The sequence below is a fragment of the Lampetra fluviatilis genome, chromosome 44, assembly GCF_964198595.1.
Source record: "Lampetra fluviatilis chromosome 44, kcLamFluv1.1, whole genome shotgun sequence".
In the NCBI taxonomy this organism is placed as follows: Eukaryota; Metazoa; Chordata; class Hyperoartia; order Petromyzontiformes; family Petromyzontidae; genus Lampetra; species Lampetra fluviatilis.
This window is the reverse complement of record NC_136318.1, coordinates 249,729-393,907: the sequence shown is the minus strand read 5'-3', so window position 1 is coordinate 393,907 and position 144,179 is coordinate 249,729. Positions and strand designations below refer to the sequence as shown.

The window sequence follows — 144,179 nt, the reverse complement described above, 5'->3', positions numbered from 1 at the left end:
CTGCAACGTGTTACAGTGGAATGAATACCCCATGTGTTCCAGCGGAATAGATCGACCCGATGTTGTGAAGAGAGGCCAAGGTTTCAACCGATGGACGCCCTGAAAAGTCAAAGTGTTTAAGAGGCCAGGGCAGGAAGCGTGAACCGCCTGCCCTAGCACGTGTTGCGGGGGCTTCTTTCTCATCGCCACAAATGAGCCAATCGTTGTTGATTTGCCATACAAACGGCGTCAGGCCGTTGTCTACGCTTCAGTAGCATTAGGAAAGAAGATATCGAATTTGCCTCCAGTGCCGCCCTGGTATTGCACACCACTAGGTCCTTGTGCTTTGTAAGCATGTACTGTACAACGAACTTCTTTTGCACCGTACGTAGCCAACCGTGCTGAATCGGAGGTGCGCGGTTTCAAACACAACTAAGCAGCCATGCGTCTATTCACTTCTGCTTGGACCTGTTGTGAGTGTTAGATCACAACGCGAGCGTGGGACTTGGAAGTGCAAAAATTACAGAATACGGGGACAGATGTGGAATTCAGCACCAAGTTGTACCTCAGGTGCACCAAGTTGTACCTCAGGGGCAAGGGGTGTCACACAGGATGCACATTAGCCATTTATAATATTCTCACGTAGAGAAACAAACCGCCAGAGTATTCTGGTGCCTCTTATGAAGGCCTCTAAACAAGGGTTTCCTGAGACGCGAAGTAGTGAAGTGAAGCCCCTGGCGAGGTCGATGCGATACGTTCCATGGTCTGATAATTTGGGACAGCGGCGGGGGGAGCCACTCGGTTGGAGTGGACTTGAGGATCCAATGGTGGCAGTCGAGCCACGTGGACAGACAGACAGAGCAGTGTCCTGCAGCAGCCTGGGCCCAGGCCTCGGTTGCCCTGCGGAGAGTTCCAGCTGCGCCGTTTCCCACGATGTCCCCAGGGTGAGTTTTTGGATCAGGTTCACCGTGGTCGTTACTTTGTGGCCGATGCTGGCAAGACGAGGGCGATAGGCGAGATTCCCCACCGGGGTGACGCCCACGTGTTTGGGTACAGGCGCCTTCCGCAAAAAGAAGCGTCGAGTTCCTTCCCTGGCGGCATTGCCGCTCGAAACGCCGACGCAACTTTCATTGGTGCGGTGTTGAATGATGTTGACCAGGCACTCAGTGGCCCACTCAGAACATCTGCACCGAGTCAAGTAAAACCAAACGCTACGATCCCATTTGTAGAGTCGCTCTGTGGCCAGCCTCACACCGTCAGCTAGCTGCGTGTTCCAGAGCTGTTCGGTCTCAAGTAGAACGGTGGAATTAAATCCAAAGACTTTACTCGGTGGTGCTGGCTCAGACGTGAGCCCCGTAAATCACACGTCCACTGCTGTCAGTGCAAATTAGCAGGTACATTCAAGTTTAAAAGAGGTTTGAGATTTTTCGTAACAAAGATGTGCACTCATTTGATGGGAGAATTGTTTTTGAAGGCACATGATGACATTCAATTATTTATACTGGAAGAATCCGATGAGCTGTAAAGCTCTTTTTCACAGCTGTCCAGAGCGTGTGGAACTTCACGCCATCGGCAGGATGGCTGAAGTGGATGGCAACTCAAGCAGACTGCTGTGATGACGATACTGCAGGGATGGAATTTCTACTGACATAAGGGTGCCGAGGCTGCCAAGGTGTGCAAAAGATGTATGGGTGAGCGAGCTTTTGTGGACAGCCACGCCTGCACGCGTGTCCACTGTAAACGTCGTTGAAAAGCGAGTCAAGCGACGCAAGGAAATCAAAGCAGACATCGTCGATCAAGCCAAGGAACAGCCCGACCAATAAAACGGCTGTGACCCCCAGCAATGCTGAGAGCGGAGGGACGCCGAGGGGTGGGAGGGACACCGCGAGTTCGTTGCAGGCCACCCCCGTGCTGAGCGGCACACGATGTGCGAACTGGAACGTTGGGTCCACTAGCCAGCTCGTCTGCAGATAGCAACCGAGAAGAATGGAGTTTTCCCCGTGCTGTATGTACGTATGTTGAACTTGTTTCGCACTGTGCGTAGCCAACCGTGCTAGTCGGAGGTGCGAGGGGAAGGACAACAAACTACTAAATACAAAAAGCACTTCTAAAGAAATTGGTTTTCAATCTAGATTATTTAAAAGTGCATAGCTCAAGTAGCTTCCTAACATCTGAAGGAAGAGCGTTCCAGACGGCCGCTGAAACGCATCTGAACGCGCTTGATGCGATGGCCTTCGTTGTTCAATGGTTCGCGAAAAGCCGCTTCTGCCAGGATGACCGAGCGGTGACGTTTTCTGCCGAAACTCGCAAGGTGGCGCTCCGACAGCGTGCGACGATGGTGCCAAGCGTGACGCGGAGAAGTGACCTCCAGGGCCTGACGACACAGGCATGCATCGACTGTCCATGTGACGACTTTGATGAATAGTTATGGTGCATCCGTCGTATGACAGAGGTAAAGCACTGATGCTTAGGTGTTGCTTGACTTCATAGATAATGTATTGTGTGCATTTCCGATTAGCACGTTTGGCTACGTACGCTGCAGCAGAAGTTCAACATAGGTACCACATCGCCTGGCGTCAACATTCTATGGCTGCCTTTGTCATTTTATTATTTTTTGTACGGCTGATGAGCGACAACTACAATTTCACATTCAGGTAGTCAAACCAGATCACATTATTGATTCAGATCAATGTGCCAAAAAACCATATAATATCGGTTTAAAATTGTTCGATCGTTTCTCACAACGGCAAATTGTACGCTCATAAAAATCAATTAAAACCAGAAAAAACGTCCCCATAACGTAAGGGATCTAAGAAACCTCTTCGTAGGGTCAACATTACAGGACGCACGTTCACAGCGCGGCTGATGCAAGAGAAGCTCAGCAGGGTCACAGCTCCCTCCTCCACTCTGCTTCCACGTTCACGTCGCCACCTGCAAGGAAATGGAACAGAATGGATTTGTGCTCTCACCAGAAGAACACGCCGTACACATTTCATGACTACCACCGCTCCTTCTCGTCAAAGAGCATAAACCGTGACGCAAAATCTGGTCATCCTCGTAGCGGCTTTTGGATAGCCATCGAACAAAGACGGTCACTGCATCGCGCGCTTTCAGATGTGCTTCTGCGGCCGTATGGAACGCTCTTCTTTCCTATATTAGGAAACCACTGGAGCTATGCACTTTTAAGTCTGAATAACAAACTAATTTCTTTAAAACTGCATTTTCTAATGAGTTTGTTGTCCTTCCTCTGCACCTCCGATTAGCATGGTTGGCTTGATAATGTGTGAAAGAAGTTCAACATACATACGAACTGCTTGGACAGGGTGGTCAGTTTTAGTGATTATTTCCAATATTTTAGTCTAACTGTCCTGTACGTGGTCACGTTGTAAGAAGAGTCCATTTCCAAGCGGAAGTCTCCCAAGTGAGCCATAGGTCACCCCGTGTCAACGAGCGGCACTGCAAGGCATCGCAGAACTTGTACTGCTCATTGTTACTTCTTTATTGCTTCTCAAGTTACTTCAAGGGACCTCTCATTCACATTCATGGCTCTTGATTTGCTCTGGAGAAGAACCGTGGCCTTGAACCGTTTGTAACTTATGGAAAGCAGCCCCAACCACACATTAAAACGAGAGATTGGTCGCAAAACTGCTAGGCATAATGCAGTGACGTAATGCATTTTTGTCATGGGCCCAAGTAATCAACATTAGGCATCCGCAGAACAACTGCAACATTTTAACCAAGTCACCGGGAGCCACAATGCCCAGAGGTGCTCATTCTGGGCCGACACACAAATTGTGTGGAGCCTCGGCATCTTCTAAACGTGCCCCATGCCCCCATCATCTCCGTGCTAAAATATGGCCCTAACCGTCTCCACACAGGGTATGGCCCTGTGCGTGCTCGCGGCCGGCTGCACACCGTCACGACGGTGGAGAGGACGACAAGACGGACCAGGGGAGGGCGAGGTGACGGTGGGTGACAGAGGGGGGGAGCCTTGCGCTGGGAGGGGGCGGGCCTGGCAGTGTCGGCATGCTGGAGAAGAGGAAGTTCCAGACAACGGGGGAAGAGAAGGAGCGGCCGCTGAGCTGAAGCTGACATGGGGGGGTAGGAGGGGGCACTGGTGTCTGGAGTGGGCACCAGAGGGAGCCACGTGGGGAGCGATGAGCTCAAAGAGGTGCAAAGGGGCAAGGTCCTGGGGGACATCCCCACGGCACGGAGAGCTCCGTCGCCCGGCTACAGGCGCAGTGGCAGCCACTGGACGCGTCGCAATTCACACCGCTCGTCGCCATGGATACGTCACGATTCACACCGCTTGTTGCTAGGATATGTCACGATTCACACCGCTCGTCGCCATGGATACGTCATGAGTAGTCTTAAGAATAAACTCCTGGGGTGAGTAGAGCCCCTCTGGCGGCTGCAGCAGTCACGTTAACCGATTGCACACAACTTATACAAAGTGAAAATAATCGATTCTTACACGCACGGCTCAACGGCTGTATTATGAGCACAAGAATCTATTTAACCGATGAATCCATGCATCATTACTCCCAATGATGGGAGTGATGCAGTCACATGACTGTCTGCAGGGTTCTACGAACGAGAATGAGTGCTGCAGTGAGCAGAGGAGGCCACGGAAGTTACCTTTGATGCCATTGGAAGCACCGGCGTGAACTCCACCATCCATCTCGTCCGGGTCTTCGTCCTCCTCGCGGATGTCAATGCCCATGAAGCCTCCCCGTGAGCGGCAGTAGTTGATGAAACTAGGACAAGGAAGACAAATCACGCTCATGCGTGCATTCTCAACATGCCTTGGTGCTCAGAATTACACGTCGTAAAAGTAACGGCGTATTAGCTGCTGTGTGACGTGGAGCCGAAACATGGACGTTACCCAAGCAAATACGAAGAGTGAAAAGATTGGAAAGGGTAATCAAGCAAGGGTGGAGAGGTGCATGCTGGGAATTACAATGATGGGCAGAGAGAGGAGCTCGTGGATTAGAGATCATACGTAAGTTATAGACATCACTTTGATATTCATGCAGCAGTGGATAGAGCATGATGAACACTATAAAAGCATGGAGAGATGAATGCTTGCTGTCTCCACCCTGTATCTGTCGCCTGTCACGTGTTTTTTTTACAAATGTATAGTTTACTTTAAATAAACTCTTTTAACTATTTTTATTTCACCAGGTAAGACCCATTGAGCTGGCCACAAATGATAGCTCAATGAAGTCGCTTTTCAGGCGTAAATTTATAGCATCCATATAATCTTAACGCCCGTTTCTAAATTTGGAGGTAAAAACTGAGCCGACGGAACGAAAGAGGACGGACGAAGCTTTCAGCGACGCGTGGGTTGAGGAGGCGACTCGCATCAGGAAGCGGCTTCAATAATAAAGTCACGACGTATTAGTGAAACGACGCTCAAGGGGGAGACGTAAATAGGGGTCTTACTGCATATGGGATATGATAGGGTTGTGTTTAAAGGTGTTATTGTGGGCTTTGCTTTTTGGGTGTCTCGTAGAGGGAGCTCTACATCCAGAGAGGTGATATCTGAGGCGAGTACGTTACATTCAGAAGAAGGCTGCGTCCACCAAAAATGTCGGATTTTTGTTAATTGGTCGTCAACAACTTGTAAAACTACTTCCATCTCTTGCCACCAGTGGTGTCCTGCGTCTCAAATGCAGCCCCCACCTCTCCCAGTTGGGGTCCTTGGAGAGCGTGACGGGGTTTCCGATCACCACCAGCAGGGCTTTGGCACGGGTCAGCGCGACGTTAAACCTCTGTTGGAGAAACCGGTGGCACCCACAAAGACAACACTTAGCTCTGGCACAATACCGCTTTTCAGGTTGAGCAGGGCCCTATCGTTTAGACAAGAGTGCCTTTACCAATGACGTTCGGTAACCCAGCAACATGCGTTGTACAAGCCTGACTGCTGATGAGGCCCAGAAGGTCGAAACCAGGCCAGAATTTGCTTGCTTAAAACAAATGCTGCTGGATAAAATTTGGTCTGGAAGCTTATTAGGCTGATGACAATAACATCGTATTTGTGTGGGCAGACACAGACCGGAGTGATGTTTAATCACATTATTACCCATAATACTCCACAATGATGCATAACAAGTCAGGAAAAGAACACTGCTGACACAAAATAATACAAGGAGAGTTTAACGTCACTTGACAAACATTCTATATTGAGATATTTGCATTTCTGTTGAAATATTAATTATAGCAATTGTAAAAGGCATATGTGGTGCCATCACCTGCCTATGCAAACTGCCTATAGAGGATTGAGTCCCTGGTTCAGGATGGTGTCCAGTTAGCATAGATTCCGAGTATGAATGTCAACGTTGCCAAAAAATAAACAATTATGACATGATATTGTAAAACTGAGGAGAATATATTTTATTCGGAGACACATCTTGCCCAACTCAGAGGGTTTCGGCTCAAACTTCACCGGCCGTGGGTTTCCCCACCACGGATTTGACCATTCACGCCAATGCTTTGAGGAACAGTTCGCCAATCGCGTCCCTGTAGCTCGCCCAATCAGCTGAGCGAGAGATTCCTGTAGAGTACGCATCGTGATGAAACACAGCACTGTACTCTAACGACACTGCTCACGATAATGCTGCCGTAGAATAATACACACGCCACCATTATCGTGCGTAGTAATTAAAAGTATTGTTAGTTTGTTCTTTATTTAACTGTATAATATTTACTGCACGTATGCCATTAACCTCATCTTTATTTTCAGGTCAACTTTTACATATAAGTGTACAGTGTAGTACCGTACACTATATTGACTATATACATTTACTGTACCGGTTATATATAACGCTATAAAAATACATTTGACATAAAATCAACTTCCCGTTTCATATTCACGTTGGTGTAGGATAATGTTAAACAAAAGAACGGGGTGTGGTAATGAAGCGAGAAGCAAACCCGAGTATTTCTATTTGAGTTTGCAGATAACAGATTTGCCGTTTGTGGATATTTCCTAGAACGTGGACCCGACAATGGCCAAGGTTCTGGAGTGCTTCATAAGCACTGGAACCTACATGGGCTGTCTGACGAGGGCGAGCTGGTCAAGATGGTCATAAGAGTAAAGTAGAAAACACAAGTAAACACGGTACTTCAAGGGATCGAATCAAGTTATTTCAAGTGATCAGCTCATAAATTACACCCACAGGATGGCCTCTTGGTCAACATCATGAACTACCACTGCATCTCCTGATGATTACAACGTTTCACTCCTAATTAAACGTCTTCCCTCAACAGTGGCATCTGGCTCAAGAGCGGGCGGCTGGGGTCACCTTTGGATTCCGAAGGAAGCCAAGTCCAAACTTTTCATCGAAGGACAGGAAGCTCATGTCGCTGCGGACCGTCGAGATGATGATGGCCGTGCGCTCCTGCCCCTGGAATTCCTCCACCGAGCCGACCTGGGATCAGCACACGGCACAGCCCACCGATCGATCACCGCCAACGAGCAGGTAGCGGCCCAGCACAAACCGTCCGCCACCGCCACGAAGCCCCACGGGGTCACCTGACAAGTTCCACGGACACAGACTCCGCTAGCTTGCCGACCGCCGCTACTGGAGATCTGTTAAAAAGAGCTTCATAGCTCATAGGATTCCTCCTGCAGTCTAAATAAAGATTCAGATTCTGATCAGAACTGTGTCTTCCCAATCCCAAAACCACATTTTCGAAAAATATTTTCTGTTTTTTGTGGATAACTTTGGCGGAAGTGTCTCTCCTTGCCCGACACAATTTCTAATTTGTGCGTCTTGGCCCTTTCTTCATGTAATGCAATTGTAGCCTTTCCCTTGAAATACTTGTTGTTGTTGTTAATTATTATTTCTAAATCTAGATTAAAGTCTTGGATTGTGGGGACTTGGATGGCCCCATCAATTTCCATCAAATTAAATACCTTTTGGTCTACAAAAGGCCAGGCATACAAGTATTTTTAAAATACCACTTGGCATAATCATCAGTGTGCATATATTCTTAGAGGCATCAATTCTCATAGGTACTATGTAATGCACGAATCGTGAGCTTAAAAACACATTTTCATTAATTAATTGACAAATCTTTACATAGATTATACTGCCCCATTATGATTGCACAGGCCCATATAAATATTAATATGACTGTAACTATTGTTGATGACCATTTGTATGTGAAGGCTGCATCGCTGGCTGCCTGTGCTCAACGCTAACAACCATGCTGGATGGGAAGACACGTCACAACTCCTGCACAGCAACTCAGATGAGTCAGCATTGCTTCCCACCTTCAGCTCATGGATATCCTTCCGCTTTCTCAGCTCTTTATCAACTTCTGTGATGGCCTTCTTTATTTTTTGGACCTGTTGGCACACAAGAACACATTTTACTCACACACGTGCTGAATTTAATGCGAGTGTATTCGTACTATTTGAGAGAGGGGTCGCCACTGGAGTAGAAGCAGTGATGACAGCAGCGTGGAGTCGTCATTGGCCGAGCCATCCCTAGGGTGGATGGCAAATCGGGGCGACCGCCCGGGCCCCGTGCTTTGGGGGGCCCCACGCTTCGACGATGTGAAACTTCTGGTTTAGTTTGAAGGTGTCGGGGCGCCCGCACGGTGGGGTTTTCCCCGGGCCCCGGAACCCTCCTACGGAGGGCCCTGCTCATTGGAGATCTACACCGGAGTGCAATCATCATGGACATGGGGCTCAATTTGAGTGTCGAGTCTGCCAAGTGGCAGAATATGGAAAAGAGCAAAGGACAAGCATCATTGCAGTGGGTGCAATAGCCATCATAATACGCGCCGTCTGCTTAGCATTGGATGGTAAATATACTCCGACGTTATTCGCAACAGTAGGCCATTGTGTGCAGGTGACAGGGTCCCGATTTTCCGATTTTTTTAAAATACCCACAAATTACTCAAATGGGTTTACACACAGCACTCATCATCCCCTCCGAGCAGAATAACACCCCGATCACTCGCGCTCATGAGACGGTCCTGGTCCCTTGAGTCCTCACCTGGGTTACCAAGCCAACGTGAAACTCACACGTGCAGCTAGCTGGGAGCCTTGTGGAATGGGACAGATGACAGATTTGAGCAAGGGAAGAGATAAAGTGAGGAGCGAGGGAAGAGATAAAGTGAGGAGCAAGGGAAGAGATAAGGTGAGGAGCGAGCGAAGAGATAAGGTGAGGAGCGAGGGAAGAGATAAGGTGAGGAGCGAGGGAAGAGATACGGTGAGGAGCGAGGGAAGAGATACGGTGAGGAGCGAGGGAAGAGATACGGTGAGGAGCGAGGGAAGAGATACGGTGAGGAGCGAGGGAAGAGATACGGTGAGGAGCGAGGGAAGAGATACGGTGAGGAGCGAGGGAAGAGATACGGTGAGGAGCGAGGGAAGAGATACGGTGAGGAGCGAGGGAAGAGATACGGTGAGGAGCGAGGGAAGAGATACGGTGAGGAGCGAGGGAAGAGATACGGTGAGGAGCGAGGGAAGAGATACGGTGAGGAGCGAGGGAAGAGATACGGTGAGGAGCGAGGGAAGAGATACGGTGAGGAGCGAGGGAAGAGATACGGTGAGGAGCGAGGGAGGGAGGAGGGGGGTGAAAGAGCACCACCAGACTCGTAGGTGCCACCTCAGGTGACAATTGCTTTATATGGCCAATGCCAGTGAATTATGTGATAACCATTTGAAACTAGTGGTGTTCATATCAAATAATTTGCTCTTATTACCTCCGATTAGCACACTTGGCTATGTATGGTGCGAAAGAAGTTCAACATACATGCATGCAATTGGTATGACTCAAGTTTGACTACCGGAGGTGGCACTGATTTCTGCTCTGGCTCGTGGACTACGAAGGCAGATGCAGTTGTGCCGACTGTCTCAGCTGCTACCGAGCAGCACCGCACGGAGACGCACCTGCTTACGGTACGGCGCAATGACTCCAATCTCCTTGGGCGAGACCTTGGCGAGGCCCTTCTTGCCGCTCGATTCCAGGATCTTCGTGAGGTACGACACCACCTCTTCCACTTCGGCCACGTTGAAGAACGACGGGCTGTTCTCCTCGCGCGTGTCCTGGCCGATGACCGAGTGGAAGATGACGGGGAAGCCCTGGTGACGCAGCAGCACGGTGTGGAACACGAAGGCAAACGGTCAATTCGGTGCCAGAGCAGAACGGTGCCCAGAGCGACACCTTGCGCCACGAGCGGCCACGACGATGGACAGGCAAGCACGGGACGTTGTTCAAATTTGACTCTCGTTTACAAATGTGCTGAGGATCGTGATTAAGTTTATTTTATCCACGACAACGTTCGGGCATGGAGTTGGAGATATACGAGCGCCAGGATGGCGGGATGTTACCCGTGCGACTTGCGGGGGTACAACGCGAGGTTCTACAAATCCACAAAACTTTCGGGGATCGTCAGGTTTGGTAAAACAATCCCCGCGACCGACGCAGCATGGGTAGGGCCTCCGCGCAGCAGTGCGCTCGCACAGGAAGGGCCGTGCGCTACTCTGATCGTGGTTATTTCCCCGGGGAGCCGAACTGTTGGGGGGCGACCGCTCGCGCACCTTGGTCGGCAGGTGCTCCCACTGGCAGAAGTTGTTCCTCTTGAGCTCGTCAGCGCACACCTGCAGCTCGCCCTCGTAGAACAGCGTGTTGGGAAGCTCCAGGATGGCGGGATGTGACCTACGCGGGTTGCGACAACGGGCTCCGTGAAGTCGCTCGCTCTCCACAACAACAGCGGTGACCACGACAAGCGGCTGCTTCAGCGGCCGCAGCGCTGGCGACGTGGGAGAGCAGAGTGCCGCCGCCCATTGCGGACCAACCTCGGGCAGTGCCTCGGGCATTAGTGACGGCAATAAATGTTGTCGTAATCCACCCACTCACTGCCAAGCATCGTGATGTACCCGTGTTAACTCGCAGCTTCTGCTACGCTGTTTTATAATTACGTGGGCATCTTTGTTTGTAGAGATCTCTATTCCAAAAGCTGTCCGAGTATCCAAATGACACAAGCGCATGTTCTCGTATACGTTGACGCGAAGAGACTCTGCGGTCTGGACATGAGCAGAGACGTTCGCCTGAACAAGTACCGCTGTCGCTGTTGGACCAAAAGCAAGCAGTCCGCCTCTCATCACCTGTAGTTCTTGAGCAGCTTGGTGACAAATGAACGGTTGAAAAAGCCATCAGACGACTTCTGGTACAAGGGGTTCTCCATCATGAGCCGCTCTATGAGGGACCTGTCTGTAGAATGAGAAGGGGTGGGGGGGGGGCGTGCGTATTTGCTTTGTGCTGCTAACGACGGTGCACAGATAGAAAGAAAAATCGTGTCGCCTATTCAACACTTTGACTAAACGAGACTTATTGCCATGTTGTTATTATTGTATGAGAATTACACGTTTTTCAAAGTCAGTTGATTTTATGATCAAATCACCTAGAATGTGTCCAACCTCATCAAAGGCTAAACAGGGATGAGCCTGGAGAGTTCTAGAATAGGCAACCGCTGTGCATGAAACACGGGTCGATAGCCCGCTGCAAAGGCCTTGATCCACTTGCCAATATCAGGGCTACCGTTGCCGGCAATCATGACCAGCAATGGTTGCCTCAGCATTCATCATTTTGTAAAAACCTCACCGGCTCAAACTCTGAACAATTCCGATTCAAGCTGCCCCCCGAGCGGGTAGCGGGGTGGCAACTACCAATCAGATTTGAGGGGTCACACCGACCGCCTGGCCACGTCAACGCTTTCAGGGGTGCAGGGCAGAGGGGCTCACTGAGGTGGTGCTTAATGGCGAGGGGAGAGCGGATGATCGGCCCCAGCTGCTTGGGGTCTCCGGCCAGAACGAGCTGCCCCCCGTCTTGGTTCACTTGCGACGGCGGCCTCAGCAGCCCTGGGCGTCAAATAGCGGCACACAGCGCTCCACCACCAGACCACGCTCCACCACCAGACCACGCTCCACCACCAGACCACGCTCCACCACCAGACCACGCTCCACCACCAGACCACGCTCCACCACCAGACCACGCTCCACCACCAGACCACGCTCCACCACCAGACCACGCTCCACCACCAGACCACGCTCCACCACCAGACCACGCTCCACCACCAGACCACGCTCCACCACCATACCACGCTCCACCACCATACCACGCTCCACCACCAGACCACGCTCCACCACCAGACCACGCTCCACCACCAGACCACGCTCCACCACCAGACCACGCTCCACCACCAGACCACGCTCCACCACCAGACCACGCTGCACCACAAGTGAACGTGGAGGGTGCGAGATTCTCCACTCACCCGCGACAGCCACCAGGCACTCGGGCTCCACGGCCTGGCCCGCCTCGTCCACGAAGATGTGCGAGAAGTGGCCTTTTCCATGGAAGCTGGCCGACACCAACCTGGGAGCAGGGCAGCCACAGTGAAGGTTTGCTCCGACCGCCTCCTTCAGCGATGTCCGAGTGCAGCTTAATCAACGACCTTTGCTCATTCCCGTAAATCTACTCCCACCTGGAAAAGCCATCTCCAGCTCCAGTGTCTACCCTCACGTCGATGCCGATGGCACTCGGCTTTACACACCCACGGACGTCTGTGTGAAGCGGGACTCTAAACCTTGCACGGGCCTCCACCAAGTCGACCCAACTTCAGAGGAGTTCTTGCTGTGGTGTGTAAACATTAGCTCTATAGGGAGATATTTGTCTTTGAAGTGTGTGTGTACATCACCATCGTCACCATCATCACCGATTCAACACCGATTGCACTGTGTGTGCCACCAGCGATGAGACGCGTCTGTCTAAATGTGTGTTGGTATATCAGATGAACCAGATCCTGATTGGCCGGCTCTGTCGATGAGTGGCGCTCGGACAATGCCTTCCGTAACAGTCCATAATCAAAAAGTTAATTAATTTGTTAATGATATTCACTTTGTACCAAGGGTGGCACAGTCGGGTTTTTTTTACAATCGGGTTTAATTGTCTTTTTATATTAAATCCGATCATCTGAGATTGGGAAAAATCCGGTTTAATTGGTTCTAATTGCAGAACCGCACTTCTCAACGATGGGCTTCATCCATTCCAAGCTAAGGAACTCACTGGCGCCCACGATTGTGCAGGAGAATCTCGTGTTCATCACGACCAACCTGCCCGCCGCATTCTACGACTACCCCGTGCCCGACGGCCCCCCGAGTACGATAGCAGCACCGACGAGGAAGCAGCCTAAGCCTTGGATCAGAGTTTCGTATTCATTGAACCAGGTTTTAATTCCACGAAATCGGGTTTAATTGTATTATAAAGAAAAAACCCGATGCCTGCCGCTGGAAAAAAAATCGGGTTTTTTCCACCCATGCTTTGTACAACAGCAAAAATAATTATATGTGTCCAATAGAAGCAAATGGCTTAAAACCACTGCAATATTTTCAACATGTAGAAATTAACACCTGGAATTTTTTTGATCAAGCGCTATGGGTGTCCCAACAGGTATAATTTATATTGGTGAACATCTTATGATGCATTGTAGTATTTATAACATACCAAAAAACACATCGTACCTTCCAGCAGTGATCAGTGTTGTCACCAAAACTTTGTACGTCATGAGGTCTTCCTTTTTAGGGTACCAGAAACGCTTTTGTTCCCCGTCCCAGTTGGAACACTCCTGCAAGCGCGTAGTAGACACGTTACGTGGGACACAGCACATATACACCAAGACACACGCAACTCGTATTACAACTCTCCTGTTGTGTGTAACTTGTATTCCACTTAGCAGTACCAACTGTGTGTATATCTCTTGTTGCATTTAAAAGTCCCCTCTCAATTCACTCCCTCCTGCACTAGGGTGCAGCATGCGTGAGTCTCTGTGAGTTACCGTGCACACTGCACTAGAGTGCAGCGTGCATGAGTCGCTGTGAGTTACCGTGCTCACTGTAGCCAGAGCACGGACTCCAATAAACATCCATTTTAAAAGCATGCTTCTGCCCTTACAATGGGAAACTCTAGAACAGCATATTGGATGGTACGGAGAACCACTGTGTGTGTGATACGCGGCTCAGTGAATGAATGTTACACGAACTGGGCGACCACCACAGCCTGGGGAGGCATTCATCCAGCAGTGGATTGACTCAGGGGACGTAACATTATTGTGCTTATTAATTTCATACGAACTGTGGAAAAAGACCGATACCTTCACAGCAGCAGGGATTGAATTCCAGTCGCGGCTGTAAGCGTTGAGGCGGTAGATGTTGTTTTTGCCAATTTCAGGAATCAACTGCTGGCAGATGAGATCAGCGGCACTGTTGGAGGGAGCACAGGCCAACACGTGCGCCCCAGGAATGCACTTTACCACCTGCGTCAGACACAAACAGCGCAGACATCACCTGTGTGATTAGTGCGTCAGACACAAACAGCGCAGACATCACCTGTGTGATTAGTGCATCAGATACACACACAGCGCAGGCCTCACCTGTGTGTTGACTAAACACAGCAGGGGGACCTACTCACATCAATGACATAAATTATTGAATGGAACCAACATACGAAAATCAGCGATTGCAATGCTGGGGATGCCCTTTACGGAAGATTATTTGGGCACCATTCCACCACTTTTTTTTTTATCCGTATTTTTTAATTCACGAGTCTGATCGCACCCAAAGCCTCACCCATTCCTCCATCTTTCAGGCAGCCATTGCTGAACAGCCTAAAGTGGGCGAGGCTTCATGCAGGGTTAGGGTGGAGCCAACACTGATGAAACGGTTCTGTGCACGATGCGAAAACGTTGCACCGTAGCCCGGAGCCGCATCGATCGAGTTCCATTGCCGACCAGGGCTAACGTGCGTGGCGAGTGACATCTGAACCAGTGCTGAACGTCAACTTCACTAACCCGTTCTGACCAGCGTGGTGAAGTATGGTCATACAACCCCCTTGACCGACACGGTGTCGGGAATCCTTAATCCAGCAGTGGGCTGACCAAGAGCCAAGAATATCATTATAATTTTAAAGCTTTAATCAAAACCTGCGAATATGAAATGCCCAAGTCAGTTGGTCAGTAGGTTACTTTGTGTAGATATGGAATGTTGAACTTCTCTCGCACCGTACATAGCTAACCGTGCAAAAATTAGAGGTACGGGGGAAGGACAACACCACTAAAAATAAAATGCAGCTCTAAATAAATGCGTTTTCAATCGAGAAATTGAACTGAAATTGTGAACTGCGTGTGGGCTGGGTGGGTCTCCCGCACTGACCTGACGGATGGATTCCACCAGAGTCACCGTCTTGCCGGTCCCTGGAGGCCCGAAGATGAGGTACGGCGCAGGGCGTGAGATTCCAGACACGATGTTTTGCACGGCACGATACTGCTCCGGGTTCTCGGACAGGATGCGGTTGTACAGCCTGGGTCACAACAAGGGGGGGACTCGGCAGTCAGCGCCTTCCCCAGCAAGACCGACGCATCTATATCAGCCATTATTTCATTTTACCAGGTAAGGCTCACTGAGCTACATAGCTCTTTTTCAGAAGCGGCCTGGCCACAAATGAAAGCTCAACTTAGTGGCTTGTCACGTGGAAATTTACAGCAGCCAAATACTCTGAACGCATGTCAATTATAAATGTGACGGGAAAAACCGGAGGACCCGGAGAAAAATCCACGCGACCACGGGGAGAACATGAAAACTACACCTATACAGGCGTCAGGGTTGGGATCGAATCCGCAACCTCCTGTGTACCAGGCGAGGTAGTTAACATCTTACCACCGTGGCGCTGCCACATCGGCTGTGTTATTGATGGACGTGTGGGGTCTTTATGGGTTGGCTCTGGCTCAAGTAAACCGGCTGAAAGTGGCGCTTAACTTGAGCCGGGTCCCAGCGACGCTCAACATTTCCATAGAGCCGAGACTGAGCCAAGCCACAGCAGAGCCACTCACTCGTGGGTCCCTGAAAGCAATGGAGTGGCTCCATCCTGAGCTGGGCCGCGTTACAGGTCAAGCCAGGACCTCAGCACGACTGGAAATTATGGGCGGTAGGCAAGTCTCGCAGTCAACGCCATCACCAACAAAGGTCACCGCACACCGCTTACACGAGTTGTGAGCTGGGATCCTGTATCGTCATGTCGTAGGAGCCTGTAGGGAACAGGACGTGCTCGAAGGCCGGGTTCGCCACCGCCTGGTCCACGGCACGGTGCTGCAGTTTCAGTGGCGTCCGGTTGAACGTGAACATCACATCGAACTTCATGTTCTTCAAAAATAGATTCAAGAACCTACGGTTGCCGCACGAAACAGACACACACGAAAAACATAACTGCGGTCACTGAAAAGTCAAAGGACAACCTTTGAGAAGAATGAGAAATACAAGACGGTCACTCGCGACGCACAGACTCTCGATCGCCCCCCGCTGCCCCGGCTCCCCCTCCCCCGCCCCTACTACCCAACTCGCCCCGGTGTGCGACGTGTGCACGTGCGGTGTGCGCGCACATGCTGTCGTCATCATCGTTTGTAGTTGTTCCTCCTGGTTTCTCTTGTTGAATGCAAACAACGGAACGATCCCCTGCCCTCCCGGTGCCACAGCAGAAGTGACTCCTTCAAGCATTCCATGCTCATCTCTCAGGGCACGTGATGTGCAACGCGTTGAGAGAGACCCTGGCTTGTTCATTATTCAATGCTCGCAGCTGTGTGCTGTAAACGCCTGTACGCTTATAAAATGGACTGGAACGAGAGCCATGTCAAGTCGGATTGGGGTGGAGTGGTTCACGCACTGAGCTGTATGAACCCGATTCCCCGAGTTCGATTCCCAACCCTAACTGACATCTCCAGTGAGTGATATCAGAACTGGTCCTGGACTGGAATGACCAGCATGGTGAACTATGGCCAAACAATAACCCAGAGCAGACATGGCGTGGGCAGGTTGACAAAGGGCTTCACAATACTCGTCACCATTGTCAGCCTTCATCAATCCACTGCTGAATGACGGCCTCCCCAAGCCGTCACCATCTCCCACGGTTCTACGGTGTAACAATCCACCCAGCACCTGCACCCACGGGCTGATTTCACCGCTCCATCTCCTCGGTGGACGTTCCTCTCGCACAGAGAGCTCCATTCCTCAGCTGCCACTCCATTAACATTCTTGACCATTGTCCACCATCCCTGCTATCGACACGACCTCCCCTAGCTCACTTACTTTCCTCCTTCATAGTTTACGTGACATCATTCACCTGCGTACGTTCTATTTTTACTATTTTTATTTTACCAGAAAAGGCCCACTTCGCTATAAAAAGCTCTTTTTTTAGAAGCGACCTTTATAAATGTGTAGTGACACAGCGTCGACTGCTGTCCAGCAGCGGCAACTGCGGTGGATAGTTAGCGCACTCACGCCGTCGAGCGCACACACGGCTGTGCGTGCCGGCAGGGCGTGCCGGCAGGGCGGAGGAACTGGGGCAAGGGTCACAGAAGACCTCATCGGGAAGCCCCTGGAACCCGTTAGTGGGTTCCAGATGGGAGGCGCGGCCGGGGCGGAGCCAGGCCGCGCCCGGTAGGATAAAAACAGCGGAGAGCTGCCGGTTCTGGGAGTGGACTGGTCTCATCGTCGCTGGCACCTTCACTCGATAATTGCGTGGCCGGATAGTTGTTGGCCGTCTCGGTCAACGCCGTCAGTGTAATGCGGTTAGAGTTGTGTCTAGGCTCGGCTGTACGACATCGAGAAGGAGCGAGGCGAACCTGTGAACCTAAGGAGTGTTAATAAAGAAGGTGCCTCCTGCAACTGCCTCGTCTCCGACTTGTGCTACACTACAAATGTATAGGATCCCATACTTTGAACGCGTGATTCTAAATGTGGAGGGAAAAATCGGAGGTCCCGGAGAAAGATCCACACGAACACAGGGACAGAGACACGCAAACTCCAAATATAGCAGCAGGCGTCAGGGTCGGGATCGAACCCCCGACCTCCTGTACACCAGGCGAGGTAGTTAACATCTCGCCACCATGGCGCCCACATGTTCCTCTCGCCGATTCTCAGCGTAATCCAAAGCGTGCGCCTCTCCACACTCCTTTGCTAACTTTTCAATGTTTGCACCATTCGTGTTGTTAATTCTGAGCCATGCGTCATACGAGAAGCAGAGCACGCGGAGCAAACACTTTGTTCTCTCTCCACATTGGAATGTTCCTTTATTATCAGGTTAAACTTTTCAAAATAACTCCAATTCGCTCTAATCCACTTCTTGATTTAAGTTGACCTTCCAACAAAAATCTCCATTCGTTTAGCAAACTCATGGTTCATGACGCTTGTTTAGCTCATATTTATCCTGAACCCAACTTTGCAGCCTTCCTTATTAACAAAGCAGGCTGTAATGTACCGTTCAAATCAAATTAAGCAAGGTCCCACTGAAGCATAACATACATCTCAAAAACAACTGAACTTTAGTTTAGTTCATCACACAAGGGGAAATGTTTAAACGAACCCAATACCGAGCACAACCACCGGTAAAGCAGGTGTGACGACGCAGCGACCCGCTGCACCCCGAGCGTGGTGAATGCAGCGCAGGTGTGACGACGGAGCGACCCGCTGCACCCTGAGCGTGGTGAATGCAGCGCAGGTGTGACGACGCAGCGACCCGCTGCACCCTGAGCGTGGTGAATGCAGCGCAGGTGTGACGACGGAGCGACCCGCTGCACCCTGAGCGTGGTGAATGCAGCGCAGGTGTGACGACGCAGCGACCCGCTGCACCCCGAGCGTGGTGAATGCAGCGCAGGTGTGACGACGGAGCGACCCGCTGCGCAGTGAAGCCGTGGATCTTACGAGGAGGAGAATCCGAGGGAGACGTCCTCCAGGTGCACCCCGTGCACGTAGCCCGTGAAGTCCATGCAGCCGTCGGCGCTGCGCCGCGCGCTCTCGCTCACCACCAGCCTGTCTCCCCGCAGCACCGAGGGGCGGCTCTCCGCCACGCCCGGCACCTGCGGCGGGGATCACGCCGAGCGTCAGCATCGTCGCCGCCCAGGACGCCGCCTCGCTCATGCGGTCCCCGGGGGCCCTCCGCCGTCAGGGCGAGGGCCTCCCCATGGCCATGCGAAGTTAAAAACTCAAATTATAAACTACTGAGCTATGATCGCCAAACAAAGTGGATCATCGCGTGGAAATTTACATCAGCCAAATACTCGAAACGCGTGATGTCAATTCTAAATGTAGAGAAAAAACCCGCAGGACCTGGAGAAAAATCCATGCGACCACGGGGAGAGAGACGCAAACTCCAAATATACAGCAGGCGTCAGGGATGGGATGGAACCCACGGCCTCGTGTTCACCAGGTGAGGGAGTTAACATCTCCCCACCAAGGCACGTGCCCGTATACCTCGCCACACCGGTGAAGACGTGAAGTGTGGACATGGGACCATTGAAGTACCATGCAACGATGGAATTGGCTGCACTAACCTCTGCTGCCCGCCATGTATCCCCGTAGCCATCAATAACCACATGTCGTGCATGGCGGTCACGTGTCCAAGCACTGAGCCAGATTCGAGCCTGCCGAGCTTCAGATATATCTGACGAGGTCGGGTAAACTCTGGGCGATTGGGTCAGAGGAAATTTCACCTTGACTGAGATATCTACAAAAATCGTAACTCAGCTTTGTGGAAATAAATGCTGCAGTTGTCATGCAAAGAGTGCATTTAAGTGTAGATGTTGCCTTGGTTACTACTTACTCTTAACTTGAGAAGTTTTCTGTTGTTGAGATCAGGCTCCATGATTTGGTCTTCCAAGTCATATACCCGGATATCGGACCTCATTTGCAATTCATCCAAGTGAAGCAGATGATGAAACTTCTTCTTGTAATTCAAAAATGTCAGTGGATCTTGAAGCCATGAACTAAAACCAAAACAAGATTCAATGCACTGCACAGTAAAACAATCAAACGCTCTAAAATGATCGGACTTCTAGTATCGTTATTTCCTAGCCATCTCTGCGTACTCAGAGACGACAATGACGAACATGTGATTGAAACGTTAATAAAAAAAATGGGAATATGAAAACAGCAAAAAAAGGCAATAGGTGGAACCATATATCGCATCATACAATATGAAGTATGAAACCAGTTGAAAACATGTTTTAAACAGATCTCATGGGTAAAACAGTGGACACACGTCAGGGAATGAGACGAGACTCCAGAGGAGGAGATGACAGATCTCATTTGGAGGCAGGAGGGGCTCAGTTAAGCTGGGGCCCCAATATTTGTATTATTTTGCATAATTAAAAATACCCAACAAATTAAGGAAATTACTGAAATTAGCCACTTGGATCAAGTAAAAATAATGCAAATCGTTACACCGCAGCTCTTAAAAATGTATTTAAAAATGTAAATGTTCAGTTCATCTTTTTTTAAATCTATTGTCTGTACGTGGGAAAGTGCAACTTCATAAAAAAAATCACTCGCGAGTGGTGGTGGTGGTGTCTTGCGAGCGGCGTATTGTGGGAGTCGGATACCAGGTGTCTGGTGAGTGAGTAGCAGTAGTGTCAGGTGCGTGGTGAGTATCTGGTGGCAGTGTGAGGTGGCGAGTCATATCCAGGTGCCTGGTGAGTATTGAATGGCCTACAGAGGAGCAGTGGTGCTCATGGGGAAGACACCAGTGAGGGGAGACCTGGTGAGACAAGGGGCCTGAGCTGATGGGGAAGCTAGCCCTGTCTGTAGGATGGACTGCCCTCCAGTTTACAATAAAAAGCATTTTTATTTTCAGTGAGACACCATCTGAACTTGTTCCGTGCCATTTCCATAATTTGCTTTTGTCTTTTGCCCCACACCTAGGTGGTGAATTTCGCTCAAAGTGAGTGAAAGAAAGTCATTAAAAACAAATAAATGCTTTCAAGTCGGGGTAAAGGGAAATTCGCTCAAAATGAAAGTCACCAGCAGCAAGTTCACCCAGCAAATGGAGGTCACGATCAGCAAGTTCACCCAGCCAATGGAGGTCACGATCAGCAAGTTCACCCAGCAAATGGAGGTCACGATCAGCAAGTTCACCCAGCAAATTGTATCACCAGCTGCAAGTTCACCCAGAAAATGGAGTCACCAGCAGCAAGTTCACCCAGAAAATGGAGTCACCAGCAGCAAGTTCACCCAGCAAATGGTGTCACCAGCAGCAAGTTCACCCAGAAAATTGTATCACCAGCAGCAAGTTCACCCAGCAAATGAAGTCACGATCAGCAAGTTCACCCAGCAAATTGTATCACCAGCAGCAAGTTCACCCAGCAAATGGAGTCACCAGCAGCAAGTTCACCCAGCAAATGGAGTCACCAGCAGCAAGTTCACCCAGCAAATGGAGTCACCAGCAGCAAGTTCACCCAGCAAATGGAGTCACGAGCAGCAAGTTCACCCAGCAAATGGAGTCACGAGCAGCAAGTTCACTCAGCAAATGGAGTCACCAGCAGCAAGTTCACTTGGCAAATGGAGTCACGAGCAGCAAGTTCACCCAGAAAATGGAGTCACCAGCAGCAAGTTCACTCAGCAAATGGAGTCACGAGCAGCAAGTTCACCCAGCAAATGGAGTCACCAGCAGCAAGTTCACCCAGCAAATGGAGTCACGAGCAGCAAGTTCACTCAGCAAATGGAGTCACCAGCAGCAAGTTCACCCAGCAAATGGAGTCACCAGCAGCAAGTTCACCCAGCAAATGGAGTCACGAGCAGCAAGTTCACCCAGCAAATGGAGTCACGAGCAGAAAGTTCACCCAGCAAATGGAGTCACGAGCAGCAAGTTCACTCAGCAAATGGAGTCACGAGCAGCAAGTTCACCCAGCAAATGGAGTCACGAGCAGCAAGTTCACCCAGCAAATGGAGTCACGAGCAGAAAGTTCACCCAGCAAATGGAGTCACGAGCAGCAAGTTCACTCAGCAAATGGAGTCACGAGCAGCAAGTTCACCCAGCAAATGGAGTCACCAGCAGCAAGTTCACCCAGCAAATGGAGTCACGAGCAGCAAGTTCACCCAGCAAATGGAGTCACGAGCAGCAAGTTCACCCAGCAAATGGAGTCACGAGCAGCAAGTTCACTCAGCAAATGGAGTCACCAGCAGCAAGTTCACCCAGCAAATGGAGTCATCAGCAGCAAGTTCACCCAGCAAATGGAGTCACGAGCAGCAAGTTCACCCAGCAAATGGAGTCACCAGCAGCAAGTTCACCCAGCAAATGGAGTCACGAGCAGCAAGTTCACCCAGCAAATGGAGTCACCAGCAGCAAGTTCACTCAGCAAATGGAGTCACGAGCAGCAAGTTCACCCAGCAAATGGAGTCACGAGCAGCAAGTTCACCCAGCAAATGGAGTCACGAGCAGCAAGTTCACTCAGCAAATGGAGTCACCAGCAGCAAGTTCACCCAGCAAATGGAGTCACCAGCAGCAAGTTCACCCAGCAAATGGAGTCACGAGCAGCAAGTTCACCCAGCAAATGGAGTCACCAGCAGCAAGTTCACCCAGCAAATGGAGTCACGAGCAGCAAGTTCACCCAGCAAATGGAGTCACCAGCAGCAAGTTCACCCAGCAAATGGAGTCACGAGCAGCAAGTTCACCCAGCAAATGGAGTCACGAGCAGCAAGTTCACTCAGCAAATGGAGTCACCAGCAGCAAGTTCACCCAGCAAATGGAGTCACGAGCAGCAAGTTCACCCAGCAAATGGAGTCACCAGCAGCAAGTTCACCCAACAAATGGAGTCACGAGCAGCAAGTTCACTCAGCAAATGGAGTCACCAGCAGCAAGTTCACTCAGCAAATGGAGTCACGAGCAGCAAGTTCACCCAGCAAATGGAGTCACGAGCAGCAAGTTCACTCAGCAAATGGAGTCACCAGCAGCAAGTTCACCCAGCAAATGGAGTCACGAGCAGCAAGTTCACTCAGCAAATGGAGTCACCAGCAGCAAGTTCACCCAGCAAATGGAGGTCACGATCAGCAAGTTCACCCAGCAAATGGAGGTCACGATCAGCAAGTTCACCCAGCAAATGGAGGTCACGATCAGCAAGTTCACCCAGCAAATGGAGGTCACGATCAGCAAGTTCACCCAGCAAATTGTATCACCAGCAGCAAGTTCATCCAGCAAATGGTGTCACCAGCAGCAAGTTCACCCAGAAAATGGAGTCACCAGCAGCAAGTTCACCCAGCAAATGGAGTCACCAGCAGCAAGTTCACCCAGCAAATGGTGTCACCAGCAGCAAGTTCACCCAGAAAATTGTATCACCAGCAGCAAGTTCACCCAACAAATGAAGTCACGAGCAGCAAGTTCACCCAGCAAATGGTGTCACCAGCAGCAAGTTCACCCAGCAAATGAAGTCACGATCAGCAAGTTCACCCAGCAAATTGTATCACCAGCAGCAAGTTCACCCAGCAAATGGAGTCACCAGCAGCAAGTTCACCCAGCAAATGGAGTCACCAGCAGCAAGTTCACCCAGCAAATGGAGTCACCAGCAGCAAGTTCACCCAGCAAATGGAGTCACGAGCAGCAAGTTCACCCAGCAAATGGAGTCACGAGCAGCAAGTTCACTCAGCAAATGGAGTCACAAGCAGCAAGTTCACCCAGCAAATGGAGTCACGAGCAGCAAGTTCACCCAGCAAATAGAGTCACCAGCAGCAAGTTCACTCAGCAAATGGAGTCACCAGCAGCAAGTTCACCCAGCAAATGGAGTCACGAGCAGCAAGTTCACCCAGCAAATGGAGTCACAAGCAGCAAGTTCACCCAGCAAATGGAGTCACCAGCAGCAAGTTCACTCAGCAAATGGAGTCACGAGCAGCAAGTTCACCCAGCAAATGGAGTCACCAGCAGCAAGTTCACTCAGCAAATGGAGTCACCAGCAGCAAGTTCACTCAGCAAATGGAGTCACCAGCAGCAAGTTCACCCAGCAAATGGAGTCACGAGCAGCAAGTTCACCCAGCAAATGGAGTCACCAGCAGCAAGTTCACCCAGCAAATGGAGTCACCAGCAGCAAGTTCACCCAGCAAATGGAGTCACCAGCAGCAAGTTCACCCAGAAAACGGAGTCACCAGCAGCAAGTTCACCCAGAAAATGGAGTCACCAGCAGCAAGTTCACCCAGCAAATGGAGTCACCAGCAGCAAGTTCACCCAGCAAATGGAGTCACGAGCAGCAAGTTCACCCAGCAAATGGAGTCACCAGCAGCAAGTTCACCCAGCAAATGGTGTCACCAGCAGCAAGTTCACCCAGCAAATGGTGTCACCAGCAGCAAGTTCACCCAACAAATGAAGTCACGAGCAGCAAGTTCACCCAGCAAATTGTATCACCAGCAGCAAGTTCACCCAGCAAATGGAGTCACCAGCAGCAAGTTCACCCAGCAAATGGAGTCACCAGCAGCAAGTTCACCCAGCAAATGGAGTCACGAGCAGCAAGTTCACCCAGCAAATGGAGTCACGAGCAGCAAGTTCACTCAGCAAATGGTGTCACCAGCAGCAAGTTCACTCAGCAAATGGAGTCACCAGCAGCAAGTTCACCCAGCAAATGGAGTCACGAGCAGCAAGTTCACCCAGCAAATGGAGTCACGAGCAGCAAGTTCACTCAGCAAATGGAGTCACCAGCAGCAAGTTCACTCAGCAAATGGAGTCACCAGCAGCAAGTTCACCCAGCAAATGGAGTCACCAGCAGCAAGTTCACTCAGCAAATGGAGTCACAAGCAGCAAGTTCACCCAGCAAATGGAGTCACCAGCAGCAAGTTCACCCAGCAAATGGAGTCACCAGCAGCAAGTTCACCCAGCAAATGGAGTCACGAGCAGCAAGTTCACCCAGCAAATGGAGTCACCAGCAGCAAGTTCACTCAGCAAATGGAGTCACGAGCAGCAAGTTCACCCAGAAAATGGAGTCACCAGCAGCAAGTTCACTCAGCAAATGGAGTCACAAGCAGCAAGTTCACCCAGCAAATGGAGTCACCAGCAGCAAGTTCACCCAGCAAATGGAGTCACCAGCAGCAAGTTCACCCAGAAAACGGAGTCACCAGCAGCAAGTTCACCCAGCAAATGGAGTCACCAGCAGCAAGTTCACCCAGCAAATGGAGTCACCAGCAGCAAGTTCACCCAGCAAATGGAGTCACGAGCAGCAAGTTCACCCAGCAAATGGTGTCACCAGCAGCAAGTTCACCCAGCAAATGGAGTCACCAGCAGCAAGTTCACAATTCGTTGCTAGAATGGCCGATGGCCACTGGCTGTGACTGGTGATGAAATGGCAGCTGAAGGAGAGAGAGCACGAAGGAGGTGGCGCAATGAGAGCGGCTCACGCACAGCGGTGAGAGGGGCGGTGGCGTAAGGGGACCCCCGTCAGGGATGGTGATGGCAAGCCTTCACCCAGCAGTGGATAGAACATGGCTGATGATGGTGATGAAGTGCTGCCCCTTCGCCCATGTGGGTTTGTACCCACGCTCTCCGGGTTCTCTCTCACACGTGTAAACACTCATTATTTGGCCAATAACACCTTCATATATAAAGGATCACAGAGCTTGGGGGGAATTTTGCACTGGCTCAACCCCCTGATTGCTCCCTTTCCCGCTTGTCTTTGGTTCCTCATGCCTCTGAGTCGTTCTCTCTACTCTAGAGTGAGCGACGACTGTGAGGCACGCTTCAAGTTGTGATTAAGAAGAAAATCAATCTACCAAAGTTTTTTATTGCAACTTACTTGACCTCTTGAGCCATTGATGAGACCTCATCTTTGTTGATAGGATAACTTTCCAGCTTCAGAACCAGCTTCAGGTCAGATTGGTCATCTCTAAAAACATTAAAAACATGAGCTTCGGCAGCAAGATTCTGCTTGGCAACTTTGGCTTGTATGGCTTATTGATTTAATTCACAGCCATAGTTTATATCTAACAAAAAAGTGTAATTCCCACATTTTTGTTACTTTTATGCAAAATGTTTTTGCATGCCCACATTTTTGCTATTTTTATGCAAAATGTTTTTGAAATTAAAACTAACAAAAATGTGGGAATGCCACGTTTTGTTCGTTTTATGCAATTCAGTTAAACAAAAAGTGGTGTTGCCACATTTTTGTTACGTCAAATGTAGAATTTGCAAATAACTGCTGCAATAAACATCTTATCCACACGAGGCCACGTCCTATAAATGGCCTACAGAGATAATTACTGGCATTTAAATCAAACCTTGGTTTCAACTTCTCCGAGTCTCATCATCAGTGTATAGCCCATTACTGGAAAAGTCCTAAAAGGCTGATTGATTGACAGCATTTTTATTTATTTTAAAATTGATCAATCAAGCAAACCCTTACCTGTCTTTTACATCAGGACGGTCGCTTCATCAGGACGATCGCTTTGTGTTATGATCGAAACGTTGTATTTTTTTATTTTATTTACTTTTATTTTTTCTATCTACGTGACCGAAAGATCCAAAGGAAATGAATTCCTGCAGTCACGAAAGTTTTAAGTCAAAATCTATTATTCCATTCTTTGTCTTGTTTGTTGTAACTTTGTGACCCGCCCGACTGGAGATCAGTGAAAAAGAGCTTTAAAGCTCATCGTATTCCTCCTGCAGTCTAAATAAAGATTCCGATTCTGAAATTGCCACTTACACTATGCAAGTGTGTTCTAATCTGTATTTCACAAATGTCATGGGTTTCTGTGGCGAGTGCCCTTTCAGCTATAACCACCGTAGTTTGGAATAGGAGCCCAGTGTCCGAGACCTGAGCTGTTGCTTTGCACACGCACTTCAAGGCATGTCAAGCACATGCAAGAACACGTGACTACTGTCAGCATCATGTTTAATTGCATTTTGTGCTTCCCCACTGCGGTGGCACCCGAAAACCCATCAATGAGCCCTCGGCGTGAATACTGAACCCGAATAACCACAAAGGTGCCTTGGTGTGGCTCTCCGAAGTCTTAAGCCGGGCGGTGGTAGCAATGCACGCCTCTAGTCCAGCACTGTGGAGGCAGCGAGGGTTGGTGGATCGCACAGATGTTGTGAAACTCCCTTCCCATGGGCATCGAGGTGCCACACCCTGGCTCTGCCAGGAGAAGGTGGTGCAGGGTGGTGTGGACTCCACCTGTTCCATCTCCATGGAATAGTTGTTGCCCCCTCACATGTGTGGATTGTCTCCGGGTGTTCCGGTTTCTGGCCACAAGTAAACACTCATTAATTGGCCAACAACCACGCCATGTATACATATACATAAAGTACTGCAGAGCTTTGGGTGAAATTTGGCACGGGCTCACCACCCGACCGCCTTTCCCACCCCTTTGTGGTCCCTCCTCGCCCATCCCAAGTCGTCGTTCTCTCTCTTTGAGAGCGAGCGAATACCGGCGCTGTGCATTACAGGCTGACATTATCGTGAATGTTATCAATGTCTGGTCTCGCGTGCATTGTGGCATCATAAAATCCTTTGCGCCATTCAGGTTGTCGGCGAGAAACAAAACTCTGTGACGCCGGTGTACAATGTCCACTGTGCAAGGAAGTCGTGTCGTGTGGGCTCACATGTCCGGCTTCACCCCATCCACGGTGCCGCGATTGCGGTAGATGGGAGGTCTCTGCTTGATTGGCTCGTACGGCTTCGTGGGCTGCAGCGCGTCGCTCAGCTCCGATCGTGTCTCCATGGTGATGGAGCGCGCCACGTGGAACGGCACCTCCTCGCCCTCAAACAGAAACTCGAAGACCAGCAGCAGCATGTGGTGGCCGCGAGTTTTTGTGCAAAAGGTCACGTGCATGCAGAACGGCTTCCCACCTGCATGTGGACCACACAACGCCAGCAAACAAAATCATTTGTGCGCCGGGTATCCGCTCCCGCGCTGTTCATGGCTGTCATCTCAATTGAGTATTTATGGTGAATTTCCTAATCTGGAAAATGTGGACCTTGTCGGCGGTACACAACGGCCCACTCTCTCGGAATTAAGTGACGGGATCTTTAACGTCCGCCGAGAGTCGGGCGGCGCGCAGTTGACAATTAACACATCTTTAATATTACCCATAATACAATTTTAATACCGTATTCAACAATGTGTGAACAAATAACTGAGTGGCGGTTAAGCTCTGTCTTGGTGATGGACTGTATTGCAAAAGCAGGGTCAGCTGTTGTTGATGAAGCCCCGACGTGACAACGAGGTTCAAGTGATGGTGCTGAAACACGAACAGCAACTGGCAAGAAAATAAAATAAACAAAAAACTACGACGTTTCGATCACAACACAAGCGATCGTCATCAGGATGTCAATCGCTTGTGTTGTGATCAAAACGTCGTAGTTTTTGGTTTATTTTATTTGTATTAATTTTAACCTATCTACGTGACTTTACCGAAAGACCCAAAGAATATGAATTACTGCAGTCATGAAAGCTTTAAGTCAACAATCATTCTGCAGAGCAGCAACGTGCAGTCGCAACTGAGGGCTCACTTCAGGTTTTAACCAAATCTCGAAATGTCTACAGGAGGTATGGATTGAATTAAGATGCCTCTATTCGTAAAATAATAAAATGCGAATAAATGTAAGGTGAGCTGGTTACGATAACTTTTAACAAATCGAACAACTGACTAAAGTTAAGAGCCTGGGTGGAAATGAATGTGAGCAAAGTGGCCACTGCAGCAGAGCAATCTGTGGGAAGGCAGTTGACTGTCAGTCAATAAAAGATGACCAGTGAAGACCCCCAATTGCTTTTTTGTGTTTAGTTTGTTGCCCTTCCCCCTGCACCTCTGATTAGCGCGATTGGCTACGTACAGCACAAAATCAGTTCAACAGACGTACATACACAACTGTACATTGCCATTGCCTCCATTGCTCCTACGTTAATCTTTACTCGCAGCGTAACGTAGTGCGCTTCCCGCACGACGACCGTGGATAGCCTTGTCCAGACAATATGCCAGGAAAGCAACGCCACTCTTGGGTAATCCCCGTGTCACGAGGGGTGCAAAGCCAAGGCCACCGTGAGAGATCTCTGGGCTGACCCGAAACCACTATTCTGAAGACAATATATATTTTATTTTACCAGGTCAGGCCCACTGAGCTGTATAGCTGTCAGAAGTGACCTGGCCACAAATGATAGCTCAATGAAGTGACTTGTCACGTGGAAATTTATAGTAGCAGCCAAATACTCTGAAAGCATATTGATTCTAATGTGGAGGGAAAAACTAGAGGGCCTGGAGAAGAATCCAAGCGAACACGGGGAGAACATGCAACCTCCAAATACACAGCAGGCGTCAGGGTCGGGATTGAATCCACGACCTCCTGTATACCAGGCAAGGTCGTGAACATCTTGCCACTGTGGCGGCCTTTTTGTGTGGCATGCGCATGGGTGCACGACAGTGCCAGAAAAACTCAGACAGACACAGATAGTATCAGTCTCAAATAGTCTCAGAGAGCCTCAGATAGTGTCAGGTCAATGAATGATTAAAAGGCTGGGTGATAGATTCGGTCCGAGGATCCTAACCTGTGGTCCATTGACCATCGGTCGTCCCGCAAGGCTGTGGGAAGTGGCCCGCAGAACTGTCCATTACGCAACTACTGCCCATTCTCCAACTATTTAAAGTTTATCCATGACTCGTCACACAGCTGGCTATTGGCTATTGAATGCATTTGCAAATTGCCGGCATAGGGCAGAGCCGTGTTAATTTAGAAAAAAGTTAATGGTGAAAATCTTTCTCAGGGTTGGCAGTGGCCGGCAGGTCCACTCAGGTTAGGTGCTACTGGATTAGGTGATACACAAAGACCATTAGAACTGACTGCGAGAACACAAACCGAGTTGAAAGTGTAAGTTTCAAAGGCAACAGGACAAAGGTGAGGTTTTGCCTTGCTAGGTTATCAGTGCCGAGGGGAGAAATGGGAACCAATATTTAGTCGAAAGGCATTCGCTGCAATAAGTGAGAACAATCACTGGAAGTGCAGTGCTATTATTCAACTGCAGATCACAGCTGTGACAAGAACTTATAATATTCCAGTTAGCTTGGCACACACTGTTTTCTACGACCCACAAGCACAAACCACGTGGAAAAGGACATCCAGGAACAATGTTTACAAAGAAACAGTTTAGGCAAATCGATAAATACCTGCAGGGAGGAAGAGGGGATTGTTGGGCTGGAAGTCGATGTCGCTCGTTAGTGAGAAGCCGACCATCTTGCGCAATCTATCACAGCGTCTCAGCTGCACACAAGTGGTACCCTGGTTCCTGATTGTGATCGTGACGCGCTTCTTCTCAGTCACGAGCAACTGCTGCTTCACATCACCACTCACAAATGGCGGCTCAGCAGTAATTGAGATCCCATGTTTATCCTCAAGCATCCATGCTCTGCAAAAAAAAACACAATTTCCACGAGAGGTTTGTACGCGGCAAAAACAATGCAGGCCAAAGCTTCGGTGTTTGCATGCTGAAGCATGCGAAGCAGCGCAACAGCCAATTCTCATTGGCAATCCTCATGCACTCATTAAACACTGATTAATTGGCTTGAAAAACATCTTAATATATAGATCTATAGAGGGCTGCGGAGGTTGGGCCAGCCCACCACTGACTCTTCAGAAGTGGTGCCATATCTACCGATCCCAGAGGGTTGAGGGGTTTTGGGGTGGCATCGTGTCGCAGTGGTAACGCTCAGAATCAGAATATTTATTTATACTAGAGGAATCTGATGAGCTATAAAGCTCTTTTGCACAGATGTCCAGTAGGAGCGGGGATGAACGTTACAACAACAAACGGTACAAAAATATGCTAGTAGTGCAAAGTATAAGAAAGATAAACAACAACCCAAACCCACGCACACAAATGAAAATAAACCATCCCCATCCTACCAGGCAAAGCCCACTGAGGTATTAACTTATTTTTCAGAAGTGACCTGGCCACAAATGACAGCTCAACGCAAGAAGGGCCTGGGGGGTTCTATTTACGACTTGAATGCCTTTCAACGTAGGTTTCCGAGTTATCTGGTTTTCTCACCAATGCTCTCAAATTTCCCACAAATCATCCAGTTGGGATTACAAACAGTAGCAACATTGCCCCTCCTGCTCATAAACTGGCAGAATCCTACTGAACATGAGTTTTGAGACTCAGTGAACAAGTGAAACGATCATGATAAATAAATCCCTACAAAGAGCCCGAGGCAGTTACATACAAGACTTTGCCTTTTAATTGAAGTAATTTCCCTTTAAAGCCTAATTCCCAAATGAACAATTAAGTCCAGAAATCTTGTCATCATCGAAGGTCCGATCTGTGCATGTGCCGGTCATGTTGTAAATAACACTGTGGAAGCTTGACCGTGAACCTCAAATACCATTAAAATAAAACTACTTCCTGTTTCATGTTTGGGTGAATGTAGGGTAACATAAAACATTTCCAGGACGTAACCCCAAACCCCACGATGGGCAAGGGTTTGGTGTACAGTACTCATCTCTACAGTTACCAAGAAACCTCATCTAATATAAAACCGAGTAAGCACTCGAATGAGACACACACATGCCCTCCTCAGAACGATGGACATAACTACAGTATTGAACACAATACACAATACCGTACTCTTTATTTTATGGTCTGTTCAAAGACCACCCCCGTATAGCCTTTAAACAGACTGTCAGAGCAAATCCTGTTAGCGAGCACCTATGAAGGCCGACACGGCACACGAGGCGGTGGGTGGCCAGTACCACGCCCCACACACATATACCACGTGTGTTGTCATTTTAGAACAGATTTTAACTGAAATCAGAGCGAGTAGGATTAGAGCTCCCCCCCCCCCTATTAGCCTGGATAGCTGAGGTTTTACTGCCCCTTGTGCTGCCTTCCACAGTGTAACCTCAAATAACGACTACGGGAAGCAGTTTTACAAATGTCGAATCTTGGCTCCGCTGACTGCCTGTACGCTTCCGAATTAAGGACCCATCTCCGAAAAACAAAGAGCTTTTAAAAGCGTACTCAGGATTTATTCGATATTTAACAGCATTTCGTCTGACTGGAGGCTCTTCTTGACCAGTAATTTAGTCACCCCCAGGGTGCTTACTTGTGTGTCCGGAGCAGCTTTATCAGAGTGGCTCTGCGAGCACTCCTGGTGGCATCCAGAGGGATGATTTCAGAGGGAGCCACCAGATTCTCCACACCTCCGCTGTGGCCTCCTCCACGCGCAGAAGAGGCAGTGGATGGCCGTCGATCCGGCCTTGCAGCACTTATCTATTTTCCCATGAGACAAACAATGGCACATAGAACGTATGTTTTTTCGTAGCCAATACAATCACCCACGTGGGTTCTTGGGTTAGGCCACGTGGTCGTTTTATATCGTAATTCTCGTCATGAACCTTCCACCTCCCGAGAGAATTGTCACACTCACAGTGATGTTAAGACAGCCCATGTACTCATCAAATTCTGAATTTAACATCAGCTTACGATGATCTTTCACTCAAACTGCTTCAAGCACATGGACTCACAAAAGCAACTTTTCCAGATTTCTCGTGTTAAAAAAGTTGAAATAGCACGCAAGTCACACAATTCGATGTAAAAAGCACCACTCTTCCTTAAGGTCGGTTTTCTATTAAAGTGTAAAGAAGCTCTTTAAAATGGGAAATCTCTTTAAATTCTAAAATGTCCTCGAATCCTTTGTTAGATTTCCAAGAAGTTGTACTGAATACAGGTCAAGCTCCCTGCGGTTTGAACTGGGCCAAGGTGTTGATTGGTTCATGCTTTGTGATGCAAACGGCTCCAATTCCTTCACTGTGCCTCTTCAACTGCTAATATTCTTATGTTTGTTACTTTGCCGGAAAATACATTTAAATGAGCAACTCACGGTAGCAATATACTTCCATTCTACAGTCTCCCAGATGCAAAACTAAAAATATTTAAGAACTGGCTCACACAATGCACGTAATTCAAATAGACACACAGTATACATTAGGCAATCACTAAAATATTCCACTAAATTTCAGTCAAGAGTGACTTTCTTGATCTACTTATGTTGGCTTCAAACATCTTGAAGTAAATATGAAACTAAATTGCAGGACCCTTCTGAAAAAGAGTAATTGGAGTGTTTTTATCTGGATAAATAAATCACTCTTATCACCAGCAACAACCACAGACCATATTATAAAAACAATGTGTTTTGTAAACGTTTAAACATCACCTTGAAAGCAATGTTTCCATTCTTAACTCTAACGTTTCCACATTGCTTGAGGTAATAAATCATTGAAGAAAAGTTCGGCCTCCTTTGTTCATCACTGAAATAGAAACAGATAATCAGACAAACGATTAATATCTTACATTCAGACAATCTTTTAATATCTTACATTATGAATGCGTCGTTCATAAATGGCGTGATTGACTCAGCCCATCATCCTTCTAGGGTGGATAAAAAACAACCCCCTGGGGTCCCCACGGGGGAGGAGCAGAGTCAGGGGGGTCCTGGCAGTACCCCCCCCCCCATGAAGATCAGAATCTGACTGAAACTGGAGGAAACCAGCGAGCTGTGGGGGGGGGGGGGCAGGGAGGATGTTGGGGGGCAGCACGAGTTGCTCCCCCGGCGGGATGCCGTAGCGGAGTCCATCGGCGGAGACCATCGGCGCCCAAGGGGTCTCTTGTGCACGCGCCGTGCCCCGGCAGCACCCTGGGCATGTGCTGCTTGGCCTGTGCGTGCCCTGGCAGCCCGTGTTCTCAAAAGCGAGGAACCACCAGGTCCTGAGACTGGAACTCTGTGGAGTGGCGTGGGGGTGCATATACCACCGGGGGGTGCATACCACCGTGGGGGTGTCTTGTGGGAATTTTTTTTTTATCCCATCGTTGTGCCAATGTGTGTAGGGATGTCGAAGGTGGCCTTCCTGCTTCACCAATGTGGAATCTCTGCCACTGCCTTACGCCTGTAAAATGGAGACTAGCACGACTTCAATGCTCAAATGAGCACGAAATTATGTTAACTTGAGTTCACATATACACGTGTGTAATATTAATCAATTATTTCATAAACCTCATGTTGTGCACGCGGAAGGCATGACAGTGCGAGACTGCTGCTGTACACAGCTAGGCAGGAACACGTCCAGCTCCTCCTCGGCCTATCACAGATGCTTCTTCCCACTTCAATCACCACAGCAGAGTTTATTCCCCTGCCAGTCATCTGCCCAGGTGGAGCGGTGGCCCAGTGGTGTGCACACTGCACTACACAGCTCGCGGATTCTGTTCGATTCCCACCGACGGTTAGCATCAGTGGCGATAAGATATCCGAGTCAGTGCTGGAATTACCCCCCCCCCCCCGCCGCCTCCGGATCAACCTGGGTAGGGTTGCTACATGTCCAGACTTGGCCCAGGCAGTCCTGCGATTTGCATTTGTGTTTGGGTGCCAGGAAATTATTTTCACCGAGCTCTAGTGGCATTGAGTTGAAGTGTATTTGTGTTCACTGCACAGTTTGCATCGACCTAGGCTGACCGAGATATAGATCTGGGTTTGGTCTGTGGAAACGGTGGTCACCCTAAACCCAGCAGTGGCCAGTGTGGGAAGAGGAAGTACGGACAGTCCCCATAATCGACAGAGTCTGGGGAGGTCTTCATCCAGCAGGGGATTGACCGAGGGGTTGTACATCGTGTCAGTGATGTGCAATCCTGCCAGCTGGTGAAAGCCACTCTTTGACTGCAAGGACAGGAGACATCACCACGGAAATATTCGACTCCCCGCTCCTCTTTTGGCAACTTCTCCATGGAAGCTGTCGATAATTACACCGCTGTTGTTTTAATATTTAAGTGAAAAATAGTTAATCACGTTTGCAAATTGTGCATGTTATCTTGGGCTTGCCGGTCACAGTCTCATCCTGTTCAGAAGCATAAATACACTACGAGCCTTTTGCCCATCCAAGGACGGGTGTATTGCAGTACATCTGAAACTTGCAAGCGAAAAGCAGAGCACCACGTGATATTAATTGCATTAATGCGTGTGCAGTTTGTAAGGGCGCGGTGACACAGACCTATTTCATTTTAACGTTATAATCCCTTGTTCATCATGACGTCCTTTTACTTTGATGTCTCAACAGCGTTACGGAAACCGCGTGACGTGAGGGTTCTGCCTTTGTAGTGAGGGTCGTAAGTTGACGCTGAGGAGGGGGGAGGAGCCTCGTCCCCCCATGAGGAGTGACGTCACCCGCTAATTATTATTAATGTAGGTGGTGTCCATTTGGAGGACGTCACCTTTTCATGATTATTAATGAGGGGAGCTGTTCGATGTGGAGTGACGTCACCTGCTCATGATTATTAATGAGGGGGGGTCCATGTGGAGGACATCACCTGTTCATGATTATTAATGAGGGCTGGTCGACGTGGAGTGACGTCACGAGCGTTGCACACAGACATTCTTGGCTCATTATAGTTGGTAATAATAAGGGGGGGGGCGTGTCAATTTGGAGGACGTCACCTGCTCATGAATATTAATGAGGGGTGGATGGGGGGGCCATTTGGAGTACGTCACCTGCTCATGAATATTAATGAGGGGGGCTGGTCTATGTGGAGTGACGTCACGAGCGTTAAGGAGAGACATTTCTGGGTGGTTATAGCAGGTATTAGAAAAGTATTTTACCTCTGTCGTATCAGGAAAGTGGCGACAGAAAACAATGAAAAACATCGCCAGGCAAGATTGGGCAGCAGCCGCACCTTGAGGAATTGACTGGCTGTACCTTGCTACGAACAAACATTTAGTCGTGCTGAAAATAGACAAGCGGCACACGATGGAACGTCGTGTCAAGTCGAGTGTCATCATCTACCACACCCAGCAACCGCCCACTCCCTGCTCAACAAGCCCTCGATACGCAAGCAGTCAACAGAACATGTCCCGTGTCACTGGGGCAGACGAGCAACTCAGAAGCTGCTGCTGCTGCTACTGCAGCTGCTGTCACCCCACAGAAATCGCAACTCGCTCGCAAACCCCATCTCCATTGTCCACCACATTCAACAACACTAACTCTGCCCACTCAATTGAGACTCGGTAGGTTGAAAACAAAGTACTGTACTGTATTTGTGGAGGTTTGCCTTCATTGCCACTCAGTCAATTTTACAAAGCCAAATAAAACTGGGGCCAACTTACTTTGGTCAACACCACGGCCAAAGGTTTCTCCAGCTGCGAGACATCACTCACGGGCAGGTTTAGAGCCAGCCACCTTGAAGATGTGGAGTGGGTCACGGCATCAAGCTGATGCCGTGTGCCTGATGAGGCTGCTTCTTCAGGCTCACGACACACACGTCTTGATATTGCCCACACAATTATCTGATGCCCCTTACTGACGTGCTGCATATCCCGTTTAGCTCCAAGGGACAATCATCTTAAGTCACTTGATGATGCATTACTTAAATCAATGTTGAGAAATGACATTAGTTTTATTCTGACTCGGTGACCACAGTTTGAGCGGCCTTCATACAGCAGTGAATAATAATAGACCTTGGCTGATGATGTGGGAAGGCCGTGTGACTGGAGAGGAGGTGTGTTTGTGAGAGGTGGCGTTGAGGAGGTGTGTTTGTGTAGAGGTGAGTACCTGGTGCGGTGTGTAAACATCGCCACTGGGGAGACAAAGGCGGCCGGGCGTGGTGCTGGCCACCCACCCCCTCGTGTGCTACAGGAGGGACTTTGTGAAGAGATGAAGTTGCACAGTAATTGGCATTATGACGCCGCCAGATGACATCACGTGCGAGACATCACGTGGGAAGGTGGAGCAGACCCTTTAGTGCTGCTTTAAGGGCCGCTAACTCCTTGGCAATCCTTTAATAAATGTAGCCGGTGTTCTAGTGCCCAATAGAAACAAAGTGTTATACTAAAACTTAGGTTTTGTTCATTTATGCATTGAAGCTTTAAACCTGAGTTGTAAACCATAAATGAATTGCTACTGCCCGAAACGATGACAATATTTCTCCTCTAAAGACAGTGGATGTTGATGAACGAGTGTGCTGAGCTTTTTATTTGTGCTCTACTGCCAACATTGTATCACCAAATACAGCAATGTGTAATGTTGTTCTAAGAGGGTCCATCAACATGAAACAATGGGCATCTTAATGACCTGTCTGCCTTCTTAACATCCTGTCTGCACTGGGGCCCTTCAATCAACAAATGGTAAGTTCCTCATTGTTTACCCCTTTTCCCTAATCCGGAACACAAATGCCTCTGGATCTGGATTATCACCAAAGATTTGGTTTTCACATTCATAAACTTGCCAACACACGAAAAACAAAACTGGGATTCGTGTTTGAATATAAATCTTGATTTTCCTTCAACATCTGGTATCCGCTCCCTTGCTCTATGTTGCACATTATGCAGACGACACTTTTACAGAAACCCAAGTTTAATTCCACCTTAAGTTTCATCCTGGATGCTAATTACTCAAGCCATCCCTGTTACCTCTATTCCAAGTCTGGCCTTTGGCCTATCTCAGCCAGGAGTGAAATGCATTGGGTGAAATGTCTTCAATGCTTCGTACAAATTAGCTAATGCCACTACTGTGTTGCTTATATCCAGATCCAACTTATCACAACTTCAGACATGCCACCCCCTTTCAATACATCTGCCCTATATTGTATATAATTACTGTATATAATTTTGCCATTGTCTGTGTGTGTGTATTGGTGCTCGCTAACAGCACTTGCCCCAACAGTCTATTCAGGCTATACGGGGGATCTTTGTCTTTGTATAGCTACTCTGGGAACAAATCTCCCCAGCGCCGAGAGATGTCCGTCGGTTGCCAGTCGACTTGTGGATCAAGTCTAAAATCATCCTACTAACATGTCACGCCTTGAGATGGGTATGGGTCCCTGCTTACCTCTGAACTTTCGGAGATATGTTCCTATCAGAAGTCTCAGATCTACACAAAGACTCATTGTAGCTCCTCGGTTGAGATGTGTTACGTTAGGAGGGTGTTCATTCAATTGTCTGACTCCAAGGTTGTGGAATGACTTCCTCCATTGATATCAGAGAAACTGGTAGTTGGTAGTTTTAAAGGTTGCTGAAGACACATCTCCCAATTCCCTATGGGTTTAATAATCCAGGGTTGTTGATTCCGAGTCCTCGTTCATGAGTTCCTAGTCTGCGTTTGTGGATTCTCACAGTCGGGTGTTATGGGTCCCGTGTCTCACGGTGCCACGTGCCGGTGTGTTGATGTCGAGCACAACATGGACACCGCCTCATAAGGAAGCTGTTGCACTTTTTAAACACTACAGTACTGTATTTTATTATCTCTGCTATAATTACATTTTATTGATGTAATGTTGTTTCCTTGTGAAGCGCTTTGTGACAATATTATTGTGAAGGCCGCTATATTAAATAGAGATTGGTTGACTTTAAACACACCTTATAATAATAAAAAAACTACTTTTTAAAGTTACGTGTACAACGTTGGTGTATTGATCTTCTGTCGCCACGAAGTAATTGGTGCTAAACAAATGTACCTATACGGACTATAGAATAAAAAACCCGTGCAAATTTTTTTTTTACGTGGATTTGCAAACTTAAACGCATTGCTGCTGTTTTCCAGCACACATCGTGTGGGAATGAAAGAACTGAGGGAAGAATGAGAGGATGAAGTGGATGAATGGGAGGCTTGAGTAACTGAATGAGGGAGGAATGAGAAGGTGAATGAGGCAAGAGTGGGTAATTTGGGGAAAAATGCATAAAAGAGAAAATGAATGAGTATATAATGAATACATGAGTGAATTAAAGGAACTAGACGATTGCGTGAGTGAATGAGTAGAATGCCTGAGACAATAATGAGAATGAATTCGATAACGAAGTGATACAATGAGGGGCACAATGATACAATGAGTAAGAATGTTTGGAATTAAAGAGGATTGAATGAGTAGAATGATTGCTGGAATGAGAGCTAAATGAGTGGATGAGGGAGGAGTGAGCGCATGCGAGATAAATCAGCAAGAGACGGTGGAGTTTAATGTGGTGGTGGTCCAGCAACTGTGGGACAGACGGTCCCCGCTTTCACGACGCAATGGGTTCCCGGAACCACCGTCGTGAATTTGGCCCTATTAAGCAACACATAGTCGGCATCACTTGCCGATGTGGTTTCCTTTCATCGGCCTTATGTGAGAGTCATATACAGGTGTGTGGTGAGCGTTCAGAGCCTGTGGTTCCTTGCGTCCACATTAACTTAGCTGACCACGGCTGAGTTTAAATAACGCTTGGTGAATAAACAGGCTTCTCGATAAGTTTGTAAATGTTTTTCAGTGGACCCAAGCCAATTTTTAATGTTTTCTCGATGCCCCGAGCCAACGTGTTGACATTTGGTCAAGTTTGTGGCTCAGGTGAGACAGAGAACAACCCCCAGGTGACTGGCGGCAGGGCGAGAACACGAGGTGCTGCTGCTGTTGGGGGGCACTGCCCCCCACAGGGCCAGCGGTGCCCAGCGTGAGCTGCTGCTGGGTTTGTGTTAAATGTGGAATCTTCTCCGTTGCCTCTATTTTGTCACTTTCTGTATCATACATTGCACTACACTATATTTCTCTTTTACATTATTCAACATGTTAAAGTGCATAACCGCCTACGTTGCCTTAGCCTTATTCAAACACATTTTAAATTGATTGTTCTAAACGTGTTACTTTTCAAATGTTTGAAAATTGTTCCGTGTGTACAGGGAATTACTTAGAACTCCTCTCCATGCAACCCGCGTCTACCCATGTGCCCCCCCCCCCCTTGTGCCCCCCCCCCTTGTGTCCCCCCCCCCCCTTGTGTCCCCCCCCTTGTGTCCCCCCCCCCCTTGTGTCCCCCCCCCTTGTGTCCCCCCCCCCCCTGTGCCCCCCCCCCCTTGTGCCCCCCCCCCGTGTCTCGCCTGTTTCTGAAGCTCTGGTTGTAGACGTCTCTGAGCTCGACTTTGGTAAAGACGCGGAGTTCCGGCTGGAAGCCGCTCTGCTGCAGGAACAACTCGAACTCCAGCCCCGCCTGGACGCACTCGTGCTGGCTCCACGCGGGCATCGCGTTTCTGAGTTGCCTCGCGAGAGTTGAGTGAGAAAGTTGAATGAAAAAGTTAAGTGAGAAAGTTGAGTGAGAAAGTTGAATGAGAGAGTTGAATGAGAGAGTAGAATGAGCGAGTTGAATGAGCGAGTTGAGTGAGAAAGTTGAGTGAGAAAGTTGAGAGCAACTCTGCGCGAGACGAGAGCTGCAGCGCGAGCTTCGCCCCACCGACAAGTGAGAGCCGGACGAGACGCCGTGCGGCTCAGGTGAACAAGACCCCCCCCGCCCGCCCCCTACTTATCCACCTCTGCCCCACACGCCCACCCCTCCGCGCCCACCCCGTTGGTTTGATCCGCCGCGCTCGAACACGGGCGAGACCGCCCGGGCGAAACCAACTGAGCACCGCCCCGGGGGTGACGGCGCAAGGGGATTCCCGGTCGGTGGAGGCGGAATCCCGGAACCGCCGTCACCGAGCGCCGCCGCGGCGGGGAGACCCTCGCGAGGTGCCACCGCGAGCCTCGGCCCCCCGAGTCCCCGCCCCGTGCGAGTCGCGAGGAGGAGGAGGAGGCGCTGCTGCTCCGGCGGGGGTCGACGCCACGCACCCTCAGCCCCCCGCGGGGGGGCTCCGTGCGCCACGCGCATTGTGATGATGCCGCGTCTGGCGGCAGCAGTCACGGGGCGATTGCTCCGACCGCCCGCAGCTCCCCCGCATTGTCCGAGATTATAATTCACTCTGCAACACGATTCTTGTTCCTGGACACGAAGTGTTATCTTCTAATTGCTTATGCTTCAATAGTAGAGAAAATGGCTATTGTTCCCCACAAACTTTGCTTTTGTGACCAGGACTTTATGTTAAGGAGAGACACAAATGGACGTTTTCTCATTGAAAATATGTACATTTGAAAGAATCACTGTCCTGCTCACAAAAGCAAAGTTTGCGGGGACTAATATCCATTTTCTGTACTTTTGAGGCACAAGCAATTGGAAATTAACACTTACGACCCAGGAACAACAAAAATATATATATACAGTCCATTGTTCTACAGTGATATAATCCCCTCCGCAGAGTGAGACGCAACTCCCCTGCCCCCAACTTGTACAATTCTGTTCACTCACCGGATTATAAGACGCACCGCCCAGACCTGTAACTTCAAACTACAGGGTGCAGGCTGCGTCTTACAATCCGGCAATGCCGCGTGATTTATCACGCCGCTGTGCGGTCCATCTGGGAAGCTAAGCAGGCGTTGAACCTGGATAAGAGCTTGGATTGGCGATCTCAATGCACGCCAGGCAAGCATCGTCCTCGGCAGAGAGAAACACAATTACTGCTGTACTCTACTTCTGTCTGCACCGCGTCTATGCTTCCCGCACATCCATGGTGAGGGATGGTCAAATAACCCCACGACGTGTGGAGGAGACCTCATCCAGCAGTGGATAGGACACGTCACCATCCGCGGTGAGACGTTCAGGGTGTTTTTATTTGTGCGTTTGCACCACGACCTACCACATAACTTATCGTAGCCCTACGCAGCACTCCGTGCTGTTTCTACATATCAACAATACCATGCTTGGGTCCATCACTATTACCCAGCAGCATCTGTTTCAGGCAAAATCAACCTGTGTACAGTAGGGGGGGGGTCCCATCGTCAACGTGGAGTGCTCTTGCCAACCACGCGGACGAGTTTGTTTGACGGGCTGGTGAACACCCAAGTTGAACCCATTCTAGAGTCCTCTCTGTTGCTGCCTGTTATAATGTTGGTCTAAAGAGCCGATGGGCTGGTGGAATAAACACGTCAATTAACACGTTTACACGGGGGAGCGTGTTAATAGAAGTAAACCCAAAGACAACCCGATGAGTCAGCGTTGTTCCTCGTCTGTAAACGACGTGTTGTGGCTTCCTTGGGTCTTGTGGGCCAACCGTCATTTCTGAAAAGCCAACTCTCCTTATCAGACAACAGGAACTTGCTCTTTATTGATGTTAATACATATTGTAGTTTATCCTCACGTCGTTCTAAGGGTCGCAGACTCAAGTGAATTGCGTACCACGCCTGGTGGAGTTGACTGCGTGCTGTGCATTCTCCGCATTATAAGACGCGAATTTCCCCTTGCGCCTTATTTGAAAGCAAAGCGATGTAGGGGACACCTCAAGTAATTCGATAGGTGTGTCTGTAACCAGATTTGTATCGCTCCATTGACACGCGCACAAGTTGGGGGTCGCCTTATCTTATAGGATCTTAGCAACGTCTTATCATGAGGACAATGGGGCACAGCGGTGGGAACCCGGCAGCTGGCCCCCCACAGGGCACGCAGCACCACAATGGGGGGTGGGGGGGGGGTGCACGCGTGCGTGGCGTCAACCCCGCGGAGACCTCCTCGCCTGGACCCCTTCGGGCCCTGTGATGACTCCGCGCCGGGCGGGACTCGAACCGAGTGCCTGTGGTTTGCGGTTCCCGCAAAAGGAGCGAGCCGCCTCAGTGACATCTCTTCCGAGAACTCCGCTCCGAACGAAAGTTACATCCCCCCCCCCATCTCCCGCGTGGACTCGGTTGGTTTCACCCGAGCGGCCTCACCTGTGTCCGTGCACTGCGGATCAAACCACTCTAAGCAGGGCGAGGAGGAGGGGGTGTTCCCGTACACCTGTGCGCTCCACGGCTCTGGCAGGTCTCATTTCGCGTAACTCGCGCGTGCGGCCAGGTCGGAGAGACGAGCTCAGACACAACATCAGGCGAGACACGAGGGGACACACTGGGATACACTTACTCGACATCCTTAATTTAACAAGGACATTAATTAACCTCATTAACACACACACACGAAGCAGCGCCTCAGTAAGTCTGAACACTTAAGTACTAAGAACAATGTAGACCAGGCGAGGTAGTTAATATATCGCCACAGACGTCTCGCCACAGACCCAAGTGCCGTGGACTGAGATGACTGCCAAGATCTACCCACCTGTGATCTGCCAGTCATCTCCTGGGCGCCGCGGTGGCTCGGAGATGTTAACTCCTTCACCAAGTATGCAGGAGGCCGTGGGTTCGATCCCGACCCTAACGTCTGTATATATTTGGAGGGTGAATGTTCTCCCCGTGATTGTGTGGAATTTTCTCTGGGTCCTCCGGCTTTTCCCTCCATACTTTAGAAACAAGCGTTTAGAGTATTTGGCTGATATACATTTCTACATAAGCCATTTCGATGAGCTATCACTTGTGGCCAAGTCGCGTCTGAAAAATAGCTGCTACATAGCTCAGTGGGCTTTGCCTGAAAATAAAAAAATAGTTTAGTTGTTATTATTTGTTTCTTTCGGTTAAGTCACGTCTAAAGATAAAATAATAAATTAAATTAAATAATAGAATACGACGTTTCGATCGCAACACAAGCAATCATCATCAGGTATAATGAAATAGCGACATTGTTGGTCTCAGTGTGGCGCCGTGATGCAAGACACAGCCTCACATTGACCAACAGAGGGCGCGCGTGAGTTCTGGTTCCACAAGTCTCGAGGAGTATTGTGTGCGCCGCACGCGTATTTTGGCTGCCCAAGTGCCATGTGACAATTATTCTGCAGCAAGGTGTGAATGGGCGCCATGTACGCCATGTGGCTAGAGGCCTTGATCAGAGGCGCCAGAAGTCCTCCCGTGGTATCTCCTGCGGTGTGCGTCTTGGACGCATGCGGTGCTCGTGTGCGCGTTGTTGTTGTTGTCACCCCTTGCGCCCGAGGTACAATTTGGTGCTGCATTCCACATCTGTCCCCGTATGCTGTCGTTCCCCACTTCCAGTGCGGCACAGATTCCTATTCAAACAGGGCCCACCCTTGCGTTGTGGCACAGGTCTTGTCCACACCGTGCACCTGTATGCTGAACTTCTTTCGCACCGTACGTAGCCAACCGTGATCATCCTCTCTCACCTCGCTCCCCAAATAATCCCCATCCCCTCGTAGTGGATAAAAAGGGACAGAACGCGAGTTTCTTAGTCCCGTTGTTGTATTTAACCTGTTAATACTTGTATCGACTTATTCTTAGGTTTTTTCGGTAAAGTCGCAGGTGTGCCCCATGTGAGCCCTGCTACGGCTCGTGTGTAAACCACCGCAGTGAAGCCGCTGCGTGGCCATGTGCTGCAAACGTGTTGACAGGTGACTGCTGCGCACACCACGGACACTCTTTTGAACCGTAATCATCGTTATAATCGATGTTTACAAGTTGCAGCGTCAGTCATGCAAATATCATCTCACAACACTGCACATCCGCGATACACTCCGAGGTGTGTGTGCAGATTAAGATGTATTCAGCCAATCGACGAGTGATTATGCGTGTGAACGAAAACCGGAGAAAACCCACAACATTCTAGGTGGCAACAATCTCCCCGATACCGATGGAGACAAGTCCGCATTTTGCCGGACTGAATGATGAGCCAGGCGATGGCACCACGCGTCTCGGCGAGGCAGCAACACTCCATCCCTGACAGACGGAACAAGTCCAGATGTTCACTCTTCCGCCGTCTCCTGGCAAGCCAGGGGGTACGCACCTCGACTTCCACGGGAAGGGAGTCGGTGTGATCCACCAACCCTCGCTGCCTCCACCATGCTGGCTCACAGGCCACGTGGTGTAAAGCCACGCAGTTGGTGTGCTACCGACTTTCACTCGAAGGCACCACACAAGGTCTATGTTCTGTTGATCTACTGAGATGAAATAGGAGTTGACAAAGCAGCCCATAACTTTTGCACACCCGAGATTGTGCAGTAAACATTCAATTTGACGAAACATTGTGTACAGGTACATAAGAGTGTTTCTTGGATCAGTTATACACTCATTTACCTCATTATCATTAAGTAGCCTTTTACAAAAAACATGCCACACCAACACAAGCAATGCCATCCCAGTGTTGTGTGGAAGTAAACAAGTGTTTATTGTGCAGGTACACTTTCCAATGTAGTTTACTACAGTTTATCCTAAATCTAAAGACACCAAGATATGAAACATCCTTTTATATGCAAAATAATCCACAGATTGGCTAATATCTAATATACAGTATATATTACCTATCCATACAGAGCTCTCTTAATTCACATTCAATGAAAACTATATTCTCAATCGACCTTCAAACTCACGTTCAATCAATTATATCTCACAACTTAATTTTGTACCTATAAAGACATTCAAAGATCAGACAACAATCAGAACAGACCTCCTGCATTTCAGCAATTAAATACATTTCAGAATAAGCTGTAGCACGGCACAACACTTCTCGAAGTGTCGAGTAATTTTTGCGATCATAAACGATACGATTCAGTTAAGCGCCGCGCTCCTGCTTGTGAGCTACCCGTCGCTACACCACAGGGAAGGGAGTCAAATCTAAAATGTAGGGCAGTCCTCGGGCTACGAACCTAATTCGTTCCCGAGACCCGTTCGTAAGTCGAACGGTTCGTACGTCGCAACACAAAAACGCACTCGATTTAAAATTCCCATACGGTCAGTGTTATGAAATGTTCAACAAAAAGGAATAATTGTTACACTCATAATTAGGAATATTGTACATTTACATGTAACACTGTTACAAAAAACTGTTTAGTAAATAAAACATAAAAGTAGCAAGTGCTGTAAGCGAGCAGCGCCTATGAAGGCCGGCACGATACACGAGGGGATGGGTGGCCAGCCCCACGCCCGACCGCCTTTGTCTCCCCAGTGGCGATGTTTACACACCACACCAGGTACTCATTTGAGGCCGAGTCGACCTAGGGGAGGCCCAGGTCCCATTCAGATAATCGTCACTGGTGTTGATCCTGGGCGGGAATTAAACTTTGGCCGCCAGCCTTGACAGTCTGTAGGAGCAGTGCTGTGAGCGAGGAGCACCGACAAAGGCCGGTAACAACACACGACGCGGTGTGGCCAAAACCACGCCCGGCCGCCTTTGTCTCCCCAGTGGCGATGTTTACACACCGCACCAGGCTAGGTACTGGTGGTGGCCGTGAACAATAAGCGCGCTAACCGCTACACTACCGCTCCCCACACACTCAGTTTCACACACATGCACGCACTCCCATGGCAAGGCCGACTCATTACATCTCGCGGAGGGTTCCCGCTCTGAACAAAATAGTTCCACGGTTCAGCTTACAATTGTGAGTTCGCGTTGTAAGTAAATTTTTTTTTTATATTTCATGGAAGCTGGTTCGTAAGTACGTGTTCATAAGTCGGGAGTTCGTAAGTCGAGGACTGCCTGTATGGAAACATAACAATGGAAGAAAGGAGAAAGAATGGGAAATAAGATTAAAAGGATTCGAAAATAATGTAACAGGAGCAAAGAGTGAGGAGAGATGAAGATGGGGAAGACGAGGCTACGGAAGGGCCCCTCGAGGGTGGTGCTGCGTAGAGCGGTGTGTGTGTTCACAGTGGGCGGTTAGAAGTGGGGGTGGCCACGTAGAAGTGACGTGAGTTACGGGAGACTTGAGCTGATCGAGACAGATGAACTAATCTGTTACTGGATGCAGGCGAAGCTACGTGGCTCTGCTAGTGCACATACAATACAATTTGTTTCAGCATAACAAACAGTAAAACATATATAGGAATCCCTCGCTATACATAATGATTTCCTGGGAAATGCTACTAAACTCCAAATTACTTAAATCAAACTTATGTTTCATAGATGTATTAAAATCAGGGGTTGTGTTACTAACCAATATTTCTGGAAAAACAAAATGTGACTAAATGTCATGAAGTGTACACAAATGCATTTGATCATTAGTTGCCATACATTCTAACTAGTACTAAAGACAAATACTTGGATAACACTTACGAGAGATTATTTAAGAGCTTGCTGATCGACACCTCTTGGGGTGAGACGTGGTGGAGTTGCGCAGACAAAGGGGCAGGATCACGTGCCCCTTCATCTGACGATGAAGCTGGAGCAGTGTGCACCAGAGGAAGCCGGCTCTCTCCTCTGGTCTCTTCTGGCTTGATTGCAGAACGCTTAAAAAAATCTGTCCAAAGACAGCTGGACAGAATGTTTCTTCTTCTGCTATGGGTACGGCTCCTCGTTGCAGTGGATGCCACTGGTTAATGCCCTGTTAGCTTAAGCGTTGCGTTCTCTATTCGGCTCATCCTCTCTAAAGATGTCCATTGCTGCTTCCAATTGAATAAAAGCCTCTTGACAATCTTCTTCAAGTGAATATCCGTGGTGGTTGAGATGGTGGAGGTATCGTTTCATTGGCCTCTTCCTCAGCTCGTTGTTCCAGATCTTCATTTCATAGCTCCTCAGCAACTCCAGCACATTGTCCAACTCCTCCACACCATCAAGTCCACAGCTTCCCTCTGCCATGTGAAAGAAACTCCTTTCACATGGCGGAGGGATGTTCAGTGGTATGCGCTACACACAGTGTGGTATTACATCGAAGAATGGTGCGTTTTCACCGCACGCATTGAGTAAAAAAAAAAATGTGCAAAATTATTGCGCAATTTGCGAAACATTACTCTTCAGGAAATGTGTTCCCTCATTAATCGTCAACGTATATGCAAAACAGCATATAATGCTGCAACTTATAGCGGGGTATTCCTGTACGGGAAATAAGCAGCAGGGAAATCAATGAGCATTTAAAAGATAGGCTACACCGAGTCACAAATAGTAAGCAAACAAGAAATCTGTCTCGATATTAAACTCAGTTCACTATTTGTCCAATGGCCTATGGGTTTTCCACACCAATGTTCCACCGGATATATTTCTTGACACAAGCCAACTCTGGATCAGTTTCGACTTTTTGTGTCACCAGTAATGTGAGGCCTGTTAAATCAAGGGCCGCTGGGGTTCCAAGTGTCATAGCGAGAGATCTTCACGGTGAAGCCCCATCACGCCGAGTGTGCCGGAGTTTGTCTGTTGCAACCAAATCAGCCGAAGAGAAATGTAGTTTCACTTGGAGAGACGGACTGCCGTGCTCACCGTGACCCTTTGTGACAATGAACAATGTAGTTTGTTTAAACAATTAATACATATGGTTACATGAAGCAGGAACGTGACACCTTCGAGCAAGCTGTAGATCATATGAATATGAAATTTGTTCTCAGTGTCCTCGAAAAAAATAAAACGATATATGACTGCAAGATAAACCATTAACGTATGCTAAGTGTACATTCCAGAGTCATACATTCTACCCCATACAATTTATTTTGCACTCCTATCGTTTGTTGTATTGTTTGTTGTTGTTACTTGCTGACCCACTCCTAATGGACATCTGTGAAAAAAGAGCTTCATAGCCCATCGGATTTGCTCCAGGATAAATACATTTTCTGATAAGAATTCTGATTTAGACAATTAGCATGTACAATGACTATGGATGCATGTGGATGACACCACCATAATATTTGCAGTGTTCAATATTTCGAATTTTTTTGCTATGTAATTCCCAAGAATGTATTGACTTTCAACTGACCACAATCTGTAAACCTTAAATATTAAATGTCAATGCATATTGGCAAAACTTCTTTCCGTTAATGAGTAATTACGTGCAGCATTTGTTGACTTGTTCAGCGGTTGTGGAATCATATTAATTCAGCCCCTCTACAGTTCAATCACTATGAGATTGGACACGTGACTCCAATCACAAATGAATCATTATGTGTCATGGAGAATGTTCATGCTAAATAAAGCCTCCCTTCCATATTTGTTTTTCCACATAAAAAAAAGTATTCTTTAACACATCCTATCAGTCAAACGGCCTTTTGGGAGTGAAATTTATCAGCAACAGCATTGGTTCAATTCAAGCAAACTCTGGATTGATTTTGATATTGAATGTCTCATTTGCAGAGACAGGCTTAATTCAATGCTGGTGAACTGACAGATGTTCATAGGCAAGGGACGCTTCTATGAAGATAGGTCCTCATTCTATACAAAACTACACCAGTTAAATGTTCTGTGGCAGGGGCTAGAGTCTCCCTATAGGATGACCACAGTTGACTACACCACTCACTGGTACATCCTAGCCTCACGGTATGGGTGGTTTTGCCACTGGTTGCTTGCCGTGTGGAGCCAAAATCAAACCAAGGCATCAGAATCCGTTTAGGGTCTAAGCAAGGCCAGGAGCGGGCCGAATGACACATTCACTACGCGTGACGTCAGTCAGTACACCGAGGTCACGGCGTCAGCACGTCGGCCACACGCGTCTCAACTTGTTCACCACGTGTGTGGCATTAAAGCGGCACGGCTCAGCCTCTACAGTGGATAAAACAACCCGGCCAGCAGAGCCGTTGGCTAGCCGTGGCTCTGGCGCAGCTCGATCGTGCGGAGGAGAAGGGGCATTAAGAGAGCTCGGTGACCGGGGTGACTGGATCGGTATCGGCGGAGGGCGAGGCGGCGTAGTGCGGTGGCGACTCCAGGTTGACGTAGGCGACACGCAGCGTGATGTAGTGGTCGCCCATGAGGCACGACTGCAGCAGCTCCAGGCGGCTCACGAGCTCAGGGAAGTCCGGCCGATCCCCGGCGGTCGGCCCCCAGCAGTCCAGCATGAGCACGTACCTACAAAGATAAACCAGTTAAAATAATCGTCACTGGTGTTGGCCGTGAGCAGGAATCGAACCCGGGACGCCGGATTCATAGCGCAGCACGCTAACCGCTACACTTCCGCTCCCCACTTAAGCGCACACAACAACCGCCATTCGCCACTAAGTGGCGGTGACGTCACCACGACGCTTGTGCCAGGCTATGTGCACGTTGAGGCCACGTGAAGTGTCGAACGCCCGCTGGCAGGAGGTCACGGGACAGACCCAGGTGCCACGGGTCGACTGACTGGGATGACTGGCTGATGCACCACCTGTGCCCCCTACTGTGCCAACTTGCTGTGCTTTAGCCACTCGGCGCTCCGCTCGTTGTTGTGAGCGTCCCTCCTCCGCCCTCCGTTGTTGTTGGAGGGCGACTGCCTCCAACTGGCCAGTAGCGTCCTTCACGAGCCTCCTCCACAGAGGCCGATCCTGACACTGGTGGCACCAGTCATCGGCAAGTCCACTCAGCTCCACATCCTCCTGTACCACATCACTCCATCTCTTCTCTAGCCCGTGTCGCGCCCATTTAGCCCCCTCGATCCGGCCGAACAAAAGCAGTTTAGGCATGCAGTGACTGGGCATGCGGGCTACATGGCCCAGCCAATACAGCCTTGCCTGCCGGAGGAGCTCACCGATGGGACTTTGTACAGATCTTTCAAGGATTTGTGAGCTCCTCACACAATCCAGCCTGGTTAAACCCAGGATGGATCGTAGCCAGGCCAGCCTAAATGTTTTTAACCGGCGAAGATGTTCCATTAGGGGGGTCCACGTTTCGCAAGCGTAGAGAAGGGAGGGAATGACTGGCCGAGAAGACCTGAAACTTCGTGCTGAGTGACAGACCAGGTAGCTTCCACGCAGCGTTACGCAAATAATGAAAATATAACGCCGCTCGACTGATTCGGAGTGAGACCTCTGCTGTCAAACCAGAACCGGTCATGAGCACACTGCCCAGGTATTGCAAACTCCCCACTCTCTCCACAACTGCCCCATCACCAATTGGGAGTTGTGGGGGTGGAGTGTCCGATGGTACAAAATACCCAGGCAGGTGCTTAGTTTTGGCGGGGCTAATGGTAAGGCCCCACCTCTTAGTGGAAAACTCCAGGTTCAGCAGCAACGGCTCCAACTTCTCCTCTGAATGAGCGGCAATTACCAGATCATCGGCATACATAACGTGGTTGACCAATAGGGAACCATCCCATCATGAAGGTCCTTAATGATCGTGAGCAGAGGATCAGGGACTCCGAAAGCACAAAGAATAACCCAGAGCCCAGGCCTACTGAAGGTATCATAGGCCTTGACCAGGTCAAGGCCTATGAGCCCGGCATCCCTCACACAGACAGCCATACGGATTGATAGCGGGGGCGTACGTGGGCTAGCGCGGTGGGGATAGTACCACACCCACCCACCTTTGTCTCTCCCCGCGTGTACGTCTGTGTTGAGACGTGTGTGTGTATTGAGATGTGTGTGTGTGTTCAGACTCGCGTGTGTGCGTATATGTGTGTGTTGAGACGCGTGTACGTCTGTGTTGAGGCACGTGTGTGGGTGTATGTGTTTGTACAGGCGAGTGTGTATGTGTGCGTGTACGTCTGTGTTGAGTCGTGCGTGTGCGTGTGTGCGTTGAGGCACGTGTGCGAGTGCGTATGTGTTTGTAGAGGCGCGTGTGTGTGTGTTCGTGTACGTCTGTGTTGAGTCGTGCGTGTGTATGTGTGCGCGTGTGCGCTGTGCGTACAGCTCGTCGGGGCAGTACTCGGGCTGGGGCAGCCGGCGGCCCTGGCGCAGGAAGCGCGCCATGTCGAACGGGTCCACGTCGGGGTAGGGCGGCGCCCCCCGGGTCTGCAGCTCCCACAGCAGAACGCCAAACGACCACTGCGAGGACAACAAAGACAACGATCTCTCGTGCAGCCTTGGCAGACTGTTGGGGCGAGCGCCATTGGCGAGCACCTCTGAAGGCGGCACGGCGCACGAGGGGGTGGCCGGCCAGCACCACGCCCGACCGCCTTTGTCTCCCCAGTGGCGACAGGGACACACCGCACCAGGTACTCATTTGAGGCTGAGTTGACCTCGGGATCACGTGTATATGTACGCACACCGCAGGTCACAACAACCCACCCACCCACACACTCGAGTGTGTGTCGAGATGTGTTTGTGTTTTGAGACGCGGGTGTATGTGTACTATATGCACGTGTGTACAGTATATTCATACACATGTGTGTGTAAATGATGCATATTTGTGCATGTAAAGTTGTCATGCTTTAAACGTTATCTGAATCCCATGTGACATTTTCTAACCTTCTTGCTCAGTTTAACAAATAGTTTTGCAGAGACCATTAATTAAACTGCAAGTATTACATCATTATTGCATCACTCATTATAGCAGCAACCTTTTTCAACGTTTAACATAGTTTAATTGTTTCGCGTCTGACGTTTCGCCCCACGCGCTAGGTAAGCCCTGGGCATGTGGAGCAATGATCAGACATCGTCCGGAACTCATGGCAACTAAACCGAAAACACAATGGCGAGCATTGACAATCTTCAAGTGAAATTGATAAACATGTAATGCATTTTTTTTCCATTAACACTGGGTTTCGTTGCCAATCTTAACATGATTTTTGGGTTAGGCACTGTAACGAACTCGCCAAACTCGTGTTGTGAAGATGCTTGATGCAGTTGCAATCGAAGCGTCATATTTAATTAAAAAATGTTTAACTTACGAGACCGTTGACGACGATAAAAATAAATAATTACAGAGGGCCGGAAAATTGCACATTTCTGGCAGCTGGCGAGATGCAACATTGACAATTGGCGCTTTATAATGGCGATAAAATTGCAACGGTTAACTTGTGTCGGGTGGAGGAGGGTTTCACGGCACAAATTCGGCCAGTTCATTACGAGGCCGAAGCCCAACCAAAGCGTTGTGAATTAATTTTCCCATCCGAAAGTCACTCACCACATCCGACTTGGTGGTGAACCTCTGCGTCTGCAGGCTCTCCAGCGCGATCCACTTGATGGGCAGCTTGGCCCGCTGGTGGTTGCGGATGCTGTAGTACTCCTTGTTGTAGATGTCCCTCGCCAGCCCGAAATCGGCTACCTTCACCGTGTAGCTCTCGTCCAGCCTGCGGGCCGGGTGGGCGCGACAGCCGACGCACACGTCAACCAAGTCACTGTGCAGTGTAACACGGCCACACGGCCAGTTCTTTAGCGCTGGTGGCTGAGGCAAGGCTGAGAGCATTGTACGACCGTGCAATGTTTCCTCCATCCGTGTAGAGGACTTGGTCCACCAGACACTGACTGTTTAGCCTCAACCACCACACTGCAGGTCACATCATCCTCGCTCACCCACTCACTATCCACCCACCCACCTACTCACCTACCCACCCACCTATTTGCTTAACCAGGTGGGTGGGTGATTTTAACCACAAATCCCTGCAACAAGCGCTGAACACGCTACCGCCGGATCACATCACCAGCGTTTGCGCATTCGTTCGTGTTTGACTGGGTGCCATATCCATATACATATCACAAAAAGGTCCAAAATCCAACAACCATGAAGGGTCTTACAAGTAGAATGCACAGATTTTGTTCTTAAAGGGAAAATAAAACATGTGACGGCTCCTCCCAAACGTGCCAACTCTACCGCCGAGAAAGACAAGGCCAGAGGCACCGGCGTGCAAATCGCACCGCCTCAGAGTTCCCCTCCGAGTTGCGCGCCGTCCGAACTCGGGACGCGCGTCGCCGCTCCGCCATCGTCACGGGGACAGAATCGTGGAACTGTGAAGGAAATATTTTTGAAAAAACCACAAGTGGCAGTATCGCTGTGTGCGCAAACCCACATGCAGTTCCTGGCAGCCAGGTCTCTGTGCACGAACTTCCTACTGGCCAGGTACTCCATGCCCCGAGCCACTTGCAGCCCAAACCCGATCAGGTCCTTAACCGTGGGATTCTGTTCGTAGGAAGGCAAACACAACCCACAAATAATAATATTAATTATAATAAGTGCAATTACACGGCGCTTGCTGAAATAATTGCCTCGGCATCTGAAAGCGACTTACGTCACATCTCATACAAACATTCGAAGGGCACCCCCGGTGGCAGCTGTCCCCGTGCGGCAGAAGGTGACTCGGAGCCTGGCCTGCGAGCAAGCATTAGTCTGCCAGTGGGGTGGTGGGGGGGCGACGTGCTGCCTGTTTCCCAAGCGAGTCACTCGCAAGTGATTTTTCTACTTTGGACCGTGACGTCGGCACACAACGGCGGACTACGCATTTCAAATGACAGCGTCAATCACGGGTTCTTTAACGTCCAGCAGACGGCGTGTGGTATTCTACAGCTTGTCCCACCGGAGTAGTATCTAGGATGGCCTGCCAGATTCGAATCACGAACCTCTGAAACGAGTGGTGAACGTGCTGCCGCTGGACCACGATAACAAATTGGGTTTCATAAATAAAAGTGAATTCTCACTGAAAACGAACGTGGGTCGACAGGCCTCTCCTGGTTACAACCCAAAGCTCGTGGTGGAAATTCCACATTTTTTTCCCCCACTGGCTCAAAAGGGATTTCTATTTTGATATCTTCGCTCCGATTGCTATTTGGTTGGTTTTAAACTGGTTTCCATTTATATTCTTGGTTCTTTCGGTAAAGTCACATAGAAGGGAAATAATAAAATTCTTCTACGTGACTTTACCGAAAGAACCAAGAATATGAATCCCTGCGGTCACGAAAGCTTTAAATCGAAATTTGGTTTCTATTTGTTTCACTGTTTTATTTGGTTTTTATGTTTTCGCTTTAGTCAATTTGGTGACCCAGGTCAGTTCAATCTTGCAACTTAAGGCTCTATCCTGGTCTCTTGAGTTCTCACCCGGTTAAACATTTTTTACCGAACTTTAAAAGCTCGTGAGGACACAGCCTAGAGGAGACCGACGCTGAGGCACCCACGTGCGTCTCCTGCCGCAGGAAGTGCCCCAGGTCTCCGTGCTTCATGTAGGGCAGCACCACGAGCGGAGTTCCGTGTAGCGGCATGCAGATGCCGAGCAGAGACAAGACGTTCTCGTGCTGGAAGTTCTTCATGAGCAGACCCTCCCTCAGGAACTGCTCCACCTCCTCAACGTCCGTGATTCCTGTTGGCCCAATAAAAATCGTCATCAATATCATCGTCGGCAACGTCAATATCATCGTCGGCAACGTCAACATCGTCAACAACATCGTCAATATCGTCAACAACATCGTCAACAACCACCACACTGCAAGTCACAACATTAAGTGCGATCGTTATCAGCGTCGCCATCGCCAACGCCGTCGTCAACGCCGCCACCAGTGGGAACCACGCGAGTGCTATCGTTGGTGCGCACCGTGACCGCTACCGTCACGAGTCACAAGACTCTCAAAGTGGCATTGTCAGTGACGGGTACGTGGATGGGAGAACACGCAAATCCCGGATATGCAGATTCCACAACAGATATCACAAACGGAGTCACCAGTAACACGATCGTTGTAATGTTTTTATTGCTATACTCCTTACCATGATGGGCATCCTTAAAACAATATTCTGATTAGTGCTGGACAATTGCTAATGTAATTTGTAACTTTCCTCCTTACTCATCAATCGATAGTTCAATTTCAATGTGCAATTGTATTGAGGGACTGTGTGTTGTCTTGCTGTTGTCTTGCTGTTGATTCCCTGCGTTGTCCAAACTTGGGAATTGGTATGCTTATGCAATTTCAACTTATATACTTTATTTATTTTATCTATTTCTTAATTTTCTTTCCTTTCCTATACGTTGCACTGCTATTGTGTGTTTGTATTGTTTGTTGTTGTAACTTTCTGACCTGTCCCTGTTGGAAATTTGTGAAAAAGAGCTGCCTAGCCCAGCAGATTTCTCTAGAATAAATAAAGATTTTGATTCTGACATTAACATCGTCATCAATCATCAGAATCAATTAATGAAGACCATCAATATGATCACATTCATAATCGTGATCAATGGCACACCCATCATCAATCCACCATCATCAGTCTAATCAACTCAATATCCCCACAGCATCACCATTACCACCACCACCAAAACCATCTCAATAACATTCATCGACACCGTCATCATCATTAGCATCGGTGAAATAATCATCATGACTATCAATGCAATCATCATCACCATCAATGCTCGTCATCTTTAATCATCAATCATCCTCACCACAATCACAACCGCTGACCTCACAGCTGCCTATGACAAACCTGGAATGCACGGGGGTCACCCAACTGAGCGCTATCCGGGCAGGCTCAAGCCTGCTTAGCTTACGAGACGTGACGAGAGCACAGATGTGGTCATGGGTGCAAGCCGACTACATTTGGATGCTCGCCTACGTGGAGGCGGGCGCAGCGAGTGTGAACGCTCACTCACTGCTCAGGCACTTGACGGCGCAGCGCACCGTGTGGCCCGCGTTTTTGGTGAGCACCCCGCGGTACACACAGCCAAAGTGACCTGGAGCACAAGGGGCACGGGAGCACGGCCTCCGTGTTAAACAACAATGACGACGGCAACTTGTCACGAGCCACCATCGCACTGCGTCCGCTCACCCTCGTAGGCCGAGAACGGTTCAAAGGTGCAAGGTGGAACCACAAACGAGCCGGGAAAGCGGCGGCCAGGAAGAGAGCCGTCACCAACAATTGCCCAAGCTTTGCGGTCCTCAATATATAATGGTGTTATTGGTTTTACGAGTGGGAGGAGACAAAAGCACCTGGAGAAAACCCACAGCGCGTCAGCACACTTTATCACGTCCGCATGATACCGCATATAGTTTTTATAAACCTGTTGATCGGATAAGAGAAATATAAAGCACAAGAATACAGTCTTATTAGAGTAATGCCTACTACAAGGCAGCTGAGTAGCGGGTCCGGAAATAGAGCGAAAAATTCATCTCTACCACCGACGCTGTGGGTATCGCCCAGTAACGCTGCGGGCAGAGCAGGAGCCCTCACCGCATGACACTGTGGGCGTGAGGCGTGCTGCGCTACCTTTCCCGATCATCTTGTCCACCTGCAGGTGTCCCTCCAGGATGAGCAGGTGCTTGACCTCTAGGAGGAGGTCGCCGTCCAGGCACGCGTGCTGCTCGCGCGGCTCCGTGCCGGACCCCTCCGCGGCGAGCGCCCTCGGCTGCGGGGGCAGCGGGCGGCACGGGACGGAGCCCTGGCCGTCGTCGCCGTCCGAGTCGACGGTCCTGTCCGGCGCGTAGAGCGGCGACGTCGCGGAGCCCGGGAAGCACGGCAGCCCGGCGGGGCCCGCGTCTCCCCCGCCGCGCAGCGCCGCGTAGACGTTGTCGTGCGCGAACGAGCGGCGCTGGGCGGCTCCCGGCGCCGCGTCGACCCGCGGGGCCGGGGGTCGCACGGAGGGACGCGGCCGCCCGGGCTCCAGGAGCGCACCGAGCCGTGTGCCGGGCTCTGCCGCCGCCGCGCCAAAGCGCGGCCTCGGCTTTCCACCGCCTGTCGCCGACCGCGAGCTCCGTTAGTTTGCCCTGCGGCGGCGACCTCGCACCTCGGCGATTGCAACGACGATCGCGACGAACGCAAACGAATATGCCGCGATGATCGCGATGGACGGTGGAGATGACGACGGTGGCGGCGGCAATCGACGACGTTGTTGATGCTGATCACGACGATGAGGCCTACCAACGACGCCCCTCTTCTTTAGCAGCAGCCACAGCAGCACGAGGCATCCCAGCAGCAGCACGGTGACCGCCAGAGAGCCGGTCAGCCAGAGCACGGTGTTGGGGACCGGCTCTGCCAGCAGCAGCCACCCCGGCTCCAGACGCAAGTTCCCCACACGCACCTGCACTCGCACACGAGGCCAACGGGACTGCTGGACACCCTCGAAGCAGAATTTTTATTTCAACCTAAAACGCGCCGCCGCCGCACCACGCGATAGTCACCGACTCTGGAAGAGAGAGCGGGAGGACGACTCTGCGGCGGAGGTGCCACAAGGAGCCACAGACAATCGCGGGAAGGCGGCCAGGCGATGAGCCGCGAACAACAATTGCCCAAGATCTGCGGTCCTCTATGTATATAAATGTTTGCAGCCAAGAAAGGAGTGTTTACGCGTGGGAAGAGACCAGAGCACCAGGAGAAAATGCACGCATGCGAGGAAGCAACACTCTTTCCCATATAAACGGAACGGGCGAAGTCCACATTTTTGCTATACCGCCAGGGTATAGCGCCTCAAAGCACACGGGAAGGGAGTGTCACAACAGTGCTGGGCTGCAGGCCACGTGCAACGTAGCCACCACTTTCCGCGTTCCCTCACGAGGGATATTCAACGTTTAATATTTTATCCATAAGAGGTTTTTTGGGATAGATAAATATGAATATGTCGTTAAATCTACCACCACCTGACAGCCAATTACTAAGGTTTGTCACGTAAACAAAACATACCAGTTCTTTACGAGTACAGCACACAAGTGTGTTGGAGAGTAAACCCACAACGTTTACAATTCGAGTACGGCGTTTCGCCGGTAATTACCAGCAGCATCATCAGACGACAGCCAGAGTTGGGGAGAAATCCTCCAGCTTCGGTGTTAGAGGGATAAATGTGATGTCATCACTTGTGAGCCAATCGGGTGCGAAGGCCGGGGGGGGGGGGAGGTTAATGTTGCATATAAATTACAATGGATATCCATTTACCGGTTGGGTTATTTAGTGGGTAATCAACATACATTAGGCATGCACATTATGCATGCCTGTATATTCTGCCATTTTTGGGTGCAAGAAATCGCAATACCTGTTGTCTGCTCAAAGTTAATCACCATCCACGTATGGTGACCTGTATAGGCATGGAGTTAAAACCCAAAAACCTCTATAATGGATAATATCGATCGCGAAAACCTAAATAGTTTAATAATGAAAAGATGCCGGGGACAGTGTGAGGCGTAAGAATAAGGATTTTAATTTGTTTGTTGCTTTGATGGCAGGTCTCCAGGCACTGCAAAGTGCAGTCAGAAAAACGCGGCACCTAGGTATGGTACGTCCCCACAACTGTGATGTATTATTATTTATATTAATGCTCAGTGAAAGTGTCTCTCTGCTAAAGTGAATGTAACGGAATGCTCTTTTAGTGGCCGTGAGCCAGTGGTGCAAGTTCCACATTGCCATGACAGGTGCGAATCTATCAGCAAGACGTTCACTCGTGGTGAATAAATATCAACGACGGCCTCTCCACGCGATCGCCATCGTTCACGGTCTCCCAAAGCCACGATCCATATCGCCCCCCATACTCGGGCTCACTTTGTCACTCCCGTCTCCCCGGTGATCGTCCCCACTGGTGCTACTTCAGCTGCCAGTCTCGGACACCGACCGCCGCCATCCCTTCGAGCGACGTGCCCCAGTCAGGGCCCCCTGGCTCCCCGTCTCGTTCATCGCCACAGCACGTCTCTAACGTACGTCCCCCTTCTCGTCTCTCGTCGTTCCGAGCGTGCATCTCTCCACGCTTTTTCTCTTTAGTCGGTGACTGTGTTTGTAATTCGTATATCATGGCACATTGATCTCATGGACCATCACGCAAACTCGGGTCATCCTCGCAGCGGCTTTTAGCTAACCATCGAACAAAGAGGATCGCCGCATCGCGCTCTTTCAGACGAGCTTCTGAAGCCGTCCAGAAAGCTCGACCTTCCGATATCAGGAAGCCACTGGAGCCATGCACTTTTAAATCATCTGTATTGAAAACTTATTTCTTTAGAACTGCTTTTTGTATGTAGCATGTTGTCCTTCCCCCGCATCTCTGATTAGCACGGTTGGCTACGTACGTACCAACGTACACGTACATTTGTACATCGCTCTCATTAACGAGTCCAGCTTGTCAATAACGCTTCCAACCTGACGCCGCTCGCCTCTCTGCGTCACCGTTCTCAACCCCGGACCGCGAGCGGGCACCTGTACGGCGAGGCCCTGGGGGCCCGAGCGGAGCCCCGGCGGGACCGTGCAGTTGATGAAGTTGGCCGATAGGCGCACGTCGGTGCAGGCATGGCCGCCCAGGCTCACCGCCACCTCCTCGCTCGTGGCCGACAGGTTCAGGTTCTGGCCCTGCATGAGAAGGAGAACAACGCGACAATGGCTGCCGTCTAAAACTCAACAGATCCACCGGGAAGGGGGGAGGAGGCTGCCTACCCCTATTTCTATTTATCACAGAAAATATGTTTAATGTTTTCTTTTTCTAACGAATGTAAGGAATGTAAGGCCTTTAATAAACAGCTTGACATTTTGTGGGACCGCCCCAGAGCTCGCACCGCCGCATTGGATCCCAAGATTTAGTTCCGCGATATCCGCTTCCGTTCTCTAGCGTTAAGGGTTGTGGGGAATATAAGTAACGCAATAAATATGCAGACAACGCGCCCCCTTCCTCTATACGGCTTCTTCCACGTAACTTGCATTCTCCGCAACGACGCTCATGATTTATTTCGGGCTATGTAACAACGCGATGGAAGCAACCGGAAAGAGTGGAAGACCTAACAGAGAATGGCTTGACGACGACAGAAGAAATTGTTGCCGCATGGATCGTGATGGTGATGACGATGATATAACAACGTGGCGGTGGCTCGCCTTCCCACCACGTGGTAGCCGTGTCGCTGCCCACCTCCAGGCTCAGCGTGCGGACGCCGCTCCACATCCGCAGCAGCCTCCGGCCGGCGGCGTCATCGTCGTCGCGGAAGGCGGCGAGCGCCGGGTCGGCCACGTAGGAGAAAGGGAAGGCCCGCGGGTCGCCCATCGCCAGCGACACGGTGGCCGTGGCCGGCAGGCGGCGCGGCTTGCCCGCGGCGCTGCCGTTCGGCGTTAGCGGCGGTGCGATGCAGGTCATGACGTCGCCGTGCGCCGTCGCCTCGCAGGCCTGGGGGGATGGGGGGGGGGGGGGAAACGAAGATCTGGGTGACGCGGGAGGCGGGACGGAAGGCGCCATACGTGGGGACGTGAACAGAGAGGGTGACGGCAGGGGGAGGCGTGACGGCGGTGAGTCTGCGGCAGAAGGGACGAGTTGCAAGTGATCTCTTTATTGTTGGACCCGGGGGGAGACCCGAGAGGTCATTTGCAGTCGAACCGTGAAGTCAACAAACATTTTTACGGTCCAGGAACATAATAAATCGTATATATGGATCAGAAAAAAGTTTTGCTGGCTGGTGGGCAGGCGAATGAGTCGGGTTTGTGCGTCGCGCTGATGTCACACCTCCCCCACACCAATCCCCCCACCCCCCCCACACTGGGTACTCCAGTTTCCTTCCACTTGTATAATAAACACACCCTTCATTAATTGGCTGAAAACATCTTAAAATAAACACCAAATGCAGAACCCTCCAGAACAAGAGTCATATGACTCTGTTGGATAAATAACAATTATTTTATATAATTATGAAATGTAATTATTTGTATAATTATTAATAGCCAGGACATACAGACCTAAAATTAAAAACCTCCCCAACCATCGTCCTTACCACCACCCTTCAAACATTTCATGAACCACCTCCTGCTCAGGGCACAGCGGATAGATCACAGCTGATAACGATGATGCTGTTGCTGTCGCCGATTCTCACCGCTCTCAGAAGCTCGTCCGTGTCGAGGTGCACGACCAACTCGGGGCTCTCCACCGAGTCCAGGTTCACTCCCCGCACAGTGAGGACTCTCCCACCGCTGCCATCGCATTCACGCAGAGGGAGACAGAGCTCGCGAGACGAACGCGAGACGACAGCCCCCACCATGCAGCCACGGTGGCTAGGAGATGTTAACTCCCTCTCCTGGCATGCAGGAAGTCGTGGGTTCAATCCCGACCCTGATGCCTGCTGTATATTTGGAGTTTGCATGTTTTCTCTCCCAATGATTGCGTGTGGGTAGAGAATTTGGCTGCAATACATTTCCACGTGATAAGCCACTTCTTTGAGCAATACCTTGCCGCTAGATCGCTTCTAGAAACAATCTATATAGTTCAGTGGACATAACCTGGTAACATAAAAAATATATATATTTTAGTTTAGCCACCCTGGTGCCACATAGTTGGGGCTGAGATACGGGCTGTATTGTGGGGAGAGTGAGTGGTGCTAATGTTAGCGTAAGGACCGATGGCCGATTGCATACAACCATACAACCACCTTCTCTGGAAGTGTCTATTCACAGGCCATGTGCTGCGTCACCGTGTGCCGCGCAAGGATAGCCGTCACCGGGAGGGGGTCCTCGATCGGTCGCGGGACGTTCATTATTGTTAACGTTGTTTATAGAGTGGAATTTATATTTTAATAAATAAAAACTTGCAGGACCGTGCATCCCACGCGCCCTGCCCGCCACCGCGCGGCATCGCCGTTAGGTAGCTGCCGTGACGTTCAACGCATTGGGGGCACGTGGGGGAGCAGCGGCGCAGAGTTACAAACTTCCCACGGGGGGGGGGGGGAGATGGAGGGGTAAGGGGTGGCTGTCCCAAAATGTCGAGCTTTTTAAATAGGGCTCCCCCACATTCTTAGGACCTAAGTTGATAATGACATTAATTCATGATGAAGGTCACCCTGATTTCTTTCGCGAAAAAATATCAGTTGTTAAGTCTCAATGAGTGGGAGCGCCACTGCCCCCATCAGCCCCCTCCCCCGACTCGTGGCCCTCCTGGACAGCCACTTCACAGTGGAGTTAATGTGGTGTGTGAGGTGTGCAGGGTGTATATGGTGTGTGTGGTGTGCGTGGTGTGTGTGGTGTGCGTGGTGTTCGTGGTGTGCGTGGTGTGCGTGGTGTGCGTGGTGTGAGTGGTGTGAGTGGTGTGAGTGGTGTGCGTGGTGTGTGATGTGCATGGTGTGTGGTGTGCGTGGTGTGTGTGGTGTGCGTGGTGTGTGTGGTGTGCTTGGTCAGTGTGGTGTGCGCGGTGTGTGTGGTGTGTGTGCGGTGTGTGGTGTGTGTGGTGTGTGTGGTGTGCGTGGTGTGCGTGGTGTGCGTGGTGAGTGTGGTGTGTGTGGTGTGTGTGGTGTGTGTGGTGTGCGGGGTGTGTGTGGTGTGTGGTGTGCGTGTGGTGTGCGGTGTGCGTGGTGTGCGTGGTGTGTGGTGTGTGTGGTGTGCTCGTGGTGTGTGGGGTGTGTGTGGTGTGTGTAGTGTGCGTGGTGTGCGGGGTGTGCAGTGTGCTCGTGGTGTGTGTGGAGTGTGTGGTGTACGTGGTGTGTCGAGTGCGTGGTGTGTGTGGTATGCGTGGAGTGTGTGGTGTGTGTGGTGTGTGTGGTGTGTATGTTATGCGGCGCGGTGCGTGGCGAGGCACCTGGCGGCGCTCACGGAGGGCTCCAGGGCCAGCGCCACGGGGTCCGGCGCGTACTTGAAGGAGGCGCCGTTAGGCATCGTGCGCGTCGCCCCGTCGATCTTCAGCGTCACCTCGTGTCCCACCGGGACGCCCGCCACGGCCGCCTCCGGCGGCGTCACGCACTCCAGCAGCTCGGAGCTCACCCTGCCCACGGCACGCGGCACGGAACGACGGGCTTGCAACCGGCGTGGCGTCGGAACACGAGCGCGGGCACGGACCGTGCGGTTTACTCGGCACGGGGCGGCGAGGAGACACCGTCTCCTTCGCCTGACATGCAGGTTGCGTGGGTTCGATCCCGGACCCTGACGATGCCTATTGCGTATCTGGAGTGCGCGTATTCTCTCTCTCTCCTCTTGGTGGCCGAGGGATTTTCTTTCTGTGTTCCTTCGGATTTTCCCCGTTCACGTTTAGAAACAACACGAGCTTAGATTATTCGGCTGCAACTATAAATTCCCACATCTGATGATATAAGCAACTTTGATGAGCTATCATAATGTGTGGCCAGGTCACCTTTGAACAAGAGCTAATATCTCAGCGGGCTCTTACCTGGTAAATAAAATAGTATAGTTTGGAAACCTTCCTGAATCCCCGCCTTCTCTCCCGGCTGACTGACCGCGTTATTCTGTCCCCAATCTCCACACGTGCGACGAGCCTGCGGCATCTTCAGGTCGGTGTTATCACCCTTTGCCAACAGAAGGACAGACGAGGCATCCCTCTCCATGGCAACACGTTCTACCGTGTCCTACATTTAAACTAAATAAGTGATCAAATAAATAATTGGACAATTCATCTCCTTTCCAAATCCACCCCTCCGCCCAGTCAAATAAAAGTAAATATTCACAGATCCCATCAACCACACGGCCTTCTGAGAGTGCATCATCTCAGCAGCATTGATTCAATACAAGCGGAACTCTGGAGCGCCACGATGGCAAGATGTTAACAACCTCACTTCGTATGCAGGCGGCCGTGGGTTCGATCCCGACGCTGACGCCTGCTGTATATTTGGAGTTTGCATGTCTCTCTCCCCGTGGTCGCGTGGATTTTTATCTGGGTCATCAAGTTTTTCCCTCCACATTTAGAATCAACATGCTTTTACAGTATTTGGCTGCTATAAATGTCCACGTGATAAGTTACTACGTTGAGCTATCATTTGTGGCCAGGTGGCTCCTGCAAAAGAGATACATAGCTCAGTGGCCTTAACTGGCAATATAAAAATTTGTTTTATTGTTGAACCAGTTTCGACATTCAGTGCCACATCAGCACTCAGGCTCGCTCGAATCAATGATGGCGAACTACCAGGGGGCTCGCTCATCCTGTTGCTTATATTCTCCAGGACGCAGCTCGCGACAGCCCTGCGCTCGACAGGCCCGGCGTGCGTTACCGCGTCAGCTTGCAGCTGCTGCCCGTGCTGCCCAGAAGCAGCTGCCTCCGCGTGCCACTGTCGAGGTGTCGCCCCCGCACGGTGACACGGGTGCCCCCCGAAATGGGCCCATGCAAGGGTTTCACCTCCAGTAGCACCGGGTTCTGTGCCACACGCAACAAAGACAAAGATTCACCCCTGCCCGTATAGCCTTCAACGGACCGTTGGGGCAAGTGCCGTTAAGCGAGCACCTATGAAGGCCGGCATGTCCTCGAAGGGGTGGTGTGGCGAGCACCATTTCCGGCCACCTTCGTCTCTCCATGCTTAAGCACCACACTCGGTACTCATGTAAAGCAGACTTGGCTTAAAGGAACCCCAGGACCTGTTCAGATCTCACTTTCCACTGATGATTTTCATTTCACGAACCACATGCATCCACAAATACAAAGACCCCCCCCCCGTATAGCCTTTAACAGAATGTCGGGGCAAGTGCTGCAGGCCAACGTGACATTCAAAGGGGTGGTGTGGCTGGCGCCACGCACGGCCGCCTACGTCTCGCCAGTGCTGATGTTTATACACCGCACTAGGTACTCATTTAAGGTGTAAAAAAACATCGGGAAGGCCTAGAACCGGATCAGAAATTCATCACCGATGTTGGTTGGCTGTGAGCGGGAATCGATCTTGGGTCACTGGGTTCGATTATACACACGCACACAAAGTTGGTCACGTGTGTTATTATGGAGGTGGTGGAAGTGATAATGATGGTGCCAATGCTGCTGCTACTGAAAATGACGATGATGATGATGTGTTTGATACGCAGAAATGCTTCATATCCAACACTCGAGTTTGTAAAGATGAGCGTGGTGAGTGAGCGGGTGGGCGAGTGAGTGGCTGGGCGAGTATGTTGTGGCCTGCAGTGTGGTGGTTGAACACAGTGTGATGGACGAGACTAAACAGTCAGTGTCGAGTGGACCGAGGAGAAAACACTGCACGGTCGTACAATGCTCTCAGCCTTGCCTCAGCCACCAGCTCCACAGAACTGGCGGTGTGACCGTGTTACACCGTGGAGAGGTTCGCTCACCACAAACTGCAAACCGGAGATGGTGGCCACGCCCTGCTCGGTGAACCGCGCGGCCTGGCTGGTACCCGGCGCCAACTCGTTCACAAACACGTGGATCACCTGGGGCGTCTCCGGACGACCGACAAACGCCTCCAGCCGACAGCACAACCTGCAACACGATCGCAAGGGACCCGCAGTCGCAAGGGACGCGCGGACACACGGACGCACATTCAGCCTCGTGGTCCGCCCGCCTGTGGCGGAACAGTCGGCGAGCGCCTATTAAGGACGACGCAGCACACAAAGGGGGCGGTGCGGAGAGCGGCGCCGTACCCGTGTGAATGTGCACAGCCACCTTTTGTCAATCCACGACTGGAAGACGGCCTCCCTGTGAAGTGCGGGTCGTGGCGGTCACACCGCACGGAAAACAGTGACACAAAGACAAAGATCCCCTGTGTAGCCTTTAACAGACTATTGGGGCAAGTCGGTGGGTGGCCAGCACCACGCCCAGCTACCTTGGTCTTCCCAGTGCAGACGTTTACACGCTGTACCAGGGTACTCTTTTAAGGCTAAGTCGACCTAGGGGAGGCCGAGGATTCAAATATTCACCACCGTTATTGGTCGTGAGTGGGAATCAAACTTGGGTCACCGGTTTCGTAGCGGCAGTGCCACCGCCCCCCACACATATGCACGGATGACACAGACAGTACACAAACACATACCATAACACAGAAGCACAAAATGACACACACTAACGCACAACAACATTATGACGATGGTGGCGGATGAAGAAAGACGAGGATGTTGACAATGACCGCACAGTGTTCGCTCGCTCTCACAGAGAGAGAGAGAACGACTCAGAGGCACGAGGTGGAACCATGGACAACAAAGTTGGAAATACAACAGTGGCAGTCACGCGAGATTGTTCCCCAAGCTCTACGGTCCTCTGCATAGCGAGGTGTTATTAGCCAATTAACGAGCATTCACATGTGGCGCCCCAGGAGAAGACCTATGCGTGTGAGGGGGCAGCAAAAGGAGATGAGTCCACATTGTGCTGCACCACATTCTCCTGGCGAGCTCGGGTATGGCACCTCCTCAATGCCCACGGGAAAGGAATTTCCCGATGTTTGCGTAATCCACCAACCCTCGCTGTCTCCACAGTGCTGGGCGAAGGGCAGCGCCGTGGAACTTACCCACCACTGCTCGGCTGACAATTGATAGTGGTGTGATGATTATAGTCGTGGTGATAGTGGTGATGATGATGATGGTGGTGATGATGATAATGCTGATGACAACGGTGGTAGTGCTGATGACGGTGGTTGTTATCTGAATGTGATGATAATGATGGTCATGAAGGTGATGATGCCAAAGGTGGTGGTGGTGTTAGTGACGATGATGGTGATGACGATGGTGATGCTGCTGATGATGATATTGGGGCTGATGACGATGATGTTCATGATAATGATGCTTATGATGACGATGCCGCTGACGACGACAGTGACGATGATGTTGCTGCCTCCGTGAGCCTCACGTGGTCTCGTTGCTGTGCGTGGGCAGCACCAGGCAGCCCGTGCCCCCGACGCGGACCGTGAACGTCCCTGCGAGCTCCACCGGTGACCGCAGGTGTCTCCCGCACAGCGTCAGCTCCGTGCCGCCCTCCAGCACCGCGCGCTCGGGGTGGAACTATGCGCACAAAGACAAAGGTCCCCCAATCACCGAGATAACCTTCAGAGACTGTTGGGGGCGAGTGTCGTTGGCAAGCACAGACGAAGGCCGTCGCGGCACGCGGGAGGGCGGCGCGGCCGCCTTCGTCCCACCGCTGACGGCGTTTGTACGCGGAACCGTGTGGGCATTTCATGTTGAGTTGACCTGGGGGGAGGCGCAGGACGGGAGGTGGCCGGGTGGCTCAGATCCTGCGTTCGAGACGGAGAGTCAGTGCCGTGAATATAATGAGGGTAGTGAACCATAGTTACAAACGGACTCTGAACCATAACAGAGGTTTTTTTGGGTTAGATCGCGACCGGGGGGTCAAGGATCCCCAGCGGCGAGCGAGAGCGGCGGAGGCAAGAGAAAGATGGGGTGGTGGGGGGGCAGGTGGCGGATTGAGATGGCGCCACCCGGTCGGGTGCGCACGCGGACGTTCCGGCGCGCGGCAACTTGGGACAACGCGACGAAGGTCGCGACACCAATTAGGTGACGGGAAACCTTTAATATGGCCGGTTGCATTCCAGGAGCCAGATCGACGGTGCCGCTAGTCCCGAGAGCACGGATTGTCCGAAGGCAGTAGGGGGACGGTGGGGGGGGGGGGTCCTAGCGGAGCGCTTCCTCGCCGGCCTGCGATCGCTCGCCCGGAACAAGACGAGCAGAGACTGCCAAGTTCGGGGCCGAAACCCGGCCTCTCGATTCGCACCGACGGAAACGCGCTCCGGAGACGGCGACGGAACAATGGGGGGAGGGGCGCTGCCGTCGCTCCGGACGACTCCCGCGGGACGCGCCGAGCGGGACGCGCCGAGCGGGACGCGCCACGGTGCGCCGAGGAGGCCAGCAATGAGCAGCGCTGCCGAAGGCATAATGGGTGAGAAGAGCTCGCTTAGATTTGAGGTCTCCGCAGCCCAGATCAAAACTGAGGTATCGCCGGTATTCGCGTGCCACTTCGGGCGAGACTTCAGCACCGGTTGATTATCGATAATTATCGCTCGAGTTGGCGACGTCGGTTTGAATATGAATAAGCGCGTCACTCACGGGGCTAGTTTATCATACTTCACCACGCCGGTCAGTGCGAGTTTGGTGAAGAGGGGGGGGGGGGGTCGCGAGAACCGGTTCGAGATAACGCTCCCCGCCGAAAATAGCCACGGCCGAGTTCCCGGAGAGGCGGCGGTGCCGAGGTCGGCGCCGCCGCCGCTCCGCCTCGGGGACACGGCACGCACCGCGGAGAGGAGGGGCGGGCAAAAGCGGGGACTCCAGGGCGCCCCCGCGAGGCAGTGTCGCTCCGGCACGCACCGCCCGGTGCACCACCCGCAGCCCAGCGAGCGTGGAGCGGCCACGCAGCGGCCGCACTCGAGCAGCTGGCTGCAGCCCGGCCCCACCGCTGGGACCCTCACCACCTACGGGGAGTGGTGGAGGGGGGGGGGTTAACGTGACGAACGGGACAGCCAGCTGCGTATCTCGACTCGCATTCTCTGATAAATAAAACAGCAAGATAAGATTCGGGTGTGGTAATCTTGCTGATAGGCCCATGCTGTGAAAAAGAGCTTCATAGCTCATCGGATTCCTCCTGCAGTCTAAATAAAGATGCTGATTCTGAGTCATGAAAGTAATGTGTAAATACAACCACCGCTCCATCAATCACTACGGGCAACATTTTTCAAAGCACACATATAATGGCTCATGGGCAATTTATTTAGAATTTTTATGATTGGGCTTTTGTGAATGATGAATATATTTTTCGGGAAATAAAGTATGCCGTATAATCCACGATAATCACGATAAAAAGATATTTAGCGAAAACAAACGATGCAATGATTTCGGTTCATACATCGCGCGGTATGTCGTAGTAACGGAGCGGCCACCAGGGAATGGAAAGCGTACGGAGGGTGTCCACCGAGCAGCCAGAGCGATGGGCTAGCTTCAGCAGGAGCCGGGCGCATCCTTGCTTCTTGGGATCATGGGAGGTGGGGTCGACTTGAGGAGGCCTTTATCAGCAGTGAATCGATCATGGTTGACCAAGATATTGTAGCATCGCCCCATTTCAGCAAGGCACGCTTGATCGAGCAATGGGCAGTGTTCATCACTCTTGGAAGGTGATGAATCCACATGACCATGACAGGGGTCAGACTCCCCATAGGACAACCGCTTTGGGGAGTATCTCCACCAACGCTGGGATTTCCCAGCCAAAGGACGACTGTGGCGGCGGTTTTGCATGTGGCCAGAAAATATCAGGGCAGGGGAGGAACTCACGGCCCTCCAGGTGACTTACGACAGCTGCCCCTTCTTCGTGCTGCCCACTTGTAGAGCGTGCATCACCATACAGGGTGTAAAACAAACAACTGTATGATGAGGCGCCTCCTCTTCCTGCATCTGTCCTTCCAAGTGAACTATAAAGCTACGTTCTTAACACATCGCATCGGCCACACGGCCTACGGGAGCGACTCTTTCTTGTTCACCAGCATTGGTTCAACACAGGCACAACTCTAGCACAGTGTTGATATGCATCGTCTAGTCAGCAGTCAGGCTGGGCTCAGATCGATGCTGGTGGACAGCCGGCTGCTTATAGGCAAGGATCCTCTCCATTACAAATGAGCCCTAGTTTGACAGATTTAACATGTTTTCCAGGAGGGAGGCAAGCGGATGTTATTAAATTCCTGCAATATCGTGGACTGGGTGCACGCAGCTGCCCTGGCACATCATAAAGTGAGACATTTCATTCCGCAATGTGTTTCGTATTAAAGAGGTCTCGGGTAAAGAAGCTCCGTTTGTTCTCACAATGACAGAGCGGAAATGGCGTGGCAGCTGATGGTCAGGAGGCAGGTGCAATCTAGGCTCTTCATCCACGCCATGTGTGCGCGCATGTCCAGCAGACACATGTCCAGCAGACACATGTCCTGGCACAAATAATCTGATATTAGCTAGAAACTAGACATGATAGCCCATCAAGAGAGCCTCTCAAGAGACGCATTTTGGCATTTTATTTCGCAATTATTTATTTCTTTATACGCCACTTTCATACTTCAGCCGATGGTCTTGATTTAGCCGCCCGACAGCCAAGAGGGATTTTGTCAGACACGCTCTGCAGGTATCTACCTACGAAAAGTAAAATTTATTTTATTTACATCCTCTGTAAAAACATCAAACACATATCCTGGCATTCTGACAACCACAACCAATGTCTTTAATTAGAACTTTAACATGCAATAAGTATATGATGGCAGCAAGATGTCTTGCAGCTTATGCCAATGTTCACATCTGCTGGCCACAACAAGAGGGCTTCAGAGAGAGATTTCGTGGAAATTTGCTGTTCCTCCTCCTCCATTGAAGGAGCTCAGACTAAAGTGGTTTAGTTTAAAGTGGTTTAGTTTAATATAGTTTTTTTGGGTTAGATTGCATAAATATAAATGTGTTGTTAAACCCGCCACCACCCGACACAGACAATTAGTAAGGTCTGTCACGTAAACAGAACGTCACAATTCGTTACTGGTACAGCGCAGCGGCGTGTTGGAGAGTGGATTTGGCTGTCTACCTGTTCGTTGTAATTACTGGCGAAACATCGTACTCAGATGGTAAATGTTGTGGCTTGGCTCTCCAACACACCGGTGTGCTGTACTAGTGACGAATTGGCACGTTCTGTTTATGTGACAACCCTTACCAATTGGTTGTGTCGGATGGTGGCGGGTTTAACGACACATTTATATTTACGCCATATAACCCAACAAAAATGTTATCATGGATAAAGTGCTTTTCCAAGTAGTTTACCATGTGGTCCATAGTGTGAGTTGCATGGCCAGTCGCACTGCTTTGGCTTGCCTTTATTTTACCTCGATGAGTCCCTATTTGTCTCTATGGGTCTCTGTATCCCTATGTATCTCTGAGTCTCTATGTATCTCTGAGTCTCTCGATGAGTCTCTACGTGTCTCTGTGAGTCTCTGTGGGTTGACTACATGGTCCATCGTTGTGGTGGCTTGGCCAGTCGCACTACTGTGACTTTGTCTTCACACAACATTAGTTCGTAGGAATGGGACGAATGTGAATCTCAAGTGTAGCCTTCACAGAGGGGCTGTGCGTGTCCGTGTGAGTGCCCAATGGAGTCAAAAGGTCAAGAACTCCACGCAGTGCACATAATATATGTATATATTGTGTGCACTGCGTGGAACAGTACCCTTAGAAATTGGGCAACCACCGAAACTTGTTTACGACTTTCTTCTCCCCTCTATACCCTAATAAAGAAATCCACTGCTTTACTGTCAAGGAAACAATCTGATCACCTGGAGGTTGGAAAGCAGTGTCAGATTGCCTTCCGTAGACCAAAAGCAGACGTGCTTATTTCGTGTTCCCGGTTCGCAAACTCCAAATCGATCGCTTGAAGCCAAAGGCGTGTGCCGCGTGTCTCCGCGTGAACCATACGTTGCCGTGTGTCACATCGTGTGCCGCGTGTCGCCGCGTCTGCTGCGTATCACCGCTTGTGCCGCGTGTCACTTCGTGTCACCGCGTCTCCTCCACACCTTGTTCCCGGAGACAAACAAGAAGTGTCGGTTCGTGCCGTCGTACAGGGACGCGGGACGGGCCGAGATGGGGACGTCCGGCGTCGCGCGGAGCTCGGCGTACGGGAGCGGCTGCCCGCCCATGCTCACCGCGATCTGTCGGCACGCACGTCCGGAGAGGTCGGGCAAAGTCACTTCGCATCGGCACATACCATTGGCAAAGCAATTTCATCCGTTCACCCGTTCGCTTTTTTGGATATTGTGGCAATCACATGAAGCACAGATTCATAACCGATGTGTGGCTCAAGCCACGTATGTAACTCTCACAAAACACAAATATTAAAAATGTGGCTGCTACCGGCGAGCTGAAACAATAGTGATTGGCGCGTAGTTAAATGCTTGTGTACACCATAAAGATTTAATTGTTGGGCTATAATAGGTAAGAAACCGGTTACCAGTTTGCCGCTCGGTCCAATTTTACGGCAAGTGCTAAAGAGACTCTCCAACAAAAGTTGTTTTTGTCTCCAATGAATTACTCTACCCGGCTCACTGGGTATAGGAGTTGTTTCACATTTGATAACCTTGACTTGAAGCTTTCGTGACTGCAGGAATTCATATTCTTGAAAATACCCAATAGTTTTTGATAACCTCTCACCCCTTTAACAAAAAACTACTTTGTGGAGCCTGAAACCAAATGCTCTGTCAAAACATCAGCATGCTTGACTGCAAATCTGTAATATCCCGGCCAGGAAGGTCGTGTTGGACCAATTTGAAAACCACGAACCCCCTTCGTGGAAACAGTGGCTTCACACCCCTCCTAGCCCTTGGAGCATTTAAGCAACAAGCTTAAAGACAGAAACGGAATCCCGATGCAGGAAGGTCGGGTTGAGGGGATGCGTCACTTTGGGGGTTGTGCCCCGTTCCAGGAAAGGGCGGGAGCGGAGCGCCTCTCTCTGTGGGATGTGAGTTCACAAGTTCGCACGGCGCGGGGACATTATTTTATTTGCGGTGTTTTATGACATTCCCTCCCTCATTTTGCCCCCCCCCCCCTTTCTCTCTCCCCAACCTGGCTCCCCTCCTTCCCCTCCTCTTCCCTGTCCCCCTTTCTCCCCGAATGTTATTTATCTTCCCCCCTCCCCATATAAATCGTCTTGCCGCCACTGGTGGCCCCCACCTGGGTGGGGCACTGAGCCCAATTCTCCCCCCCCCTTCACGAGGCCCTGCCACATCCAACTCGGCCTCCTGCTGCTGCTGCTGCTGTTCGCGGAATTTTTGTTCCCCTTCCGTTCTGTGATCGGCGCTGTGAACCGCCAGCTCACGAGGGCTCTTTGACTCGGGAGCGTTGCGGTCGGGGCCTGGCGTGTTTGAGGCCGGCCTCGTGGTGGTGGTGGTGGCGCGCGTAGTGGTGGTGGCGCGCGTGGTGGTGGTGGTGGCGCGCGTGGTGGTGGTGGCGCGCGTGGTGGTGGTGGCGTGCGTGGTGGTGTTGGCGCGCGTGGTGGTGTTGGCGCGCGTGGTGGTGGTGGCGCGCGTGGTGGTGGTGGCGTGCGCGGACGCGGCCTCCGTGGTCAACGCGGCGGCCGCTTTGTTTTCCCACCGAGTGACGTGTTTTGTTCTCCCCGCGGCCACGCTTCATGCGGCATTTCACTTTTTTTTTCTTGAGAAACCGAGCTGAGCACGCGGCGCTCAGCAATAAACAGCACTTCAATCAAAGTTGTAATATGCAGGGTGGCCCAAAAGTCAGGACACAGAGGATTATATCATTTATATTAACACGGGCATTACAACTTGTACTTGTTTACGCTTTAAGTTAATATTTTATCTATTATTCACATCTATTCACTTCACCCCTGTGGGGTCACCTCAACTCCATCGTGTTACAAAACTCAACCAAGAACTCTGAATTAAAGGATGCAAAACATAATTGATTAATGTTAAAGGATTACACTGGTAATAGAAAAAATATCCTAAATTCATTTCAAGAGAGAATTAATGCGTGCATTCATGTAAATGGAAGTCAAATAAATTAAATAACCCTTACGTCAATATGTTAAAATCAGACTATAATGGAGCAAGTGTGAGTCTCTCTAGAATTCCTTTTTTTTTATATAAAAGTCCATTAATATTCCATTGAATTTATGTATTTTTTTAATGTCAGAAATCATTTAGATAAAAAACATTGGGATGTATTACATCCAGTTTACGACGGTCTGATTTACGACACATTTACGACGTCTATTTTACATGCTGATTTGAACAATTTAGTTTTCATGTTCACCACATTTACGTGTGGTTAATGCAGACTCGATTCCATGGAAAACGTTTCTGTTTGGTGTTTTAACATCTTAACACTTGTTTCATTCCCAGCAAGGGTAAAACCTATTCTTATATTTTGAACAAATTTGTTTCTACCGTCGTAGAAAGTGAGCGAGCTTATTTGTTTGTTCAAAAGGTCAAAGTCACTTAAGCAGGAAGAAAAAATACTTACAAAATAATAAAAAATCGTCTGGCAAATATAATAACCCGATGTGTCCTGCCTTTTGGGCCACCCTGTGTCGTTGAGCGAGGTTATTTCCTGCCAACACAGACGAGCACCGCTCCACTTGAACTTTACTCCACGGACGTAGACGGCCCACGTCTGACGTGGATATCATCGATTTAACAGCATGCAGTGAGTGGGGTGTGCAGCACTGCGCACGTACAAAAAGCTTTCAGCTTCATCCACACCACCAGCACTAAGGAACTGAGAGTGTGACCATTTTATCGTTCAGACCGCCGCTCAAAGAGTTGTGAAAACGTGGCTGTCCCATAGGGCGGCGTTTGTAACACGCTATGCTGCACATCTGTTTGCGTTGTTAAAGATATTCCCTTTCCGGCCTGGTCTCGTGTTTATGTTGTGATGCACGGGTTTTCTTGTAATTTAAAGATTTGAGCTGCAGTGGTTAATAGCGCAATGGGCATCACAACCGCAGCACTGAAACCGACACAAATCCCCAGTTCTGGTGAACATTCTGCCATCAATTTTCCACAGAGACATGCTAACTGCTAGGGAATTTACACGTTTTCTCGTCAACGATAACTACCTACCCATCAACCAAGACTTCAACAGTGCACCTCACCATGGGCACCACGATGGCAAGATGTTAACTCCCTCACCTGGTATACAGGAGGTCGTGGGTTCGATCTCAACCAAGACGCCCACTGTATGTATGAGTGCATGTTCTCCCAATGGTCACATGGAAGTTTCTCATGGTCCTCCGGTTTTTCCCTCTACATTTAGAAACATTAATTTAGAGTATTTGGTTGCTATACATTTCCACACGATAAGCCACTTTGTTGAGCTATTATTTGTGGCCAGGTCGCTTCTGAAAAATATCTATATAACATAGTTTAATAGTATTAGTATAACTCAAAACCGGATCGCCTTTCTGTGTTCATGCTATCGCTATCGAGGAATCTCACCCAGATACGGAATAACGCCGGCGAACAGTGGAACAACGCGGACGTCCAGGAATAAACACCTCACTCGAGACCCAAACACCGCACTCCCTGGCTTTGACATTCCTTCAAGCCGCTCACACCAGTGGAACCATCGACAGGCTACTGTGCACATCTCTATCATGAATGTAAAATTAAAAACAAGCCACAGGAGAATTGTGGCTATGCAACCCAAACTATGGGCCGTATATTAAACCACCGTAGTCTGTGCTCTTTCAGCGTAGGAGGAGGAGTAGCAGCAAAACGACACCAACGCTCTGCTCAAGCCCTCTCATGGCCATCAGAACGAGACATTGGCATCGAGCCCCTGAATGTATTGCTGCTGCCATCATGCACAAGAACACTACCCAAACTGCCTACATGAAAACACAAACATTTAGAAATTGAAAAAACAAACAACAACCGGAGGCTGACACTTGACAAGAGCGACTGTTTTGTCGGGGCTACTCAACACGACTAATGGGGCCACACCACGGCGGTTGTTTCCACTTCTGCCTCGCCACCCAACCACCTCGCTCGTCTCAACCAATTTAAATCTCTCACTAAAACTCGAGCAACGCCTACAAGCGTCACAGCTGCAGAGTGCATTCTACATGGACCGCCGGTTTGTGCAGCTCAATTACTTATTCACGCGTGTTCACTGGGCGAGACATCTACTGTGTAAACGCAGACTGCACGAGTTATTGAGTTCGAGTGGCCGTACACGCGGAGCCGTTACATGCATCTGCTGTGTCGACCCACGGCCTGGCAAACCTTGCAAACCCAGATGATCCATCCCAAGGGGTTTTCCAGGTGAAATGTTTTGGCAACAGTACACATGAGACAGACGAAATGAGATGGTACAAACAAGACAGACAGCCCGAATGAGACCGTGGAAACGAGACATGGAACAAACATGACCATACTCATGTGACTGTACAAAGTACAAACGGGACAGCAGAGACGAAACGGAACAAACGAGGCAGGTAGTATTGACAGCGCAAACGAGACAGAACCTAATAGATCATCAGTATTCGGTCAGAATAAATAATTCACAGCCTTAGGTAAATCCACTGCAGGATGAAGGCCTCCCCACGCCTTGGGGGTTGTGGGGGTTACTGGACCATACATACGTCACCGTGCTGGCCAGTGCGGGTCGGAGAGGGCAGCGCAGATGCGGGATCACAGAGGCACAGAGCGACATTGGATACCGCCGCTCGCCACCGATCGAGTAGGGCCGCAGCCGGCGCCACCTGCGACGCTTTACAAGACGGTCGCTCGCGGCCAACGGCGTCCACGCTCGACCGCGCCGCCGGTCCGGTGCCGGGCGACCGTGCCGAGGCCGCACGGAGCTCCGCCAGTCGATTGCCGACCGCGCCGCCGCTCTCGTCGCCGATGTCGTTACCGCCGGGGCGCTCACCTGCACGATGCGTCCGTCCGCGGTGCCCAGGCTCGCCAGCGTGTCATCGCCCGCGGCGCCCACCGCGATCGACGTGAGCAGCGTGCCCGAGAATTGCCGCTGGTAGACGTCCACGCGGGAGTAGGGCCTGGCGACGAGGGCCAGCACGTCACGGCCGCCGGCGCCGCACACTCGACGGGGCACCCACGTCTTGTTCTGGGGGGGGGAGGAGGAGGGGAGACGGGGTCTGAGCGTGGCTTGTCGCGACGAACTCGAAGCGGCTCTCGTGCTTTTGCTCTCCGCGCCGTTCTTGCGGTCTCGAGGCTATTTGGCCGAACCGGGCGAGAGCCCGAGAGGTAAGGGGAGAGAGAGTCTCGTTTGTAAAAGTGACCGGGGTCCACCACAATTAGAAAATAACATAAAAAGCAATGAAGCAAATAGAAACCAACAACCGAATAATAATGATTAACAGTTATAATGCGCATTCCATGCTAGGATTCCAATCAGAACGAAAACGAGCAAATAAAAATGACTGCAAAATCAAGCACATTTGCAGATGTCACAAATTGTGCACAGACATAAACAACGTTAAATAAAATGACAGCACACGGCTGTCAAGAAGGAAAGCGCTGCTTCACAAGCAGTCTGCAGTATTTTCACAGTCTGAGCGATGTTGCTACGAGTTATCCCAGGGAGTCATTTGCGTTGTAATTGCTCAATTGGCACCACGACGCCGACACACATACGCACACACATCAAAATGGCATCACAGAATCTTTGACGTCTGTTGTGATAAGCAGACGGTTCACGCTTCCACAGTTAAAGCACCTGCAGCGTTAACCGGGGCGGCCGAGGAGGTTAGAACCGCGAACCTCCGCGACAAGCAGCGAACACGCCGCCGTTCGTCCACTTAGTTACTGGCTCCAAGAGACGATGGGCTCATGGATGAGTCGAGGTGCCATTTAAAAAGGCGGGACGGCGGTGAAGGTCCGGCGAGCCCAAAGGTGGCTCTGTAGGAGGAATATTATCGGGATCGGAGCAAAATCCCAAATTGAAATTCTCCCGGCTCGTGACACAAGCAACAGAGAGCAGCAAAAATGTAATTTAATGCTCGAAGAAAAACGTTGGAGCCCAAACATAACTAAATAAAAATGACTGGTCAAACCAAGTCGTCTTAATACGAACGCCACTGCGCACCAACAATGTCCCCTGCTGTCACTTCTGCAAACTAAAACGAAATAAAAAACTATTTCTATTTTACCAGGTAAGGCCCACTGTGCTATATAACAGCTCTTTTTCAGAAGCGATGATAGCTCAATGTTGTGGCTACTAATATGGAACTTTATCGCAGCCGAATACTCTAAACACATGTTTCTAAATGTGGAGGAAAAAAACGGAGGGAAAAACCGGAGGAAACGGAGAAAAATCCACGCGATCACAGGGAGAACACGCAAACACCAGGGTCAAGATAAAACCAACGGCCTCCTGCATACCAAGCGAGGTAGTTAACATCTCCTAGCCACCGTGACAAACATCGCTGTGTCCGTTTATTCCATTTGACGAATTTACAGGAAATCGGGTAAACACAAGACGCAGCGTACACGAGAAGCCTGCCAATGCACCACGTCCATCTAGTCTGGAAAATAAACAGTTTATGCAAGTTTCCCCTAAACCAGATCGTACTCCCTCCTCTGACGGAATGCGCGAGACGTGATGCGGGAATGCACCCAAGGGGCCCTGGGGTGTCTCAGCCGTGTGGAGTTTCTCTGCCGGACATATCGCATGATAACCGCTTTGCTTTTTTTTCATTCGGCGCTCTCAATGCGCTCTTTTGAAACATTGTAAAACTGTACACACACGAACAACTACCACCACCTCTAGACTACGTGCAGAAAATGAAACACAAACATATATGCGTTAACACTCGTAGTACAACCTCGATTCAGTGAATCGAGAGTTACATTTTAATCTGCTGTTTTATTGAGGGACTGCGTGTTGTTGTCTTGGTGTGGTCTGGGACTGTTTTTGTTGTTTTGTTGTCTTACCCAAACTTGCATTTAATGTTGAAAAATCGGCAGGAATGTATGTACTTATGCAATTTGTACTGATATATTATAGTAATGTATTTTTTTTGTTTGGAACTTGGTAACCTTTTCTCTATTTTGCGCTCCAACCGTTTGTATTGTTTGTTGTTGTGACTGGACATCTGCGAAAAAAGAGGTACATAGTTCATCAGATTCATACTCCTGCAGCCTAAATACAGATTCTGATTCTATTCTGGGAGTAACTGCGCGGGTGACTTTGTCCCCCGGTTGTCGCTCGGGTAGCCCTCCTCCCCCTGCCAGCACGCGGTCCCCGTAGAGCACACAGGCCTCAAGCAGCGCACACAGGCCTCAAGCAGCGCACACAGGCCTCAAGCAGCGCACACAGGCCTCAAGCAGCGCACACAGGCCTCCAGCAGCGCACACAGGCCTCAAGCAGCGCACACAGGCCTCCAGCAGCGCACACAGGCCTCAAGCAGCGCACACAGGCCTCCAGCAGAGCACACAGGCCTCAAGCAGCGCACACAGGCCTCAAGCAGCGCACACAGGCCTCCAGCAGCGCACACAGGCCTCAAGCAGCGCACACAGGCCTCAAGCAGCGCATCAGGAGAGCAGGCGCTGGGCGGAGCGTGGAGGAGATGCTCGCCGATGGAGACTCCGCACTACACGCCCGCTGTAGCCTGGGCGGCTTGTGCAGTGGCATCACCAGCAGCGTCACGAGCAGCATCACCAGCAGCATCACCAGCAGCATCACCAGCAGCAACAGTACATTGTTTGCTGCTGCAGATGCTGCTGCACAAGCCGCCCAGGCTACAGGAGGCGTGTGGTGCCGAGTCTCCATCGGCGAGCGTCTCCTCTGCACTCCGTTCAGGAGGAGGAGGAGGTTGACAAGTGCAGTCACTCCCAGAACAGAAGTCAGACGACAAATTCAGGCCAGGGCTGCGGAAAACCTCAAATCGAGGGTTACGTTGGCTGCAAATCAAGATTCAGTTGCAAAACGCAATTTTGTATAGAATCTTTGCTGCTATGGGAGGGGGCATGATTGTCATATCCCATAAGACGGACATTATACTCGTCTTATCTTCACTTCGTGTGAATAACAAGACGAGGATTTGTGCGTCACTTCTTGCGCACGCTGCTTATCCACAGGGAAGATAATTGGAAGTTCGCCACGCGGCTAACAGGGAGATCCGTGCGTCCACTCGGATCATGGGAGCAGCGGACAAGAGACGGAGAACGAGACGCGTCTCACCGTGCACAATTATCTTCTTGGTTCTTTCGGTAAAGTCACGTAGAAGGGAAGTAATAAAATAATAAAAATAAAACATAATGAATACTCAAAAATAAAACATAATGAATACTCAGACGCTGTCTCCCCGACAGACCTGGTCTTCACCTGAGGACGGCTGCTTGCGTTGTGGCCGAAACGTCGTGAGAATTATTTTATTATGTTTTATTTTTATTATTTTATTACTTCCCTTCTACGTGACTTTACCAAAAGAACCAAGAAGATGAATCCCTGCAGTCACGAAAGCTTTAAATCGAAACGTGCACAATTACTTTGCAGAAACTCAGCACGTACTTCTTCAACACTCGAGCCTTAAAAGGTGGGAGAAATATATAAATAAAAGATATATAATAGGCGACCTTCATTTATGTGCTATTAAGATTGGACTTTATATATTTTTTTCATTTTAAGGCCAGTGTTATTGATAAAAAAAATTATTTTGTTCATTGTTAACCTAGAAAACCAGGAGGTGCTTTCCAGTTTCGCAATGCTGTTGGCTGCGTTCCCTAACCGCAGACAAAACACGGCCTGCCGGCCGGCGAGCCCCAGCGCCGATTAAACGGACTCCGAGGAAGTTATCGAATGACCTCATTCGTGATTCACGCACACGCACGACCGCCGTTCCATTCACCAAGACGTGAAAGTCATTGTTATTCACAAGGGACAGGTCACGTGGCCCTGCCCGGTGCCGGCGGGCGGCGCTTCTCGGCTCAGATCGGCCGCCTTTATTTCATGGGGGGAAGTCAATTGAAGCTGCAGGTCCTTTTTCCCTCGGGCCTGTTTGGGTGGACAAACGACAGTTGTGCAAATAAAATGCAGGAGCCGATTCATCCATACAGAAATCAAAAAAGTCTCGATGCCTGCCCATCGACCAGCTGCGGTGTCCCCATCGGGTGGATGGAGAAACCCGCGGCCCGCTGCTTGAGCGTTGGCCGCTGGGAGATGGCATCGAACTGGCGACCTCTGCGCGCCGCCAACTATTCCGCCGCGGCGGCCGCCTCTCGCCACGGCAAAGCGCCCCACGCGGGGCGGTGCCAGCCGAGGGCAACGCAGAGCCGAGAACCGAAGAGTGCCAGCGGCGAGGAGCCGGCAATGCCAAGCCCGGCCTCTTTAAGGAGACTGCCGCTACGTGCGCCCCTTGTGTGGGCCGGCGCTTTGGTAACGCGACGTAAACACGGGGTGAGCTGTGGGGGGGGGGTGACACTCGGAAAGGTTCACGCCGTTTCCAAAAACAACGGCCAGCCGGCTGGAGCTGCTGCTGCCGCTGCCGCTGTTGGGCGACGATAATGATGATGGCAACTTTACGTGGACAGTGCAGTCAGCCGGGGTGAGGCTCAGTTGGGGGGGCGGCTCATTCGCCAGCACCCCCGTGGTGCCCGTGAAGGTCCTGTTGTGAAAGCCCGTGTGAGTTGAAGCGACATTGTGTGGCCACTTTGATCTGATTTTGGCAGACACCTGCACCGCCAGCAGCCGGGTAAACCAGCATGGCGACGGGGCAAGATGGGACGCAGGTCACTTTAACGCTCAATATAAAGTCATTTATAATTGTCATTTATTTGTTTTCATCATTTTGATAGAGAAAAAAATTGCACCATACATATAACTATCCAACCCGTGCTATTAATGCTTTGATATTTACAGTTTCGAAGACAATGCATACATTATCAAAGCATGTTTGTTTGCATGTTTTACCACAAGCATGTGTGATTAATGCCTAGTGATGGGTGTCCATTTGGTGTTTGAATATCTTAACACCTCCTGTAGTTTTGCCGGAAAGGGTAAAGCCTTTTTTTTCATCATTTTGATGGTCCCATATAAATAAGAAATTAATGCATTTGGTATTGGCGTCATTCTCAAAGTGCAAGGCTGTCATCACGAAGGCAGACATTGACATGACCAGCAGTATATTTAGAGTAGGGGGCTAAGATTCCTGCTGCTGTGTCATCCCAATAGAGCCATTTACTGTGCAAAGTTTAGCAAATTTGGACCGGGCTTTACAACGAACGTTCACCACGATTAGAAATGAGCTTTGCCCGTCCATCACTGCGGGGTCCAATACGAAGCAGACTTCGGCTGAAACGTGCATGGGCGTCCAGAACCGACCCTGCTGAAAAATCGGCGGCAAGTGTTACAGAACCCATGAGGATGCAAGCTTATTCATCACCGCGTATGCTGCCGATAATACTACCTTGACGATGATGATTCCACAGTATGTCTTATCTGCTTTGGTTTATATTCACAATGTGTGTCAATCGCCATATTACCATATTTGAAAAAAAGATGACCTGGGTGGATTCCTGTCTGCCTGGTGCGTGGCCCAGTGTGCTGCTCGAGCGGTAACGACATCACAGCGTTGAGCCGGGTTCGTGCGTCGCGCTCACGTCACGCCTCCACCCCACTCTCTTCCCGCATACAAATGTGCGAGATACTCTCTCATGCTATCTTATCATCATACCCTCTCGGTCATACTCACACTACATTACTATGTTAGTACAGAGGAGGGAGGTGGGGGAGAGAGGGAGACAGAGGAGGGAGGAAGACACGGGGAAGAGAGGGGTGGGGAGAGAGTGAAAGGGCGTGAAACGGGGAGGAAAGAGAGAGAGCAAAATAGAAAGAGGACGGCGAGGAGAGAGGATAAGTGAGAGAGAGACAAGAGAGATTGAGATGGGAAAGGGAGAGGTGGGAATAAGTAGAGTGGGGTGAGAGGTGAGAGAGAGAGAAACGGGGAGAGAGATAGGGGGGGGGGGTATGGGTGAGATACAGTGGAGGAATGGAGAAACAGAGACCGACATCGTGATAGCACAAAGAAGGAAAGATAAATGAGGAGAGAGACATGGCTCTAAATAAGAATAAAAGTATTGCTGGCTGGCTGGGAGAGACGGACGGCCACATCCAAAGGAAATTCTATGGGTGTGTGGCTAGTGTGCAGCAGCAACAGAGCTGATGAGGGAAGCTGTGGACACATATAGTCTGCTTTGGCCACGTGGTGTGAATTTGCCTACAAATGAATGCACGCGGTTCAGTAAAGAATACATTTCAGCTGCAAATGCAGCCAGTTTGCCACCTCTCGTTCTAAGATTTCTAAAGAATCACCGGTTTCATGGCCTGAAAACACTGGCCGAATTTGTACAACTTTCTCAAAGTAACAGAAAGTTTAAGAGACAGGTGAAGGAATCATGAAATCGGGCAAAGAAGAGGGCTCGACTGACGCTGCTGTTAAAGCAAATAGACGACTCAGTGAAAGTGGAGGCCGACAGCAGGGAAGAGAAGCAGAGGGAGGCACTGGGAGAGATGCCAGCAGCGAGATGACACGATGTTAACTACCTCGTCTGCTATGTCGGAGGTCGTGGATTCAATCCCGACCCTGGACACCTGTAAAATTGGAGTTTGCATGTCTCTCTCCCCGTGATCGCGTGGATTTTTCCAGGGGTCATCCGGTTTTTCCCTCCACATTTAGAATCAACGTGCGCTTATAGAGTATATGGCTTGCTATACATTTACATGCGACAAGCGACTCTGTTGAGCTATCATTTGTGGTGAGGTCACTTCTGAAAAAGAGCTATATAGTGGGCCTTACCTGGTAAAATATTTTTTTTAATGTAATTTAAAAGTTTTCTTTTTTATTTCGTTTCGTTGACCTGACAGGAGCAAGTGGGCAACGGAAGGCAGAAAATGTGGCAGGCTTTGGGTCAGCAGGGGCAAAAGTTACAAGCTTACAAGCAGCAGCAGCAGCAGCGTTGAATGAGTTAAAACATTCTCGAAGCAATTTAAAACAACGGCCGAGAGTCCCCGCTCGGGCCACATGGACGGCCACTCTGTGGTTACGGCAGGAAGCTCAAGAATTCCCGCAGAAATGGCTGGAATGTGTTCACGGGCGCCCAGGGACACGTGGCAATGACTCTAGCCGCCAAACGCTTGTAAAGAGACCGTGCAAAAGCCGAAGCGATCTTCTGCTCAAATGAGCATCGAGGCACTGGTGCTCATTTTCTGCTTACAGCCCTCGGACGGTGGTGGAAATTCCAGATTCCTCTGGCAGGGGAGACTATCCATAGGACAACCACTGTTGAGTTCCCTACAAAGTGGTACTTATTTTATCGACCCTAGAGGGACGAAGATGATGATGGGCCGACTCACCCCCAAACAGGATGTGAACTTGCAATCTTCTGATTGTGAGCCGCTCACCCCGTCGCAGGGAAATGTGGCCAGGGAATACAAAATGTCAACCGTAGCGTGCGACGGCGCCTCTCCCCCTCAGCAAATCCTTTGTAACAAAATGGGTCCAGTGTGGTGCAAAATGCGGAAAATGCGCAGCCCTGCAGCTGCTCAATCACGCAACTGCTGACGGAGAGAGCTGTAGAAGGCCCCTCAAGAGACCTACTTTTCCTTGCTGGTCAAACGTCTTGAAAGACTTTAGAGTACCCACACTTAACCCCACCACACGTGACCTGCGAATGGACCAACTGTTTTTTTATAAGTGCAAATAATAAATCATCCTCATTAAACTTTGCAATTGTGCTTGGGATGTTTGTAAATGTATAGTTGTATATGCACTAAGAGTAGCAATTAAGTGCTGTCAGTGGAGTTCACTCTGCGTGAGCAGACCACGAACGTTCTAATCATTGCTAACATCACAATCTGCGATGGTTATAACGCACATGCTGTCAGTTGCACACACTAAATAATTACTCAATAAACGGCCGACATATTATGATGTCGCAGTCAATTAGTCCCCAAAACTTTTTAAAAGTATTAATTGAAAGGGTAATGTTTTTTTACTTTAATTATTTTGTGAGCTTTAAATATGGGACTTTCCTGTTATTTTTATAACGTTTTGTCAGGAAATGACACGCAAATATTTAAGAATTAAGTTACGAGCAGTGATGATCGTGATCCGATGATAGTTTGCAAAACAATGACTCGGTTAACGCAGCTCTCATGTCGCACGACGCATCGCCACACTGCGCTCACGGACGAGGAGCGCACGTGGACGGGTCCGCCAAACAAGGACGTCCGATTCCGCCATTCCGCCGAGCTCCAATCCTGCGATGTCCTTTAGTGTCCCTGCAAAGGCTCCCAGCACGTGCAGCAAAACGTCGGGCATAGTCCCAACCAAACCACGCGAGGCGCAACCCAAATCCGCATTGGAGAGCTTGCTCTAAACTTTCTTAATTCATAACGTTCAGCAAACTTTCACAGGCGTCGCCGTGACTTTACGGTCGCGCGTTCGCCGCTCGTTGCTAAGGTGGACAGTTTGAATCTGGCAGGCCGCCCTGGTTATAACTGCGGCGTGCGTTAACGAAAAAAATACTCCGTGCCGTCCGCTTTACAGCGGGCGTTCACGGTCCCGTGACGTCGTTCGCAAGAGTTAGGCCACTGCATGCCGGCATCATGGTTCACGTAATAAAAATAAAAAAATCACACCACAAATTACTCAACAGGAATTATACATATCCCCCTACTACAAAAACCTTAGCAGGAGTTCCTGGTTCAACGAGCGGAATAAATGAAAACTTTTTTTAAAATATAACTTGAAACAAGCACCCAGGTCTATACATTGCACATGCACCAAGTGGTTCAACGGGCGCGTACTTGGGCGCGTGCATAAGCTCTGTGAAGAGTGAAGTGAGTGAACGACCCCCGCAGGTCGTGGCTGCCCCCAGGGCTGCAGCAGACCTTTGGGACGAGCGCCGTATGCCACGAGCACCCATGGAGGCCAACGGAGGGCACGATGGGGTGGGTGGCTGAGTCGACCTAAGGCAGGCCCAGAATAGATAGACGCCACTGTCATTGGTCGTGAGCGAGAATCGAACTCAGGAAGCAAGGTTCGTAACGCAGTGCGCAAACCATAACACTACCGCTCCAACAACAACAACGACAAACGCCATTCGCCACTATGTGGCGGTGACATCACCACGAAGCTTGTGCCAGGCTAGGTGCACCTTGAGGACGCGTGAACAGACCCAGCAGGTGCCATGGGTTGACTGAGATGACTGGCAGATGCACCAGCTGTGCTCCGGACTGTGCCAACTTTCTGCGTTTTAGCCGCCCGGTGCTCCACTCGTTGTTGTGAGCATCACTGGAGGGCGACTGTCTCTAACTGCCCAGTAGCATCCTTCACAAACCTCCTTAACACAGAGGTCGATCTTGACACCGCTGATCCCAGTCATCAGCAAATCCAATTAGTTCCACATTCTTCCATACAGTGTCGCTTTGTTATTCGCGAAGGATACGTTCCGTAGATGCTCTTGAATAGCAAAAGTCGCGGATAATTATATTAGCATATTGCATTAATTACCTTAAATACATACATAAATAAGCTATTAAAAACATGAACATTATCATAACACAAACATGTAAATTGGTTATTATAAACAAAGTAACTACAAAAAATTTAAGTTTTGTTTACCTTCATCTCATCACTTTATCTCTCATCACTTTATCTCTCATCACTTTATCTCTCATCACTTTATCTCTCTCATTACTTTATCTCTCTCATCACTTTATCTCTCATCACTTTATCTCGCATCACTTTATCTCTCATCACTTTCTTTCTCTCGATGCAGTCGAGTAGAGTTCCAGACGCGATTCGCGGATAGCCAAAATTGTGCAGAGCAAGTTCATGAATAACGAGGGAATACTGTGCTGCATCAGCCCATCTCTTCTCTAGCCCATGCCATGCCCGTTTAACCCCTATAACTGGCCAAACAGAAGCTGCTTGGGCATGCGGTGACTGGGCATCTGAACTATATGACCCGGCCAACTCAGCCTCGCCTACCAGAGGAGCTCACTGATGAAACTGCGTCCAGATCTTTCAGGGATCTGTTGGCTCCTCACACAATCCAGCCTGGTGAAAACCAGGATGCATCATCGGCAGGCCAGTCCGAATGTCTCAAACTGGTACAGATGTTCCTTGAGGGGGCTCCACGTGTTCGCAAGCAGAGAGAAGGGAGGGCATAGCTGTGGTGGAGAAAACCTGGAGCTTCGTATAGTGATAGACCAGGTAGCTTCCACACACACACACATACGCGTCTGTTAACACAGAGATCCCTGTTTGTTTGCCCTCACAGTGAGGTTACAAACCCAATAAATATAACCATAAGCCGTTTGTTTTAAATAGAGAGCTCGAACCATAGCTTTATATTTTATTAAAATAATCAGGTTCGCATCGAACTGGGACCCCTATCTAAGAGAGAAGGTACTTGCTCTCTCTCTTAGATACACTGTTGAAAAAAATACACCCGAGGAGTGCCGTGTAGCTGATGGGAGTCTTAAACAATACAATGGTTTGTTTATGCGGAGACACAGATGTGGGAGGGGAGCTGGGATAATGTTCTCGGAAACATTTTCTGCTATTCCCTAAAGGGGTGGCCAAGTTCGTTTTGTAATCATTATCGTTGGTGGTTTTAACGATGAAAAGGTAACATAAAACTAAACTATTTTTGTTATTTTACCTGGTAATGCCCACTGAGCGATATCGCTATTTTTCAGAAGCGACCTGGCCACAAATGATAGCTCACCGAAGCGGCTTATGACGTGGACATTTATAACAGCTAAATACTCTCAACACATGTTGATTCTAAATGTGGAGTGAAAAACCGAAGGACCAGGAGAAAAATCCATGCGACCATGGGGAGAACGAGAGTTGGGAGCGAACCCAGAACCTCCTGTGTACCAGGTGAGGGAGATGACATCTCGCCACCACGGCGCCCAAAACATGTCACTGTGAATATCTAATTGTCGTAAATATCGTGCCTCGGATATTGCTGCAGATTCCTCAATCACTAGAAACATAGATGACAATCCACAGCAGTGTGATTGTGGCCATGCAACACAAACTATGGACCATAAAGTAAGCCCATTGAGACTCGTAGAGAGTCATAGAGACACAATGAAGACAAGCTACAGCAGTGTGGTTGTGGGCATACAATCCACACTGTAGATCGTACACACAACCACTGTGGTCTGTGCTCCTTCAACAGAGCAGCAGGGGCAGCAAAACGACGACACAAACTCTCTCTCTCTCTCTCCTGAAACCCTCTCGACATTGGCATTTAGCTCCTGAATATTGCCTGCGTCACACACGGGAAAAAAATATGGAATAAAATCAGTGCTTCCCCAGCGATATTCTCACTCAGGCCGTGACTCGCCGCTTCGGGATTATTAAATGGATGAATGGTGTGGAGCTGGTCAATAGAAACGCACTGAAGCAGGTGAATTGTTCATCCCCCATTCACCCGGCAGCTCTGGGTTCTTTCACATTTTTTACTTTTCAAAACCCCCGGCCCCTCCCCCACCTTCCCGCCCACTCGCTGGGTGGGAGAGAGCAAATGAAATGCCCTGAACACTTGCTTCTGGAAAAGGTTTGTACAACGTTATTATTCTGACGCTTATTTACCCAGAAAACTCTCACAACTCTCTGTTTGGGAGGGTCCTACCAAGTGTTTTTTTTCCAGTGGAATGCGATGACTGCTCCGTTATAACTTCAGTTGAGTAATTTTCGGTGATTTTTTTTTATTTTGGGAAACTTTGGATAACGACTCCAGCACACAACGGCCTGACGCTTGCAAACAACGTCACGGGATCTTGAACGTTCGCTGTGAAGCAGACGGCGCGTAGTATTATTATCGTGAACGCACGCCGCAGTTATAAAGCAGGGCGGCCTGCCGGATGAAAACTCGAGCTCTGCAACGAGCGGGGAACGTGCTACCGCAAGGCCGTATCAGCGCCTGGGAAAGTTTGTTATGAGTTAAAGTTTAGACCGAGCTCTCCAATGCTGATTCGGGTTGCACGTCGTGTGGTTTGCCACGATGCCCGACGTTTCTGGGAGCTTTTCAAGGAACTGAAATGTCGGACATCGTGCCGAACACTACGCAGTAACAACCCGATAGCAACGCCGGAGAGTTGCACAGAGCAACCGCGAAAGCCTACGCAGTCCTAAATATTCGTGAAAGTAGGCACTGTGTTGAATTCTTTACAAGTCAATTCCGTGGGTTTCAGAACCACTGCTATTATAGAGGCAGTCTCCAATTTACTACAATGATCCACATTTACGACGTTTACATAATGCAACCAAGGATCAATTCACGACACAGAAACTTGATTTCTGACACATCTTCTGACATGACTCCAAACACATTTGAATAGAGTCGGTCTGCTTTCCGATGTGACTTAGCATTTTTGTGGACTTTTACCGATGAAACCCTGTTAAATATGGCCAATTAAAAGAAAAAACAAATCGGAAAGAAACATTTCTACTGTTTTTACCATCAATGGAAATATAGGGTCCAATTCATGATGACGGGGTTTCTAGGAACCTGTTGTGTCGTAAAAGCAGGGAACGCCTGGAAATATATATTTTTAGTGATTTGCATTTGGGAAGAAATGTCGTCGCCATCACGACGCACGTAACGTCGGCACTCCAGACGAACGCGTCGCACCGCGGGGACAACCGCCGCACGCCGCTCACCGGTGTGCACGCCGGCGGCTCCGTGCCGAGGAAGTGATCGAGCCCCTTGATGTCGCAGCGTTGCAGCGCGTTGTCGATGTCCAGGTCGACGGCGGGCAGGGAGAAAACGCACACGGCCGAGTCGGGTAGCGGCACAGGGGCTCCGTCGGGCCCGGCGGCGGCGCCCCCGTACCGGGCGAACGCCACGAACAGCGCCTCGTCGCCAGCCTTCAGCTTCAGGTAGGAGGCGAGCTCGACGCCAGGCCGGCTCACGAACGCAGCCTGCGCGAGCTCGTAGTCGGACGGCTCCGCCGACCGCCGCAGCCACGTGTCGGCGCCGCCGCAGCGCAGGGGCAGCTCGACGTAGGACGCGAACTCCGACTCAGAGGCGCAGAACCGCGCCAGGCGCGTCTCGTAGCGCCCGGAGCCCGGCGCGCTCCGCTGCACGGACAGCGCGTAGACGTACGCGCCGCTCGCGAACGCGTCCACGTAGCGCACGTGGTACGCGGCGCGCAACCGCGGGAGCAGGTCCATCGTCGAGTCCGCCCCGACTTGCCGGCCCGCGAACACGAAGCCGTCCTCGCTCGTCTTGAGCCGGCGCAGCGAGAGGGAGCGCGGCGCGAAGCGGCCGCCGCCGCCGTCGACAGTGTTCGCGACGAACAACCGGGTGAAGCCGTCCGAGTAGAGCACGGCACGGCTGCCCAGGGCGCCGGCAACGCAGTCTGGGCAGGATTCAGCTTCCTCGTCGTCGTCGTAGTCATCGTCGTAGCCGTAGAGGCAGCGCGCCTCGCCGGGGCCGCCGCGGAGCCGCGCCAGCAGGCAGGTCCCACGGCGCGCGCTACCGCACGCCACCATGTAGTCGTCCGACAGCAGCAGCAGCGCGTTGTCGTTGTCCACGAGGCGCGGCGCGCCGGCGCCGGTGTCGTCGTTGCTGCCGCTGACAGGGAGGTCCCGGCATGGGTCGTCCCCGTACGTCTCGGGCCCGGGCCCCGTCGTGTAGTTCCTGACCGTCCGCAGCTCGCGGTCCAGCACCACGATGGCGTTGGTGGCGCCGACGAAGACGGCGCCGTTTCTGGCCGCGACGTTGGAGACGGCGCTTGGCGCGACGTACGTCGCGAAGTCGAACGCCGAGGTGGAGGTTACGGAATTCTCGGCGTCATTCCGGCCGGCGCAGGAAAATGCCACGGAGGGACCGGCGTGTAGGAGCAGCAGCAGCAGCAGTGCCTGCAGGTGAGCCACCAGCGCCTGGCGGCCAGTCTGAGGCCTCATGCCAAATCCCTCCAACTAAAAGACAGCAGAAAGTTTATTTTGTTTAACCAAGTGAGAACCCAAGAAACGAGGATGAGACTCAATTGCAAGCGTGACCCGAGTCGCCAGAGCGACAATTTAAAACAGAGTCCAACAATGAAGCAAATATAAATCAAAGCAAAATCAACCGAAGTTCAGAATGAATAGAAAACAGTGCACAAACCTAAATCAACCAAAATATATCGAGGGGTCACCACATACTGCGCCGCTGCTTACTTCTTTCTGTCAGTTCTGGGAAAAGTTGCACAATTGACATTTGCGCTGCGAGATGAACTCCAACAAAGATCTGCCAACCTCTGGGGGCCACTTCAAGGCCTCTCTCAGCTGTCCACCTTCCCCAGATCGACAAACGCCCCCCCCCACCACCACCACCCATCACAACGCTTTCACGTCTGTAGGCCAGCAGGTCAATCGGTGTTTGCTCATTAAATGTAAAAAACATTTATATTCACGTGACATATCTTCACGCGGCATTTTATTAAAACGTAAAGCCTTACTCTGAACTCACTCCAAACGACCAAACCCACGGCCAGATTCCAGAGTGATTCACAGACTCTCTCTCTTTTCTTAGTAAAGGCCGTGATTTGTATGAATCAGCCGAGAGCTGTGCCACCAGACACCGAAAACAAAAAAACCTCCCCTCCCGGAACGCCGGTCCGTGCTGGGTTTTGATGCCGTGTCAGCAGTCTGTCAACTAAACACAACAGCTGCCCGTCCGTGCCCCGTCAAAGGGACTACAGCGCACTCCATCCATCCTGCTGCTGCTCCTCCTCCTCACCTCACTTTCATTTTACTCTCGCCCGCCACGAGACGTCCAGAAAAACACACCGAAAATATATACTGTACTGTGAGCGGTGCTTGCGTTTCACAGATAGCCCTAAGCCAGTGAGGAAAATCCCTGATTCCGATAGTGGGAACCAGTCACTCCATAGTCGGGATGACCACTGTTGATTTTTTTCCCACAAAGCAGTTCTCATTTTATTGTCACCTCGGGGATGATGCCTGACCGGGTGCAGTGTGAAGACTATCATCCAAGGCAAGGGTTGGTGGATCAAATATATATATTTTTAAACTCTTGGTGATCATGAGATTGCAGTCCAGCAAATGTGTTCTTGAATCCTTCACTGCAGAGCATTTGAGTGTTTCCCCTTTGCGTGAGTGGGCTTTCTCCGGGAACTTTCATTTTCTACCACAGCACTCACGGGATTGGACAAACACTCCGATGCAAGATGCTCTAAAAATAAGTATTGAGACTCGGTGAAGATTTTGTGGATCAAATATTCAGGGGAAATTTTGTGAATCGTTGGGAATTGGGTTTTTAACTTTCAAATTGTGAGCCAAGTGCTAAAAGCGAAAACAAGATTATGATCCGACCAAAAATTATTTTTGTTGTCAGCAGTCCAGCTGCTATAAAATGCACAAAGAACCCCATGTAGAGAAGTGTTTTCGTACCAGTTCTGAAAGTTTTATTAAGAGTCAAATAAACTCATGCAGAGTGTAGTCTGCTAAGCCACCGAAATAGATATCGGCATAAGTGTGCAATCGAACATCAGGTTGGTGCTTTAACTGAAACATTGTTCACCTGAAGCAGGAGGAATCAAGCTCGAAGATGAGAGCACAAAGAGGAAATCATCATCACGATCACCATCAGACATGGTCTATCCACGACTGGGTAAAGGCTTTCGCATGCCGTCCGTCACCATCCCACGCGGACCTGCGCTGACACAATCTATCTCACTCCTGATTTCATCGCCCCATCTCCGTGGCGTTGGTCGCAAGTTCACTCCTTTGGCTGCCATTCCAGTACCAGTCTCCTCCATCGACTGTCATGGCTGCTTGCGTCATGTCCTGCCCAAGCCTGCTAGCGATGCGTCTCGGTCAAGGGGAAAGAGGACACGTGCAGCGGGTCAAATATTCGGCTACAAAGAAGCAGTGGAGTGCTCCGAGAGTGCCGCCCGACCTTCCTGGACCCACGCGCCGCATCAACTGTCTACCAAACCTTTGCGGAATCACCACGCGCCAATAAAGTCATTTTCAAAATGTAAACTTGCGGTACGTTACTCTAAAACGCTGTAAAATGTTATTTAATAAAATCCACATAAACGTCCAACTTGCACTGTCCCCTACAGACCCGGTGTACTCCTTCTCTGCGACGATGACGTTTTTTGTCTTTGTTGCTGCTCTGTGGCTCACGCAGCACCACGGATCTCCCGTGTACAATAGTCAGGCAACCGGAAAGACGGGACCCTCATCATTATCATCCATGCAACAAATCAAATAAACTTAACTATACCTGCATTGACCAACCTAAACATCTGTGCAATAAAAAAAAAGATAATCGTATTGTGCCAAAAATTCCACGGGAAACCTTCCACGAGCCGTGCGGGGTCGTGTGACAGAGTCTGTGGGCCTCAGAGTGGGAACCGCTGCTCGCGTGGCCTCGTCACATCCGTGCCGCGTCCGTGCCGCGTCCGTGCCACGTCCGTGCCACATCTGTGCCATGCTAGTACCACACCCGTGCCACGTCCGTCCCACGTCCATGCAACTCAAACTCTTGAGCTTAGAATTCCTCTCGGCTCTCGAGGCTTCCTGCAATCATTGCCAATTCCTGTGTTTTTGTGCTCTGCTTTTTCGGGATGGTTGTCACTTCAATTTAATTGTGCTTCATTGATTTATTTACCACTGAGACGGCTTTCCTTGGAGTTATTTTCCCATGTAATTGGAGCTTGAACGACTTTAAATTCCGGTGTCATTTTTATTTTGTCGGAATTTAGATGTTTTATGCGATTTTTGTTGTTGTCGCTTTAGGCCTCCTCAGCTTCTTCACGTGTAGCGGTCCGGGGTGCTGTTTAACACAAACGACGCGATGTAGATGTAAACTATCATTACCATGTATGTACTTGTATCTACCAAGCGATTGAAACCCGGTGTGTGGAGTGCAGCATCTCTAAGCACTCTGCCTCTTGCATTCAATGACAACGCTATCGGCCTTCTGCGCCAACGCGATCGCATGCGGTTGGTGCAAGGATCGGTAGCTTTATCGAGTGCGGTGAATCGTGATGGGCAAGGAGGAAAGAGGGGTGAGCAACCGTTGCTCAATAGCAACGCAGGCAGCTGCCCAGGACGATGGCTGAGGGCGTTCGTCACCGAGCAGAGAACATGGAGCCATGCAGACCACGCAGCGTAGAGACTGCCGGGGCTGATGCCACGGCCTCACCAACCACTGACTGCATACACAAAAACCCAGCAGATCAACCGTGGGTTTTCACTTAATCTGGCGTATTCCAGCCTGTGGCCAGCTGCATAGAACACCAAAATCAGTATTTTAATTACCCCTCAATTGACACGAAGTAATTGAAGAGAAGTTCGCGCATGTGTTGTTTTACGGAAGTCGCTCACCCTCTTGAGAGTGCAAGCCGTGGGCTCGACTAACTAACATGGGAAACTCCGTGCAGGGTGCAGGGCCCAGCGGCACGAGCTGCCCCCCCCCCCCTCTGGTGGGAATAACGAGGCCAAGTGAAGAAGGCCTCTCTCTCTTCACGGGTGGTTCTGCGGCGACCTTATCCGGGATGAGGGGCTTTCCAGGAGCGGCTCAGATATCGTCGCTCGCCACTGATGTTAGCCATGAATGAGACACACCAGCGGATCGTCGGGTTCACAGCACAGGAGCTATCCGTTGCGCCACCGTTCCGTCATTTTAGGGACTTGAATGTGGCACGGATCTGTTGGCCCTGCACGCATTCACGGGCGTGACTCCTGGGTGCATCGCCCGACGCTTAGAGGTGGACATGTTGCGCACGGTATTCTAAAGTACCGCGCTGCTCGATGCAGATTTTGTATAAATATCTAAAAAAATCCAATGTGTTGAGCCTCGAAAATCTAGGCTGGCAGGGTGGTGGTGCGCCTCACAGTAAAATGGCTTGGGTTCGATTCCCAACTCTGGCGCCTCTCTGTGTTGGAGTTTGTATGTTCTCCCCCTGCACTGTATGGCTTTTCCCTGGGCTCCTCCAATAACAAAAAAAATACAGACACAATGTCTTCAAGTATCACTGGTATTGGCCAACCATCTCAATGCTAAAACATTACCTGGTATTGGCCAAACAGATGCCACGGTGGCGAGATGTTAACTACCTCACCTGGTAAACAGGAGATCATGGGTTCGCTTCTGATGCTTGTATATTTGTAGCTTGCATGGGCTCTCAGTGATAGCATAGAAACATGCGTTTAGAGTATTTGGCTGCTACAAATATCCACGTGATAAGCCACTTTATTGAGCTGTCATTTGTTTGCAGGCCGCTTCTGAAACAGAGCTACATAGCTCAGTGGGCCTTACCTGGTAAAATAAAAAAAAGTTCAGCATAGTTTCGCTTTCATGGCGAAAGCAACAATATCAACATCGCCCCCTCCTGCGAAAAGATAGCAGGACCCTCCTGAACAAAAAGACTTGAGACTCAATGAAACATTCCGGGGTAAACAAGCGTAACTAAATAAAAATGTGACCGTAAAACTGTTGTATGTGTGGTGACACATACAGTGGTCTATTTAGACCCCACAGTCATGCGGCTGTGGTCTCGAAGTGCTGATGATATGTGTACACGTGAGACTTATCTGAATGTAGATATTGTGTTACACTGCTAACACGGCAATTTGCATGGATAAGATCCGTTCATTGTTAATTAGCATTGCACTACAGTTTTTTTTGCAGACGTGATTTTAACTTTAGTTACCGAGAAAAGCCACACTACGGTATGTCCGAAGCCTCTTTTGCAGGAGGGTCCTGCTACATTTGGGATGTTTGACCAACAACGATGACGTTGTCTGGGTGTGTGTGTGTTTTAGCGAAGGGAGGAAAGCGGAGAACGCGGAGGAAACCTATACAAGAACACGGGGGAATCGAACCCAGGCACTTGTCACTTTGAGTAACGGAGTGTTACCACTGAGAGCACAATGGTGAGATTGGTTCCCCAATATAAGCGCATATGGCATCTCGTATTAAATGCTTGGCGTATGATGACCAACACCATGTAAACACTCACTGATTTGCTGATAACCCCTTAATACATAGAGCACGAGAGAGCGTGGGAAATTCAATTAAATTTAAACAATTTTATTTTACCAGGTAAGGCCCACTGAGCTATCATTAGAGGACACAAGCCGCGGCCCCCAGAGGGAGCGGCGCTGTTGTTCATCCTGAAGAATCTACTATCTACGTCCTGCAGAGTCTCCAACACGCGGACCGGGACCTAAGCTGTGGTCCGGTCCGTTGTCACGGCCTAATTAGTTCATCACTAGAGTATGTAACTAGAGTAGTTAGCTGGTAACTAGTGTAGTTAGCTGGTAACTAGTGTGGTAACTAGTGTAGTTAGCTGGTGGTCACCACCATAGAATGTTATCCTGTAGAGGGGCAGTCACCCCGTGTGTATCGCCTCCAACGAGTGCGTCTGCGACTCGGCTGAACTCGCTACACACGCCAACGCGACTCACGTCAGAGCCATCCTCGCTGGAAGCAGGAGAGTTGGTTTCGCCTTCTTCTAATATTTAACCAGCGACATCAAATTGGGCAAAGTCAAATCAAGCTTTGGTCAAACACTTTACACACAACGAGACCCCCCCCGGTGTAGCCTTAGCGGACTGCTGGGGCACCTACGAAGGCCGGCACTGTGGCACACGAGGGGTGGGTGGCCAGCATCACGCCCAGCCGCCTTTGTCTCCCCAGTAGCGATGTTTACTATACACCGCACCAGTTACTCATTTGAGGCTGAGTCGATCTAGGGGAGGCCAAGCACTGCTTCACATCGTAGTGGTGGTGGTGGCCGTGAGCGGGAAGGGAACCCGGCTCGTCGGGTTCGTAGCGCAGTGGGATAACGACACCACCGCTCCCCTACTCCCATCTCCCACCAACACAATTACAAACATCACCACCACTGACTGAGATGAGTGGCCATTATCATAGTTCATCACTACCACCTCTACTACCATCGCTACCACCACCACCACCATCATCACCATCACTACCACCATCGCCTTTACTACCATCACCACCATCACTACCATCATAGTTCATCACGACCACCATCTGTAGTCTAATGCCCACTCTAGACTGTGAACCCGACCACAACTTTGTGCAAGTTGACTTGTGCCTGTGAGCTGCCCTGCGCGTACGCCAGCCACACCGACTTAAACACGGTCACACATCACCAGCACGAACAGAAGAAGCCTCGCCTCGGGTCCCCTCCGCCTTGATGGGGCTGTCACCGCCACGATCGCCGTCGTCACCATCACCACCATCACCATCCCCACCACTCACCATCACCACCATCAACCACCCCGTCACCATCACCATCATCACCACCCCATCACCATCACTCACCTCCCCACCACTCACCATCACCACCACCCCGTCACCATCACCACCCCATCGCAGTGCCGGGAGCGCCGCAAATCCTCCCAGGTCGCCGCGCCGCTTCAGCTCTCACGCCTCCCCCTCTCCTCTCTCTCGTCCAGACAGATCCACGATCTATTCACTTCTGTGTAGCAGCGATGGCGATCGAGAACGGCGCAGTCTCTATCAACTCCAGCAGCAACAACTCCAGCAACTCCAGCAACAACAACTCCAGCAGCAGCAACAACTCCAGCAGCAACAGGGGCAGCAGCGGTGGTGGTGGTGGCGGCTTCGCTGACCGCAAGCAAAGTCCCCGCGACTCCGCGGAGCTCCCCCGTGACGTCACGGCCCGTGATGTCCTCTGACATCACCACTCACCTCCCCACCCCTCCCTCCCCATCATTCACCATCACTCACCTCCCCATCACTCACCATCACTCATCTCCCCACCCCTCCCCTCCCCATCACTCACCATCACTCACCATCCCTCCCCATCCCTCCCCATCACTCACCATCACTCATCATCCCTACCTTCTAATCACTCACATCCCCATCCCTCCCTCTCCATCACTCCCTCACCATCACTGAAATCCCCATCGCCTCCCCATCACTCACCTCTCTATGACTCACCTCCCCATTACTCATCTCCCCAACCTCCCTTCCTATCACTCCACCATCACTAAATTCGCCATCTCTCCCCATCACCATTATCCCCATCCCTCATCACTCACCTCCCCATCCCTCCCTTCCCATTACTCACCTCCCCACCCCTCCCTCCCCATCACTCCCCATCACTCACCTCCCCACCCCTCCTTCCCTCCCCATCCCTTCCCATCACTTACCTCCCCATCCCTCCTTCCCTCCCCATCACTCACCTCCCCACCCATCCATCACTCCACATAACTCCCTATCACTCACCTCCCCATCCCTCCCTCCCCATCACTCACCTCCCCATCCCTCTTTCCCTCCCCATCACTCCCCATCCCTCACCTCCCCACCTCTCCTTCCCTCCCCATCACTCCCCATCCCTCACCTCCGCACCCCTCCCCATCACTCCCCATCCCTCACCTCCGCACCCCTCCCCATCACTCACCATCACTCACCTCAACAACCCTCCCTCCCCATCCCTCCCCATCCCTCCCTCACCATCACTCAATTCCCCATACCTACCTTCTAATCACTCACATCCCCATCCCTCCCTTCCCATCACTCACCTCATCCCTCCCTCCCCACAACTCTCCTCCCCATCCCCCTATCATAGAAGATACTACATGTACAATTAATGTACAGTGGAATAATCAAATATTATTTCACTCTGCTACTAAATCAGTGTTTAAAAGCCGCACTGCTGATGCGACCCCAAATGTCCAAACCAGTCCAGAGTTTGTTTGTTTAAAGAAATGCTACTGGAGAATCCATAATACAGGTATTTTTTAAGGGGTTATATCGTGTAAATATATAAATGTGTCGTTAAACCCGCCACCACCCGACATAGCTAATTGGTAAGGTTTGTCATGTAAACAGAACATGACAATTCTTTATTAGTACAGCACTAACCGGTGTGTTGGAGAGCAAAGCCACAACATTTACAATCTGAGCACGACGTTTCGCCAGTAATTGCAACTAGCAAACTCTTTTTCAGAAGCGACCTGGCCACGAATGATAGCTCAATGAAGTGGCTTATCGTGTGATGTTAACTTCAAGTTCATTTATTTGGTATAGCCCTGTGAGCCATTCGGCTCTTGAGTCAGGTGCAACCGCAACAAACAAAATACTAAAACATAAACAAGAAAACATCTTAAAGTGGCTATGCGCAAACAGAAAAATTCAGAAAAAAACTGCAAAGTCTTCCGGAAAAAAAGCACCGTACACCAACGCTGTGCAAAAATCCCAGTGGGATGCAAGTCAAACAACAACAACCACAAGACAACTTAGATTAAGGCCATCAGTCTAACTCCGTACTACAACAAAAAACATGGCCAAACCAAAAAACTTTTCGAAATCACCAAAATAAAGCCATAAAAGCAATGAAACAATAATCATAGGAACTGTGACCGAATTTTCACAATACACGACATTAACATCATGTACCACCAAACCCTGCAGCCATAGCTGGCTGCATGAGTCACTCCACAACAGCAGGAGCATCAATACAGGAGGTCGGGGGTTCAATCCTGACCCTGGCGACGCCTGCTGCTGCTCTATGTGTGGAGTCTGCTGCTGTATGTTTGTAGTCTGCTACTGCTGTATGTTTGTAGTCTGCTGCTGCTGTATGTTTGTAGTCTACTGCTGCTGCTTTATGTTTGTAGTCTACTGCTGCTGCTTTATGTTTGTAGTCTACTGCTGCTGTATGTTTGTAGTCTGCTGCTGCTGCATGTTTGTAGTCTACTGCTGCTGCTGTATGTTTGTAGTCTACTGCTGCTGCTGTATGTTTCTAGTCTGCTACTGCTTTATGTTTGTAGTCTGCTGCTGATGTATGTTTGTAGTCTACTGCTGCTGCTGTATGTTTCTAGTCTGCTACTGCTTTATGTTTGTAGTCTGCTGCTGATGTATGTTTGTAGTCTACTGCTGCTGCTTTATGTTTGTAGTCTACTGCTGCTGTATGTTTGTAATCTGCTGCTGCTGTATGTTTATAGTCTGCTACTGCTGCTGTATGTGTGTAGTCTACTGCTGCTGCTTTATGTTTGTAGTCTACTGCTGCTGTATGTGTGTAGTCTGCTGCTGCATGTTTGTAGTCTGCTGCTGCATGTTTGTAGTCTGCTGCTGTATGTTTGTAGTCTGCTACTGCTGCTGTATGTTTGTAGTCTACTGCTGCTGTGTGTTTGTAGTCTTCGTGTCGCTCTCCCCGTGGTCGCGTGGATTGTTTTTTCTCCGGGTCCTCCGGGTTTTCCCTCCACATTTAAAAACATGCATTGAGATGATTTTGCTGCTATACATTTCCACGTGATACGTTACTCTGTTGAGCTATAATTTGTGGCCAGGTCGCTGCTGATCAAATAAGTTGATACCTCAGTGGGATTTACCTGATAAGATAAAAAAAAGTTTTATTTGTAGAACATTTTAAGTGATTTGGTTACCTTTCCTATACATTGCGCTCCTATCGTGTTTTTTTTATTGTGTGTTGTAGTAACGTTCTGACTCGCCCCTACTGGAAATCTGTAAATAAAAAGCGCTTTATAGCTCATCGGATTCCTTCTGCAGTCTCAGTGCAGATTCATACTCTTAGGTTTTTTCGGTAAAGTCACGTAGGTAAAAATAAATAATAAAACTAATAGAAATAATAATAGAAATAAAATAACAAATCACGACGTTTCGGAGGCAACACAAGTCTCCGTCATCAGGTGGGACCGTCACAGCTAAAATTTACCGTATCAAGTGAGGCAAAATTCCAAGAGACAAGCTCTTAAATACAAGTTAAGGGGGAGGGGGGCTTATCTGAATGTGGTAACCAGTGAATGGAACGTGTTGGGGGGGTGGGCGGGACTAACAACACGTTCCATTCACTGGTTACCACATTCAGATAAGCCCCCCTCCCCCTTAACTTGTATTTAAGAGCTTGTCTCTTGGAATTTTGCCTTGATACAGTCAATTTTAGCTGTGACGGTCACACCTGATGACGGACACTTGTGTTGCGTCCGAAACGTCGTGATTTTTTATTTCTATTATTATCTTTATTATTTATTATTATGTATTATTTCTTTTTACCTACGTGACTTTACCGAAAAACCTAAGAGTGTGAATCCTTGCAGTCACCAAAGCTTCAAATCTAGAATCAATGCAGATTGTGATTCTCAAGTAGGGGGGGGCGTGGCCTCGGTTAGTTTACTCTCGCGTCATTGGTCAAAACGCGCACGCTCGCCGGAGAATCAACCAATGGGGAGCGAGATCTCCGTCTCCAGGCGCACGCATAGCAACGGCTTGAGGACGCGTCGTGCTATTAATGTTTAACCGGGCCCCAATCATTCACTCCCACGCGTAACACTACAACTATTAGCACGTACTACTACTACTAGTATTACTGCTACAGTTATTGCCTATTGCAGGCGATTAAGCGCTGCGTTATGAGCTGGCGTCGTGAGTAGAAACCCTCGGGGTTCGTGCTCCTGCAAGCTCAACAGGGCCGTTGCAGTGGTGAGTGGCCTGCAGTGATTTGTGTTCAACTTGTGTTCAACTTGTGTTCACATTCATACCCCCCTCGTCGACCCGTCTCCTGTGTGTGCGATACAGATTCACTTGTGAGCACAGTAACAACATCTATTACAGTAAAGGTGTATCATCAAAACAAGCAATAGTTGTTACTATACAACGTGGTCCAGATGTCTTGTGACCCGAATTTAATTCTCTAAAACTTTATATTTTTGAAGTAAGGTTTGTTTAAAACAGAAATGAATATGCAAAGTGGGGGAAATGTGAGGGGTAAATTAATTGTGGCTCACACGACATCTGGACCACCATTTACAGTGATCGGTGAATGCCCCCGCCGTCAGCAGCCAGCAATTGACCAACGTGGTGAGTTCTGGTCAAATACCACCCATCATCATCCAGCAGTGGGTTCACATGGACACTCAGAGTTTGTCATTAAACTCTACAAGATCAGTCAAAGCAACGTATCTTCTTTGCGCAGTGATCTGGTAATATCGTAGTGTCGGAACCAACAACTACAGGACCTGATCTGGAATGCACATTGGCGTTTGGAGATATAAAGACGACCCGCGCGTGGTGTTGGTGATCCTGGCACGAGAGTGCTGTACTGGACTTAAGAGGCGCTCGAAAATGACCAGCGCGGGTGCTCCATGGTGGCTCATAACTCGGCGTAAGGTTGCAGCTCGAGTCGGCATTGATTTCGTGTACATTGCAGTGTTACTTCTGTTGCCTATTACCACCAATTTATCCACCTTATCCACCTCGCCAGATCATGGAAGTTCGCAGCTGTGAGCCTCATTATACAGGGTGGCCCAAAGTCCGGATACATCGGGTTATTATATTTATTTTAACAAATGGCACGTGCTTATTTGATTTATTTAAGCACATTTTCAAACTGGCTTCCTTTAGCATTAATGCACGCATGAATTATCTTCTGAAATTAATTTACAACTTCTTGTTAAGATTACAGGTGTCATTTTTTTCACGTTGATCAATGCTGTCTCAAATCATTCCGCGTTCTCGGTCTAGTTTTGCAAACGTCGGATGTGAAGTGACCCCACAGGAATAAGAAAAATCGATATTATAAATGGGAGTAAAATATTAAACCAAAGAAAAACAATTACATTTTTTGAATGCCAGTGTTTAAATAAATTAAATGACCCTACGTGTCCTGACTATTGGGCCATCCTATATGTATAGTTCTTGCATGGGCGAGCACCGTTCATTACGGGTGTTGTAGGCTTTCAGGATACGTTATTACCAGAGGGCAGTGAAAAAAAGCCATAGATGTACTCTACTAGGCTCCAACCTATATGATTATTTAATCACACCACAACCATCGTGGTGAAGTATGGTTAAATAACCCCCCCCCCCATGACCCGCATGGCGTGGAGGAGTCTTTTATCCATCTCAGCTGTTCTGAGAGGTGGACATTCCACATTTCTATGACAGGCAATTCAATGTTCTTTAGTGCACACCTCGAAGAGTAATACTTTGCCCAAGTGCTGTTCGTGAGCAGATGTTACGGCAGGAACTGCACTCAAGAGGGGTGGTGTCGCTAGAATTACACCAGCGGTGATTTTCACACAACGGATACCAGGCACTCATGTAAGACTGAGTCACCTGTGGGGATACCCAGACCAAGTTAAAATGCCCCTTTTACATCATCTCCCACTATGTTTTGTTTTACCATACATATTTTAATAAACAGTGTAAACGTGTTTTGCTCACTATGCTGAATTTTGTGAAATTCACCCTTGCTACTTAATGAGGCTTTGCTTTAAAAATGTATTTTAATATTGAAATTAACAACGTAATGTGATTATCAGTTTCTTGAATAACCAATTGGAATCGCATGATTTCAAATCAGTTCGGTGGTTGACCCAGCCCATCCTTTCTCTGGAGGAATGATAAAATTAGTACCACTTTGTGGGAAGCCAATTTTTGTTTCCTTAATTTAACACGTAGGCTTTCGCAACCAATTTAATCCATAATAGAGGCTGTGTCGGGTGGTGGCGGGTTTAACGACACATTTATATATTTACGCGATCTAACAAAAAAAACCTCTATTTTGTTTCCTTGTGTAAAAACTGTCCCCCACCAATTTTGTGATGTACTTTGTATTGTAATTCGTAGATAAATGTAATTGTTTTTTTTTATACTGTATATATAAATGTACGGTACACAGATAAACAAGTGTGTGCATATTTTACAGAATATTTCTGAAAAGCACCAGGGATAGGTCCTAGGTTAGGTTACAGTATTACTGGAGAATCCTAAGTTTCAGTCGGGAGCACTGTAGCTCTTAGGCCAGCCATAAATAATGCAAGTTCAATAGATCAATCCTCGTGTAGAACGAGGAGTAGGATTTGTGCACATCGCTGGCAGGTAATGGTGATGGTACTTTACTGAAACGGAACACCCTGAGATCCTGAGTAACAGAAAATCGATATCAGCATGTTTTCCAGGTGCAGGGATTGTGCCTAAAAGCTTGGAAAGGTGGATCAGATAGATCAGTTTCTTACCATCTGCTTAGTCCGTTTAAATATACATGTCTGGGAATAAATGTACAGTACAGTATACAGATTGTCCATAAGTGACGAGGGTGAGACCAACAACTCACAACAGAAGAGAACACAGTTTCATCACAGGCAGCTGCCAAGGATATAAACCCAAGATGCAGACATGCCAGCTCAGTCCTCTGACCTCTAAGCCACTCGGCAATCTCCTAAATCAGTGTCTCTTAAATCGCATGATGCTTTGTAATTGTTATTCCATAGAACTGACTCATGTCTCAGACCCATGTCTAACCTATGCACTTGGTATAGCTTCAATGTTGCCGTATATCTGTCATAACATGAGCAATATGTAGACAACATTGATCTTACGTTTCCAGATATTGGCTTGAGTTCAATATTTCCTGCATGTATTTTTAGCAGTGCCATACAGTCGTGTACTATGTTACCATCTATTTGTTTCTGAAGGCAAGTAAGTCTTTATGGAAAATGTTTTTAATTCATGCCCTTGTGTTAAAACTATTCACAAATATTGTAATATGTAGGTAAAATCAACTTGTGTGGCCTGTATTACCATTGCATTTTTAAGGAGTATCGGGCTGGTGCTATATTGTAGGTAGTTCAGGTTTATTATATGTATACTCTTTGGTTCTTTCGGTAAAGTCACGTAGGTATAAAATAAATCACGACGTTTCGGGCAAAACACAAGCGTCCATCATCAGGTGGGAAAGCATGGTCTGCTGCTGAGGCAGACTGTTTTAAAAGGTGTGAAATGGGTGTAGCTCAAGGGTCATACAGAAGTGGCCGGGGCTAGTGATGTTAATGTGAGAAATTAGCGTGGAACTGTAAGAGAGGAGGAGAGCGGCCTCCTCGACGACTGGCCCCCACCACAGGAATGTGGAATTTTCACAACTGGTTCAGGCGCTGTCGGAGATGAATGCTACTTCGTTGCTCTTTGAGCAGGAAGACGTTTTGACTGTGGCTTATTCATGAGTGAAAATATGAGGACTGTCACATGACCCGTGAAATGAGAATGCCAAATTTTATCTCGAGTGTTCCTTGCTTGGAGCATGTTTATCATCTAACATCCTGCGCACACCCGACACAGCACTCCCACTACATTCCGAGTGTGTGTGCTCAGCAAAATACGTACTCTTTATATGCTGTTCATATTTTATGTACAGGATTACAAAGTAGGTATGATGTGGAAAAACATTAAATATCAGCATATGAAAAATCTTAAATTCTTAAATGAGCATTGGCAGGCCTGAGCCATTATTAGCAATTCCACATTGATATGGCATGGGCCATTATTTCTGTAGAATCACCTCTATTCCCACAAAGTGCGGCTCAATTTTATCAGCCTGGAATTGATGATGTGTTGGGTTGACCCCAACATGGATTTTAAATTCCATGTTGGGGTCAATTAAGGGAGACATTATTATAAATCATGTAGTACAATGTCACAATCTACAACTCTTTGTCAGTCCACTGCGGGATGAAAGATTCCCCACACTGTATCATTCTTGGGGGATGTTTGATCACACTTTGTCATGCTGGGCACTTGGTGGTTCAGATGTCACTCGCCACCGATGTTGGCCACAGCCGGGAATCAAACCTAGGTCACCAGGTAGGTAGTAATGCAGAATGTGAGCCACTGCGCCACTCCCCCGCACTTTGGTGGTACTGTGCAGTGCTGTCATTTATTCACGCTGTTGCATACCTGCCAAACACAAAGATTCAAATCGGTGAGACCCCAGCTGAAAATCCTTAGGATAACCTTGGGGAAAATTAGAATTATTTTTTTAAGTATACACAAACGAAATTTTGACAAAACTGACCCAATGAAACTTCACATGTGTAGGGTAGAAAAATAACCTGGGACACCGTAATCGACTCCGTCAGGGGGAGAATAAACACCCAGAGGGCGCCTCGGTTCTGTGTTCTTTGGCTCGAATGTTGATTTGCCCTCTGTTATGTTTGTGATTGTGGGTTCAATAAAAACATTTTTACGTATATGAAAGTAAAAATTAAACCCCTTACCCACAGAACTTGCTCTTTGCGGCACGGCCAATGTTATCAATGTTTAATGTTAATTTTATACAGAGGTTTTCACAACCAATATCAAATTCATAATTGGTTTCTTTTGGGTTAAATCGTGTAGGTATAATGCCCCCGGCCTGACAAAGCCAATCAATCCAAGTTGTCACGTGGGCAGATATGCAAATTGCGTCTGTTTATTAGCAAAACCAGAATGTTGAAAGGGATGCAACATGTTGAGAGTAAAATTGCCAATTGGTAATGTCCTGAAGTGCTGCGCTGTCGGATCGTATGCCCGTGACGCTGCCAGGCACTCTCACGTCATCCCATCGATACGCGGTGCAGGAGGCAGCAGGTTCTCCTCGGTGCGATGCCACGATGCAGTCAAGCTGATGAGCAGTCCCACTGTGGTAAACGTCGAGAAGAACAGAGCTGTCGCTTAGGTCGCTGTATTTCTCGCTCTCACACGCCGCCTCTCTGAGCGATTCGTGGACAGAACAATTGAACTGTCACGCAGGCACGGGCGAGTCTGCTTTTGGAGATGGGGGGGTTAGCAGCAACATTCTAGTGTCCACCACTAACTAAACACCCTCCTGTAGTATGTAAAATAACCGAAAATATTTGTGATTAGTTTCTCAGGGAAAGGTTTTGATTCAAAACAAACCTTTTGGAGGTGACCCTGACATGAGCGCTGAACCACCGGCAGCAGCGGCCGGTGAGACACTGCAATAAATTGGGCTGAGTGTGTGGTTTTCAGATAAACAGCAAAACATGTGATAATCCAGTCTAAACCAGGGAAATCCTTGAGACCTAACATGTATGCCATTTTCTTGGTTCTCGAAAGCTTTAAATCGAAATGTATGCCATTGGCAAAATAAATACAACACAGCGTTCCATTAAGGAATCGTTTTATAAATGACCATCATACCACCAGAATGTTTCCTAGATGGCAGATGAAATTATCATTGACATAATTTGTCAGGCGCCTCTGTGCTAATGCAATTTTTATTTAATTTGATGGAACACAACACCTACAAAACACTTATGCTTGAGTTCAATGTGCAGGCACTGCCTTTTTCATGTTAATTGCGTCCAGGCATTGTGCAATCAGGAGCCTGACAGGTTTTACACTACAGAGTTTAAGTGTAAGTTATATAACATCAACCAATACAGTAAGGCATTATATACATTGACGTATGACTTTAATTTATTGAGCTATCTCATTTTCAAAATATACCTTTGTGTGTGTGAGTTAGTGTGTTTGTACCTCTGCTTATGTGTATTGTCGAAGTATGTCTGTGTATATGTGTCTGGATATGTGTTTGATGGTAAATAGGTGCTTACCTAACAGTGCTTGCCCCAACATTCCAGGCAGGCTATAAGGGGGATCTTTAGTATGATATGTGTACTGCATGTCGTATGGGAAACCTTGCGCACGCTGCACTACAAATCCTACTTTGCGTCCTGGCCACGGTTAACATCACTTAGCCTTAGAGGAATATCTGCTGTGCTGGGCAGACATCAGCACTGGGGAGGTAAGGGCGACTGTAAGCGGTGCAGGTCATGCTACCCCTTATGCACCATTTCAGCCTTAATAGGTGCTCGTTAGCAACACTTTACCCGGCAGTCTGAATGGATATACAACAATCCCTCACCAACCGCGTTTTCCGCACCCATGGTATTCATGTTTCCATGGTTTTCCTGCAGCATACCAATTTGCTAACCACGGTATGGAGTTTTTTGTATCCATTCATATTGGCAACTGCGGTTGTGTCAACCTTGGCGGATTTCAAAAAGGTAATCCCCCTGATTGCTGAGGGATTGTTGTATGAGTGATTTTTTGTATTTGTTTTGCTTGTACATGTATCCCTCGATTTACGAAAGGGAGGCATTCTTTAAGAAACATGCGTAACACGAAATTTCATAATTTTGGAACGGCTTTTCCCATTAATTTTAAACAAAATATTCGGGATGTGTTTTGGACAGTTATTCCAACTACTCCAATCATGAATAGTACAACAATTGAATAATTAATATAAAACCAAAATAATTAACCATTTCAGGGAACTCACCAAAGATCTGAATGTTGGAATGACAGGCGAGGTGACGTGGAGACGTCACCGCTGCACTCTAGGGATACCGTGACGCTGTCGTGGGTGGATGACGACGCAGCCTCCTGGGCGATTCTTGTTTGATGATCTCATGGCGCATAACGGGTGAAAGGTCGTTAATGCAGAAATTCAGTGACGTTAATCAAAAAGTGTCCATAATTTGTCAATTGCAGTCACACGAAAATTCGTAAATCTAACGTCCCTAAAGGAAGGGATACCTGTATGCCTATTATGCAGCCAATTTCATGTTGTGCAGCTATTTCCGAGACTAAACTAAAAAATGTATTTTACCATATAAGGTCCACTGAGCTATTTAGCTCTTTTTCAGAAGCAACCTGGCCACAAATGATAGCTCAACGAAGTGGCTTGTCATATCTAGATGTATAGCAAGCCAAATACTCTAAACGAATGTTTATAAATGTGCAAAGAAAAGCAGAGGACCCGGAGAAAAATCCATGCGACCACGAGGAGAACATGCAAACTCCAAATATGTAGTCGTCAGGGTCGGGATCAAAACAATGTCCTGCATACCAGGCGAGGACCCGGCAGATTCCATATGATGTGTAATTTATATCCACAAAATTGGCATTATCAAGGTTGTTGTTATACCTGCTGTATTGTACTGGATTATACTCCAGTCAGGTGGCATTGTGACCAGAGTAAATAACTCTTAAGTCAGGAAGTTGAAAGTTCGAATCCTGGTGAGGTAGTGCAGTGAAATGGCTATTAAACATCCAGGCAGTGCCACGACACAGGGACCCATGGGCCAGAGGGATCCAAGCGCTGGGCTATGATGAGGAGGGGAATTGGACAGAGGAGTTCCCATTTCATTACTTACACCAGCGCCCGTGCAAATCACGCGACGCCACTGTGTGATCGACTCACCAGGATTGATAACATGTCTACAACTTTATTGAAAGTTTACATTTAAAAACTAAAACTATCAACAATTTTTTATTTGACCAGGTAAGGCCCACCGAGCGATTTATCTATTTTTCAGCAGCGGCCTAGTCACATATGATAGCTGAACAAAGTGGCTTATCATGTGGAAATTTATAGCAGCCAAATACTGTAAAGTTGTCATCCTATGGATTAACTTAGGAATATGTGATTTCCACCACTCACTGGGACACCGCGTGTTGCAACGAGAACTGCTTCATGCCCGTTTGAGTCGGTAGTCACAGAGGTAACCGGGTAATGCACTATTTCGCTCTGTATATTATTACAAGTTGCAGAATCTTGAAAACAACGTCCCTGTATTGCTGTCAGCATCTATCAAGCTGTATCTGTCATTGTGCCATGCTGAGACAATTGCAGGATTTCCTGTCCCAGAAAAATACATCCTGTTCTTTCAAATTGGAGTTTGACACTTTGAATGGATATTCCGGTATGCACATTATTATTGCTTATGAACCTTCTTCATAATAAAGCCAAAGGTTGATGTCACTGGGCTGCATTGTTTCACTCCCCAAGTTGTACAATGAACTTGCTGCGATTTGGACTTGCGATTCAGTTCTAGAATAAATTATTTTTTGTATAATTTTTACGTCTTACTTGCATTTATTTGGTAAACAAAACCTTTTAAGTTACATTTTTGCTACGGTAGCCCAAATGTAACATTTGCATATAATGTTTAATAATTAGTAAATACTCGATTCTAACACACACGATTCAATGCGTCACTGTGCAGATAATGGACCACAGCAATGGTTACCCGTAATGCGATACAAATAATTTGCCAGCAACATTATATAATTTTGCTTTTAACACGAAGTAATTAATGTATTTATATCTATTTCATTACGTAAGGGTTTTTTTGTACTCAAAATCTACTAATAGATATTAGTGACTATTCATATGCCTATTTGAAAACATCATCAAGAACAAATATATATTTAATTATCATCATTCCCCATGGTGTAAAGTGCAGGCTCCAACTCTTACATTTTGTATCTCTCGCCTCCACTCCCCTCTACACTCTCTCTCGCCTCCACTCCCCTCTACACTCTCTCTTGCCTCCACTCCCCTCTACACTCTCATCTCACGTTACTCCCCTCCAGAGGTGGGACAAAGTCATTGTTATGCAAGTCCAAGTCGAGTCGCAAGTCATCAAATTCATGACTCGAGTCTGACTCGAGTCCAAGTCACATGACTCGAGTCCACATCTCATAGGTGGGACAAAGTCATTGTTATGCAAGTCCAAGTCGAGTCGCAAGTCATCAAATTCATGACTCGAGTCTGACTCGAGTCCAAGTCACATGACTCGAGTCCACACCTCTGCTCCCCTCTACACTCTCTCTCGCCTCCACTCCCCTCTACACTCTCTCTCGCCTCCATTCTCATCTCACGTTACTCCCCTCCACGCACTCTGCTGCCTCTCCACTCCCATCTCCACTCCCCACCACGCACTCTCCTGTCTCTCCACTCCCATCTCGACTCTGCTCCACGCACTCTCCTGTCTCTCCACTCCCATCTCGACTCTGCTCCACGCACTCTGCTCTGGCAACCCAGGCTTTCTGTCGAAGTACCTGGTTAACCTTCGCTCAGTGTGAGGTCGCTCTTTCTCCTCTGCTGCTCCTCAGGTCTCTAATTCCCTTCTCCAAGCCATCTGTACTGTTCACTTCCTGTCCCTGTTCAAGTCCAGGCTCAAGACCTTTCATTTTTCCACAGCCTCTTTCGACAAAATCTATACGAAATGTCTACTGGGTCTGTACCGCATCTTGAGATAGTCACATAAAGACGCTGTATACGGTAAATCGACATCGTATTGTATTGCCATGTACATTACCTTTATACGCTCCATGCCTAAGACTGGCAATACATTAATTGAGAGACACGTGCATTGCTCACAAAGGAAAAGTTGCGAGTTAAAATTCAGATGGATTTCGACCCAGCCGGTAGATGCAATCAGAACCACTTTGTGTTAATTCTAGATTTGAAGCTTTCGTGACTGCAAGGAATCATCTTCTTAGGTTTTTTCGGTAAAGTCACGTAGAAAGTAAAATAAAATAAAAACAAAAATCACGACGTTTCGGAGGCAACACAAGTCTCCGTCAAGACGGTCCCACCTGATGACGGAGACTTGTGTTGCCTCCGAAACGTCGTGATTTTTGTTTTTATTTTATTTTACTTTCTACGTGACTTTACCGAAAAAACCTAAGAACACTTTGTGTTAATTCAACACTGGTTGTGTTGCCAGAGGCAGGCTCCCCGCCAGGCTTGTGGTACAGGGTGTTGTACCTTTATCGACAGGTGTTAATGGACTGTTCAAAAAGACACTGGAAGTCAATCATCCCATATTCGTATGGTGGGGATGGGTTTTTCTTTCGGACAACCACTATTGACTTCCCCACAAAGTGGTGCTATTTTTTATCGACCACGGAGGGGTGATGGGCCGAGTCAATCCCCAACCGGGACGTGAACTTGCGACTGCACGGTTTCTAAACTGTTCACTGAGTCACCTGCCCGGATATTCTCTTCACAGATGAACAGATGGTGAACCGATCTAGATGTAGAGGCTGGTCCCCGTTGTGGTAATGTGGAATTTTCGCCACTAGCTCAGAGTTGCTGACAGAGATGAGCACTGTTTCATTTGCCTATTTGAGTAGAGAGCCTCTTTCACTGCTTAACTTTGTTGTTTGCTTTAACTGTTGAAACATTAACTCGTGTGCAATGCATGCCTCCACCAGTGAGGTATGCTTGCGTAGAGTAATACCCAGCCGACGAAGAAACGTTGCTCTTGTGTAACACAACCATGACAGAGAATGGAATCTGAGCAGAATGTCGCGCCTGGAGATAGTGCACGTGACGAGTGACCACCATGCACGCCAGGGTCGTCAATAGGCGACTGCGGGGCATTGCTACTTGGTGGTCATCATGGGGCTGTGCAGCAAAATCCATTGTTGGACTGTAACACAAATCTTCATGTTCAGGAGTTAAATGCCACAGTCTGCCAGTGATGAGAGGGTTTCAGGAGAGAGTTTGGGTACTATTGCTCTTCGTCCTCCTTTGAAGGAGCGCAGGCTACGGTGGTTTACTCTGCGGCCCACAGTTGCATGGCCACAATCACACGACTGTGGCTGTCCATTTTACATTCATGAAAGAAATGTACGCATCGGCCTGTTAATGTTGTGATGTGGTGAATGGTGTCTTTGAGGAATGTCAAAGCCAGGAAATATATGGTGTTTGAGTGGCAAATGAGATGTTTATTCTGGGCATCCGCGTGGGGCAGAGAGGTTCATGAGTCATAATTCACGTAGAAAAAGAGCACGATATTTCACAATCGTTCACATGAGGTATTTCAATTATCCCACGGCTGTGATCCCCCACCTTCAACCCACACGGAGCAGCGTGGCGAGGCAGAGCCAACTGGCCCTCGTGCGCCAGTGGATTGACAAAATGACTGGGCCTTGTGCCTTGGTATAATACTGACGCAATCGTGTCCTGCGAATGTGTCAGTATTATAAGTGGAAAGTTGTGGGAAACTGTGACAGGACTGTGGCTATTGATGTTTAAGCAGTCATACGATGGCACTCCATTGCGTCTTTAAACGGTGCAGTTAAGAACAGGAAGCAAACGCCAGCCCCATAAAGTGGATTTTTGAACTGTCTACCTCAATGTTTACAAGTAATAAACCTTAAGGCCTCAATCAATACTTCTCCCCAGACTCACTATTTGCTTTCTGTGTAGAGAATTCGGCATGTGTATGTAACATACGGACGGGAGCGGCAGTGCAAGACCAGTGACGATTGTCTGAACCACCCATGGGCCTCCCTTAGGTTGGGTCGACTAAGCCTCAAATGAGTACCTGGGGAGACAAAGGCGGCCAGGGGTGGTGCTGGCCACCCATCCCCCCTTGTGCCGTACCGGCCTTCATCTGACTTACCCAGGTGTTTTGTTTGTTCGTAGCAGCACCATACATCATCACATAGCAGCAATCCTAACACTCGGCTGCATCCCGCTGCACATTTGCAGCATTCAATCAACACTTCTCGTTCTCAGAGACGCCTGAAGGCCCCCACCTCTTTTACCTCTTTTACCTCTTTTTGCCGGTTTCCGAGCATTGCAATGTAATTAGTATTGTCGTTACTCGGGTGGAAAAACCCAGCGTCTGTGTACGCAGTGCGTCAAACAGTCTGTCCTCCCGTTGTTTTCAAGTTTATAACATGATTTTTAATGGGTTTTTTGTTGTTAACTGTAGGATAAAATTAACAGGCATAACATCAAAGGGAAAATCTCTACCGTCATCCAGTCTATTGTAATGTGGGTAAAAGGGCTGTAAGTTGTAATTCAAGTCCGTGATGTACGCTGTTGATAACAAAAGCGAGTTAAGAGACTTCTCGCAAATAATGTCACATTACTGACTAGCAGCCATAGTTATGTAAAGCAAAAACAAGGCAGCCACAGACAAGAATATAGTGCTAAATTAATAGACCAATTTACTGTACCATGTTTAACTGTTCTAGAGTTAACTGAATCGACATCAGAACATCTGTTACATCTCTTGAGTTGTTTAATTTGACACGAGTTTGTGATTGTTTTGGCAACGGTTGTTATCGTTGAACCAAACAGAACTGTCCTCATGCACTCTTGCTCAGTTGTCCCATGTGCCTGTCATGGTTCTTACACACGGCCAGCAGTGACGCTCCCTTCTACAGCCAACCCGGACGGGACATGGGAGGAAAGTTTGCATTTAATGTCGAGTTTCAAGACCCTTTTTGCAAGGTTCCCACCTGGACCGCCTGCACTGTTTCTCACTGCGTGCGTTAGTTTGCACCAGGGAGTAGTAAACCGGTGTCCCAAGAGTCAACCGTAAACAATCGGGAAAGAGACTCCCGGCCTACTTTCTGTACTGCCGCCACCTGGTCATGTTGTAGTTCAGCAGGTGGGTGCATGCACGTGTACAGCTCTTTGTCAATCCACTGCTCGTTGAAAACCTCTTCATGTTCTTAGTTCTTTCGGTAAAGTCACGTAGGTAAAAAAAAATTACCTACGTGACTTTACCGAAAGAACTAAGAGTAAGAATCCTTGCAGTCACGAAAGCTTCAAATCTCGAACCTCTTCATGCCATGTGAGTCATGGGAGTTATTGGAACATATTTCTCCACCCTGGTCAGTGTGGGATGCCATCTGCTGACAAGGGAGCCTCGCAGAAACCTAGAGCACCTGTTTTGTACTTGGTGGTCGCCCGTACAAGCACCATTCTGGCTCAGGCCTGCTTAGCTTCTGAGATCTGGCAAGATTGGGAGCATTCCCGGTAATTTGTTTGTATGCCAGGCTGCGTGTATTCTGCTAATTGAGATGGAGGGCTCTCGGTGCATATTCTCCATTCATGGCGCTTGAACTCCTGGATATGAGGGGTAATGAAGAAGTCCGTCACCTCGCACACCTGTGACAGAGTGAGTGGATGCTCCGACAAAGGGTTAATGTTAAGTTTAAAGTACCCCTCTTTTAAGGATTACCAATTTTCACATTTCAGCACCTCGTTCATTGCAAACTCTTATTCATGTGTTGGCAAAGAGACATACATAAATCTGAAAAATTCAGACCAATTAAATAATAAATTACGTGGAATATAAAAGCAATCTATACCAAATAGACCTGGCTCTCAGTGATTTCTACATGATTCCACAAATACAGAATCACTTACACAGAGAACTCCTTGGGAGATTGATGAACCAAGTGCTTTACACTTCAAGGGGGAAAATAGAGAAATAAGAATTTAATCCACGTCACATTGCTTTCTATCAGATAACGCACATTTCATCCCTAGTGTAATGACATGATGACACCTGCTGGCTGGGAAAGGGAAGCACGGGTACGGGCACGGTCAAGTAAACACCCAATCGGAGAGGGAGAGGTATCTGGGGCAAAGGTAGCAGGTGGAGTGAGCCGAGATACTCAGGGAACCTGCTGGAAGGTTCCACGAGAGGGCGTGGCCGCAGACGGGGCCTAGCCACGCCTGGGGGGATATAAGGGGGAGCGGACCCGGGGTTCGTGTGTGGATTCTTGGGTCCTGACATCTCTCTCCGTCGTCTGGCCACGTGGAAGATCTGCGGGGTTTCCATCGTAATCATCGTCACGCCGTCAGCCAGCGGCGTGGCTGAGTGAGGGCGGTGGGACCACGCCGAGTGATCGGCTGTGCGTAGCCAGTAGAGACGTTAATATCTAAGTGTTGTACTCAGAGTGAGAAGAATAAGGTTGGCCTGTGTTGTGCCCAGTGTGAGTAATAAAAGAAGAAGTACCCTCTACACGACGTGTCGTGGAAGTCGCTCATTACAATAGTATCATGGATGTGTGTTCCCTGTGTTTTGTATTTACACAGCTTCAGGATGAGCAGCAGTGACCATGAAGATGATGGAGAGTGGAACGAAGAAGAGGAGGAAGAGGAGGAGGAAACAGAAGATGCGGAGCAGCTGGAAAAATCAGAGAGAGATGAGGAGAGGGTGGAGGTGGGGAGTGGGAAGGAGGAGGAGGAGGAGGGAGAGGAAGGTGCATGGGAGGGAGATGAAGGGGACTATGAGGATGCATTGGCACCGGTTGAAATTCGGGGACCCTTCCTCCCTTGCCCACCTCCCATCTCTTCCCTCCATCAGGGCTTTGTGGAAGTGTCTGCCAGCCCAGCCTTCCACTGCCTCGATCAGGTAAATGTCAGCTAATGTTAAATGTATGTATGTTGGACTTCTTTTGCACCTTATAACCATGCTAATCGGAAGGAAGACAAAAGGAAGAAAAAAACGCGTCATTATAATCTTGCAAATACAAATATTGGCTGTGTCGCAGGCTGTACAACACAAACTTAAAGATGTGTTAACAGGGCTCACGTCTCACAATTAGAACATTGCAAGTTTAAATATGTTTCAGTGATAAACGCAGTTTTGTCATCCTTCCAGGGTAGATGAAATGCATGCCACTTCTCAGAGGCACAGATACAACACCAAGTATTCTTTTTCTGAGAGGTTGCCTCCCTGTCATGGAATGTTGAATCGTCATCACGACCATTGTCAGAGCTAATTGTGCTTGTATAAAAAAAACTAAAGTAAAACGTTAACAAAAGTATCACATACACAGTTGAACACCCTAATCCCGTATTGGTCCTACTTGTGTGTCAGCTGTTTCACGCAGGCCAGATCACGGGTGCACGCGTTGCCCAGCTCAAGGAGCTGTACAGCCGCTTGCAGGAATCTTTCAAACTGTGAGTCAAGTTCATTGGTTACCGGGTTTCACTAAGACTGACCTGTATCCACTTGAGCTGGTACAAACTTCAATCTCCGCAGAGAATGAGAACATACATCAGGGAAGAGTGTACAAGCAGCCTTCTGCCCTCTCACATCTGTATACTTTCATAGAATGTAGTCGAGATGAGGTTCATATTTGAAAGATTTCAGCTGTCGATTTTTGAAAATTAACTTTTGGATCCTTTTCAGATTTTCAAATCGTTTAGATTGTGTTGTATGTTTGTGCGAATTCAGCTCACAAGAGTGAAGTCATTAGGTACCACATGACACAATTTTTCTTGGAAAAATAACAAGTGACATCATATTAGTGGTGTGACTTCCCATGCGGAATAATTGAAACCAAACAAATTCCGATCCTCTGAAAGTCCTGATTGGAAGATTTTTTTGGATTAATCTGAAATTGGGAGGCACATCAATAGTATGTATTTCCATGCATAGCTACATTAAAACGTATTTATTTTTCCCAATATAATCTCAACATCACGTCATACGACTAAGATCCCTAATGGAACTCCCGCAGAGCAGTGCGACCCTTCGTGTTGCAGGACAGCCCACGGAAGTGGATATCACGGATCTCTCCAAATGCTGTCTGGTCCACACAGAAGGAGGCAGCACACCCCCCCCCACCCACGCTGCTACACCAAGTCTATTGTTTATCGCGTCACAGTCAAACCTAGAATGTATCCTAATTGTGTGCAGAGACATGTTTAACAGTTTTTTGTGGTGCAGTCTTTGGTGACTGAGCTTGGACTGTCAACTCACGGCAATTGAGAACTTGGGTTAATAACGGGCGGTGGAAATATGGATTTGAACCCAGGTGCTCGGTGGTGCCAGCTCAGTGCTCTGACCTCTGAGCCACCCGGCCACCTCCAGTTACATTTAAATGCATAACTGCATCTAAATGGTCACTCAGAGTACAATTGTTAATTATTTGTAAAGTGACTCTAAAATGTAATGGTACTAAGTGTTTCATCACAACAGCCTTTCACAATTATGTAAATAAGACCACAAAGTGATGGGTTTTCAAGTGTAGCCATTTGATAGTGTGTCAATCTGTACCAGGACTGTGGAATCAAGGGTTGATGAATTGTGTAGATTTGCTAAATTCCCAAATCCAGCCAACTGTAAGCTGTCTAGACAATGGAAATACAGCAAGTTGGTTTGTGAATGCATTTGTCAAACCTTTTGAGTGTTATCCCTAAATTGTATTGGTTTTCTCTGGGTACTCTGAAAAATAAGTCCAATGCAGTTATCTCTTGAAACAGCCTTGAGACTCACTGTGTCTCATATTATCCACGATAACAAAACAAATATTTCCTCGTCACCAGTGATTGCACAACTTTAGTCCCTGCGTTGATAATGCAATACACTAACCACTCCAGCCTTATTTAATTTTTAATTTCTGTGCACATGCAATGTACATGTATCTGTGTACGTATGTGTGGAGCTGCGGCGGTAGTGATTAGCGAACTGCGCTATGAACCCGGCGACATGGTTTTGATTACCAGCCGTGGTTAACATCAGTAGCAATTAACCGAACCGGTCCTGGGCCTCACCTCGGTTGACTCAGCCTTAAATGAGTACCTGGTGCAGTGTGTCAACATCAGCATTGTGGGGAGACGAGGTGGCCAGGTATGGTGCTGACCACCCACCCCCTCGTGTGCCATGTCGGCCTTAATAGGTGCTCGCTAACAGCACTTGCCCCAACAGTCTATTAAGGCCTACATTACAATAAAACTATTTGAGAAAATGGACCCTAAATGTAGAGTGCCAGACAACAACCCTATACAGCATTTCCCACAAACCACTGTTAATTTTGTTTTTACATTGGTAAATATTTATGTTGGCTGATTGAAAGCCATGTTACTGCCAGAAGGGACAAAGGGCTACGCACTCTGTGCTTGAAAGCGACTGCTGTTTGTAACGTTTAATGTCTGAAAGGCTGTACGTGGCGTTCCTGCAGAATAAAGGTCGCTCATATTGACAGAGAAATACACTGTGGCAGACTTAATATATATACACTTTTGCAAGAATACTATTGAAGCGTCACACACAGCTTGCACTAAACGAGCCAGTGGTGTCACAGAACCACAGTGCACGCAGCTGCATGACAAGACCTGCAGTGTGTTTTGTTTTTGTAAACATCTACAGTTGCTGAGCATGGGCCCAAAGGCCCAACACGTCGAGCAGCCAGCAATCGACAGCACAATCAAAGTTGTAATAGATAAGAGTGTAACGTATGTATGTTGAACTTCTTTAACGCTGTACGTAGCCAACCGTGCTAATCGTAAGTGTGGAATAACGTTTCTGGGATTGAGCAAAGTTATTGTGATAAGAGCGTGGGAAAAAGAGATGATTGGAGGGAATTGCAAAGTGGAGTAGTGAGAGGGAGGCAGTGGAAAGTGCAGTATTGTGACCTTGCAGTGTCATGAGTGTGGGTGTGAGTGTGTTGCTGTGACCGCAGTGGGGGGCGGGAGTCTGGCGGTTAGCGCGCTGCACTACAAATCCAGCCACCAGAGTTTTATTCCGACTCACGGGCAACACCAGTGACGCATATTTGAACCAGTCCTAGGCCTCCCCTAGGTCGACTCAGCCTCAAGGGAGTACCTGACGCGGTGTGTAAACATCGCATCCTAGCAGTCTTCTTTTTTCTAATGGCAGGATAGAAAAGCAATGTTTTTGAACTGCGTTCTCGTTGAATATTACATTTTTTTAAACCAATCGAAGGAGGCAGAAGTAGACGCTTTTTGGATCACAGCGACGCCGCCCAGGATGTTACATGGACGGTTCATTCGTCGGTGAAGCATTTGATGGTTTGGACTTCACCACGGTTGCAGTTTGGCGATTCTGTGATGATCGTCTGTTTGTGGAAGGTGGACGTGCGTCTCCCGCTCTGCGTTCGAGTGTAGTGAAGCCCATAGTGGTTGTTTGAGTGAGAAGCACGGTTATTCCACAGTCACATCCTCTGTGAGGTTTTGTTGTTTGCCACATCCATAGCCGCCCACGATTTTGTCCAGTGAGTGCCAATGTTTTTACTTTCGGCTGCTAGAGCAGAGGCGCGCAACCAGAAATATTTTTTGCATTTCAGCCGATGGCGTGGGGGTTCTTTTAGGTGGTCAAAATATAGGTTTTTGGGTTAGATTGCGTAAATATAAATACGTCATTAACCCACCACCCGACAGTCAATTTGTAATGCGGGCGAAAGCGACCTTCCGGATGTGACGTCACGAGGAGGCGGAGCCAGGTGACGTGGGTGAAAGGTAGGGGGTCCTTAAGCGGCTAAACCGGAAGGAGAAGGCAGTCGGGGTGTGAATGGAAAGGTGTGGGGCCACGCGGGCGTACGAGCCGAGGGGGCACCGTCAGAAGCGGGAGCCAACCCTGGGAACAGTAGGGAGCTACTGGGAGGTGTAAAGCTGCAGACAGAGATAGGCAGTAAGGCTGTGTGTGAGGGGCAGCGAGGTGGCTGCCAAGAGTCGCAGGAGCAACGAGAAGGCGAGACAGCACGAGGCTGTCAGAGCTGCAGCAGGAACAGCCAAGGGAGCTGTGTGAGAGTACAGCAGCGGAGCTGCTGTGGGGCTGCAAGAGCGACAAGAACAGCAGCGGGGCTGCTGATGTGGACTGGAGTGACATCGGAACCAGCAGAGAGAGAATAAGAGAGACAGCCGTGTGGGAACGCAGTACGGACCGAATAAAGGACACTGAGCCAGAGATCGTGGTCAAGTCTTTTATTACAAATTCATAAGGATTGTGTCCGGTGGTCGTGGGTTAATGACACATTTATGTTCACGGGCTCTAACCAGAATCCTTTATAATGAATACTATTGGTCGCGAAAGTCCGCGTGTTAACTTGTAGGTGTTGTTGAAGCGGCAGAGCGTTGTTGTCCATCACCTTGTGGTACTCCCTGGTCGTCGCGGCATCACGTCGGATGTTGGTTGGGGCGATATTTGCTGCCACGGGAAGCCACAGGAGTGGAGTGGACTTCAGGATGCCGCTGATGATACGAATTTGGGTGTTGATTTCGGTATCGACAAGGTTTGCATGAGAGCCGGCACTCCACACGGGAGCGCAGTACGACCCCATTGTGGCGTGGAACAGAGCTTGCGTCGATATCTTTAACGTGCAGGCGTGGCTTCCCCTCGTTTCAGAATAATGCTCACTTGTGTTTTTTTTCCTGTTGGCTCATTTGGGCTGGTGGCAGTCGGTGAGCATCCGGTCGAGAGTCACTCCTAGATACTGGGGGGTGGTGGTCATGTGTTAGGGGTGTTGTTCCACAGTAGTTGACAATTTTCGTGGCTTGGCATTTGTCCAGGTAGAAAACGGAGACATCGCGCTTGGAGACATTTGGCTTGAAGCGCCAATTCTTGAAATTTGCTTCTAGGGGCTTTACATCTTTACCCAGTACTTTTCCAGTGTCCTCTATTGTCCGGGCTTGGGTTACCAACGCGATGTCATCCGCGTTCTTGAGCCTGCTGGAGAATGTCACCAAAATGCTGCCGGTCTCGAGATTGAACAGCGCTGGGGCAAGAATAGATGCCCGTGGAAGTTTGTTGTTCAAACCTCGTGGATTGCTTGCTGGAAACTTCACCAAGGGTGAAGCATAGGTCGGTCATTATTTCTGTGATGAGTCCGATTGGTGGACGGCGATGTAAAGCTGTCACAAGCTTGAGCAGGAGACCCTTCTGCCATGTGGTATCGTGTGCCGTGAAGAGGTCAATCAAGGCTGTTGCTGTTTTGAGCTGACTTTCGAAGCCTGCCTGAATGCAGCTCGTTAAAGCAAATGCTTGATTGCAGCAATGTCGCCCGGTTCTGAACCCGACTTATTCCTCGGGAACTATATCCTCAAACGTAGGCTTCGGCCTTGAAACAGGAGTCACTCCATTTGCTATAGCCGACACTGAGGAGGGAAATTGTGCATTAGTTTTTAGCATCCGATGCATCCTTGCTGGGTTTAAGAAAGTCTGTAATCGTAGCTGCTTTCCACTCCTGTGGTACCATGTCTGAGGAGTGGATGTTGGTGAGGAAAGTGCCAAAAAAAATTCTCACTCATCGTCTAATTTCTTGATGAATTCTGGATGAATCCCATGAAGACCTGCAGCATTCCCAGATTTCAGCTGTACAACACCATCGTTTTGTTCCCCATTGAGCAATGACCGGAGAATGCGGAAGTTTGTTGTCAGTGGTTGAGAGTTACAAAGAGTTTTTGTAAACTTGGCGTCTTGATTTCGTATCGATCGCCGCTAATGAATTCCTGATTCGCTGTCTGGCAATGTCGTAAACCAAACATACAATTGGAGACTCAGCTAGGCTTTGCTGGGTAAACAAGCGGAATAAAAAAAATATTATCGTGCAATCGCGTGGCACAGGACCCGCGACTCGGAGGAGGCGCTGCTCCGGGAGACGAAGCGCTACACAGAGGAGCTGCAGGGCCAGAGGGGGCAGCTGGAGAGTGCCGACGCCTTCCCCGACGGGCAGAGCACGGACGTGGGGCGGCTCCGCTCCCAGCTGCTGCGTCACCACAATGCCCTGTCTCAGAGCGAGGAGACCCACACTCAGCTGCACTACAAGATCCAGAGGTCTCAGAGACCCACACACAGCTGCACTATCAGCCAAGACACTACAGATCCTGGGTTTGAATCAAGGTGGCCACTCCATCTTCCTCAGATTGTCAAAATGAATTAATTGAAAGTTTCAGCCCAGTCACTAATAACTGCAGAAGAAATAATCAAAAATTTCGGTTTTCACCTAATGTTGCTTGTCCCAGATTTGAGAATCTTAATCAGATGATGTGTGAATATTGAAAGAGGGGAGACAAAGGCAGTTGCCACCTTTTCCATAATCCAAGCCTGGACAGCTTTCTCAGTCATTCTGGATCTGTTTTATGAAAAAGTTCAACACAGTTCCACTAAATCTCAGTACAAATAAATTTCTGCCACACAAACACAGATCCAATTTAAACACTGTTCGGGTCAAACCCAGACAGGTGATAACCCTGTGTGCCATGCTGGCCTGAATAAGTGCTTGCTCACGGCACTTGTTCATACCATTCGTCAAGCTAGTCAGGTGGTCTCTTCTGTTGGCTTCATGGGTATTTATTACACCAGCCACAATAATAACAGCCGCCATTGGCCACTAAGTGGTGATGATGTCAACACGGCACTTGTGCCAGGCTAGGTGCACTTTGAGGCCACGCGAAGTGTTGAAGGCTCGCTGGCAGGAGATCACGGGACAGACCCAGGGTCGTGGGTTGACTGACTGCGCTAACTGGCAGATGCACCACCTGTGCTCCCTACTGTGCATTTTAGGCACCCGGCACTGCGCTCGTTGTTGTGAGCATCGCTCCTCTGCACTCCTCTGTTGTCTAAGGGCAACTGCCTCCAACTAGCCCCACACACATACATACACACACATACATACACACACATACATACACACACACACGGAGATGTTAAATGCATTTCTCACGAGATGTGCTGTTTTGTTTTATATCTCAGTTTACAAGATGAGAAGAATTTGCTTCAAAAGGAATATGAACGCATGCCAAAGCCAGGGGTAAGCGTGACACAGGTTCGAATCTGTATCAGCTCTGGAGGAGGGTCATTGCACTTCATATATCATTGCCTTAACTGATGATGGGCAAGCATTTCCCAACTCTTTCAAGTGAATCACCACCGTGTATAACAAGTGTTGCAGTTGCTGCAGGGCTATGTCGTGAGCATCATCGAGTAATGCAGCAACATCCATCGTACTGCATTTGTATGCTCCCAAACCAATCTACACAGACCAGTGTGGTGAAGCATGGCCATTCAAGCCCCACGAGCCGTGCAGAGTAAGGTGGAGAAAGACGGCAGAAATTGATTTCTACCGTGACCTGGGACTGGTATTGTGTTCAAATTGTATCCCAGTTATCTGCACAAGTTTTGATAATACAGGAATCCCCCGTTTTACGTAAGGGAATGCATTCCTGGGAAATGCTACATAACTAAAAATTACTTAAAACAAACCTTAATTTCCCAAAGGGGTTGCATTACTAGCCGACTTTTCATGACAAAAACGTGACTGAATATCATGAAGTGTACAAAAATTATTATGCATGTCATAAGTTAACATGCATTCTAACTTTATTAAATACAAATAATTGGATACAACTTACCTGAGATTATTAAAGAGCTTGCTGATCGATACCTCTTGGGGTGAGTCGTGGTGGAGTTACACAGACAAATAAAGTGGCAGTATCACGTGCCCCTTCATCTGACGATGAAGCTGGAGCTACAGCAGAGTGCACCAGAGGAAGCTGGCTCTCCTCTGGCCTCTTCTTTGGACCTTCTGGCTTAATTGCAGAACGTAAAAAAAAATCTGTCCAAAGACAGCTGGACACAATTGTTTTTCTTCTCTTGGTACAGCTCCTTGTAGTAGTGAATGCCAGTTCATATTCATCGTGGTGGTGGTGGTGATGATTGTGGTGGAGGTATCGTTTCATCGGCCTCTCCCTCAGCTCGTTGTTCCAGCTCCATCAGATCCTTATGTGACAACTCGTCACTAGCAATTACATCACATTGTCTGACTCCACCAAATTGTCATGTAGCACATGGAGGACTCTTCTCGATGTGGTATGCGCTGTGTGCTTTACAGTAGAGCATTCCACAGCAAAATAGGTTTCACTGTGCGCGTTCCTAGTAAAAAAATTATAGAACAGATGCGAAAAATTCAACTTATAAGGAAGTATGTTCCCTAATTCAACAGAAATGTACGTGCGAAACAATACATAATGTGTTTAACTTATAGCGGGGGATTGCTATAGACCTAGTGCTCTCTGAAACATATGTCCATGTTTGGAAAAAGTGGCAATCCCAGTGGCGAGTCCTTCATTGAGTAGTGGATTGACGAAAGGGCGTACGTATACACTTTGACTTTTTCTCATCATTAATTAACAACACCCCCTCCCCCCCCATAGGATCTGGAGAGAAAGGCCAAGCTGGTCATGGAGGGCTGCGAAGATCTACGCAGGGAGGTGTCCCAGCGCAAGGCAGAGGTGCAGAGTCTGCAGGAGGAGCTGGAAAGCAGGAAAGGGCAAATGATTCGGGAGCAGAAGAGCCTGAACCAGCAGAAGATTCTGCGGGAAAATCTTAAGGTAACGCTTGCAATGGTGTGCACTTGCACAGGGAAATTGAGGAGAGTGCGTGGAGGGGAGTAGGGTGAGATGAGAAGGGAGAGGTAGGGGAGTGTGCAGGGGAGTAGAGTGATATGAGAGGGGAGAGGTAGGGGAGTTCATGGAGGGATGTATGGTGAGATGAGAGGGGAGAGATTGGAAAGTGTGTGGAGTGAGATGACAGGGGAGAGATAGTAAAGTGTTGGGGAGTAGAGTGAGATGAGAGGGGAGAGATGGGAGATTGTTGTTGAGTAGAGTGAGATGAGAGGGGAGAGATGGGAGAGTACATGGAGGGGAGTGGAACAAGATGGAGGGGATCTTCTTGGTTCTTTCGGTAAAGTCACGTAGAAGGGAAGTAATAAAATAATAAAAATAAAACATAATAAAATCAAATAGGTAGTTATTTGATTTTTATTTGATTTTATTATGTTTTATTTTTATTATTTTATTACTTCCCTTCTACGTGACTTTACCGAAAGAACCAAGAAGATGAATCCCTGCAGTCACGAAAGCTTTAAATCGAAAAGATGGAGGGGAGTCGGTTGAGTCGGGAGGAGAGGCGTTTATGTTGTAAAACTGTGAACAGCTGCAATGACTCAGTCACTGACTCAGTCACTGGGCACGTTCTCCGAGTTTGAATATGTGCACTTCCACTCGTACATTGTCGTCTTCCTCGCATCATCTCTTGCAGAATGAACTGGTCCAGATCCACATGGTTCCCGGAGAGATTATGAAGGAGATCAAGGCGGTGGAGCACAAAAAACAGTGCGTGATTCATTCAACTTTTCAAACAGTAATGGCAACACAAGCTCCTTGTCAAATACATCAGTGTCAGTCAGAATTAGCGATCGGGAGCAGAAGTCAAAATGTGTATTTCTGGGGTGGTGCAATACTCAACCTCCGTTGGCAGGCCTTGAGCCATTTGTGGAAATGTATTACTCAATTCCTGTTCTGATTTGTACACAGGTGTCCCTCGATTTACAAACGTTCTATTTACGAAATGTCGCATTTATGCAATTGACAAATTATTGACACTTTTCGATTAATGAAATCGAATTTCCACATTCACGAAATTTCACTACGGCATGCGCCACGAGATCATCAAACAAGAATCACCCGGGACGGCGTCACGGTGTTCCTAGAGTGCAGCGGTGACGCCTCCACGTCACCTCGCCTGTCATTCCAACATGCAGATCTTTTAGTGAGTTCCCTGAAAAGGTTAATAATATTTTGCTACATTTTATAATTCTATTATTTTTATACTTATGTTATTTATTATTATATTTGGATTGTGACTAGTGATATAGGTGTATATTTTTAGGTTAGGAGTAGTTGGAATGACTGTCTGAAACACATCCGTAATTTTATGCATTAAATTCATGGGAAAAGCCATTCTGATAGGGGTAGGGCAGCTTTACAATGACCAAAATCCCTCTCGAATATAATCAATAGATCTGTTGAAAGTGTGCACGATGCGTCACTCCTGTGCTGCAGGGAGCAGGAGGAGCGGCGGGCGGTGCTGGAGGCGCAGAGCCGGGATGCCCAGGCCGCACTGGCGGGGGCAGCGGTGCGGGCGGAGGAGGCACGGCACGAGGCGGTAGCGGTGGCAGAAGAGCTGGACGCTCGGCGTACGCAGCTGGACGCGCAGCGGCACGAGCTGCAGAGGCTGGCACGAGACCTCGCCTTCGCTGGAGAGCGGGAGGCCCAGCGCCAGGGCGACCGGTACGACGCCACAACCCCTGTTCACGGCACCAAGATAAAGGATTTTTCCTGGACATCTGCAAAAAAAAGCCTCATAGCTTTATCGGATTTCTCCAGGAATAAATCAAGATTCAGGTTCCGATTCCCATGTAAATTCACATTTCAACTCAAAAGTTGCAATATGAGTTTTTGTCAAAGGCTGCCGAAACGTCTAATACAAATCCCCCACGTGGTCTACGTCGACTGTTCACGAGCACCAATGAAGGCTGGCACAGAGGATGAAGCCGTCACATGACGAGCAGCAGACACTAGTTGAAAACTAATTTGACCTAGGGGAGGCCCAGGACCCATTCAGTTATTTGCCAATGATGTTAGTCATGACTGGGAATAAAACCTAGGTCACCGCATTCCTAACATATACACACAATCGTACATGTGCTAATATTAATATGAAATATACATTTCAATAAAAAGTGCGTATTAAGATCGTAAGAACGCATGAGCGGGTGTTGTGACGCATTCCACAACTGTCCACCCTTATCTTCACACTGCACAAGGTACCAATTTAAAACTGAATGGCACCATGGGAGGCCAAGGATCATTTAGATGTCACTCGCCACTGATGTTAGCCGTGGACGGGAGTCGAACGCATGCCGCGGGGTTCAATAGCGCACTTCGCCAGCCACCATGCTACCGCTCCACAGAGACCTTGCTATGACCCATCACAGCATGCCACTGTCACACAGAAAAAGCGCTACACAGGGGGTTCCTAACACGGCGGTCTGACAGACCGTTAGGGGGCAATCGCCACCACCATGAGGAACTCTGCAATTGATTGCAGATTCTACGGGACCCGTATTGGCGGGTGTCATATTGTTTACCAACCTCACGTTGCTTATCTCGATTGGTGGCCATGAGTCATTGTTGAAAAGTCCACAATCCTATGGTGGGGGCCCGTTTATCCATTTGACTACAACTTCGACTCTGCATGATGTGGTATTCCTTTGGTCCGATTCCAGGGAGACAATGATCCGAGTCTACCCTTGATCAGGATTTGAACGATTATCTGCTACTATATTCCAAATTATACTGTCGAGTGTCAGCATTACTCATCATCAATTATGCATCACAATCAAGTAAACTTGCGGTCAAATATAAAACGTACGGAAAAAAAACTGTTGCTGGATCTGCTCTGATATAAAGATTGTTAAAGGAAAATGCAAGCGAGAATTCTAATAGGTCTCTCATGAACGTACTAAATGTCTGCTATGGCATTGCCCCCTACTGCCTACAATGAGTCCTCGCGGCTGCCTCCGAGCTCGCTGTCACGTGCGTGCTTATGCTGCCGGCCTTGACGTGTGCGGTGTTTTGTGTGTTGCGTGCTGTGCTCGCCTTTGTGTGTGTTGCTGTGTGTGCTTAGGCGCCCACTAACAGCACTTGCCCCAACAGTCTGTTAAGGCTATACCGGGGATCTTTGTCTTTGTGTGTCGCGTGCAGGGCCACGTGCGACCTGCGTCTGCGCCACGCCGGCGTCGAGAAGAGGGCCCAGCACGAGCTCCTGCTGCAGCGCGAGCGCGAGAAGGAGCGCGAGCTGCGCGCCCTCGCCAAGGCCGACAAGCAGTTGAAGGCGGCGCGTGACGCGCTGGCGCTCGTGCAGAGCGCGCATGCCAAGACGCACGCGCAGGTGTGCGCCACCCATGGGGGGCGCTGTGCATTGGGCATGAATCGCACATCGTGATCATCGAGTGTTCTCTCCAGAGACGACTCCAAAACACGATTCTCCCACTCCATGCTGCTGTCTTTGTCCGCACGTCCGTCCTTGTTGAACACCGTCTGGTGTTGCCGTTATTCTCCTTCCTCTTGGTTTTTTCCCAAAGAGACGTTCTTCAGTCGCCTTCTCCAGCCCATTGCCTCCCACTACATCACGTCACACATCGGCACAATACTCGGATCGCTCCACTGACTCCCAATCCAATCCCACATTAATTTCAATCTTGCACTCACTGCCTTGAAGATCCTGCATGGATTAGCCCCGACCTCTCACTTTTCATCCCACTCGCCTCCCCTCCACACTGTCCCCTACTCCTCCCCTCTCGTTTCACTCTACTCCTCTCCAGGGTTGGGGGTGTTGTCTTGGCCTGTCATTCCATCATGGTCGATAAAGTGAGTACTCTACTACTCTTTTTGTAAGTCCTATAGGTGGACTTTCCCCCATCAAAATAATGTGGAACTTTTGTTTGTTGCGGTTGCACCCAATTCAAGAGCCGAATGGCTCACAGGGCTTTACCAAATACATGAAACTGAAATGAAACAAATGTAAACAGGCGATGAGCACCAAAGCCTGGACAAGAACTCGAGCGACGTTGTATTAACCCACAGGTCGACTCCATGCCCCAAGATGACGGTTCCAACGCACACAGAATCAAGGAATTGCGCGATGACATTGAAGCAAAGAAAAGGCAATTGTTAAAGGAGGTACGTGCGATAGTGTTGCGTGTACACAAGCAGTAGAAACACTCGATACATACATCCAGACAACATGTTGAGATAAATGTGCACCTGCATTTACAATTGCGTGACTCCATTTATGAATGGTGCTGCCCCCTTGTGGATGAATGACGTCAAGGTGTCATGTTAAGCATGCAATGATATGGCTACATTATGGAACCTCCTTTGCCAGTACCAAAATAGAGGGAAACCTATTCTCACATGCGTAATGATGCATTAGTCATCATTTAAGATCGATTTTTATGCTCACGCTCGATGTATAGTCACGCTTGTGGGAATCGGTGATACTTGTTACGTAAATGTGATGCAAATGATGCACGAGTGTTAAACTTCGAGCTGCGCTGTGGGCAGCAGGTGGCAGTGCAGCACAATCTGTGGTCGACGTGCAGGACGAGACGGCTGCCTGCCGTGAGCCTGCGCTGACCAGTGAGGCGAAGTACGCAGAGTAATCATGGCGCTCACAGCTCGGAGAGGCCTTCATCCAGCAGTAGGATGGCAAAGGACTGCCCAAGTACCGAGTGAATACAAGGGCTTAAATAAAGAAAGTTTCAAGTTTATTTTGATTAACCAGATGAGAGCTCAAGAGACCAGGATAGTCTCGTTTGCAATGGTGGCTGTGGTCACTAAATTGATAAAAGCAATAACATAAAGTACAACAATTAAGCCAATTAAACTCTTGAGCAAAAACAACAAAATAGCAATTAGAGCAAAGAGGACCAAATAGAATTCAGAGCCACCTTGCGTCACCGTGCGTCACCGTGCACCATCGTGCGCCACCGCGCCGCCCGCAGGAGTCACTGAGCGAAGCGGAGGCACGTGCCGTGGAGGCTCAGCTGGCGGAGGAGGCTCGGCTCGGTGGGCTCCACACGGAGCTGAGGGAGCAGCTCAGGAGCCTGCTCCACCTGGCGCAGGTGAAGGCCGAGGAGCGCGAGCAGAAGTCCCGCGACAGCGCCAAGGCCAAGGTGTGTGCGTGTGTGCCTGCGTGTGTGCGTGTGTACGTGTGCGCCTGTTGCGCCAAGCGGCGATGCCTCGACCGTGGCTTTACGAGCGTCAGTCGACATGGCCAGTGTCCTCATTTATAATAATTCTAATGATATTTTGCATTCATATGGCACTTGTTTAAATCCCTCAGAAACTCATCTACATCGCATTTCATCCCGAACCTTCGTAGGGCACCCCCATTGCCAGGTATCCCTGTGTGGCACAGGATAACGCAGCACCTGGCCTGCCAGTAGGGGGCATTAGTGGGCCAGTAGGGGGCGATGACTACTGCTGCTGTTTCTATGGAGATTTTTGTGGTGTAATTTTAGTAATTTGTAAAAAAATTACCGTGACGTCGGCGCACAATGGCCTACAGGATCTTTCACGTCCACTGTGATGAAAGCAGGTGGCGCGTAGTATTTTATTACTCACAACTCTTGCAGTCGAGGAATCCTCTTGAACACATTGCACACTCCATATTCATATTTTTGTCTTGGCATAATAAAAATGATCACAAGACTAAAATATGAATATAGAGTGTGTGAACATGATGATTTTCATAATCATCATTATGTCAATCCACTGCTGGATGAAGGCTTCCCTAAGATGATGCCATCACTAAGTCATGAAGTCTAGCACTGTAGCTAGCAGCTGCATACGCTCTAATGTAATCACGCCATCTCCGTGGCTAATGTCATTTTAGGTGAATTTCCACCTTTAGCGGCTACTCTGAGACATTGGGCTCGCTGAGCCCTCAACACTTGTCACTGATGGTCATCCTTGGAAGAGATATAATCATAAGATGATCGCCTCACTTATATACCTGCATTTATCCAAATGGAACAAAAGTTACAAAGTGGAAAAAACTTATAGAAGCGCATCGCATATGTATACAAAGAGACAGACGGTCGAGTGCATAGGCCAGGGAACATTTGCATTGACCATTTAAAAACGTTAAGTGGGCTGTAGGCAAGACGAAAGAGAGAATGACAGCCAAGGGAGCGAATGTACGAAGAGGATAACGTCCACGGAGAGGGTGTGTACTCGAGTGAGATGGATGGGTGGCGTTGACCTGTGAAGGCCAGCATGCGGCAGTGGATAGACTATGAATGAAGATGTTCTCGTCATTGTTGACTGAGGCTAGCCTGTCCGAGTCTCACCACTCTTGCGATGTGCTTTGTGTAGATTCGATACGAACGGATACTGCAGGAGGTCAAAGCCAAGGACCTCTCCATCGTGGACCACAGGAAGAGGCACCAGGAGATCGTGTTGAGGTAGCGACGCGAAGCGCAGCTGCACGGCATGGCGATGTTTAACGGCAAATTAACCTCTCAGGCCAGATGGCTTTAACCATCCCTAGAACAAGAATTGGAATAGGTGACCAAAGCCTTTGCCGTTGCAGCACTAACGGTTTGGAACAGCCTCGTTTCCTCCCTTAACACCATAAATCTTCCTTAGAAAAGTATCCTGGAGAAAAAGATTAGTGCTGGATACAACCACATTTGCAAATATGATTTGAACCTTATGGCGAGACCCCGGAGTCCCATAAGCCCCCGGCTCTCGCATGAACTGCGTTGCGACGTCATTTTATCTCTGTTGAAGGCGAACGATGTGGCAATCTATTCCTCTCGACGAGCTCTACACGATGCGCTAATCAAAGTTTAAAAGTTTTGTTTACGACTTCGGCAATTTTGGCAACGACGGGTGCTTCGTGAAGAACGAGAGGATTGATTTCTGGTGGGTCGCGGCGTTTATGTGTGCGGTGGGATGGAGTGGCCAAAAATACATTAATTAATTACGATTTTGACTTCTGTGTATTCGGGACCCCGGGGTCCTGCCATAAGGTTCCTTTGTAAATATAATCCTTGCCTATGTATCGATAGTTCAATTTTAATGTGCAATTTTATTGAAGGACTGTGTATTGTCTTGGTGAGGGCCACGTGGCGCTGTGTTAAGGACAGATATTTCCGGGTGATTATAGTCGGTATGAGGCTAAGCTGATCTTTTGAGTTCACACCTGGGTAAACATAATAAACTTGAACAGCCTATGTGGTCTACAAAGATAATCATCGTCTATGTGGACATCTGTAAAAAAGAGTTACATAGTTCATTGCATTCCTCCAGAATAAATAAAGATTCTGATTCTCTATATGAGCCAGGGTACCGTATTGTGTGTTTGTTGGGATTTGAGGCCCCTGCCTGCGGAGCTCACCGCGGGTGGCGTGACTGGCTGCAGGCTCAAGGAGTTTTCCCAGCTCTACAACGTCATCAAGCTGGAGCGCAACAGGTGCGCCAACATGATCCTGGCGGCGGCGCAGCAGAGCGCCGAGACTCGAGAGAAGCTCAAGATCCTGGAGAACGAGCTGGAGATCCTGGTCTCCTCATCCAGCAGCAAGGCCCTGTGAGCCCCTCCCCAGCCACAGCTAGCAAGTTGCTTTTGATAGAGCGTACTTTATTCTGGGGCCTCTTAGAGAGAGAGCCCTTTGTGTGCGGTAAGTGACTCTCACAACATCTCATCTTGACACATTTGAAAGGACACCCCCAGGGGCAGCTGTCCCTCTACTGCACAAGGTGATTCATTAATATGCAAGTACGGGGCGATGATTGCTGTTATGTGCAATTCCAACTGAGTGTCTGCGGTGTGATTTTTATAATTTGGCAGATTTGGACCATGATGCCAGCGCACAATTGCCTGCTCATTTCTGACGACATCAGGGGATCTTTAACGTCCACTCATGAAGCAGACAGCGCGTATTTTTACGGTTGACACTCCTGCACTAATAACCAGGGCGGCCTGCTGGATTCGAACTGCGAACCTCTACAACAAGCGACGAACGCACATCGTTTTGAAATGCAATTTGCATGAATAACAGCAGATAACAGCGACAAACATGATTATTATTGTTGTTGTTATGTCCTCGGTCTCCACCTGCCCCAGGATGGTCCAGAAGCGAAGGAAGAAGCACCAGACGGTGGCGCTGTCCCGCGATAGCGCCCGTGCGGACACAACGCGGTGCGGGCGTGAAGGGCGAGAGCTGGAGGAGCGGCGCCAGCACGGCCAGGAAACGCTGGCGAGGCTGCTCGCCCACGTCGAGCGAGCGCAAAGCGGCACCCGGGAGCTACGCTCGCGCCACGAAGAGGCCGTGCGTCAGCGCAGAGCCCGGTACAATCCACCACCCGCGCACGGTTTTAGAATGATCCCTTTCCTTCATCCCTCTCACCTAGCTTTTCCTCATCTTCCTGGCATTCGCTACTGAAGGTCGATATCCAAGCCACCCCACCACTTGATCACCACTTAATCTGCTTCAATCGACCTTTTCACCCCACCTTTTCACCCCACCTTTTCACCCCACCTTTTCTCCGTCGTGAAAAACGATCCTCAACTATGCGGACGGTTGGGCAGCTCCGCTGTCATGCGCAGGAGAGGTGGCACACAAACTATGACGGTGATAAATCATCGTGCCAAGACGCCCATAGCAACACACCAGTCTGGTAAGCCTGGTCCAAGGTAATCTGGACAGCTAGTGCCCATGCCAAGCTCATATAACCTGACTCGGCTCATGAAGGACTGAGGTGACCCTTGAGCAAGGATTGAACTCGCAAGCTTTACTATTACGAGTCGAGAGCTCAGTCAGGTCAGTGCCACTTAGATGTAGGTGCTAGGTCAACGCAAAATAATATGATACGTAACATAACTGTTAGCGTCGTTGTGGAGAATGTAGCAAAAGAAAAAAGAATTACTTCGTTACTTATATTCTCCACAACGATACCAACGATGACGTTATTCGAGGTTGTCTATTGAGTGCGGATGAAGCTGACCGCATGCTGGGGCCTGCGCGGGGGGGGGGCGGTGGCAGGGCGTCCCAGCTGCTGGAGCGCGAGGGCGAGGTGTGCGCGCTGTACGAGCGCCTGCACGTGGGCGACACGGCGGCACGCGAGGGCCACGTGGCGCTGCAGGCCCTGGAGGAGGAGGCGCGCTTCTTGGCCATGGCGCGCCTCGAGGAGACGCGGCAGCTGGGCCTGGCACGCCGCGACGGCCCGAGCCGGCGCACGCTGGACGAGCAGCTCATCGGCCTGCACCTGCAGGTGCCCGTGCTCTGGCGGTTGTGCAGGAAGAGGCAGGCCCAATTGGGTGGCTCTGGGCACTAATACTTATCGTCATCATCAGCCATGCATGATTAAAATAATTGCAATTTAAAATTGCTTTGCAAAAAAGGTGTCCTGCGTTGCTAGAAGGGATGATGGCTGATGGTCTAGACCAGGGGTGGGGAACATCCGGCCCGCGGGTCGTATAAGGCCTGCAAAATCATTTAGTCTGGCCGTGCCAAGGCAACCGCACGACTCGAAATTCAATAAATCTAGGCGCTTTTTTCATAGCAACATAAATTTAATTTTGTATGGCCCACGAATGATGTTATAAATATCCAAATGGCCCTTGGCAGAAAAAAGGTTCCCCACCCCTGCACTCTAGACCAACGACTGAATGACAGCCAAAGGCCTGCCTCACCTGGTTTCCTTGCCCGATCCCCTGCACCTGCCCAGGCAAGTGAATCTGAGAGACTGGGGCAGACCCAAGTTGCTCGTCATCATCATCATCATTAGTTTGTGACGTCATCAGCCATAGTCTGTATCCAGATTGTTTGGCTGCAATATATTTCTCCAAGTCCCGTTGCTGCTGCTGTTGCGAGTTATCACGCGGCGGCTGCGTGTGGATGTTGCTGCTGCCCTGCACAGCTGTTGCAGTACCAGGACCACATCCGTGAGCTGGAGGGGCAGCTCGAGGACCCCGAGGGCCGCAGGGTCCGATTCCTCGAAGGAAAGGACCTCTCCCCCAGTGAGCTCGCCAGGAAAACTGAGGAGGTGGGGGCCCTTGTGTTACTAGCAATGCTGTCGCCACTTGTACAGTAGTTTATTATTAAGCTTTCGCTGTAAGATATACAGTAAGTCCTCACTTAACGAGTGTTCACACAACGCGTTTTCGATATGACGTGGTTCTTCCACGCACAACGTGCACCGTTATAGTGCAGAACGGGCACCGTTTTCATAGGAAATGCACACCGTTATAATGCGGAATGTGCACCATCATCAGCTCTCAAAACCATAATTCAATGCATGCACCGTTAGATTATATTGACTGATATGCATCGTCAAACCCTTTTTGTATTCTAATATCTGGCTGGGTGGCGATCTGGATAGAGTGTTCGACTCACAATCTGAAGGCTGGATACACTAAGAAATATGAAGAGCATTGACGAGCACCTGCCCCCATGATGTGCGAGGCTAAGTCGGCATTGTCTTCTCGCTTGCTCGCTTTGCGTGTTCACGTTTGCGGTGTTGGGTGAAGCTGGAGGAGCAGCTGGCGCACAAGGAGGAGCAGCTGCTGGAGAAACAGCTGGTGCTGGAGCAGGTGTCTCGGCTGGCGGAGCGTGCAGATGCACAGGCGCGCGAGGGGCACAACGACACTCTGTCGCTCGCTGGGAAGGTTCGAGTACTCCTCTTGTTCCCTCTGCCTGTGGACTTATCCCACCTACCGGTCCCCTCTCTACTCACACGATTCCCCTTCCCATGCACCGTAGGACTCACGATTCAATTCTCAAAAGGCAACTGTACTTCGCAGCCGGGCGTGCAATTCAGAGATTGCCGGCAGTTGAAACAATGGGACAAGGGTTTTAATTTCTCCCAATGTCTATTCAGTATAAATGGGTACACCGCTAATTGGCGACAGGCCACGTACGGTGGGGTAAAGTGTGATATCTCCCACCTCTTCCCCGCCCTGCAGGACAATGCAGGGCTGCGCCTGTACCTTTTTTACGGCACGGCGATCCACCCGCCCCCAAATGCCCTCGCCCGCGGCCCGTACGTACATGTCGAACTCCTTCCCCGCGGTACGCAGCCAACGCCGCTAATGGGAGGTGCGTGCCCACAGATGAACGGGGCGCGGGGCCGCCTGCGCACCCGCACGCGCCGCCTCATGGCGCTCGTGTCGGAGCTGGCCATGCGGCAGGCGGCGGCGCTGCGCCTGCAGCAGGAGGTGCGGGAGCGGGCGGCGCTGGTGGAGTCGTGCCACGCGCGACTCGCCCAGGGGCTGGCACCCTGCGACGGCGCCGAGCGCGAGTGGCGCAGCGCGCTCCGCGACGAGCACCGGCGCCGGTGCGAGCGGCTGGCGCGGCAGAAGGTGAGGGCGGCGGCGGCGCGGGCCGCGGGGACAGGAGGACGCGCGGGTTCACGCAGCCGCCCAGAGTTCACCGTTGTTTAGTTTGTTGTCCTTCCCCGCACCTCCGATGAGCACGGTTGGCTACGTACAATGCAAAAGAAATTCAACATACTTACATGTAATTGATATCTACGCCAAAATGTGACCTTCCTATGTGAGGATTTCCATCTCGCAATCAGAAGTCTCTTGAGTTATGTTCCCTTTGTATGGACATGAGTTGCTAAGCGTCAGGCACAAAGGCCCAAACCGTCAAGTGACCAGCGACAAACGGCCACATCGCAGTGTTAATGGATGAGAGTGGAATGTGTTTCTTGAATTGAGCGATGTTATTATTGTCAGAGCTTGAGGAGAAGAGATGATGGGAGGGAGTTCCACAGTGGAGCAGGTCGAGGGAAGCAGCAGAGAGAAGTGCATTTTAGGATCGCTAGTTTTGGATCACGTGGGTTTATGAGACTGCAAGGTGACAACAGCGTGCATGTGAAGACCTTTGAGTATTATCTCCTCATGTGTGGGTTTTCTCTGGGTGCTCTAGTGTCCTAACACGTGCAAAAGACACTCTTGTTGACTTGGCCAAACATCTTAATGCGTGCAGATCCCTTCTGCAAAGACAAAGTCTTGAGACTCACAATGTGATGTCTCATGAAATGACTGCAAACTGTAGCTCATATCCATAGCTGTATAACATTCTGTGTTATGGCTCCTGGAGTCATATCTCATTTGCGGGAGTTATATAAAAGAATATGTGTGAGCATGTAAGTTGATAATGTTGATGATTGTAATGGTGACTATTGTGGTGATGGTGGTCACAGATTTGAAGGTGGTCTTAGTCTATAAACATAAAAGATGTTGACAATGTCAATCATAAATGGGGCCAGCAACAAAGATGATGAAGTGGTTCGCGCGCTGTGCTTCAAACCCGGCGACTCGAGTTTGATTCCCGCTCGCGGCCAAAATTGCTGATCATTATCTGAACCAGTTCCGGGGCCTCCCCTAGCCGAGTCGGCCTCAAATGAGTACCCGGTGTGGCGTGTAAGCAACGCCACCATAGAGACAAAGGCTGGCCAGGCGTGGTGCATGGGCGCTGGCCACCCGCCCCCTCGACTGCCGTGCTGGCCTTCATAGGCGCTAATCGCAAATGGCACTTGCCCCAAAATTTGTTGAGGTGATACGGGGGATCTTTCTCTCTGCTGCGAACCCTGAGCCATAGCGACGACGCAGTTTTCACCATCTCCTCCTCCGCGCACGCAGGAAGAGGCGGCCGCGGCAGACCGGACGATGGCCGGCGATGGCGCGGCCTCTACCGCCGAGCCGCGACCCAATTGCTACATCCCCGACGACGATTTGGGACTCCCCGTGCCACGACCCTACGGAGCCCTGGCCCCGTTCAAGCCCAGCGAGGCAGGGGCCTCAATGAGGCACATCCGCAAGCCCAGCATCAAGCCCATCGAGATTTAGAGCAGGGCCTGCCAACCGCGGGGTCGTGCACACCCACGGGAGGCAACTGTGATAGAGCTGGCCTCTCTTCGACTATTTAAGGAATTGATCGCTCCACATTGCTCAACAAATCGGATAACACGACGGTAGTCGAAATGCAACGTCCCTAATGTGTTCCCACGTGTGACGGGGGACGGGAGGTCATGAGCAGAGTTTGATGGCGTCATGGTCATCATCGGCCGCGTCGCGCTAGCAGTGACGGCCGTCGAGTAATCGACGGCAGAAAGAGTCTCTCACATAAGTTTTAGTGGAGGGATTGACTTGGTCGCCTCGTCGTGCCAGCTCGCACCTGTCAAGGTAGTGGAGCGCCCAGAGGCCACATCCACACCTCCCCCTTTCCCCACTCTCGAGCCAGGTCTGGATGCATATTGAAGTAATTATGTCTCCTTGCACAAATAGTTTAAGACTGTTCATGACGTGACAGTCTTGTCGGGTGGTGGAGGGTTAATGACAAGAATTTTGTCATAAAACTACCACGTGGCCTAACCCAAAACCAAGCGTGGACTCATTGCCATGGCTACGAAAGCCGGGTCCTATGTTCCTCTTCCTGTCTCTCAATGCAATGCCAATCGTGCATCTTTGAGTACTCAACAGTTTCTACATATGTTTGAGTTGCGTCTTTAAGCACATGGGAAGGCTGAGACGTACATTAGATAAACTCTGCCACCCTGCAGTGTTGCACATGTGGGTTTCCTCCCATACGTATAAACACAATCTGGTTGCCAACTCTCTGGGTTTGACCCATGAACTGTGTATTGACATTAATACATTGTCTGAAAACATCTTAACATATATAGGAGACTGCAGAACTTGAGAAATTGTTGGTGCCGGCTCATCACCTGGCTGCTGCCTTCCCAGTTGTCTGTGGTTCCTCCCCGTGCCTCTGAGTTGTTCTCTCATTGAGAGCGAGTGAGTAATGTGTGGCGGCACGTTGCAAGTTAAATTGATTAATGTTACAGTGGCATTCCACTCAAAAAACCAAACAACAAAGCGCCATTGAAGCCGACTACTCATTTGTATTCGATTTGCCAAATCATATTATGATAAATCATTATATTATAAAAATTATTAATTGTGACTGCTGTTTTTTAGATGTTTTGTAATTGTATGATTTGCCAAATTCAGACTGAATGATGGAATATGAACCACATGTTTTTTTGGTTATTATGGAAGCAATTTGTTTTCGTTATTTGTGTTATCCCAATGGCAACGTGTGGCTGTAGTGTGAACATTCACATAGTATGTGTTGGCGCAGTGTAGCAATATGTTGAAACGGTGTTGTCACTAAGTAACCCTTATGTCTTGACTTAAAGCTTTCGTGACTGCAGGAATTCATATTCTTTGGGTCTTTCGCTAAAGTCACGTAGATAGAAATAATAAAATAAATATGTAAATATCAGGATGTTTCGATCGCAACAGCAGCTCTCCCACTGTATTTTTTTACCTGATGACGATTGCTTGTTTTGCGATCGATACGTCGTGATATTTTTTTTTTATTATAATTTTTCTATTTACGTGGCTTTAAACATATTATTCTTGAATTGTGTGAAGTTTTCCTATTTAAAATGTGCATGGTGGCAACATCATTGTTTCACGTGGATAAATTGTACCCATCAGTGGAATAAGTGTGGCTTATGCTGCCCTCCCAGTCGAAGATGGATATAAGCCACAACCCAGGGGAGCTTATGTCTTAAATTGTATTGATTAACCAACCTTTTCTGCAAATAATAACCTTGTAAACGTATAACAATCGTAACAATGCCTTTAACATATGTGCAGAATTGGTTCGGTTCAGTTGAGTACTTCCCTACCAAGTGGCTTCTGCTGTATCGCAGCAGTGAACAGATATGCAATCACACATGCACACATCGGAGTGAGAGAGAGAGCCCAGCCACAGCAACACTTCCTGCAATGGGCATGCATGTTGACAGCGATAGGGCTCGCCATTGTTTATAGTTGGTGCCTACGCAGCATTTAAATAAAGACACAAATGCAGAAGCAAACCAACCGCTTTGTTTTTTTTAACGGTCGCCGATTGATGTATTTTATCCAGCTGCAACGTCAACTTAAGAGTCATTGTGAGGACATCAGACATCACGGATCGAATCCAACATTCACAGCGGGTGAGATTCCATGGCGAGGTAGATCATGAGATGGATGTGGAGCATGGGAGGAGGAAGCACACGACATCGATATTACCCATTGGGCCATCATTATTTCTGGCCATGAGCTGAAGCAGGTCGCCATTGCATTTAATTTAATCAACACAGTGTGAGCAGACAGCAGTGCCAATTAGAGACGCTATTAGCATGAATTTGCGTTTCTTAAATTACTACATAACATTGCATTACCACCGGCCATCATTACAGTGAAGTGCCCTGCCCAAGCCAACTTACTTTTATTAACAGTTCACACGATGTCTCTAACGCCAGCTCTCATCCATGTTCCTCTTGCAGTGTATCTGTGTACTTCCAGGCATGCAGCAACTCTCCATGCATATTTGTTCAGCTTTTGTTCCGTTTCTCGGTTACTGCCCTTAATTCTAATCCATATGCCATAGCAGGGAGCATGCATTGATCAAATAAAAATTCGCAAAGTGATCCATATATTGTAAAAAGAAAATCTGATATCGATATCCCATCGCATTTACTGGAGCAGGGCGTGGTGTGCAATATCGCCTGTCACGTCTCGTATCCCGTGTCTGTAAATCGCTCTTCAACTAAATCGTTAAGAGTAAAGGTAGTCACCCCTTTGCCATTACCATAGTGGAAAAGGCAATGAATGGCAAAACGCACTCACCGGGTTAAATGGAATAACACGGAGGTGAGCCCTCTAACCAGAATGCCACCACTCGACACAACTTACATGCACATTGTCACGGCGGATACTTAAAGGCCAGACGTCAGCAGTCGTGGCTTCTCGATTTCCAAGCTCACCATCTGATGAAGCTCAAAGTGGTTCGAGCAAAACGTCCTTGTAAATGTATTTTAAATTCAGCGACGAAAAGTCTCAAGCCACCGGTGAAGAGTAGGAGCTCTGTCGATCAGCACGTTGGCACGTATCGTTCACATCTGTAAACGTGACAATGTTTGTCAGGTGGCGGAGGGTTCATGACAAGAACTTTGGCATAAAAACAAGGAAGTGACTCTCCCAAAAGCACACGTTTGGATCCTTGTATTGGCTAATAGAACCGATGTTTTAAGTTTACGCAGATGGCCTATTTAATCTTCTTGGCTGCCAGGCAAATGCTGTCAGCGAGCACCTATTGTAGCTGGCATTGCGTGCGGGGGGGTCGGGTGATGTGGAAGTTGAGCGCATCACCCACCGCACCGGGTACAGCGGCTTTAGGGCAGAGTTTTCCTCGGGTAGTTCAGGCCAGGTGCAGGCACCAATTGTTCTCAGATGGTGGATAGGCACGAATTGAAGCCAGGTGCCAACATTATGGAGAAGTGCGTCAAGCGCTGCACGATCGCTCCCAACCCGAGCGCTCGCCACTCTGCCCTGTGCACTTCTGCTTTGTGCCGCGTGCGCCGCGTGCGCTGTGAGCGCAACTGCCGCTTGGAGCCATCTATTTACTGAGCGAGCTGCATCGGCAGCGTGTTTTGACGAACTGCAGGCAGCTCCAAGTTCTGCTTCGTGCAAAGAGCTGACCAAAATGTTAGCAAACAACGGGACTTTGCGGAATGGGGAATTCTACTGAGTTTGGGGAGGCAATGGTGGCATTTTCCCACGTCTAAACACCACACATAGAGAAAGGCGTTTCAACCGACAAATATCAATCGACTGAACGTCGCAATGTTTTACAACCTCGGTGGGTACTGCACCCTGCAGCCAGTCCATGCAACTCAAGTACTGAAAGGCCGCGTTGCTCAAGCAGCCGAGGTAGGTCACGCAGGCCGAGCGTTCTCGCAGAGGGTGGAGGATGCAGCCTCTGCAATGCGAGCAGCAGCCCGGGGACTTCAGCAAGGTCCCCCCGTGGACAGATTCGAGTAAATGACTCGCAAGCAGCAATCCAAATAAATACGAAGACAATTGCGCCTCATAATTCCCATGTCTCTCCCTCCACACAAACAAAACAAATAAAAAAAATCTGTTGTTTTACACATCCCATCAGCAGCCTGCTTTGAACCGTCGAGTTCACCCCTGTAGTGGATAGCGCAAGTCCACGTCGTGTCGGGTTGCTGAGTCAGGCCTGAAGCAACAAAGAGCACTGGCAGGAGTTGCTCGGAAACCGATGATGATGATGAGGGTGCTGGTGATGGCTGTGGTGGTGTAGTCGGTGGAGTGGTGGCACAGTGGTTAGCACGCACGCTAGAGACCTCGACGACCGACTTTGATTCCCGGCTGGTCCTAACATCAGTGGTGATTATTTGAATTGGACCGGGACTTCCCCTAGGTCGACTCAGCCTTAAATTGAGTACCCCGTGCAGTGTATAAACATGAGCATTGGTGAGTCAAAGGCGACCGAGCGTGGTGTTGGCCACACCGCTCACTAACAGCACTGGCCCCAAGGACTACACAGGGCGTCTGCGTGTTTCTCTTTTTGGTGCTCGTGCTACGATGCAAACACAATGGGCATTGCTGGCAGCACTTTCCTATTGTTGAACCTGTATCCAGTGGCGTAGTCCTGACATCAGCACAGGAGGTGCGGCAATTGGTCAGGTGGGGGCCACAAATGTTTGATTTGTCTTGCACGGTCGCACCTCGCCTCATATATGTGTATCTCGCGGCTTCTCTTGCCTAATCACACCGCGGTCTCGAACATTTAACGATGTTGGGGCGCTCCACCTTTGCAAAATATATTTTTGTTCTTTAACACTGTTGTCAAAAACAGAAATCACGGTCATTGTGGGTTGTCTAGGGGGACCCAACTCGTGTGGGGGGTAGGCAAGGCACCCCCTGCCTGCCCCCACGCTCGCTACCGCCCAGGCAGTAGCTCGTGGGCCCCGGGTGGTGTCACGTGGTGGCCCCGGGTGGGGTCACGTGGTGGCCCCCTGTGGGGGCGCGCGTTGCACGCGACAGAAGCAACGTGCTGCGTTTTGTGGGATGGCGCTGTCAGCTGTGCTGCTCTGGCAGTGGGGAGCAGGTGAGCGCACGAGCCTCTCCTTTTACGGCCCCGTTCCTCTTCACCAACTCCACGAAGGCCACGGAGATGTTTACAATTTGGGGAACCACAGACTCCCGTTTATCTCAAAGCTGCCCCGGTTCGCCCAAGCCAAGCGAGGTGCAGCCCGGAACTTTGGGCAAAAATCTCGACGCGGGGGACGTCTTCAAACCGATCCCTAACGACCCCCAACCCCTAGCTCGCTCATGCGGATTCGCGAGTGTCTGCCTTGCCTTAGCCAGCATAGGCCAAGTGCCCTGAGCCAGTTGTGGAGAATCCACATTCCTGTGCCAGTTTTCAGTCTCTTCGTAGGAAAACCACTCCTGCATTCCCATGATTTCATGCTAATTTTAATTGAGGTGGAGTTTATTTGATTTGTTACATTTGAACGGGCAACCTAACCGAATTATCTGCCAAAATAAATAGCAACGTCCCATATTTGTCTCTCCACGTAAAAACAAAAGTTTGTTTTACACAACCCATTGGGCGTACAGCCTTGTGGGAGCACACTCTGTGCAGGCTTCGATATTCAGTGTATCATCAACAAAGTCCGGCTTGCTGACAACAATGCTGGTGAACTGCTGGATGTTCATAGGTAAGAAATTGGGGTCTTACACTGACGCAAAACCGCGTCCACTCCAGTAACACGCAACACAAGAACATTGGCTATGAGCCAAGCAGTCTTTAGCAACGCACTCACCAGACCTGCAACACAAGCATCACTGAGTTGACAGCCATTCATCATCATCCTTCTGGGGTTAATAACAATGAACACCGCTCTGTGGGAAAGTCAAATGTGGTAGTCCTATGGATAGACTCGCCTCCGCCAAAGGAATGTCCAATTCCCACCACTGGCTCAGGGCCGTAAACAGGAGATAAGCACCAATGCCTCAATGCTGATCTGAGCAGCAGGGAGTCACTTTGACTCAAGAGACAACGCAGTAAATGATATTACGTTGACCGACGAGCAGTGAACTGCAAACCGCGCGTAGCAGAGCTCACGCACTGTGATTACCACGCAGGGACCTTTACTGACTTCGTTCAATGGAAATAATTGTAAATTATATTTCACGGGCAACTTTAGTGGCGGTGTCAAAAACTACAACCAGTCCGTGCGCTCAGCGCGTTCGTCAGTCACAACACCGCGGCGTTAACAATAAAACAACATCATGGGCGACGTTTCGGCAATGACCCTACGAACTGCTATTGAAGGGCCATTGCCTGATACGGCACCTAGTGGAAATTGTTTTTTTTAAGGGCACACACGGTGTCGTTATTGACGAAGCTGGTTTTGTTGTGAGCAGCAGTAGCAGCATCGCTAGGTGGGCGCCACGGTGGCAATGAGATGTTAACTACCTCCCCTGGTATACAGGAGGTCGTGGGTTCGATCCAGACCCCGACGCCTGGATATTTGCATGTCTTTCTCCCCGTGGTCGCGTGGATTTTTCTCCAGTTATTCCCTCCACATTTAGAAACATGCATTTATAGTATTTGGCTGGGGTACATTTCCACGTGATATCATTTGTGGCCAGGGCACTTCTGAAGGAGGGCTATATAGCTCAATAGGCCTTCCCTGGTTAAAAATAATAATAATAGTTTATTATTTGTTTCTTTCGGTTAAGTCACGTCTAAAGATAAAACAATAAATTAAATTAAATAATAGAATACGACGTTTCGATTGCAACACAAGCAATCATCATCAGGTATAATGAAATAGTGACATAAAATCTAACCAGAAAACTATAGACAGACATATTAGCAGACAGATATCACCAAGATACATAGCGAGAGCAACACAGGTAACAGAGAGGGGTGATCGTCTCTGTGTGGTGGCCTTAAATAGACAGAGGGTGGGGGGGCGGAGGCAGAGAGAGGGAGGAGGGTTAGAGAAAAAATTAGCATATCAATGAGTGGTCAACAGACGTGGTGCTGCGAATGCGATGGCACGGCAAGCAAGCCTGAAAATCAGGAGAAGGACACACTAAAATTAAATAACCTAGTAAAATATCGAAATGTAATGTAATACAACACAGAGGGTCGGTCAACACACAATTAACGCATAGCCTGGTTGATTACGTATTTCAAAGATTGCTAAGTTAGAATTTAAGTGTGAACAATCTAAAGAGAGGACACAGGCAGAGAAAACAAGTCGCCAGAGAGAGAGAAAAAGATAAGCTTAAAACTTCCCCGTAGAAGTGGTTATTTAATAGAAGTGGTTATTTAATTTTAGTGTGTCCTTCTCCTGATTTTCAGGCTTGCTTGCCGTGCCATCGCATTCGCAGCACCACGTCTGTTGACCACTCATTGATATGCTAATTTTTTCTCTAACCCTCCTCCCTCTCTCTGCCTCCGCCCCCCTCTGTCTATTTAAGGCCACCACACAGAGACGATCACCCCTCTCTGTTACCTGTGTTGCTCTCGCTATGTATCTTGGTGATATCTGTCTGCTAATATG

The 144,179-nt window shown here is 49.2% G+C and overlaps 3 protein-coding genes across 6 annotated transcripts in view; 1 reads left to right on the top strand and 2 right to left on the bottom strand.

The window, feature by feature from the left end:
- LOC144947214 (putative helicase MOV-10) overlaps window positions 1–40,054 on the bottom strand; it is a 40,234-nt gene extending 180 nt beyond the window's left edge. Inside the window, exons 1-21 of the mRNA XM_078876408.1 lie at window positions 39,655–40,054; window positions 32,988–33,081; window positions 31,878–32,044; window positions 29,943–30,181; window positions 27,387–27,633; window positions 19,641–19,803; window positions 18,743–18,897; window positions 16,032–16,211; window positions 15,203–15,350; window positions 14,146–14,307; window positions 13,517–13,620; window positions 12,271–12,371; window positions 11,741–11,857; window positions 11,105–11,210; window positions 10,538–10,655; window positions 9,887–10,078; window positions 8,261–8,335; window positions 7,287–7,412; window positions 5,665–5,753; window positions 4,618–4,736; window positions 1–2,910 (exon numbers count right to left, since the gene is read on the bottom strand). The exon at window positions 1–2,910 is cut by the window's left edge and continues 180 nt beyond it. Of these exons, the coding sequence (XP_078732534.1) occupies window positions 2,867–2,910; window positions 4,618–4,736; window positions 5,665–5,753; window positions 7,287–7,412; window positions 8,261–8,335; window positions 9,887–10,078; window positions 10,538–10,655; window positions 11,105–11,210; window positions 11,741–11,857; window positions 12,271–12,371; window positions 13,517–13,620; window positions 14,146–14,307; window positions 15,203–15,350; window positions 16,032–16,211; window positions 18,743–18,897; window positions 19,641–19,803; window positions 27,387–27,633; window positions 29,943–30,181; window positions 31,878–32,044; window positions 32,988–33,081; window positions 39,655–39,797 (2,889 nt within the window). The 5' untranslated portion in view covers window positions 39,798–40,054 and the 3' untranslated portion in view covers window positions 1–2,866. The remainder of the gene's footprint in view (window positions 2,911–4,617; window positions 4,737–5,664; window positions 5,754–7,286; window positions 7,413–8,260; window positions 8,336–9,886; window positions 10,079–10,537; window positions 10,656–11,104; window positions 11,211–11,740; window positions 11,858–12,270; window positions 12,372–13,516; window positions 13,621–14,145; window positions 14,308–15,202; window positions 15,351–16,031; window positions 16,212–18,742; window positions 18,898–19,640; window positions 19,804–27,386; window positions 27,634–29,942; window positions 30,182–31,877; window positions 32,045–32,987; window positions 33,082–39,654) is intronic.
- Window positions 40,055–44,660: 4,606 nt separating this feature from the next.
- On the bottom strand, window positions 44,661–96,860 carry LOC144947213 (hepatocyte growth factor receptor-like). 3 transcript variants are annotated; one of them, XM_078876405.1, is made up of 20 exons: window positions 96,518–96,860; window positions 88,861–90,123; window positions 76,086–76,280; window positions 71,213–71,347; window positions 67,925–68,101; window positions 66,529–66,680; window positions 65,022–65,169; window positions 63,962–64,104; window positions 62,542–62,724; window positions 60,851–60,947; window positions 59,902–60,153; window positions 59,202–59,351; window positions 56,949–57,108; window positions 56,298–56,762; window positions 55,684–55,764; window positions 54,224–54,405; window positions 53,125–53,234; window positions 52,242–52,407; window positions 51,024–51,160; window positions 44,661–49,271 (listed from the first exon to the last, which is right to left on the bottom strand). In XM_078876405.1, exons 1-20 carry the CDS (start codon window positions 96,533–96,535, stop codon window positions 49,055–49,057), a joined length of 4,431 nt encoding a protein of 1,476 aa, XP_078732531.1. In that variant the 5' UTR covers window positions 96,536–96,860; the 3' UTR covers window positions 44,661–49,054. The 3 variants fall into 3 exon arrangements, with proteins under 3 accessions (XP_078732531.1, XP_078732532.1, XP_078732533.1); XM_078876406.1 differs by having other exon boundaries at window positions 96,533–96,860; XM_078876407.1 differs by lacking the exon at window positions 96,518–96,860 and adding an exon at window positions 90,311–90,385.
- Window positions 96,861–100,466: 3,606 nt separating this feature from the next.
- On the top strand, window positions 100,467–138,822 carry CCDC146 (coiled-coil domain containing 146). 2 transcript variants are annotated; one of them, XM_078876404.1, is made up of 19 exons: window positions 100,467–100,660; window positions 114,663–114,981; window positions 115,450–115,532; window positions 120,940–121,149; window positions 122,068–122,125; window positions 123,528–123,704; window positions 124,414–124,487; window positions 125,217–125,444; window positions 126,921–127,107; window positions 127,803–127,898; window positions 128,723–128,842; window positions 130,098–130,186; window positions 131,149–131,313; window positions 131,851–132,075; window positions 132,770–132,998; window positions 133,647–133,772; window positions 134,257–134,394; window positions 134,839–135,087; window positions 136,375–138,822. In XM_078876404.1, exons 2-19 carry the CDS (start codon window positions 114,670–114,672, stop codon window positions 136,579–136,581), a joined length of 2,973 nt encoding a protein of 990 aa, XP_078732530.1. In that variant the 5' UTR covers window positions 100,467–100,660; window positions 114,663–114,669; the 3' UTR covers window positions 136,582–138,822. The 2 variants fall into 2 exon arrangements, with proteins under 2 accessions (XP_078732530.1, XP_078732529.1); XM_078876403.1 differs by having other exon boundaries at window positions 128,723–128,893.
- The last annotated feature ends 5,357 nt before the right edge of the window (window positions 138,823–144,179 follow it).

Bases quoted from the DNA above. Each gene is read 5' to 3' on its own strand.
- LOC144947213 (XM_078876405.1), bottom strand. The intron at 68,102-71,212 runs GTGTGGAGGAGA...CACTCCCCGTAG, and splicing joins TGTTTGTCTCCGGGAACAAG to GTGGTGAGGGTCCCAGCGGT. The intron at 57,109-59,201 runs GTGCCCGCTCGC...GTGCGAGTGCAG, and splicing joins CCCAGGGCCTCGCCGTACAG to GTGCGTGTGGGGAACTTGCG.
- CCDC146 (XM_078876403.1), top strand. From the start codon at position 114,670: ATGAGCAGCAGTGACCATGAAGATGATGGAGAGTGGAACGAAGAAGAG. The intron at 127,899-128,722 runs GTACGTGCGATA...CGCCGCCCGCAG, and splicing joins AAAGGCAATTGTTAAAGGAG to GAGTCACTGAGCGAAGCGGA. The intron at 128,894-130,097 runs GTGTGTGCGTGT...TGCTTTGTGTAG, and splicing joins GCGACAGCGCCAAGGCCAAG to ATTCGATACGAACGGATACT.